Source organism: Notamacropus eugenii, chromosome X (assembly GCF_028372415.1).
Source record: "Notamacropus eugenii isolate mMacEug1 chromosome X, mMacEug1.pri_v2, whole genome shotgun sequence".
Classification (NCBI taxonomy): Eukaryota; Metazoa; Chordata; class Mammalia; order Diprotodontia; family Macropodidae; genus Notamacropus; species Notamacropus eugenii.
The window spans coordinates 71,478,755-71,600,650 of NC_092879.1; the positions used below are offsets into that span (position 1 = coordinate 71,478,755).

The window sequence follows — 121,896 nt, forward strand, 5'->3', positions numbered from 1 at the left end:
GCTGTGGGATTCATTTCTGCACTTAGGTCTTTGGTTTCCCATTTCTCATTGGATAACTTTGGAAAAAAGCTGCCGCATCTCTATTGCATCCCTTTTTTGACTCAGCACAAAGTGACTTTAATCCACAAGAGCTGGAGCCAATAAATTCATCCTCAAGAGCTGAGAGCTAGGTAATCACCCATCTTCATCAGGGTATGAATGAGTAGATAATTTCTGAAGTCCAGAAGTTGTCTTCAATGAGGTGCCAATGGTATGTCAGTGTCTTCCATAGGAAGATACGATCAAAATCTTAGAGTCACTTCCTGTAAAATCAAGTTGATTCAATTTCCCTGAACTATTCCTTACCAATTTTTAATGACATATATAGGAGATGAAAGCAAGGGTAGGCAATGAAGGATGAATAAAAAAGTGGCATAGTCCTGTAAAAAGAACGAAGAGTGCTAAGCCCCAGAATGAACTGAAGTCGGTGAAGAAAGCTAAGGATAACAAAAAGGGTGGGGCTCCTTTGGAGAAAAGAGGAGAATCAAAGAGGGAATAGGATTGTTGCTTGGAGATGGGCTTTTGGCAACCATCATTGTAAGGAAGTCAAAGATGCTCTTCTGTTTTCTCTACTGAGGAGAAGGATCTTTGGAAGAGAAAGGATGAGATAAAATGGCTACTTGGCAGATCAGAAAAGAGCCTCTACCTGTCAATGATTTCAATTCACCAGATATAATAATGATAATAATAATTTCCATAGTGCCTATTACATGCCAGGTACTGTGCCAAGTACACTCCACAACTATTGTGTTATTTGATCCTCACAACAACCATGGGAGACAAATGCTATTATTGTATATACTTTCCAGTTGAGTAAGCTGAGTTAAGTGCCTTGCTCAAAGTTACAGAACTAGTAAGTGTCTGAGGTGGAACTTGAACTCAGGTCTTCCTCACTCCAAGGGCAGGTACGTGGTGCAAGTGCAGAGTTCTGGGCCTCATCTTCATGAATTCAAATCTGGCCTCAGATATTTACTAACTGGATGACCCTGGGCAAATTACTTTACCCTGTTGGCCTCAGTTTCCTTTTCTGTAAAATGAGCTGGAGAAGAAAATGGCAAAGCATTCCAAGATCTTTGCCAAGAAAACCCTGAATGGGGTCACAAATAGTCATACGCAACTGAAAAATGACTGAATAACAGTAATGACTTTCTGATTCTAGACCCACCACTCTATTGAGCCATCCATCTAGCTGCCTCCAGATGAACTACATTCCAAAGTGATGAAATAACTGGTATCTGTGATTTCTGAGTTACTACTTCTGATCTTTGAAAAACCAGGGAAATTAGAGGCGTGGCAGGACTGAACAAGGGTGAGCATGGTCCTGATCTTCTAAAAATAGAAGATATTGGAATCTTTAAACTATAGGTCAGTGAGCTTGACTTTAATTCCTGGCAGACTCCTAGAAAGTATTATCAAATGAATATCTAGTGATATTGATGTAATGAATATCTAGAAAAGGAAGCAGTGATCACAAAGAGCCAGTAGGGCTTCATTAAGAACACATTGTGCCAGATAAACAGGATTTCATATTTTTTGGTCATTAGATTGATAAATAAGGGAAAAGCCATCAATGTGTTTTATTTGTATCTTTATAATTTCATCAAGTCTGTCATGCTATTCTTGTGGATAGGCTAGAGAAGTGTAGACTAATGAATAGTAATTGGAGGTGGGTTTGGAACAGGTTGAACAGCCAGACTCAAAGAATCATTAATGGTTTGATGTAAACCTGGAGGAAGGCCTGTAGTGGGCTCACCTGATTGGCTCTGGGCTGTTTAACAATTTTATCACCGACTTGGACAATATAATTGGTGACATGCTTATCAAACGCAGAGATGACACAAAGCTGTGAGAGATAGCTGACCCTCAGGACGACAAGAAGTCAGGATCCCAAAAGGTTTAGAATATAGAACAGTCTAGAATATTGAATTAGTTGCAATAAGATAAAATTTAATAGAGACAGATGTAGTTTTATACGGGGGCTAAAAAATCAACTTCACGTGTACAAGTATAAGGTGAGGGAGGCATGACTAAATAGCCATCAATCTTAAACATATCTTGGGCATTTTGGTGAACTGCAAACCCATGTCAGCAGTGTGGTATGATAGCAAAAAAGTTAATGTGATTTTGGGCTGTGTTAAGAGATACGTACAGGACTAGAAGGGTGATAATTCCATTGTATTTTGCCACAGTCAGACCACATATAAAAAATTGTTTCATTTATGGCTGCTGTATTTTAGGAACAAAATATTTAATCCAGAGAGTGGTCAAAGAAGGCTGAACAGAACAGTGAAGGGTCTTGGCATCATGCCATATGAGGATCATTTGAAAGAAGTTAGGATATTCAGCCTAGGGAAGAGAAGACTCAAGTTGGGGGGGGGGGGTTGGCATGATCAGAGCTGCCTTTAGTTTTTTTGAAAGGTTTCCTTTGGAAGAGAGAATTGACTTGCTCTGCTTAGCCCCAGAGAACACAACAGGGTAGAATAGATAGGAGTTGCAAGGAGGCAGATTGAGGTTCAATATAAGGAAAAACTTCCCAACAATGAACATAATTTTCAAGTGAAATTGGCTTGTGATGTGATGGGTTCTCTTCTACTGAAGGTCTCTAAGCAAAGGCTGGGGGACCTCTGGTTGGGAATTATGTAGAAGGATTTCTTGTCTCCTTTCTTCTACTGTAAAAGGAGGGAAGTAGATTAAATAGACTCCAAGGCTCCAGCTCAGACATTCTGGGACTCTGTGTTTCTCTGAGCGATATCCTCCTGTAATTCCCCCTTGTTTACCTTTTAGCTGTAGAGTCTACTTTTGTGCACACAATGTTGTTAAGGAAACCTCTTTTCCTATCTGTCATACCCAGTTTCAGCACCAAGGACAGGTCTTACTTAAACAAACAGAAACCTGCTCAGCGCTAGGTTGACTTATGGCTAAACCACAGAATTCTGGAATGTCAGAGTTTCAGTAACTCTCGGGGATCATCTATTCCACCCCACTCATTTTTAGGATCATCGCATCATTAATTTTTGAGCTAGAAGGGCCACCAAGTCCAACTTCCTCATTTTATAGATGCAGTAAGGAGACAGCAGAGCATAGTGGGAAAAACACTGGTGGAGGATGAGGATCCATATCCTGTCCCTAACACTTAATGCCTGTGTGCCTTTGAGCAAATTACTTCCTCTCTCTGGGTCTCAGTTTTCACTTCTGTATTTTGAATGGTTTGGAATAGATGCCCCTTCTAGATCTAAACTCTGATTCTAAGGCCACACACAGCATTTAGGTTGCCAGCCCTCTCCAAGGCTCCCCCCTCTAATGGGGCCAATGGAAATTTCAACCGTAACATGGGTAGCAGTGGAAACACAGGGATCTGTTGGGGGATGCTTTTGTAGTAAGCCAGGGGCTAAGTCTCTTGTCTTCTCTAGCTTGTTTGCAGGAGGCATTCCTGAGTTTACCCAATCCATCAGACCCTACTGTCTGGAGGTCAGAGGAATGGGTTTTGATGCTGCTGTACAGGTCTCACTCTGCACATAAAGCTTGGAGCTTTATGGAGAGCTCCACAGTCACTGTACTGCAGGCCTGAATTATTGCCCAGGCCAAGTCATTAAAGATCAGGAAATTGGAAGCTATTTGTCCCTCTGCCAGGCAAAGCTTGGGCTTGAGAAAGATGCAAGCTGTGGCTCAAATGGGTGAGGATTGGTTGGCTGCCCAGATTTGCAGGCTTGACCCAAAGGGGTGAATTATTAGCCACATAAATGAACTGGCTCAGAATCATAGCATTTAAGAGCTAGAAGGGTCCTCAGTGGTCATTGAGTTCAGGCTCTCCATTTCACAGATGAAAAAACTGAGACTCATAAAGAGGGAATGACTTATCCTAGGTCACATAGGGAATCAGTGGTAGGGCTAAATCTAGAATGAAAGCCTTCTGACTTCCAGGCCAAATTCTTTTTTCTGGAGGAGAAACAAAACAAAACAATCCTACCATCCCCCTTACAGAGACCAGTTAAATTCCTGACCAGCTCCTGACGGAGAGAGGGTAGGATACTAGGGGACAAGTCTGAAAAGAGAACTTGGTTCTCTCCAGGTCTAATTTAGGCCTTTGTCACCCAGCTAGTTTAGGTCTGGGATCTGTAGAATGGCAGCCCAAGATTTGTTCTGACCTTTCTGGAGTCCTTGGACCTGAGGCCAACTTGAGCCAGTCCAGTCTCCTGACTTCATTTCACATGAGGTTAAAACGACCAAACCTGTTCCCCAAGCCACTCCTACATGTTGGAGGCTGGCCCAGAGCTGAATCAGCCTCAGGACAGGCAAATGATACTGGTTATTTGCCAAGCTGGATGTTTTCCCCTATCAAAATAGAAAGTGTCAATGAAATAAAATCCCTTAGAAATAGCTTTAACCCATGGTGAAGGAGCCTGTGATATGGAATATTGAATGGATGCCCAACATCCACTGCTGTCTTTATCCAAGGCAGCCCCATGGACCAAGAAGGGGCTGTTGGGTTCAAGGCCACCAGCATCACTACTTCTGGACTTCTTTGTCCCCTTCATCATACCTTCCATCCCCGAGAAATTCATCACTGATAAAGATATCTAGCAATATTGAATCTGCTAGATACTAACATCTCATCAGTACCCTCTGACCCTTTCATTGGACCCTCTGACTAGAGAACAGGACCATATGCTCCAGGGTTTCTATTGAAGAAGGGGGCTCATCACATTCTTCTCCTCATTTCTCATCAGCTACACTGCTTTTTGGACTTCTCTATCATGTGCCGTACCTCCCCCTGCATGTCCCACCCAACCCAGTACCTTCCTACCCTTCCACTTTTCAGCTTCCTTTTTGCGTGTTATCTTCCTCATTAGATTGAAAGTTCCTGTCTTAGTTTTTATTTCTATTTGTCTCCCTAGCATTTAGCTCAGTACCTGGTACATGGTAGGTTCTTAATAAATGTTTATTGACTGAGAAGGTTATGACAGTGGAGCACAAGCCCAGACAGGTCCCAGCAAGCCAGAAATGATTTAGACATGGACCTAAGGGTGGACTGTGTATCTGTTGTCCAAAGACCAATTTAGGTCATTTTGAAGAACATCACCAATCTGAATGCAAGGGGATGATTTTTTCTGACAGTGGGATGGAGGATGGGGGATGGGGAGAAGATGACAGCAGCTCTTGAAAAGCATCTACTAAGTCATAGAGGAGTCATGATCCAAATCTTTGACAGGAGGGCTCACACTGATGAAACTGCTGATCCTGAAGGGCCGAAATAGATAACATAAGTAAGGGAGTCCATCAGCTCTGCCAGTCCTCCAGAAAAAGGATCATAAACTAAAGTCTGTGATGGTTCTTGTTATCAGTTTCTGATGCATGGACTCCTTGGTAGTAGAAGAACTTGTTGCAGGAATAGGAGATGCTTAAGGATTCAGAGAAGACTTAGGTGGGGATACAATCACTGCTTTCTAGTATTTGAAGAGCTGTCCCATGGGAAAAAAGATCAGATGTATTCAACTTGGCCACAGAGGGCAGAACAAGGAACAGTGTGTGTGTGTGTGTTTGATTGTGTGTTTGAATTTGAGTGTGTGTGTGCGTGTGCAGAGAGGCAGATTTTGGCTTGGTGTATTCAGCTTGGCCACAGAGGGCAGAACGAGGAACAATGGTGTGTGTGTGTGTGTGTGTGTGTGTGTGTGTGTGTGTGTGTGTGTGTGTGTGTGTGTTGTGTGTTGTGTGTATGAGAGAGGGATTTTGACTTGGTGTCAGGATTAACCTAGTAAGAAACTACAGCTCTTATGAGTGGAATGGGCTGCCCTTGGAGGGTAAGGGGCTCACCTTTGCTGGAAGTCTTTAAGTTAAAGCGGGATGACCACTTGACAGGAATTTCATAGAATGAATTCTTGGTCAGGTACACCTTGGACTAGATGGCCTCAGAGGTCTCTTTCAACTCTGACATTCTGTGATTTTATAATAGCTCACATTTATATGGTGCTTGCCAGTTTACAAAGCTTTTTGCTCATCATAACCTGGTGCCATATGGCAGCCATAAAATCAGATGCAATCTCAGGCTGTATTCAGAAGCAGGATGTCCAAAATGGTCCATCATCCTCTCCTCTAGTCTGACCACAGCTGGAGTAATGTGCTCCAGTGAATTTTAGAAGGGACCTTGAAAACCTGGCATTCAAAGCAGAGGGGAGTGACTGCATATCCTGGCACTGGAGGATTGATAAAAGAAACCAGGGAGCTTTAGCGTGGAGAAGAGAAGATGTGGGGGCAGGGCAGAATTGATAGCTGAATTTGCAGGGCTGTCATGTAGAGGACCGGTTCGATTTGTTCTGCTTGTCCCCGGGGGAAGAACTGGGTATAATGGATGCCCTGTGTGGGTGAGGCCATAGGTATTATATCTATTTTATACTTGGGATCATCGAGGACCAGAGAGTTTATTTGACTTTCCACACAGCCACTATTAGGGTAGGATTTGAAACTATGTCTCTCTTGACTCCAAGTTGGGTTCTCTTTCCAGTATACCATGGCTGCTTCCCAATGAAGAGTAATTAGATTTGTTAGAAGGATTAGATTTGTTTCACTTGGCTCCAGAGGGTGGAACTAGGAGAAATGGGGGTGGGGGAGGGGGAAGATGGAGAAAGGCAGATTTTGTCTTGGAAAGACTCCCTAATAACTGGAGCTGTCCCAAAGTGGAATGGACAGCTTGGGGGAGGAATGAGTTTCCCACCACAGGAGGTCTTTGAGCAAATCTAGTTGCTGGTTTGTCAGGAGAGATTCTTGTTCTGGGGCAGATGGGATTTAGATAGCCTCTGGGGCCCCTCCTAACCCAAAATGTCTGTGATTATGGTTATTTGGTTCATCGCTACATCATGGCGTCAGCACCTTTAGAAAACTGAGGTCCTTTTTAGTATTTACCTTTATGCAGCTGCTCTGCACAAGGGTGCATCCACATTGATTGTACCCCTCCCCCACCCCTGGACCTCCTGCAAAATGGAACTGGGGCCCAGGGCTTAAACAGCCAGGGGTGGGGGAAGGGAAGAAATGCGGTTCTGTTTTCCCTTTAACTTGTTGGCAAAACACACCAAGGTAATGGAATGATTGCTACAGCCTTCAGCTGCTGTTCCAGAGGCAATTACCGGGGCTCAGTAATACACAGATCAAATCCTGTTCCTGAGGATGAAGTGCCTTCTCATCAGGCCACGTGGAACAGTCAATTAGCTGAAGGTGTGTTAAGGGAAGATGTTTCCAGGTGTCATCCCCTTTCAGGGCTGTCTCTCTTTAAGAACCCAAGGCCACACCCTGGGAACTGTGGGTGGCGTTGGGTGGTCTTTTGGACAGTTGCTGATAAAGGAATCAGAGAAATATTTTGCCCAGCTAAATCCTTCCTCTATGCTGGCCCCCTTTCAGTCAATGCTTATGAAGGGTGAACTAAGGGAGACAGAAATGAAACTATCCCTATACCCAAGGAATGCCATTCTATTTGGGGGAAATGACATACTGAGAAATAAATACAAAATAAGGACATAAGAAGTTTGATGGTAGGAGAGAGAACTCAAATCAGCAGACTCCTAGTGGGAGCTGAACCTGGAGTAGAACTCAGGATATCAAGTGGAAGGGGTAAGGAAGGTGAACATTCTAGGTGGAAGGAAACCTATGAAAAGTCATAGAAGGAGGGCAGAGATGTTCATGTACGGAGGAGACCAGCAGGTAGGCTAGGTTGGCAAGAATATAGGAGGCAGGTGCTGTGGCAATAATGTTTGATCAGCCTGGAAAGGGTTCCTGGAATCCTATGAGGAACAGAAGTCTACCGTTTACCCCTTGTCTTCTCCTTCCTGCTCTGAGAATAGTCTGGGGGCAGTGCAATTTCCACTGATTCTGACTCAGTGAGATGCAGATCATTTATTAACTGGCATGGACATTTGACAGAAACCTTTGTTACACATTTTGAGCTCTTCTATCCTCTGAGCACATCTTTCTTATTTTTTCCATTTCCATTTTTTCTCAGCTGATGTTTTTCACAAGACTTTCAAAACTTCTTGATATTCTATTTGATTGAGTGAACATTTATTAAGCACCTTCTATTTGCAAAGCCCAGGGCTGAGAAGGTCACATAGGAGGCAATTACAATAGTCCAAGTGAGAAGCGATGAGGTCTTGAGCTAAGGTGAGTTTTTACTAGAGGAAGGAAGAAAGCCTGGAGTGATCTGTGCAGCTGAGAGAACAGGATCATGGCACTGAAATGGACTCTTAGACTGGTATATCTGGAAGGGACCTGGGGACCAAAATCTCTCAATGAACAGATGAAAAAAGCTGCGGCTCAGAGAGAGGATGTGACTTTCTCTAAGTGACATTTCAGAGGTTATTTAGTCTGACTCATATCCGAAAAGTAATCACCTCTACCACACCTCTCCCATATGGTCTTCCAGGCTTGGCTTCAACACCTCCAATGAGGAAGTACATATCATCCCCTGAGATCACCCATTCTACTTTGTTAGGAAATTGTTTCCTTAAGTCAAGCCTATATGTTCCTCTTTGCAACTTCTATCAATGCCTTTGCAACTTCTATCAATGCCTTTGCATAGAGCAATGGGCTTAGGTCTGCCCTCTGGGGTCCAGCAGGGTACATCTCATCTTTCTTCCATGTGACAGCCTATTCAATACTTGCAGCTGGCTAGCAACTTTTTTGTTGTAGAAGTTGCTAGAAGACCTTTGTTAGGTCTTCTTTTAATTAAGCTAAACATTATTATTTTTTCAGCTGGTCATCATTTGGCATAATCTTTCATCTTCTCACTTGCCTAGTAGACTCTCCAGCTTATCTGTCCCCTTTGTAAAATGTGGTTTCCAGAACTGAACATAACATTTCTGATGTGGTCAGACTAGGAGAGAGAGTGCAAGAACTATCATTTCCTTTGTTCTGAACCTTATATCTATATTAATGCTGAAGACCTAAGTAGCATTTTTGGACTGCCACAGAATTGAATTATACTGAGCTTGTGGTCCACTATAACCCCCAGATTTTTTTTCCACATGAACAATTATCTAGCCTTACTCCTCTTATCCTGTAAAATATCATTGATTTTTAAAAAATCTAAATGTAAGATTTTTATCTTCATCAAATTTCATTTTTTTGTTAGATTTGGACCACTATTATAACTTGTGTAAGTATTTTTGGATCCTGGCTATGCCATCCGAAGGGGTACTTAACTCTACCAAATTTATGTCCTCTGCAGTTTTAATAAACATGTCTTCTATTCCTTTATTTAAATCAAAGAGAAATGAGACAGGGTCAAGGACCACTAGAAATCTGCTCACTCAGTTGCTATCACTATCTCACTCTCTGTTGGGATACAGCAGTCACTGTTCTTTGGAGTCACTGCATTTATTTAACCAATTCTAAATTCACCAGATTAAACCATCATCTTTCTCTACCATCTCTCCAACTTACTCACAAGAACATCTCTGGACTATCAATTTTTTTAGTAAAATCTAAGGTATAAGGTATGCTGTATTTGCAGAGCTCCCCTGGTTTGCCTGTCTAGTAATCTAGTTTAAAAAAGATGATATTGGTGTGGAAAGACTTGGTCTTGAGTCTCACATGGACTCTCCTCAGTTATCACCACTTCCCTTTCTAAATGCTGACATTTAGATAACTTGAAAATAATTTGAAACTTGAAAAATTTTTAATAACTTGAAAATTTTTGTCAGAAATCTAAGTCCAGATAATTGACCTAGAGTTTAAAGAATCCATTCTCTTTCCTCTTTTGAAAATCAAAATGCTGTTCGCCCACCTCTAGTTCTGTGGGTCATTCTCCTTAATGTGTTGAGGACAGTGGCTTAGCAATTACTTCCACTAATTCATCAGTGTTCTGAAATGTAGCTCCTCAGGGCCAGGTGACCTGAACTCATTAAAAACAATTAGATGTTCTCTTCTCTTCTCTTTACTTATTTTGAATTTCAACTCACTGTCATTTTTGGTTCTATTTTAATTTGAAGATCGTTATCTTTGGAGAAAATAAAAGACAAAGAAGTTGAGTTGAGAAGTACCTTGTCTCTGTAGGACATTAGCATCATCCCATCCCTCCCTTGAACTCCTACTTAGCCAGACATAGCTCCAGCAAACCCCAAAGCTCAGTGCTCTTTTTAATATTCAACCTAAGCTTCAGCTCCTTCTGAACTTTGGTGCTCCTGACATTTTTCTTGTAGGACTGGCAACTCTTTGATATTCACCCCAACTCCTTGCCTTCTCATCTATCTTTTGCAAATGCCTTATCTGAATTGGTTGATGAGTTCCCTGTGCATCCACATCATTCTCTTTAGACAGTTTTCCCCTTTCCTTATGAAAATCATTTGTATTTGTGTTGCCTGGATTTCCTTCTGATAACTTCCCATCTCTCTCTGGCCAGCTTATCCTACCCAACTTGAGACCATGAGATCCTAACTGTCCTTTTTCTATAGCCTTTGATGATGTGCAACAATGATGGTGAAATGTCCTCTTCTCCATCACAAAGTTTGAGAAGTATTTGTTACTTTCTCATAAAATCCAAGTTGTTTCTACTTTGGCAACCAGTTTCTTCTTATTGGCCAGAAGCAGGTCCTGAATAGGTACCCATGTTACTACTCTCCCATTCCATCCTTCCCTTTTCTTCATAGAGAACAGTCAGGTCCTTGATCGGTTCTCGGCTCTCATTTCACTGGGTAATCATCTTCCACCAGTGAACCAGATGAATGCTTTATCCCCAGGTTCAGAAAGGAAAGAACATACTGGAGCCTCCCAGTTTGCCTCTTAAGGTCTTGGGCCCAGTCATCATAATCAAGCCCTGTGCCTACTGCATCCCTGGCAGGACCAGTGGCCACTGGGTACCATTGGCTGCCTTCTCCCATTCCTTAGTTTTGACTAATATCCTGGTTTTGAAGCTATCATAGGCTCCCTCGGTAACTTGGGATGCTGGAGTTCCTCGTAGATGACTCCCTGCCAGCAGGGACCTAGAGATGATTCTGTTGGTTGTCACTTAGTGCTGTGAGCTATTCCTGCTCCCGGTCTTTGTCCTCAATTTAATTCAACAAATTCAATTCATCACATGCAAGAAGCTTTTATTAAGCATCTCTGTGTGTCGGGCACTGAGACTCCAAAGAAAAAAGTGGAGTAGTTCCTTTTCTGCAGGTAGTTACATGGTACTGGAAGGGCAGACCATTGAGTTAACAGAGGCTTGGCTTTTTCTTGGGCTTTGAGCTATTGAAAGGCAATGGACCAGTGAGCTCTGGTGGGGTTGCTGCTACTTTTTTTGGTGAAATGACTGTATTGGTGGGTAGAGTCTGTGTTGCTCATCTCAGGTTCAGAGGGAACTTAATCCTCAGATATTAACCTTACCTTTTTGGCCCAAATCCTCCTGTCTTGTGGGCCAACTGTCCTTCATTATTCATTTTTCTCCTCATTCTTTCTTTTATCTCAGCCTCTCTTCATTGATTTCTGTTCCCCTCTGAGGGTTCCCATAATCATAACAGTGAGTCCAAATTGCACAGAACAAATCCTTTTACAAAGAAGATTCATTCTGGGAAGTTTGGATTCAGTCAAAGGGCCACACTTGAGGACCCAGAGGGCTGCATGTGGCCTCGAGGCTGCAGATTCCCCACCCCTGTCCTAGATCATATATTTCCCTTTCTAGGTGCTTGTGATTCCATCACATACTGAGACCGTTGAAGTACCTAGCTGCCCCCAGTAAGTCCAACTCCACCCTGGGACCAGCTCAGCATCTTAGCACCTAGCCCTAGCTAGCTTTTCTAGGCCCCACTGGTCCAGATGTGGAGGTCACATGATGGCTTTGACTTCAGTGTGACCTCCAAGATTCCTCCCTGCGCTAGAACTTTCTCTAGTTGCCTTAAAAGCCTGATTTTTTCCATCTCCTCCAAATCACATTTCACGTACACTGCATTTACTTTGTCTCCATGCTGCACTTCCACTGCTAGCTGAGGACAAGGACAGTTCAATTTTTGTCTATATTTCTAGCACTCAAATGCTTGTTGAATATAAACTGGCTACAGTCCACTAAACTGGCAACTCCTTAAATCCAGGGACTGCCTTATTCATGGCCCGCCAAACCTACCATTGGGGCTTCTCCTAATCCTGCAGCCCACATCTCTAAGGGGAGTCAAGGTTTAAAAAGTGCTTAAACCAGTCAATAAACATTTATGAAATCTTACATGTACCAGGTACTGTGCTAAGTGCTGGTGAAAGAAAGAAAAGAAAAACAGTACTTACCCTCAAGGGGCTCACATTCCAATAGGGAAGACAACATAGAAATAACTATGGTGGCACAGTGGATAGAGTGCTGGGCCTGGAGTCAGGAAGACTCATCTTCCTGCGTTCAAATCCAATCTCAGACACTTACTAGCTGTGTGACCCTGGATAAGTCACTCAACCTTGTTTGCCTTAGTTTCCTCATCTGTACAACGAGCTGGAGAAGGAAATGGCAAACCACTCCAGCATTTTTTCCAAGAAAACTCCACATGGGGTCACAGAGTCTAACACAAATGAAAAATGACCCCAACAACAACACAAAATATCTATACAATATAAATGAACAACAATCCTGGGCAAACATCTGTTCAACAAAGGAGGAAACTGAGGCTTAGAGGCAGTTATTCAACCACAGTCAGAGTACTAATCGAGGTCTGACCCTGATAAGAACACTCACTCCACAGACCTTCATTATAGCTCTACAGGTTTGACCCATTCCAATGAGAGACCATTTCTCATGCTAAGAGCTCTCAAGGTTCCTTCTTCTATCTACAGGTGTTTTGGGCAGAGTTTCTTCTCCTCAACCCTTTCTAGTATCCTTTTGCAACAGAGGTGTTTGTGTAGCCAAGAAATGCCTCTGTATGACATTAGCATGTTCCTAGCTACATAGGAACTCTTCTTCCATTAAGATTTTGCAGTTTACAAAACACTTTGCCCACATCATCCCTGGGAAACAGGGAATACATCTATTCCTGTGATACAGGGGAGAAAATTGAACCTCGGAGTCTTGCAGTGATTGACCCAACAAAACAGAACTAGCAAATGTTGGAGCTCAGACTGGAACCAGCTCTCCTTGTCTGAGGGCCAGTACTCTGTCTACTATGTTACATTGAGTTACTAGTTCAAAACAAAAGAGTACGTGTTAATTTGATAATTTATTTGATTTTCTACCTTGTTCTCCTTGGTGTTCAAAATTCATTTCATTGATTGGTTTTTATTAACACATCTGGTGTGATGACTTTATACATAGGTAGTTTAATATCTCTGAATAAATTACAAGTGTGTTCTTTCAGATCTCCTCTATGGGTCTATCAAAAAGACTTTCCAAGGTGGGCCAAGCCATGGAAGAGTCATAACTAGCAATTTTTGTATCTGTAGCAAGTACCACAAACCACCCCAGGGAAAGTGGCATGTGTGAAGCACACCTTCATTTTGGGGGGAGAGGAACAGAAGTCCTGGGACTCTGGTGCATCAGCATTGCTGGGGAGGAAGAACTTTCTATTTCAGTTAATTTGAGCCAAAGCTAAGTAGCTGTCAGCACTATCAGCACTCTCTATATTTGGTGCCCTGGGGCAGATCCCTGGTTATAACTGGCTATTTCTGGTCATACCTCTTCACCCCATACATCCCTGGCTCCTAGAAGCCCCTAGCCCTCTCGATACAGTGATTCCAAATGACTATGGGATCATTCTTTGCCAGATGTGGAAGAGAATGACCCCTCCCCCCCAAAAAAAACAACAGAGAGCTGTTCTAAGAGGGGAAGAAAGGCTGGGGTCTGGAAAACTGAGATTAGAGGGATCGTTTCCCTAGAATCATCAAGGAGAATCTTAGCTATACTTCAAATTTAAGTGTCAGGGACCTTGGGACAAGGTGAACATTCCTCCTCCTTCCTCTTCTTTTCCTTTTCCTCCTCTTTATTCTTCTTCTCCTCTTCCTCCTTCCTCCTTCTCCACCATCAGGATTAAGTGACTTGTCTAGGGTCATACAGGTAGGCAGTAAGAATCTGAGACTGGATTTGAGCTTGGGTCCTCCTGATTCCAGGACCAGTGCTCTTTCCACTGCAGCATCATCTAATGGTCCAACATTCCTTCTTAGTTGATAAATAAGGAGAAGATTGGGTTTAATGTGACATGTACACTCAGGCATGGACTAAAATTGTACAGGGGAAATCCAGTGAACAGGGATCAGAGGTTCCGAAGAACAAAATTCTTATAACACAAACACAATTCTCATGAGGAAAAAATGGTGGCTGGCCAAAGCTAAGCTTCTTAACTTTGGATCTATAGACCCCTAGGAAGTCTATAGATAAATTTCAGGGAATCCATGAATTTAGATGTGAAAAAATTACTTCTTTATTTCAACATAATTGTTTTTCTTTCTAATTCTCTGTATTTTCTGCATATAGAAACATGATTCTGAAAAGGAGTCTGTAGGCTTCACCAGTCTGCCACAGAGGGACCATGATACACAAAAACTTTAAAAAGCCCCGGTTAAAAAGGAATGAGGTGGCTACACAGGGAAGTAATTCATCAGTTCAAATTTAAATGCTTCATGTAGAGAATTCCAGAGCAAGAATAAGTCCATTAGATCAATACAAATGAATGGGATGGTCTCATAAGTATAGTATCTAGACTTCTAAAGTCAAGAATGTGCAAAGGACAACAAGAAAGGATTCTTTTAAAAGACTACATTGTGGGAAAGTGATTATTATGGGTCAGTTGGACTTCATCAAGAATAGGTCTTAGCAGCCTAAGTTGTTTTTCCTTTTTGATGGGGCGCCTAAACTGATGGATCAATGGGATTCTATAGGTATGATATACCTGGATTTCAGTATGGCATCTGACAAAGTCTCTTGTGATATCCTTGGACACAAGATAGACAGATGACTGGATCAATACCACAGTTAGGTAAGTGACTTTTGAACTGATTAAATGGCCAGATCACAAGAATAATAACTAATAGTTCAATGTTGACTTGGAAGGAAGTCTCTAGTAGAATGCCTCAGGGATCTATGCTTGGCCCTGTGCTATTTGACATTTTATCATTGACTTGGATAAAGGCATGAATGGGTATATCAATCAGATTTGCAGAAGACACCTAGCTGGAAAGGATGGTTAACGCACTGAATAATGGAGTCAGGATCCAAAAGGTTTTTGACAGACAGTGGACCCTTGGGTTGAATCTAAGAAGATGAAATTCATTAGGGATGAATGTAAAGTCTCATGTTTGGGGACAAAAACCAACTTTACAGCTAAAAATGATCACTAACATACTGAATGACAGTGGGATTAAAAAAGTCTGTGCAGGATTGAATGTTCAGTAATGTTCAATAAAATGAAATTCATTAGATTAGGGATAATTGGAAAGCATCTTTGAGAAATTGTCAGGCACTTTTGATGACATCACGTTTCTTCTGGAAACAAAAGTCCCTCCTTTTAATGCCAATATTCTTATTGTGACGCTATATGTCTGTGAGCTCTGGAACACTAGATTTTCTAAAGAATTGAAATTGAAGGTCACCGAAAGGGTGATGGAAAGGCCCAAGGTGGGCATGAGCAGACTGTAACACATTACAAAGGAGAAATTATATGGGAGAAGTGGTGCAAAAGATGGCATCAAATATGTTTGATCAGGAATAAATATGAATTGGTCATGTATTAAGAGTGAGAGATAACCAGTGGATAACCCGTGGCCTCTGTTTGGTTTCTTCCAATGTCAAAATGATGTAAGGAAGGCTCCTAGTGCATTGGGTGGACCTTGTGAGAGGGATTTAAGGAGGGATGTGATGGCAGATGCTTAAGAACCAGCTCTTTGGTGGAAAAAAGTACATTCAACATACTTTTAAATTTGATTTACATTATTAACATTTTCCCCATTCATTTCTTAAGTCTTAGACAATCAACAATCAACATAATAAGTCAAGCCCTGATTTGTAGTGTTTACTGATTCTTGAAGTAGACGTACACTGAAATTTTAACACTTGGCTCTCATGTTCTAGTACATGCTAGCTCCTGCATGATCCTGGATTGGGTTTAAGAGAGGCCATAGATCAGAGTCATACAGAATGAACTGTGATTTACATCACTGAAAGTAGTATCCGCATCGATGACATCAAAACTCCATTAAAGTGAAGAAATGTCCACTCTAGGGCCAATCAGAGGGGCTAGCCGGGAAAGTCACCTTTCTGGGACCTTATTAACTCAAAGGAGAGCTCTAATTTATCAGATAAGGCTCAACATCAGCTACGATATTGCTCCAAATCAAGATTTTTCTGCAGTAATTTGTGTAATTGGCATCTCCTTCCATTCCTTATAGAGGTGTGTGTGTACATATATATATATGTATGTATGTATATACATATATATATGTACACACTCATATACACTCACACAAATACATATATATGTACACACATATAAATGCATATACACACATACACAAATATATATGTATAATTTGTGTACACATATCATGCATATGTATATACGTATGTATGCATGTATGTATGTGGGAGGATGCTGCCAAGGATGTAAAATGTTGCATGTGTGGTTGCTGCCTTGATTGCTTTTGTTTAGCTTTTCTTTTTTATAAGCAAAGGCTCAAGATGTGCATTTCTTTGTTGTGAAGTGTGTGTGTGTGTGTGTGTACGTACACGTGTGTGTAATTGGGTTGTGGTATATCTGGAAATGACTGTGAAGTAAATATAAAACACATCAATACTACAGTAATTTTAATAAAATAATGCACTTATCCAGAAAGAGACTGGAAAAGCAAAATACATCTGTGAAAGAAATTAAAATGAGGTAGCACTTCATTTTTGGTGCCCTATTTTGTTTTCATTTTCTTGACGGTTATGACTCAGAGCCTCAACAGTGTAGAGCAATTGGGCCTTTTGGGACCCCTGAGAAACCCTGATGAGGGTTTATACTTGGACTCCAAATTTAGCTGCACAAGTAGAGAATGTACGGCTGGTCAGCAATCTGAGAACAAAATGGAAGCTTTAATGGATGGCATGTCCAGTACTGGGACATGGCAGTAGGCTAATGCTATTGCAAGAGGAGGGACTAGACCTCTGATTTCACTGGTGTAGGGAATTCCCAAATGAGGAAACTTTCTTTATCAGCGTAGGTAGGCAACTTACCTGCAGCCTGTAGTCATAGAGAGAGCTGCCTACCAGGCTGGGTGTTTAAATGATTTACTCGTGATCACATAATCAATATGTGTCAAAGGCGGCATTTGATTCCCTGTCTTCCTGTTTCCAAGGCTGCTGCTCTTACTACCTATTGGGCTGGGTTAACATCAACATAGTGTCTAGCCTTCCACTTTACAATGTGCTCCATCTTGAGGTAGAAATGATCCTGGGTTCTTGAAGGGTATGACAATCAAACACAAGCTTGAGGAGGTCCCACTAAACTGAAAAAGCCTCAAGGATGGGATGAAACGCATGCTTTTTGTCCCAGGATCAGCACCACTTACTTAGAGGGGCTCCAAATTATTGTTGGCACTAGGTTGGTCATGGGAGGGATGAGCATTTTGGTTATGGCAACTCTCAAAGACTATTGATTGGGCTTTAAAGAAGACTTGGAATCTGCATGATTGAAATGGTATTCACTGATAGTCCACCACAGCTGTGAAGCACTTAAGTGGCATCCACAACAAGGGAGATAATGATGTCACTGCCCTTTGCTTTTAGTCGGAACACACTGGAGAATGACGTCTGGGTCTGGATGCCATGTTTTAGGAAGTCTATCTAGAAGGAACTGACCACAATGGTAGAACAAAGTCCATTTAGAAGGGAACTAGGTGGTTAGGAGACTTAAAACCCTGTTGATTCAAGGAGTTGTGGATCTTTAGTCCAGAGAGAAAAAGATCAGAGACGGAGCAGAGAAGGTGATAGCTGCCTTCAAGCATTTGAACGTGTGAGATTTGTTCTGCTGAGCCCCAAAGGATAGATTAGCTAAAAGAGAGGTGGGTGGAGGCTTCAGAAGGACAACTTTAGATCCATCTGTAAAGGAAAGTGTCTTAACAACTAAAGTGGAATGGGCTGCTTTGGGAGAGCACAAGTTCCTCATCACCAAAAGACTTCAAGCAGAGGCTAGGTGTTCCCTTGTCAGGGATGCTATAGATGGATTTTTGGGCAGGTTGAATTCACAGCCTTAGTGTTCCCTTCCAGTCCTGGCATTCTAATGCTCTATGATTCTACTATTGGCAAAGGTACCTTCCCTCTTCCCCAGCCTCTGGCTCTTTCTCTTTCCTTGTTAAGTAGCCAAGAAAGCATCTTCTCAAGCTAAATGGTTCCCAGAAATACGCTTGGAGTCCTGTGATTGCCTTTGGCCTTTTAGCCCAGTAAGATCAGACACTTAGATGAAGCACAGCTCAGATGCTAGCATCCACCCAAGGCCTTTTGGGATCCTTCTCCACCCCACTGTTAGTGCTCTACCCTATACAAATGACCCTTCACAAATTACTTTGCATCCACCCAGGGTGTCCATGTTGTGGAATATACACCCCCTTGAGGGCAGGCATTATTTCATGGTTGTGACTATAAAGATAACAGCACACTAACCATTGATAAATGAGGCAGCTAAAGGGTGTGGTGAATGGAGCTCTGGACTTGGAGTCACAAAGATCTGAGTTCAAATCTAACCTTAGAGACTTTCTGTGATCCTGTTCAAATCACTCAAACTTCTGTTTAACTCAGTTTCCTTATCTAGATAAAACCAACTATGTCCCAGTGTGATTATGAAGATCTAATTAGATGTGTAATTAATGTAATTAGGTATGTAATTAATGTGTAAAGTGCTTTGCACATTTTAACATACTACATACATGTTATTAATATTGTCACCGGCATATACTTATTGAATTGAATTTCTACTGAACTACTCACTTGGCATGTGGCCTCTCTCCTCCTGATTTTGTTTCTCTATGAAATGGAAGCTGAGTGGTTGCTGTTGCTCTCAGAGTCTCATCTAACTCCGAGGGTCTGTTCTGATAATCTCACATGTCCTGAGTGTTAGGACAGAAGATGTTAGCTGGGCTGCCTTAATTAAAAAAAAAAACATTACAAATCAGTCTAAACCATTGATAGTCTAGAGTATGATTCCTATTCCAGAGGAGATGGGAAACGTTTCCTGAAGAACACGAGGCGTTGTGTGATCTCAGGTATGAGAGAAGGATTTGGATGTTTTCACAATTGCCAAAGTCAAGGGAGACATATCTCATCAGGCCATGGCTCCCATTCTGACTGAGTGGTACATGATGGAGAGCGTTTGATTATTCCTGATGCTCTCCATCTCCAGGACTTTTCCAAAGGTCAGTGGCCTCCAATTTCAGGCCCTTCTTTCAGCAAGTCTTCCCCTCCTAAGAATCTTTGCTTAGCCCTCTCAGTTTTCTGGTTCCAAGGAAGTAATATTTGTCAAGTGCTTAGCAGTTTCTGGCACACAGTAGGTGCTTAATAAATACTTATTTCTTTCCTTCTATCCTAGTTTTGCTACTCCTAAGATTTGTGGCCAATGACTTTCTCCTTCTTTTGACCAATACAGGAACAAAGTCTTTGCCTAAATGATTCCTCTCCTCAGGGTAGGACCAGTAGACTCCTTTTGATGGAGAGTTGGGGCTTGCCCACTATACCTACCTCTGTTTGATCCCATTAACTTTCTTACCCCCCATGGAACCCAGCACCTGGTGTCCACCTTTTTTGTACTTGTGCAAGATGTGAGAAAGAATTTTGTTCTAAATCCCTGGATACTGGATCCAGTGCCATAACATGATTGGCACCACAGCTGAAAGGCACTGGTGGTCAGGGGAGGGGAAGATAGATAAAGTAGGCAACTGTTCAAGGTACAGACAGTAGCAAGGACTGGGGGAGAAAGGAGAAATTAGTTATCATATTTCTCTGTCTGGCTACACATATTTTTCATGGCAAAGTAAAACCATTTTTTCTTGCCCTCTAGAGATGTATTTTGTGGTAAGCAAAGTCTATGTGTTATTGTGAAGGTTCAAAGCCTCCTGGGTAATAACGCCCAGGAGGGTGAAATTCTAAAACTTCACCAAGGGCACACATCCATGATTTGTTCTGGCTCTGCTGGGGGCGTGCCCTGGCTAGTTTCACTCTGCCTCCCCTGAAATCTTTTACCAGGCCACTTGACAGTATAAAAAGGGTCAAGAAGAAGTGTGATAGGCTAATAGCTTTATCTTACCATCTAGTTACTATAGTGACAGATGCCAAAAAATCATTAACTGCTCTGTTTTGGGAAGAAAGAGAAAGAGGAATGGAAGGAAGGAGAGAGATGGAGTCAGAGAGAGAGAGAGAGAGAGAGAGAGAGAGAGAGAGAGAGAGAGAGAGAGAGAGAGAGACAGAGACAGAGACAGAGAAAACACAAAAACATTACTAACTCATGCTCTGGTAAGTATTCGGATAATTAAAATTCCCTAAGACTATATATCATACCTCCATATGAGGCTTGTGATCTGGTTCCCACACTCCCTATTTCTTCATCTTCCCTAGATGGTCTGTCTGTAGTATACTCTAGTGACAAATGGCTTCTATTTCTCTCTTAAACTTCACCCAAATAATATCTGTCATGCTTCACCCACCAACCTCTGAGTTCATGAATTTATTGACATGAGTCCACCTTTTTAATATACAATGGTACTCCCATTCCCATCCACACCTATTTCTTTTGAATAATATATACCCATCTGGAACCATTGCCCAAGTGTGGGCTTCATCCTACCAAGTAAGTGATACTGATGAATTTGTCTCCTCACATTAGAACCTCTAATTTGTTGCCTAAACTTTGGCATCTATATCTGGATGTATCTAGTCCAACTCCCCCATTTTAAAGATGAGAAAGCTAAAGCCCATAGAGGTTAAGTGACTTGTCCATGGCTGCACAGGAGTTTAGAGAGGGAGAATGTCTCACAGGATCTTAGATTGAGAGTTGGCCAGGGACCTTGGAGGCCATAGAATCTGTCTACCTAATTTACAGACGAGGAAACTGAAGCCCAAAGAAGCAAAGCCAAAAGTCATACATAGGATCATGAGTCTTGAACTGTAAGGGACCTTGGAGCTTTAACCCTCTCACTTTCTGAAGCATGGAAGTGGGACAGCGTTTGCCCAAGATCAGCCATATAAGAAGTGGGCAAGCCAGGATTCAGACTCAGGTCCTGGGGCCCTCTGCCACATCTGTGCTTGGAAGAGCCTTATGGAGAGGATTAGATGGAAAGCCCTGAGTTTATATCCTCTGGTATACTCATGGAGTGTCTGATAAGTAGCCACTGGTGAGCAATGTTCTTGACCTATTAGGTTTCTCTCCTCTCTGGAATGGTAGGGAGCAGAGGGCTGCTAGACAGATGAGCTATAACATTCATTGATATCCCACCTGGGGTAGAGGTATTTGCAGGTCAACTAGAGGAGCAGTGTTAATATTTTACATTAAGGAAAGTTCATTGCTTCTATAAGTCATGAGAAGACAGCCCAGTGCCCTTTCTTACTTCTGATCAGCTCCATGAAAGGCCCCAACGTATACACAGGACATAACAGAATCCAAGGCGTCAGGGGAGCAGACAGCCACACATTCATATTAAGGACAGTTGGAAAGGCCACATGAAAAGCAAGAACCATTCGTGATGATGGATGGGGAATGCATCCTCCCCCGGCCACCCTGTTAATCCAGTTACCATGGAAACTGAATGATGCGGGAAATGACACATGCAGCTAATGGCTGTAATGGCATCCTTTCGAAATGAAGAGCATCCTCACATCTCAGAGCTTCAGAAAGTCAGCTCCTTCCTTGGTGTCGGCTGGCTGCCAGTAATGCCACCTCCAGCCCTGCCTGACCCTGCCTGACGCCAGTGGCTTTTCTTGTACTAAAGTGCTGCCAGTTGCTAATTGTCTATTAGTCTTTGACCCTCACTCCTGCCCTTTGGCTCTCATTCCAAGCTGGGCAAATCGAGGGAAGGGCAAAGTGAGAACATTTTTCCTGTTGCTACTGTCTCCAGTCATCCTGAATGATGTTGGCTGGGTCCTAAGGAAAGTATTCCCATCTCCCAAGTCTTAGTTTTCTCCTGAATTTGCCTTCTCTAGCCATTCATTCTTCTAGAATTTCCTATTCAACACCATGGGGTTCATTGTAGGGTTAATCTTTCATTTGTGTCCCTTGCAAACTGATCCACCTCATTGGTTCAAACACAAGATCAAATTTAATAGGGATCTAAGTAGTCTTCTACTAAAAAAAAATCAGTGCCACATGTCCAAGCTTGGGAAGACATACCATGTGGAAAAGATCTTGGATTTTAGTGGACCACATGATCTTTATGAGTCAACATTGTGATCTGGCATCCAAGAAAGCTAATATGACCTTAGGCCATGAAGAGAGAGAAAGAGATATGGAGTATCTCAGGACTAGGGTGATAAGAGTCTCACTGTCCTCTGACCTGGTCAGACTACATATAGAATATTGTGCTCACTTCTGGGTACCATATTATAAGAAGGACATTCAGGAGCTTGAGAGCATCTAGAGGAAGGCAGACATAATAGTGAAGTGCCTCAAGGTCCTACCATGTGAGAATTGGATGAATGAGTAGAATATTGACAGTGGAGAAAAGAAAACTTGTGGTGGATATGAAAGCTGTATGGCAAAATGTAAAGATCCCTTATATTGGAGTCAGATGATCTGAGTTCAAATTCTAGCTCTGCAACCTGCTACCTTCCTATATGACTTTGTCCAGGTCATACCTTCACTAGGTGGACCTCCATTTCTTCATCTATCAAATTAAATGATTGAAACATAAGATCTCTACATCCCTATCTAGCTCTAAATCAATTACACAAAATATTAGAAAGAGGGATTAGTGCTGGTTAACCTCAGGGGGCAGAGAAGAACAATATGTGGAAGAGGTATAGCAGAAGACTGGGGCTTGATCCACGGGAGAAAAGCCTTCCTAACAGTTGGAAAAAACAATTGCAGTTGTCCAGAGGTGGAATATGCTGCCTTGGGAGGTAGTGAGCTCCCCTCCACTGAAAGTATGCTGAATGATCACTTTTGAGGTATAGTGGAGAGGGGATTCTCATTCAGGGACTCTGAGGCTTAAGAAAACATAACCAGACAAAGACCAGTGAGGAATCTCAGTGTTGTTCCATGACAAAATCCCACATAATTGGCTATCCTTGAGAGCAGCTTTGCCCAAGCCCCATGCACCAATAAGGAACAGCAGCATGACCAGGGGGAGGGGGAAGATATACAAGGTATTGTCTACTCACATTCCCTCAGCTCTGTCGATCTAGGAAGGTGTTGCCTACAAGAATTTATGAAAGTGTTCCAATCACTCCATCTTAAAAGGTTTGAAGTTTGCTTGTAGTAGCAAACCGTCAGACTTATTTGCCTTAGCAAACGTATTCCACCTTTGGACCATTCCAATTGCTTTTTAAACTCTATTAGAAAGGCTTTTCCCCTCTTATATTAAGCTCAGGTCTTCTACCCTGCCTCCTCTACCCATTCCTCTTCTCCCTGCCCTATGAGGCTAACCAGCACAAGCCTAATCCCATTTCTACATGATGACCTGTCAAATGCTCAGGGTCATTGATTTAGAGGCAGCATGGTCCAGTGGAAAAGAGGCTTATGATTCAGAAGAGCTAGGATCAAGTGTTATTTCTGTCACTCCCTAGCCATCGTCTGAGCTATCAGGCTCCAGCGATTCCTGTAGCCTGACAAATGGGATAGCTCAATTGAGAGATAGATGATAGATAAATGATAGAAAGAGTATTTATTAAGCACTTACTATGTGGCAAGCACTGTGCTAATCTCTGGGGAGACAATTACAAGAAAATAAAATGACGCATTCTAATGGGAAGACAAAACATAAAGGGGAGCTGGAAGGTGGAGGGTAATAATGCAAGGGCAAGGCTGCTGCTGAGGAGGTGGAGAGTAAACTACAGAGAACAAACTGAGCTGGGAATGAGGTGAGCATTTCTGGGATCCCTCATGAAATGATCCTATCCAGGGGCTTTCCAACGAAGAGAGCAGGCTATATAGGGAGGAGGTTTTTTGAGAAGGACAGGGCTACTGGTGAGGAGAGAAGTACAGAGAAGGAGTTGGGCTGGGAGTGAAACTCCTGATTGTTTGCATAAGCTTACTGGAGGCAACTCTAGAAGGCTCCAAGTAGTTGTAGCTGCTTTGGATGCCTCTTCCTAACCCTGTAATGTTTTAGCCCTTGGTGATGTGATGATGTGTGATTCAGAGAGAGAGGAATTTTTTTGAGTGGAGAAACCTATCCTTTTGGAAGGATTTGTGGCTATGCAAGGATCACCAAACAAGGATCAGATATACAAGGGACTTGGCTTGAACTTAACCTGGCTCAGATGATGTTTCCTAAGGGTAAAGAAATACTGTGGGGTCAAGTACCAGGCATATTCCCAGAGTTGGGTGAAGGGGGAAGCTGAAAAGGCTTCTGACCTACACCACTTCCAACAAAATTTGTGGCTCTGGGAAAGTCACTTATCCTCTCCAGGCTTCAGTTTCTTTGTCTATGAAACAGAGATTATAATTCTTACACTTCCAACCTTGTAGAACTATTATGTGGCTTAACAAGGTAAAGGGTGTAAAACATTTTCTGACAAGCTGAATATAAATATGCTTTACTATATGAGGGATCCACAGTCCCCTCCCTCTGTTAGTGAGTTCCCAGACTCTACACCCCAGAGGCTTGTTTTTATGAATTGACGGAGCTGAAAATTTCATCTCTATTCAACCAATGGCCTTATGTTTCTGATTTTCTCTGGCAGTGGATTGCAGATACGCAAACCTGAGCCCCCATAGATCCAGGCCCCAGACTGACAAATCCATGACCCCAAGTCAGCTCTCTCATCCTCTATGCCAAAGAGGCTTGCTGTCCACAACTGTTTCTCTGTGACAGCTCCTTCGGTTGGCTCCTCTAACTTGTCTACTCCACTCAGACTCAATACTTCTCCTATAGAACCCTAAGGTTTTTTATGAGTTTGGACAGTTTGCAGTTTTAGGCCACAGAACCAAATTTAACCCAATGAAAAATGCTGAAGATAGGTAGAGCCATGCAGTGACTTCATCCTGATGAAGCTGAAAGGTCCCTTTGCACCAATCATGCACATTGCCCAATTCTTCCTCTAGAACAAAAGACTCTCATGAATTAGGTTGTCATGAATTCCTTTTCATTTCAAATGTTCCATTCAGAAGTTTTCTCTTGGCTTTCTTCCTTCTCCCTCTTTTCACCCCCTCCTCTAAAAAGTCACCTGTTTGTAAGGGTTGGGGATGGGTCTTGGATGAAAGGGGCTTTGCAGAAAAGTTAGAGGGCAGTCAATGCTGAAAGCAATGGGTCCTTTCTATTTGGTAGGTCAAAAGGAAAATCACATGGCTCAGATGGAGATGGGAAAGGGAAGCAGGGTACTAAGTGGAGAGCATGTGAGAAAAGTCAAAGACTAAGACTTAAATCACCAAACAAGGATCACTTTCCAACATCCTCACACCAATATCAAGATTGAACTGTCTAGAGCAGGAGGGATTCAAGCTGTGAACATGCTCTAAGAGAACATTGAGTGGAATGATATTTGGGCTCTGGCGGGGACAGGGGAACTCAGGATGGTCTTTCAAGAAGATTTCACTAGGGCTTTGAACATGATCACACCAAGCTCTTTCTGGGACTCCTGGGTTCATTCACCAGGAACTGAAAGGTTCACATGTCTTTTAGAAAGAGGTGTTCAACTCAGGTTTGAATTGATTTTCCCCCACCCTTTAGCTATAGGCAAGTAAACACAATCATCTAGGAAGATCGAAGTATTTGACTTGGGAGAGATGATTCTAAATATGAGACATTCCAGAGAAGGAGTAGGATGGAAAGGAGGAGATACCAGGTAAGAAGAGAGCATACACCAAGAAAAGCTAGGCTGAAAACCCAGATGATTGTTTGCACTGTAACATCTATATTTTTCTATTTCTTGTCAGAACTTGTATTTGGCTGGTTGTGGGATAGACCAGACCAAAGGTAGAGTTAAAGGATGGAGGCAGAATGATGTAGCCAGTGCATGATATGGTAGACTTGCAAAGGTGACTTCTGAACCCTCCCTCTGATATTAATTATTTACTTCACCTCCTTAAGCCTCAGTTTCCTCATCTGAGAAATAGGAGTAATACCTGTAGAATCTACCTCATAGGCTTGTTGGGGAGCTCAAGTGAGCTTTGGTATATGTAAAGTGCTATATAGCTGTCAACTATAATTCCTGAGGTGAAGGGAAGAAGTAGAGCAGGCTCCAGGCAGGCAATGTGTGGTGCAGCATTGTCTTCACATTCTGTCTCTGCTATTTACTAGCTGTATGGCCATGGGTGAGCAACTTCACCTCCCTGAGCTGAGCACTAGATAGGTTTTGCATGACATTGTGAGGCCTAGTAGGAAGCCAGGCATTGGATGCAAGTTTTGTATCAGTTGGTTGGGGTTCAGTCACAGGGTCTTGGACTTAGGAACAGGGCTCCAGTGCACAGAAAAACCAGGAAAGGTGAGGCTGGGCCATAGGCATAGAGAAACAGGAGTGCCAGGCAGGGGATATGGACATGCAAGATAAGAGCCTGGTTACTGGAGCTTGCATGCAAGGGAAGCTGTTGGAAGTGTCTCCAATGCCAACATTCTTCCTTCAGGTTCAACGTTGGGATGAAATGAGATGCTCACAAGTCATTGACCAGTTAACAAAAGGATATTTACTTTGCCCTAACACAGTAAGAATATTCAACAAAGATATCCTGGCACTTGGCTTCTTTGGAAGGGAGTTGGGGCTCATCTTCATATGGAAATGATTCTAACCATCTGGGAAGGATATAGTGAGAGACATGGTTTTCAGAAATACACCAAGTCAATAGGAACCTTACTGCATATTGATGGGACTTTAGTGCCTTTAGGTGATCAGGAAGATGTATCAAGGGAGGCAAAGTCAATAAAGCACCAGGGACAACTTTGTTGCTCTTTAGGGAAAATAATCCTCATTGTGGGAAATGAAGGAACTTTGGTCCTACCATGGAAGTGTAATGTTGGGATGGGGTAGGTGCTGGATTTGGAGTAAGAAGAACAGAATTTGCAATTTGGCTTAGCAATTGGCTGTGCGAGTCTTGGGAAAGTCTCTCCCTCCTTTGAGCTTCAGTTTCCTCTGATGGAAAACGAGAGGGCAAGATTAACTGATTTCTAAAGACCATTTTAGTATGGTGATGCTATGGTAAGAGTGGGATCAGTAGCCAGGCTGATGATGCGGAACCCCTGAGCTCTGGATCCAGGGAGACTTGTATTTTTCTTGCTTAAGGGATCACTACCTTGATTCAGGACCTTGGACAGGCCTGGGTCAGGATTCTGCTGTGTCCAATAATCATAATGCAAAATGAGAATGACGTAGAGTGCTTAAAAGGTTTGCTTTATGTATATGATGTCATTTGATTGTCATGACTTGTGAGGTAGGTATTACAGGCATTATTCTTCCCAATTTTACAGAAGAGAAAACAGAGTCTCAAAGATGGTGAGGAATGAGGAGGGAGTCAGGCTAGTCATTGCATTTCTTGCAGCCAGACTGAATTCCTTTTATTTCTTCCCTCCAATGAAAATCAAAACAAAAGTTTTCAAGCAAAGAGAGCCCCTTGTCAGCAAGCAGGACAGTCATTTCCATCCCAGTGGAGAGCTTCTTTCTCAGCAAGCCCGGGGCTACAAACAGCCAGATGGGCTTGAAGAAATACAAACAGTCCCACAGGGGCCCCATCGATGGAATTCAGGCACAGAGGAAGCAGCCACTTCTGAAGTACCAACTTCAAAGCCAAAGCAGCCAGACCTGAACGCTGTTGGAGCAGTCAATCCCCTGGGATGGAAAAGCTGAACAAAGCCAGAGCCAAGCAAACAAAAATGTGGTAAGGCATTGTTAGTGGCTGCCTGTCAAACAGAAATGGACCAATCCCAGAGCCCCTGTGAGAGGGAGAGAGTGAAGAGAGAATCCTGGCTGACCTGTCTTCACAGTCTATGGCAAACTGAGGGGGAAGTATGGCTCCTATTTGGTGGCATGGAGCCAGTTGGATGAGAGGCTGAAATCAGACCACAAGATGGGTTAGTTCAATATTCCAAGCATTCATGCCCTTGTCCACTTAGACATCCTTTCCATTGATGCAGAGTGTATTTCACTAGCCTTCTTGGATGAGCTGCTATGGCCAAGAAATTTGTCACCCTATGAACAACCTAGCACCGAACCTCACTACCCTTCATTAGACTGATCCTTGACCTAGGCTATTGCTGCACCGGGTCTGGAAACCTTTCTAACATGGCAGGACCTGCCTGCACTGGTCTTCCCCTGGAAGCCTCTAATGACACTTCAGGAGAAGATGGCGGTGGAGCTCCACCACAGAGCTAGGGGAGAGTGAGGGAGAGCAACTTTCCTTACCTTAGTGGAGAAATAATTCTGAAGACACAGAAATAAATAATTCTGATGAGGAAGGAAAGAGGAAATTACCTAAGGAGACAGGTATGTCTATTCAGGTAATGCAGCAACTAATTTAGGTTTCTAACATACAGGTCTTTTTTCCATTGGATTTTGGGATCATTTCTATTAAGGAGCCCTACTATGTTGTCAGTCTTAACAAAAAGCAGGATGCTTGCTCTCCTTGATAGGATTTGCTGACTTGTTATGGCTCTATCCCAGTACATTCCCCCCCCCCCCCAAAACACTTTAAAATTCATACCTGAAGTCCTATCTTAGTTTCTGAATGTGGGTTGATTAATGCATTAATTATAGTTAGCAGACAAGTTGTGGGTTTATAGTCTGTGATTATAGATAGACAGTTTGAGCTGAAGGCCAAGTCTAAGTCCAAGTGCCTCATTTTACATCTTGATTACCCAGGCTTTGAGTGATGGTGACAGTTTGGGGCAGGGCATTGAGAAGAGTGAACTCACACAGCTGCAGTTCACTGCGAACTAGCCCACTCATCCCCTCCATCCAGTTTGCCATTCGAGGCTCAACAATAGCCAAGAAACCCAATAGACTTTGGTCCACCAAAGGGAAAGAGGCATAGATCAATGTATGCACCCAATCTCAAGTGAGGAAGAAGGTTGAAGTTGTGGGAGGAAGAATTAACAAAAACTGTCTTGGTGCCCTGCAATTCCAGTATTTATCAACATCTTGGGAATGGAAACCAGCTTATTCAACTCCCAGCCTGGAACACCTGAGAACTGAGGGTCTGGGAATGTCCAGGAGGTCAAAGCAGAGACTGATGGGTATGGGTAGGTTCTTGGATATCATCACATATAGGATTCTCTTGCCCCTTTACTTAAATGTCTCATAAAGTAGTGATGATCTCAGAAAGGTGACTCACCATGGGAGAGGATGGAAGGGGAATGGCTAATGGGTGTGGGGTAGAGCAAAGTCAAGTGACTTGAGAGAACACACCCCTAGACTAAGCTGTCAGAACCCAAATCGTGCACATGGGTGATACAACTAAGTGAGTGACAAGTTGCCCTGAGAGGAACAAGGAACTTTGTCGATCCTCAGTCTCCCCTGGTGGTAGATGCTTACTGCCTTCATGTGGGATAAATGGCAGGATTATCCCTCCCAGCACACCACAGTAGCCTTCTCTGCATTTCCAACATCTTTGGGAAAGTGAGACAGACAGCAATCAGTAGTGCCATTTGGAGATGGGAACACCTTTTGAGGATAGGTCCCCTCGTTTTGCTCTGGGAAAACTTCAGGGTCTCCCTGGGCTGCTGGCAAACTTCCATTGGATAATACTGCTGGTGCTGGAGGTTTTCTGCTCTGAGGGTCCAGGAATGAAGAAGCAAACTCTTCTCTCTCCAGGGCACCAGACCAAGGAGGAAGATATGTTCTAAAATTGCACGGTGGATAGTGCTGGGCTTTGGAGTTTGAAAGACCTGAGTTCAAATCCAATCTCTGATGCTTCCTAGTTGTATGAACCTTGGCAAGTCATCTGACTTCTATCAGCTTCAGTTTCTTCAATAATAATAATAGAACTTATCTGCCATGGTTATTGTAAGGATCAAGTGAGATTATATTTGTAAAGCTCTTGCACGCAGTGGGTGCTCAAAAGTGTTCTCTTGCAAAGATCTCAGTGGGCTCATTTTCAGAGTGGCCTGACTGACTGGATGCCGGAGTTTAATGGCCTGGATGCAGTTGGTCAAGCATTTATGAAAGTCTGCTACATAGCAGGACTTGGAAAAATAAAACCAGAATGGTTTCTTTCCTCTAGAAGCTCAGTCTATTGGGGTTGGGGATGAGGAATCAGCTTGTACAAAGATAAGCAGATACAAAGTGATTTGGGGGTGGGAAACTAGTAGCTTGGGGGCATTTGGGTTAAACGATTTGTGTAGACAGTGGTGTTTGAACCTGAACCTTGAAGAAAACTAAGAATTCTAAAAAGGTGGAAGTAAGGAAAGAGTGTGTACCAGTTGTGTAGGACAACTAATCTGTGCAAAGTCCCAGAGGTGGGTGATGTCATGTCATGTCCAGTGAAATGAGACAGGTCAGTTTGGCTCTAATAGAGTGGGCCAGACATGAACAATGTGTGACCAAGGAGACTTTTTAGCTCATTCAGTGCATGAAGAGCAAATTCAGAGACCCTGACCACAAGCTGAGTCAAAGAAGATTAGGGAGCAGGCCTGGAAAGGTTAGTGGAGGTCTTTTCCATCTTCAGACAATGCACACAAATCCTCCCTCCCTTTACTAGGTAGGCATCATGGAGATGGGTTTTTTTCCCCGAGGTGTTGACAGTTGCAGCCATGGATCGGGAATCTGATTGACAGCTTCTTCTAACATAATTAGAATGTAAGTCATCGCCTCCTCAAAAACCAGCGGGCTCTGGGGAGAGGACACAGTGAGAACCTTTAGTGTTATCAGTGGAAATCCTCTTTTGTGTATGGAAAGGTCTCAGATGGTGGCTTTTGAAAGATGAACGTAGACTAGCCTGAAAGAAGGGAACTGGTGAAATTGGGAGGAGGGCCGTCTTTTTGAGCCTTTTTTGTTGTTGAGTTGTTTCAGTCATGTCTGATTCATCATGATTCCATGACGGGTCTTCTTGACAAATTTATTGGAGCGGTTTTTGATTTCCTTTTTTTCAGCTCATTTTACAGATGAAGAAACTGAGGCAAACAGAGTTGAGGGCTTTACCCAGGGTCACACAACTAGTATGTATCTGAATCCGGATTTGAACTCAGGTCCTTCTGACCCCAGGCCCAGCACTCTTTCCACTTCATCACCTAGCTGCCCTTTAAGGGACCTAGAGTCTATTTACTATTGGAGGAGTTCCTCTCTTGACCCCTCTCTATTGTGGGCTTGGCTTTCTTTGTTTCAATGGGTCCAAAACTGAATTCCCTATCTTTCCCCCTCCAAAACCTTCCCTTTTCGGAGATTTCCTGTAACTATCAAGAGTTACCACCATTATCCCAGTCACCAAGGCTGAAAACCTAGGCATCATTGTTGACTCCTCACTCTCCCTCACCTGCCATATCCAATCAATTGCTTAGTCCTGTCTATTCTACCTTTATAAGATCACTCATACATGTCCCCTTCTCTCCTCTGACCCTGCCCCCATCCTAGTGTAGGCCTTCGTCACCTCACACCTGGCCTATTGCAGTAGCTGCTGTTGAGTCTGTCTGCCCCACTCCAATCCATCCTCCACTCAGTTCCCAAAGTGATCTTCCTAAAATGCAGGTCTGGTCATGTCGCTCTCTATTTCCTTCCCCCCCTCAGTTGTTCTCTATTAACCTTTAGAATCAAAAATAAAATATATATCCATCTTTTAAAGGTCTTGCACCTTGTTCTCTTCTTACCCCCCCACATATATTCCATAATCCAGTGACACTGCCTTCTTTGTTCTTTTACCACACAAGACACTCCATCTCCTGACATTTTCTCCATGCCTGGAATGCTCTCCCTCCTTATCTCTGCCTCTGGATTCCTCGAAGTCTCAGTTAAAATTAGAATGTAAATCCTTGAGGTCAGGAACAGTATTTTAAAAAATTTTCTTTGTACTCTTAGCACTCAGTACAGTGACTGTACAGAGTAAATAGTTAATCATTTATTGCTGATTTGACTTGACTTCTAGCTGCTTTCTTTTCATTTCTTTTCAGAAGGAAATCTCAGAGGTTCAGGAGAACCTCTTACCATGTTCTAGGTACCATGGAAAGCACACTGGCTCTTGAGTCAGGAGATCTAGATTCAAACCAATGAGGGAAATGAATTAGAACGATCTGAAACTTCCTTTCCAGTACAGAACCTGGGAGCCTATGATCCTTGATCTTTCTTCCTCCTCTGCCATCCAATGGGCTCAAGAGTTTACTGACTTTTATCTTAATGTTTGATTCTACCCAGAATCCTAAAATCTCAGCACCAGAAGGGACCCCAGCAATCACAATTCCTTCTATAACATCCCCAACAAGTTCAGCCTTCACTAGGAACATCAGAGAAAAGCTAGAAGCCTGTGCAACTTTTATAATTGAGAGAAATGATTGTGAAGTTGTTAGTATGAGCATTTATACCTCAGAAAGCATCAAGTGCTACAAACCAGGGCTTGACATACTGTTTTGTTGCTAGTCTGGACTTGAGAAAGTGATGGAGAAAATGTTATCAATGCCGATGAAACTTTAGAAGTGTGATGTGCATTTTCAGGGAGTCAGATGTTAAGCATTTTTACCGGCATAACATTAGTCCCAAGACAGCCCGTTCCACATTAGTATGGATCCAATTGAAAGTCAATGTTTTCCTCAGTGATTTGAAGCCTTGGTCATCTCACTGATGTGGGTGATCTCTCCTCCAGTAAAGACTGAACTGCATTCACATCATTTCATTCCATGTGATTCTTGTCTTTATCCAGCTATCGTCCAAAGTGGCTCCACTCAGTGACTCTTGGTTTCTGTTTGTTCATGCCATTTTAGTGACACTAGCTCTTATGGGGTGGTCAGTTCACCATCTGCTGGGCTCTTGCTCTACATGGTATGGAGGAGAGGTGCAGATCCTAGAATGCATGAGCCAACTGTTCAGTGTGCTTTGGGGATGAAAGACTCTTGGAACATCTGTATTGGAAGCAATCAGTAGACACAAAAAAACCTTGACAACACATATTTTGACCAAGACTGAGACTCATCACTGGGATGGCTCCCAGGGTCTTACTTCATAGATGTATAGATGGTAAAATAGTTCTAATTAATTTTTGGAGACAGAATGTATTGAAATAAATAACTTCAACCTTGAAAAGGTCCCTTGGTGGCCTAATAGAAATTCCAATTAATTATTAATTGTCAAGTTGAATAGAAAGCACCTACTATGTACCAGCCCCTATACCATGTACTGAAGAGACAAAGATAATAATGAAATAGTCCCCATCCTCGAGAAGCTTTGGACTGTACAGTTTACCTGGAGAAACAACAGGCACACAGCCTGGTGAATAGATAGGGACCAGACCTATGATTTCACTGCTATAGGTGAAGAGACTAGCTCTCCCAATACCAGTAGGCACATTATATGCAACTTTTAGAACACTGAGAAGTTAAATTACTAGTCCAAAGTCACGTAACTAGGATGTTTCAAAGCCAACTCTCTATACCACATTCTGCTGCCTCTTCCATCCTAACACATATGGAGAAAATTAAAACACAACATGTGTGAGAAGGACATCAGCAGCTGGGGGAGTATAGGAGGAGTTGTTTGAGCTGAGGGTTTAAGGGAAGCTAGAGATTCTAAGGAGTGAAAGTGAGGAGGGAGTGCATTCCAGGCATGTACAAAGGCATGGAAGTAGGAGATGGCCAGACCAAAGGGTGAATGAAGAAAACTAATATAGGTTTAGGGTTAGAGTTAGAATTTAGGGTTAGGGTTGGGAAGACTGGAAAGGTAGATTATAACCATACGGTGAAGGTCTTGAAATGCCCAAGTGAGGAGATTGTACTTTATTTTCTAGGCAATAAAGAGCCTCTGGAGTTCATTGAGTGAGGAAGTGAAATAGTTAGACCTGTACTTTGGGGGGGAAATCACCTTGGGAGTAGAGTGGAAAATGTATTGGAGTGGGGAGAGATTTGAGGCATTAAATTAAGATGAACTAGAATCATACAGGGGAGAGATAATGAGGGCCAGCACCAAGGTGTTGTGTCAGTGGGATGGGGGTGGATGTTCTGGAAGCTGGATCAATTAAGCCTTGGCAGCTGATTGGGTACAAGGTAGGAGGGGTGTGAGAGGGACATTGTAAGCAGTCCAGGATGATGTCTCATCCCTCACACTGCCCATCTGTTATCTCTCATTCTTGCTACATGAATGTTCTACTTTCTTCATATCCATGAGGATAGCTTTAAGGCTCTAACATATACCCACCATGGGAGTGGAGGTGAGGAGAGAAAATTCTTGGCATGGAACAGCCAGTGAAAAGTTATGGTACTGGGAGATTTAGCATCAAGTGACTAGGCAGACCAGTGTCACTGGACTGTAGTGTATGTGGAGGAACTCTGGAAAAGTAGGAAGGGGCCAGATGATGAGAAGCTTTAAAAGACAGATAGAATATTTGCTATTTGATCCTGGAGGTACTAGGGAACCACTGGAGCTTATTGAGTAGGAGGCTAATATGGTCACATCTCCACTTAAGTAAAATCATTTTAACAGCTGCATGGAGAGTGAATTGGTGATGAGATGAGGCAAGGAGACCATGATAAGGCTATTATAATAGTCCAGCTGTGAGACGATGAGGGCCTGCACCAAGGTGGGACCAGTGTGAGTGAAGAGGAGGGGGTGTTGTTATGAGGGTAGAGATCACAGGTTTTGACCACAGATTGGATATATTCAGTGGGTGTGGGGAAATTGAGGGTGACAGGTTCCAAGCCTGAGTGACCAGGAGGGTGGTGGTGCCTTCAACAGTAATGGGAAAAATGGGCAGAGGAAAGGATTTGGGGGTGGGGAGGGGAAGATAATGAGCTTGGCTATGTTGTTTGAGATACCTGTAGACTATCTAATTTGTTATGTCCAAAAGATGGTTGATGATGTGGGACTGGGGTCCAGTTCAGAGGTGAGGCTCTGACAATCACCTGCTTGGAGATGGTAATTGAATCCACAGGAGCTAGTGAGATCACCAAGGGAGATAGAATAGAGGGAGGAAAGGATACAGGACAGAACCCTGGGGGACACCAATGATTAGTGGGTATGACCTGGATGAAGATCCAGCAAAGGAGAATGAGAAAGAGCTAGCAGGCAGGTAGGAAGAGAAGCAGGAGGGAGCATAGTCACAAAGACAGAGAGGAGGAGTCTCAGTATAATCCAAGGCTATGAGAGGGAGAGGCCCATCTGCTGGGGTTGGGGGGAAGGGCTTGCCTGCTTCTCTAGCAACATCCAATTCTTTCCCCTGTGTGTGGGGTGAAGGCAGGGGCACCCAGGGACCATTATAAATCTGAAGAACAGTTAGAGGTCACTGGTGAAGGCAGAGATTCACCACAGGATGGGCAATTGGCCTGCTCAACTTACATCCTGGACCATGGGCCCCTTTTGCATCTTTTGTCTGCAGAAATGCACCGTCTTGTACTAAGTGTTCAGTTAGCCAGAGTGCTTTTGTCACAACTGAAAGTGTTGTTGTGACAGCTTAGACATGAGTACAAGTTGGATTCTCCTATGGGTGGGACCATCAGCCACACAGAGTGATCACACTGAACCAGTATGGCTGAGCATTGAGCTTTGCTCATGGTTTCAGGTTACAGAGAAAGCTTTTGAGATGATTGTAAGCACTTCAGTTCTCCCCCACTAAAGCTCTTGGTTCTGTCCACTGAATACAAGCAGAACAATTCAGATCCTACTTGAAGACCAGTATCAGTGGTTCCCTACTCCCCACACTTGCCAGTCTTCTTTTGTTTACTTATACCAGAGCTCTGAACACATCCATGTTCTTGTCATTCTTCTTTGGACACACTTGTTTGTCATTGTGAACACCAAAACATCAGGTTGTTGTTAGTCCTTCATCCTTTTTAAAATTACTTAGTTGTTTTTAGATTTCAACATTCACTCAACAAGATTTTGAGTTCCAAATTTTCTCCCCATCTCTTCCCTCCACCCACCCCAAGACAGCATGTATCCTGATTACCTATTTCCCCAATCTGCCCTCCTTTCTGTCTATCACACCCTTCTCTTATCCCCATCCCCTCTGTTTTCTCGTAGGGCAAGATAGATTTCTATACCCCATTGTCTGTATATCTTATTTTCCAGTTGCATGTGAAAACAGTTTTTTAACATTCATTTTTAAAACATTGAGTTACAACTTTTCTCCCTTCCTCCCTTCCCACCCATCCCACTGAGAAGGCAAACAATTTGATATAGGTTATACATGTGTAGTTATGCAAAACACTTCCATAACAGTCATGTTGTAAAAGACTAACTCTATTTCCCTCCATCCTATCCTGCCCCCCATTAATTCTATTCTCTCTTTTGATCATGTCCCTCCTCAAAAGTGTTTACTTCTAATTACCCCCTCCTCCCATTTGCCCTCCCTTCTATCATCCCCGACAACCTGCCCACTTATCCCCACCCCCCACCCCCATTTTTGGTAATATGAGATAGACTTTCTTTTTTTTTTTTAATTTTTAATTAATTAATTAATTTTAAGTTTTCAACATTCATTTCCACAAAATTTGAGTTCCAAATTTTCTACCCATCTCTCCCCTCCTTCCAAAACTGCTGTGCATTCTGATTGCCCCTTCCACCAATGTACCCTCCCTTCTAACAACCCTCACTTTTCCCTTATCCTCATCTTCTCTCTTGTCCTGTAGGGCAAGATAAATTCTTATACCCCATTACCTGTATTTCTTATTTCCCAGTTGTATGCAAAACCAGTTCTCAACATTTGTTCCTAAAATTTTCAGTTCCAACTTCTCTTCCTTCCTCCCTCCACACCCAACCCCACTGAGAAGGCAAGCAATTCAATATAGGCTATGTATGTGTAGTTTTGCAAATGACTTCCGTAATAGTCATGTTGTATAAAACTAACTATATTTCCCTCCATCCTATCCTGGCCCCCATTTCTTCTATTCTCTGTTTTGACCTTGTCCCTCCTCAAAAGTGGTTACTTCTAATTGCTCCCTCCTCCCATTTGTCCTCCCTTCCATCAACCCCCCTACCCTGCTTATCCCCATTTCCCCTAATTTCCTGTAGTGTAAGATAGATTTTCATACCAAATTGAGTGAGCATATTATTCCTTTCTTGAGCCAAATGTGATGAGAGTAAACTTCACTTTTTCCCTCTCACCTTCCCCCTTTTCCTCTCCATTGAAAAAGCTTTTTCTTGACTCTTCTGTGACAGATAATTTGCCCCATTCCATTTCTCCCTTTCACCTCCCAATATGCTCCTCTCTCACTCCTTAATTTTATTTTTTTAGGTATGATCCCTTCTTATTCAACTCATCCTGTGCTCTCTGTCTCTCTCTGTTTCTCTCTCTCTCTCTCTCTCTCTCTCTCTCTCTCTCTCTCTCTCTCTCTCTCTCTCTCTCTCTCTACATCTATATCCATATATCTATATCTATATATATCTGTGTGTGTGTAATCCCTCCAACTACCCAGATACTGAGAAAAGTCTCAAGAGTTACAAATATTATCTTTCCATGTAGGAATATGAACAGTTCAACTTTAGTAAGTCCCTTATGACTTCTCTTTCCTGTTTACCTTTTCATGCTTCTCTTGATTCTTGTGTTTGAAAGTCAAATTTTCTTTTCGGCTCTGGTCTTTTCATCAAGAATGCTTGGAAGTCCTCTATTTCATCGAATAACCATTTTCCCCTGAAGTATTATACTCAGTTTTGCTGGGTAGGTGCTTCTTGGTTTTAATCCTAGTTGCTTTGACTTCTGGAATATCATATTCCAAGCCCTTCAATCCCTTAATGTAGAAGCTGCTAGAACTTGTGTTATCCTGATTGTATTTCCACAATACTCGAATTGTTTCTTTCTAGCTGCTTGCAATATTTTCTCCTTGACCTGAGAACTCTGAAATTTGCCTACAATCTTCCTACAAAATTCTCTTTTCAGATCTCTTTCAGAAGGTGATTGCTGAATTCTTTCAATATCCATTTTTTCCCTCTGGTTCTAGAATATCAGGGCAGTTTTCCTTGACAATTTCATGAAATATGATGTCTAGGCTCTTTATCTGATGATGGCTTTCAGGTGGTCCCATAATTTTTAAATTGTCTCCCCTGGATCTATTTTCTGGGTGAATTGTTTTTCCAATGAGATATTTCAAATTGTCTGCTATTTTTTCATTCCTTTGATTTTGTTTTACAATTTCTTGATTTTTCATAGTTATTAGCTTCCATCTGCTCCATTCTAATCTTTAAGGAATTATTTTCTCCAGTGAGTGTTTGGAAACTCCTTTTTCATCTGTCTGATTCTGCCTTTTAGGGCATTCTTCTCCTCATTGGCTTTTTGGATCTCTTTTGCTATTTGGGTTGATCTATTTTTTAAAGTATTATTTTCTTCAGCATTTTTTGGGTCTCTTTTAGCAAGCAGTTGACTCATTTTCCATGATTTTCTTGCATCATTTTCGTTTATTTTCCCAATTTTTCTTCTACTTCTCGAACTTGATTTTCAAAATCCTTTTTGAGCTCTTCCATGGCCTGAGACTATTGCATATTTTTCTTGGAGGCTTTAGATGCAAAAGCTTTGACTTTATTGTCTTATGTTTGTATATTTGTAAATTGTATATATCTCCCTTGTCACCAAAGTAAGATTCCACAGTCTGATTTTTTCCCCCGGTTTTTGCTCATTTTCCCCCCAGCTATTTATTTGACTTTTGAGCTCTTTGTTAAGGTAGTTCTCTGCTTCCAGTGTGGGGGGGGGGGTGTACTGTCAGCCACTAGATCCCCTCCCCAATCTGTGGGCCTAGAGCTCCAGAAACAGCTGCTGTTGCTACCCCAGTCCCTGCTGATGCTGCCTCGGGCTCTTTCTCCTCAGGATCCTCCACCCCCCTCTGCCTCCCTAGGGCTGGGGCCTGACCACTCTACTCTCTCACACAGGTCCCAAGGTTTTTTCCACTGACGTTCTAATTTGTCCTTGGCATTTTGGGCTCGTGAAGACTGGAAACTACTTCAGATGCCCAAGATTCAGTCCTCTCAAGGCCTGCTCAGACCGCATTTATTCTGGGGCTGCTCATGCTGCTTTACCCTTTGCTCTCAGACCAGGGTGACAGACGCTTCTGTCGACCTTCCAGGCTGTCTAGGACCAGAGATTTGCCCCAGTCCATTATTCTATGAGTTCTGCAGCTCTAGGTTTGCTTAGAGTCATTTTTACAGTTATTTGGTTGGGCTTGGGGGAAGAGCTATAGCAAGTCCATGCTTTTGCTCCACCATCTTGGCTCAGTTCCTTGGTCCTTCATTTTTGAATAAGACCAATGACATCATGGGGTAGTGTCTTGACTTGCAAGTGAATTGGATTTAATGGAGGCCTGAGCTGGGCAGTCATCAGCCTCACTCTCTTCTCCAGAGTCATAGAAATCCAGGGGCAAGACATAGGTCAAGATGACTGGTGGTGGCCCCAGGTGCAGTGGGAGGCTTTGGTTTTCCCAGGTCTCAGTTTGTTTGAGACAAGGCCTATTCAGGAATTAAAGGCTAGGTAAGAATTAAGGCAAAAGATGGCCTAGTTTGTCTTCACAAAAGAATCAGTCTGGGAGGGGAAGACCCTCAGAGTTTCTGGCCAGAAGAGAAACAATAGTTATTTATACTCACTTCAAATATCAACCAGTAGGCAAATATTTATTAAACACCTTCTATGTACCAGGAACTGTGCTGAATGCTGAGAATGCAAAGAAAAGTAAGACAGCCATCCCCAAACACTGAGACTTTTGTATGAGCAAGATTTCATGGGAAGCATGGGGGTGGGGGAGGGAGATACAAAAAGACACTCTTATGCAGTAGATATAGGTACCTAGGTGGCTTAATTGCCTATGCATTAAGTGCTCAAGTCAGGAAGACCTGAGTTCAAACCTAGTCTCAGGCACTACTAGCTGTGTGATCCTGGACAAGTCTGCCTCAGTTTCCTCATCTGTAAAATGGGCATAATAATAGCCTCTACCTCACAAGATTGTTGTGATGATCAAATGAGATATTTTTACAAACCTTAAAGGGTTATATTGATAATAATGATGGTAGTGGTGATGATGATGACGATGAAGACTTGTCATGTGCCCCTCCTGATAGTCCACAGATTGGCTAGAGGAGGATGAAATCAGAGTCTAGTGGAATGGCTGCCTTGGCCCTGCAAGTCAGGATGAGTGACATAGCTCAGAACCACTCTGTGTCCATTTACTCAACAGGAAGCGAGCTCCCAATCATTCTTGATAAGCTCAGAGTGAAGGCTGTTAAGTATCCTGAGAGTAATGAAGCAGAGCATGAGGCTTCACAGCAGCTCTCTACTGAGAAGGCTGCTGAAAGGAGACCACCCAGGGCTTCTGGGAATCCATGGCAGGGGCTTGTGGAGGTGCAAATTAACCTGCTGCCATCGGCTCCACCATTTTCTGTTTTGGCAATCTCATCTTGGAGTTCCTTAAGCATTTCTTCTCTGTAGTCCACATTCAGTCCTTTGGCTTTCTTTGCAATGCTGAGTCACCTCAGGGCAATGCCAGGGCTACTTCAGGAGAGTTAAAAAGTTTGGTGGCTAAAAGAAAAAATACAAAGAAGCACAACAGTGGAAAGTGTCAGGGTCTATTTTCAATTAGCCCCTTAGTTGCCCAATGCAAGATTTCTGAACTTGGAGGTGGGAGACGTGAGTTCAAATCCTACTTCTCATACTAACTGAAGACTTGGGAGTCAAGCAGCTAGATGACTCAGTGGATAGAGTTAGAAAGAATTGAATTGAAACTTGACCTTAGACACTTACTGACCCTGGAGAAGCCACTTAACCTCTCTGTTTGCTTCAGTTTCCTTATCTGTAAAATGAGTGATAATAATAGCACCTACCTTACAGGGTTTTTGTGAGAATCAAATAAGAAAATATTTGGAAAAGTACTTAGCACAGTGCTTGGCACATAGTATGTGCTATATAAATACTTATTCCCTTTCCTCAGTTTCTTCAGCTGTGCGTTAAGCATAATTCTCCTTGTTCTCCCTATTTCACAGTGAGGTTGTGTCAGGGAACTTTTCCCTAAAATGTAAGGGACCCTTGGAGCTCTGAAATTCCAGGACTCATTAGTGTTATTAGGCTTTGGGATGGGACCATTTGAGATAGTGAGAGGGACCAGACCTGTGTGATTTCATTGATGTTGGGGACTCCCAGGATGAAGGAAGCCCCTCACTAGAATTGATTACTTTTAATCTTAGAGCAGGTGTGGGGAACCTGCAGCCTCAAGGCCATATATGGTTCTCTAGTTCCTCGAGTGTGGCCCTTTGACTGAATCCAAACTTCACACAGTTCACAGAAGGAAACCTGCTACTTATTCGTTATGACTCAGAAAGTAAATGGATAGAAAATAGAGCATTAAGGGCTTATTATCTAGGTACCGGAGATACAAGTGAAGAAGATAGCCCCTGCCCTCAGGAAGATTATATACTAATGGGGGAGCACATAAAGGGGACCTAGAAGGGGTGGGAGAGGTATGCAGAAAGTTGTTGTTCAGTCATTTTTTATTCTTCTGTGACCTTGTGAGCCATATCATGTCAACACTGTTCATGGAGTTTTCTTGGCAAGGATACTTGAATGATTTGCCATTTTCTTCTCCAGTGGATTAAGGCAAACAAAGTTAAGTGACTTACCCAGGGTCACACAGCTAGCAAGTTTCTGTGGATGGATTTGAACTCAGGTCTTCCTGACTCCAAGCCCAGCACTCTATCCATTGAGCCATCAAGCTACCCAAATTTAAAGCATACAGCACCTGGTATTCCCTGGTGATTTCTGGCTCATACAAGTAATAATCAGACCTTACCCTCTTTAGTTTAAGAGATCAGACGATCCTGTGTGTTCAGGGTGGTATGGCCATAGTTGAAGCTACAGGTAGAAAGAACTAGAATTCACACCTGGTTTCTAGTTTACTGATAAACTTCCTCTCTCCTGATAGTGCAATCTGCTCCCATGATTCCCCTCCTTCCACCCTCCCCTCCCCCCATTTCCCTAGAGATATCATGGTCTGTAAAAACACTTTGGATCTTGGACTGAAAGACACCACTGAGGCACTTAGCCTGTCGTAACTTGAATCCTTCCAGTGTGAAGTCTGCCAGCCTTGGAGAAACTTGGACACGATTGTGTTATTATCTGTTAGAGTTTTAACAAGGAACTCTGGCCCCTAAGGCAAAATCAGTTGCGTCATTGCGGCCTTTGGGATAGCCAGCTTAATCTGAGCATAGGGACAGGAGAGAGTTGTTCCCCTTCCATTCTTCGACTTCTGACAAAGTGACAAACTCTTCCCCCAATCTCCATAGAAGTGAGGACTAGTGGAGGACTAGGAGGAGGTATTGAGATAGCAGATCTCCAAACTTAGGTGGGGAAGAAGTATAATCAGAAAGGAAGCATGCCCTTCCATATGGTGACAACTGAGACAAGACTCCAATCACGTCATCCTACTTTCACCTCTGTTATTTGTGGCTATCTACACAGAGGAGAAGGAAGGTTGTTGGCACAGACAGCATCCAGTAGACCCCAAAGTAGAGGCTCCCCTGACTTTTCTTATAACTGAGTTAATGCTACCTGGGGAAACTTTGTGTCCAACTTCTCAGCAAGCCACATTCTAATGCCACAGAAGGACTATTAAAGCTCCCTCCCACATTGATGCTTCAGACTTTGGCACTGAGAGTCAATGATGTGGAGAGGAATGTGGACAGAGTTTCTTCAGCTAACTGGCCCTGTGTCTCGAGCCTGCCAAAACAGTGAGTTGGGACGTGAGAAAGCCAGCCAGCCGGCCAGGCCCAATGCATGTTTTTGTCTCCCCACTGCCAAGCCTCCAGTCTGTGTCTCGTAGATGCCAAAACAACCAGTTAATTCAGTTGGAGATGTCAGTCATTTCCATGGGTGGGGGTAGGAGGGTGGGTGTACATCAGCAGACTGTGTTGTTGTAAAAACCACATGGGGGGCAGCCTAAAAATCCAAACCATGCTTGCAGGCCTTTATGTGTCTATTCCAAAGTTGTTTCTTATCAAAGAGGAGCTGGAGAGAATAATACTACGTTGGCCTGCTGGAGAGAATGGGCTCACACCAGGAGGAGGGCCAGGACAAGGTTGGGTAGAGGCCATCTGCCAGGCTGCCTGAGGGAGGGGACTTTGAAGCCCCTAATCACAGGTTTCAGCAGGAAAGTTGATGATAGGCTGAATGTAATGAGCCACAGAACCAGGGGGAGAGATGTGATGAGGAAGGAGGTAGGCAGGCGGGTGGGCAGGCGGGCAGGCAGGCTGGCTGGCTGCCTGAGAGGCTGATGGGAGGAAAGCAACTCTGCTTTCCTGGAGTGTGACTTGCACCGTGGGCATGGAGCTTGTTGCCTCTTTCCCTCCATTTGCATGGCAGGAGCAACAAGAAGGCCCCAGGAGACTCACAATTAACCTGCTGCAATATGCACCCTTGGAACTCCAGGCCTGCTTCCTTGACTGATTGGCTCCTATTCTGAACCTTAATAGCATGGTTGTCAGGGACATTGTTAGCAGGGCATGTAAAAATTGGATGTGAGCAAGTGGATTGGCAGCCATTTCATCCATCCTGTGAAGAGGCCCTGCTCTATGCTGTGCGTAGTTTGTCTAAGCTCATGATCCCACAAGTCACCGGATGTCTGGCCCAGGCAGGGTGCCAGGGAGGTTGGGTGAGTGAGGTTGTGACTTTTTTTGCCAGGGACCCACTCAAAACTCCAAAGTGAACCGAGTCTCCCATCTGCCCACTTGAGGCTCCCAGTGTCTCTTCCCTGTCCTGCCTGGAGCCCCTCTCAAACATGTACCAAGCTCCATTCAAAGTTGCCTCTCTCTGCTCACTCTACCCATATGCACATTTCTTGAGCACCTAAAATAATGTGTGTTCATCCTTCTTTGTGGAAGAAGACCATGCCATCAGAGAAATAATGACATGACTTGCACTTGACTTTGTTTTGAGTGAGGGAGGGCTGTGCAGGCCACCAGCCTCACTTCTCCTCCAGAGCCATCTGAATCCAGTGACCAGATATTCATCAGGATGACTGGAGATGACCCAGGATGAGGCAATTGGGGTTAAGTGACTTGCCCAAGTGTCAAGTGTCTGAGGTGAGATTTGAACTCAGGTCCTCTTGACTTCTGCACTGGTGCTCTTGACTTCTGCACCACCTAGCTGCTCCACCTAAAATAATGAATGACATTGATAAAAAAACCCTAGGTCTTGCAAAAGGCTTGTCATACCATCTCTTGGTAGATTCTCATGACGACCCTATGTTAGGGGCAAGGAGTTCCCCTTTTATGCATGAGGAATTTGAAGCCTGAAGGTTGAAATGATTTACCTGAAGGCCTCTCCACCCCAGAGTGAATGCTGGGACAGGAATCCAAATCCCATCAGGCACTTTGCCCAGTGTGCCCCGCTGTGTTGCCTCTGCTGCTGACCTCCAATGACTCAAGGGACACACACCTTTTCAATTTTCTTTTTAATACCTAAAACATTTAAATGTCATTGGTATCTTTTGTTTTTACACCTTTCATTTGTAATGATAACCCTCCTGTGCCACCCCCCCAGATGAGACTTTCCTTGCAGCAAAACAAACAGATAAAGTGTTTGTTAGCATATGCAGCATTTTGCACCCGTAGTGCATTTTTTCTTCTCCTCTCCAGAGCAAGGATCAAACATTATAGTTACAAAGTACTGGCCTTTCTCTTACATTGCTGTGGTCTCTAGGGCTACTTTTCTCCTGGGCCTGCTCAGTTGACTCAAATCTTCCCATGCTTCTCTGAATTCCTTACATTATGTGTTCTTTCCAGCTTGGCAAGATTCCATTTCATTCACCTGCTAGGTTTGGGTCAGCCATTCTCTGCAGTCCTATTTTGAAAGAGAAGTTTACTGGCCTGAATGAATCCCTGATTAGGGAAATGTACTTTGTTACTCTGATGGCCCTGTGGTCTAGCTCTTTGAAGTATCTGTGATTTCACTGATGCAGAGCTCTCTGCAACAATACAGATGCCTGTTTACCATTCCTGTGGGTTTCCTGTCCATACCTTCTTGGTAATACATCCAAAATGCTGGATGCTAGAGTCAGCTCAAACTGGCTTTTGATGTTGGCGTATTGGCCAGTTGTGTCTGACTCTCCTTGACCCCAGTTGGGGTTTTCTTAGCAAAGATACTAGGGTGGTTCGCCATTTCCTTTTCCAGCTCATTATACAGATGAGGAAATTGAGGCAAGCAGAATTAAGTGACTTGCCCAGGGTCACACAGTTAGTAAGTGTCTGGATCTGCACTCAGACCTTTCTAACTCCAGGCCTGGCACTCTATACACTGTGCTGCCTAGCTTCCCTGAATGTGACATGTATACAGATACATAGGATACCAAGTAAAGTATGTGACTGGGTAAAGAGATCCAGAGAAAGTGCTCTCTACAGGGAAATTTGAAGAGGGAGTGAGTACTTTCAGCTAGGGGGAAGCAGGGGAGACCTTTTGAGCTAAACCTTGAAGGAAGAGAAAGATTTTGACAGGCAGGATAAGAAAGGAAGATGGGTATAGTCTGAATAAATACAAAGTGGGAGACAGTATGTCAAGTTTGGAGATCAGTGCCAAATTCACAGACATAATGAATCTTTGGTATTTTTCAGTCATGTCAGACTCTTCATGATCCCATTTGGGATTTTCTTGGCAAAGATAATGGAGGGTTTGCCATTTCCTTCTCCAGCTCATTTTACAGATGAGGAAACTGAAGTAAACAGGCTTAAGTGACTTGGCCAGGGTCACACAGCTAGGGAGGGCCTGAAGCCATATTTGAGTCTTTCTGACTCCAGGCATGTTCAGCTATACAGTGTAGCTAGCTGGTTACTGGGAGCCAATTGTTACATTTTCAGCGTGAGCATTTGCATCGTGGAAATCAGCAAATGCTGCAAGTCAGAGCTTGATTAATTGTTTTGTTGCTTGTCCGGATTTAAGAAAGCAATGGAGAAAATGTTAAAAATGCAGGTTCAATTTAAAAGTGTCATGTGTATACCTTCCCCTCAATGAGAGCCTGTTACTAAACATTTATATGCACACCACTCAGTGTACCCGGGAAAGGTATTTGAGCAGTGTGGCCCTCCCCCTGCCCTTTATCTAGTCTGGGCTGTGTCTCCCTTCCACAGAAGAAGTTAGCAGTTTAGCCCCTACTTGCTCTTGGCTTAACCTAAGACAAACATAAACACAGTGTACTTCTCTCCATCTTAAAGGTAACTGACCTTATTCCTTTGAACAGAGAACTTGCCTTAAATTCTCAACTCCACCTTTTACCTTCCAGTCTGCACTATAAAGTGCCTGCCCCATAGCTCTTTACAGTTATTTGCCTAGTGCTACTCACCCCTCCCTCCACATGGCTTCATCCTAATAATTTTGCTGTGCTCAAACCTTCTGGTTGGTGGTTCTGGCCAGGGGTTTCACTCCATATCACTAGAATGGGCCATCAGGGGTCAAGCCCTTTGGACAAGACAAGAGAATTGTCAGGTAGGCCAAGTTGGACACTAGGAGAACCCGGCAAGGCAGATAGCATGGTATTATGGAAAGACCACTGAACTTAAGGGCCACAAAATCTGTCTCTACTATGTCAACAAGCAATTTAGCTTCTCACTGCCTCAATTTCCTCATTGCTAAAAGAATTGGAGCTTGTCTATCTCAACAAGCTGATGGATTCATGAAATACTTTTCCTGCATAATGACAGACTTATCAACCTCCTGGATCAGTCCCTGGTGAAACAGGAGGATGAAGTAGAGGGATGGGCTCTTGAGGTGGGGGGAGGCAGGACTTCTCTGGAGACTTCATTGCCTTTCTCCTTCAAAAGGAGTAACCTCCACCTGGTTGACCATAGGTCTGATTATTTTACTCCTTGGTTTGTATGAAGATATTCTACAGAAATTGACAGTTCTATAACCGAACTTTATCCAGACTCAAAACACAGGACTAAACCCTAGGCAAACTCTACAAGGTCAGTCTATAATTCTGAGACCCAAACTTGTCTACCCGCAGTCTACAGCATGTCCTCCGCAAGTATTCTCCTCTACACCCCCAGTAAATTCTTCTGGTTCATGAAGAAGGTACCAATGTGCTTTACAATGATCTTTTGTGCAGATTTCGAAGTGCTTTATACAGAGAAGGAGCGCGTGTTTGCAAGGTCAGACTGGAATAGAAAGATGTCTGACTGAACAAAGACCACTTTTGTATGTTTCTACCACAAGAACGTATTGATACTCATATCAACAATATCTCTGTATCCTGAAGTATGAAACACGCAGCTATATTGATGAGTAGAGGCAGGGGGTGTTGTTTTTTTAGGGGGAGAATGTGCCCTCTGCGTCTCTGTCTTTGTCTCTGTCTCCGTCTGTCTCTCTGGCTCTCTCTTCTCTCACTTCTCTCACTTCTCTTCTCCCCTCCCCCCCAATACAGAGGGAAGCTCTGGGAACAATTTTGTCTCCCTCTCTTTTTCTCAGAGGTCTCTCACTTTTCTAAATCTCAGAATCCCTTTTGCTGCATATATGGATGTGAGTGTATTCTTTCTCATGCACTTTAACCTTGGCCAAGCCCCTTCTGTTCATGTGCCCCTCTGACTGACTGATATTTGAGCTGCTGGTAGAGGCTGGGAAAGCAACCTGCTTCATGTACACAAGTTAGCTTAGGGAGAGAATTCCCATTTGGATGATCAATGATTAGCATGTTTGTCTTAGGGTCATTTGCCCAGTGTAGATTTTCATCCTGTATGCTTAAGAAATGCATACTTTAATCTTCAGACATGAGTCTTTGCATATGACTGCTCAAGAAATATTGTTGCCAAAGCTAAAGTTTAATTCCATTCAACAAGCAGTTATTAAGCACCTACTAAGTACCAGGCCCTGTCCTAGGTACTAGGGATTAAAAAAATGAACTCCCTCTAAGGGGTTTACATTTGGGGTGGGAGTGGGGAGAACTATATTAGGTATTTAGACAAGTTAATGTAAAATCTATATACAAGGCCATTTCAAGAAGGAGAGGGTGTTAATTCCTGCAGATAAGGGAAAAGGTTGGAAATCAGGAAAGGCCTCATGTGGGAAAGGCATCTGGGCTGTGCTTTAGAGGAAATTGGGGTGGAAATATAGCCAGGTGGCATGGTGGATAGAGTACCAGACCTGAAGTCAGGAAGACTAATCTTCTTGAGTTCAAATCTAGCCTCAAATACTTACTAGCTGTATGACCCTGGGCAAATCACTTAACCTTATTTGCCTCAGTTTCCTCATCTGTATGATGAGCTAGAAAAGGAAATGACAAACCACTCTAGCATCTTTGCTAAGAAAACTCCAAATGGGGTCACAAAGAGTTGGACACAACTGACATGGCTGAACAACAACAGGGAGGAGGGAACGAAGGGAAGCATTTCAGATTCAGGGGACCACCTACTCAGGGGCAGAAGGAGGAATGCTGTATATAGCAAATAGTCACCACATCCATTTTCCTGGAATAGAGAATGAGAAAAAGGGAGAAATATGGAATAAGACTAGAAAAGTGGGTGGGAACCTGATTGTGGAAGGCTTAATTCTCAGACTGACAGTTTTGCATTTTCTCCTGAGGTAATGGGCAGCCATGAAGGCATTTTGATCATGTGTGTGTGTGTGTGTGTATGTGTGTGTGTGTGTGTGTGTGTGTGTGTGTGAGTAAGACATAGTTAGATCTGTGTTTTAGGATTATCTTTTCTCCAGCTGTGTGGAAAATGAATTGTAAAGTAAAGAGTCTGGGTATAGAGAGACAAATTCAGAGCCCATTGCAATATGTCAGATCCCAAGTTCATGCTACTCGTAGAAGGTGTGTAAAAAAGTTGCTCGTCCACCGGAGGAGGCTCATTAACAACGAGGTCATGTCTAAGAGGGAACATCCTTTCCATGTCTTAACGTTCTCTGATTCTAGGAAGTACCAAGAGGGTAGATCTTTGTCTGAAGGTTTGGAACCTTCTCCAGGGTGTCTCCAAGACAAAGTCAAGGCCTGGGGCCAAAGGGTTTCAACAACAAGGCTCCTTGGAGCCCATAGCCATGATAGCCATATTTCTCAAGATTCTCGGGGGTGGAATATGGAAATTGACTTGCAGTCAGAGAATACCTGGGCACCAGGGCAGGGTGCCGAGTGCTGAGAAAGCTGAGTATAGAGATGATGAAGTACAATCCTGCCCTTTTGGACCTCCAGTTCTAGGAGGAGACACGGGGACAGAAGCCATACTTGGAATTGAGTTGAGTTCAAAGTGAGGGTTCAATTTTGATAGGAAGAGGGAGAAATAGAAAGGTGGAAAGTTTGCAGTTTTCAAGGCTCATTTAGAGGGTAGCAAGTTGACCTATCTGACTAGATCAGAGGCTTCCCATAGATCTATTGGGGAAGGTAATGTTGTTGGACTTGGGGTCAGGAAAGCCTGGATTAAAAAAAAAACTTCCATTAACATTTTCTTGTTATGTAACAATAAATGTCACTTTGTCTCTCTGAACCTCAGTTTCCTCATCTGCAAAATAGGAATACTTGCCATACCTTTTTCACAGGATGGACATGAGACTCCCTTAAACATTATTAGGTTAGTTAATGTCATTCATTCTAGGTGTTAATACTACCTGAAAAGGACAATAGCCCCTGCAAGATTGCAACATAACAAGGTTGGCAGTTGAAGGTTATATTGACACCTAGACGCTAACTGTGAACCTTTTAGTCACCTATCATCAGACCTCATTGTTACTCTGCCTAGAATATTCTCCCCATCCCTATGATATTAACCTCCCTCCTAGTCACCAAATAATATACCTACCTCTCCACCTTTAGCTTTATGATCCCTCATTCCCATCTACCTCAACCATTCTCCCTCACTCCACTGTCCAGTTGTACCTCTGATCAGCCTTTCCATTACTCATTGCACTTTTACTTATTCCCCTTGACTTGTGGTGGGGGAGTCTGAAAACTCCTTGCTCCCATCACCACTTCCAGTCTCCCCCTCTACCGCCATCACTCAGAAACCTCTCTTCCTTTGAGGCTTATTCAGTTTGTCACCTGGTCCAGAACCTGAAGGAGATTCTACCTACTTTGTCAATGAGTTCAGTGCCAGGCTCTCAGTTTTCCTCTTCAGCCTAACTCCTTTCATTTATCTTAGGGGATTTCAACATGCATTTTGATGTTTTCTGAAATATCCTAACTCCCAAGTTCTTAATCTACTCAGCTCCCATTACCTACTCCACTCCACCTCAGTCACACACAAAGATGATGAGATAAAAAGATATTGTCATTATCCACAAGTGTTCCAATTCCGTACTCAAGAAGTTAGAATTTCCTTTATCTGACCACAATCTTTCATCTTTCTGTCTTTCCCTATACTATACCACTCTTTGGTCAACTTTATCTTCATGGTGAAAAAGAAAAGAAATCCCCATGGTGATCTTTAATTCCTCCATCCTTCAGTATCATCCCACACCATCATCCAAACTCTGGCTACTTTCCTTCCTTCTCAGACTTGACTTCCTGATGAATCATTTCTACAATGAAACTCATTCCTTGTCCTACTGGAGATCATACTTTGCCAACTCCCAAGCTTTGATTACTCCTACCATCTGCCTTCTTCATTCCTATGCATGTGCTGCTGAGCAGAACTGGAGGAAATCACAAAACCATGCTTACAGTCAACTACAAATTTATGCTAGCTAATCACAACTGATTACTTGATCCAACCATCCTCACTACCTACCATTCTATATCTCTTTTCCTTTTCTCAGTCAAACTCCTTTGAGAAAGTCATTTACCATAGGCATCACTTTTTTCCCATTTTCTTTTCTCTAACTTGATCATTCAACTGAAATCATTCACCCCAAAATTAACAATGATCTCGTAAGTGCTAAAACTAATGGCCTCTTCTCTGTTCTCATCCTCTTCATCCTTGCTGCAGCATTTGGCACTATTGACCATCTCCTCCTTTTAGTTTCTCTTCTCTGGATTTTCATGACACTACTTTCACTTGGTTGTCCTATCTGCCTGATCTCTCCTTATCAATCTCTTTTCCTGGATATTCATCCATGTCCTTCCTGCTAACTGTGAATGTCCCTCAAGGCTCTGGCATATGCTCCCTTATCTTATCTCTCTATACTCTCTTGATGATCTTATGGATTCCCAAGAGTTCGATGATCTTTACTGCACAAATGACTAGCATAGATATTTATTCAGCCCTAGTTTCTCTTCTGAATTATGGCCTTGCACCATCAATTTCATTTTGATCCTTCAAAAGACACCTCAAGGTATGTCTCATGGGCACCTTCAATTCAACATGCCCCAAACAGACTTCATTATCTTTCCCCCCAAAACCCATCTCTCCTGAAATTAACTATGACAGAAATCCAGGGCATCACCATCCTTCCAGGCATCAAGTTTCACAAACTCAACATCATTCTTGATGTCTTTCTTTCATTTATCCGACATAGTCAGTCAGTTGCCAACTATTATAATTTCTTTCTCTACAATAAATTTCACATACATCTTCTCCTCACCCACATAACAATGATTTTAGTTCAGGTTTTCTGAGACTATTGAAATAGCCTTCTAATTGATCTCCTTTTCTAAAATTTCTTCTCACTCCAGCCATCTCCACAAAGTGGTCAAAGCGACTTTCCTAAAATGAAGTCTGGCCATATCACTCCCCTATTCAACAAACTTCAGTGTCTCCTTATTGCCTCCAGGGTCAAATATAAAGTCTTTTTTTGGCATTTAAAGCTTTTCACAACCTAGTCCTTTCCTACTTTTTAAAACCCTTCATAACTTGGGCCCTTCCTTCCTTTCCAGTCTTCTTGTACCTTATTACCCTCCTTGTACACTAAGATCCAGTGACACTGGCATCCTCGCTATTTCTTGCATATGATAATCCATCTCCTGACTTTATGCATTTTTACTGGAATGCTCTTCCTTCTTATCTCTGCCTCCTGGCTTACTTCCAGTCCCAACTAAAATATAATCTTTTTGTAAGAAATCTTTCCTGGTCCCACTTATGCTAGTGTCTTTTCTCTGAGATTTCCTCCAAATTATCTTGTATATGTAGCTTGTTTGTACCTAGTTGTTTGTCGTCTCCCCCATTAGAATGCAATTTCTTTTAAGGACACGTATTGTTTTTGCCTTTCTTTGTAGCCCCAGAACTTAATAATGTGCCTGGTACTTAATAAACGCTTGTTAACTTGACTTTCCAATCTTCATAAATTCTGCTCCCCTCCCCCGTCCTGTTCTTCTTTCAGTTCTTCAGATGCACTCTATCTCTTATCTCTATGCCTTTGTACTGGTTGTCCCTCATACCTAGAATGCTCTCCCTCCTTGCCTTTCCTGGTTCCCCCCCTTTTGCTCTAAGGTTCCTGTCCATCTCCTCTGTATGTATATTGTATGTACCTATTCATTTAGGTGTTGTCTCTCCCATTAGAATATAAGCTCTCTGAGGGCTGGCATTGATTTTATTTTTTCACTGCATCCTTATCATTTGGCATGGTGCCTAGCGCAGAATAAGTGTTCAATAAATGCTTGTTGACTGGTTGATTTGCCAGGCCCTACCCTAGGAGGTAGGCAGTGCACTTTTTATCTCCGCATTGTAAGCAGGAGGAAACAGTTTCTGAGCAGTGACTTGTCCGTGGTTCTGAAATGAACACGAGCTTTGAGCTCAGGTCTCCTGACCTGAAAGTCAGGGCTCTTCCCACTTTTTCACACTGGCTCTCCTTTCAGTTATGTGAACCAGAGAAAAGCATCAATTCATTTCTTTACAGTGGGCACCCTTCTTACATATCCAGCTTTCTCACAGACTTCTGACCATTGAGACTACTTGCGTTGTGTTGGGTCTTATGGGTTGAACCATTTTCTGCTGTAACTGCACGGGTCCCCAAATATAGCAAGTACTCTCTTAACTCTGTGAATTTGCTCCTGATGATTAGCCCCCCCCCCCAACCTGGAATTCCTTCCCATTTTTTTAGATTATCTATATTAGAGCTGGGTTTGGAATCAAAGGACCCAAGTATAAATCAGGCTTGACTGCTTCTAAGCTGCACTGTTAACAGATTCTCTTACCCCTCCCTAGGCCCTAACATTCATCTGTACAGTAGAGGAATTGGGAATATATGGTTCCTTTTTCACAAATATTTATTTTTAGTATTCATTTTAAAAATATGTTTGAGTTTCAAATTCTCTTTCTCCCTCCAGGTCCTCCCCCCCACCCCCACTGAGAAGGCAAGTGAGACAGTTTCTAAGGTCCCTTCCATCTCAAAATCTGGACTCATGTGATACTTTCCATTTTCCTTTGTTCAGGGGTCAGCTCAGGCTCTCAGCCTCCAGTAATCCTCTCCCACTCTTTCCACTCACACTGATCTTTCCATGATCTGAGAAATCATCAGGCAGTGGAAAGAAAACTGGTCTTAAAGTCAGGGTAACTGGGTTCAAATCTCAGCTCTATGCCTTCCTGTCCTTGTAACTTTGAGAAAGTGACATCATTTCTCAGGGCCTTACTGTCTTCACCTGCAAACTAATGAGGTTAGACTCATTGATCTCCAATGTCCCTTTCAGTTCTAAACCTGTGATATCATGTAGCTTATTGCTGGTGCCCCCTTTCTGAATGCCTTGACAGAAGGAGCCAGATCTCTCTTATTTTACATGGAAGATTTAGAGCTGGAAGGAATCTAGTCCATCCACCTCATTTTGCAGAGGAGGAAACTGAGGCTCTGAGAGGGGAAAGAATTCTTCCTCCTTTCTATTATTTAGCTCTGACCACTTCACAAGCCATCAGCAAATTCATTGCTCATCAGCACTGCTGATCCAAAAACCAATCAGTTTGATTCCCCAGGAGCAAGTCTGGCCCCATGAAAAGCTTGTGGGGAAGGAGGCAAAATCAATAAAACAAGGTCTGGGAATTCTCTGAGGATCAAATGCACCTGCCTCTCCCTGATTCTTATTAAAATGGATATCAAGTGTTGCCTGAATTGCCTACCTGCCCAGGATTTATTGGCCTTTGAGAGTGTCTCTAGGACTCCCAAGGATTTATAGGCCAAGTCAAAGACAGACTGCAATCTGATCTGTGTTGCTGGAGAGTGTTCCCATACCAGAAGTTTCTTACTGTTGTTAAAATCGGCCTATGCCGGGAGCCATTGTAACTTTTTAGGACCTGCACAGATCAACTGAGGCTGGGAATATGCTTGGCACTTGACCCCAGGGTAGAGAAAATACTTGGCAGCATAAATACCACCTAGGTCAAGTTGAGTGCAATAGAGTCCCCTTTCCACATGAACCTTTGTCTTAAAGGCCATGTTTCAGAGAACCCTCTCCCCACCCCACTCTTCCATCCTTCCAGGAGGTGGATCCCTCAGTCCAAAGAGAAGTTCTTATCTATGATGAACACACTTTCCAGGGTTCAGATCTGACTGCCATGGGGGATGAGGGACCTAAGAGAAAGGATTTTTGATTACTTAGAGGCTGTTAACTCCTCTCTATCTTGATGGATCTCTCAGCTGGGAGTATGCTCCCTTGTGAGAATACAAGCATCTTTTGAGCCCAGGACTGAGAGATTCTTGCTGATGGAGTCACAGATCCTGTTTGAATCCATGCAGCGTTTCTTTAGATGGTGACTATTCATTTACTGGCTATCAATGGGGAAGGATCATACACTTGAATTTCCTACTATATGTCTTAGGACTCTGCATAAGGAAATTGTTCTCTGTTGGCTTTTTATTATTATTTTTTAACATTTTGACCACTGGGAATTGAAATCTTGTGAAAGTGTCTGGTCACAGGTTTTAAACAGAGGACAGTGAACCTAAGTGAAGCTTTTCTTTGTGAGATGGAGTGTTCATTGTGAGCATCGTTCTGGGTGATGTCATTAGAGCCTAGTGAAGGATGGGGAGCCATTTTCTCCTCTGCAATATGTTCCTAGAGCATTGGATTTAGTGAGTTCTTGTGAGGGCTCTTTATAGTTTTCCTGTTTCCGCTGTCAGACTTTCTTTTTCTGTTCATTTTCAGTGCAATAGCCTTCTTCCCCTTCTAATACAATGTTTTTATTCTGCTACGAAGGGGTTACCAGCTAACAAAGCTGTTTATTAGAACTATGTGCAACAATAAAAGTAATTTGCTTCTGAGGGAAAGGCTGAAGGTATCTCCCCCTCTGAATAAAGTGTATGAACTCCAGTGTATGGATTTTCCATTTTCTCTCCTAGCTCATGAGAGGTCTTTTTCACTTCTTTCTGGGTTCTTGGCAAAGTTCTAGCTAGACAAGACTGGCAGATGCATGGCCTCTGGATAACTGAGGTGGCGTTATAAAGCATCAGACCCAGGCCCAATGGTTTTCCACATGGAATTTCCCATAACACCATCTGGATTATGTTCCTAAGTGGCTCTTTTCTTTTGGCAGGGAATAGAGTGGACTGAGCCAAGCTCAGCAAAGTTTGAAGCATTCTAGATGCCTTGTTTTATTCTTTTATGTACTTTATTCTCCCTACGTACTCTGCCCCCCCACCTTGTCTTGTGTCTTGTTCCATCACCTCCCTTTTCCAGACTCTGACAATGTGTGCTGGCTCTGTGGGGATCCTGCCTGAACACCACATCTTAAATGCCCAATCAATCAGAGGGGGAAGTGTGGGGGGAAGAAGGGAGCCTTCAGAATGTTGGGCAAAGCCAAAAGACCTGGGAAACTGTTGAGGGACAGGGAGAAGCCTGTTGTGTGTGGGGAGCTCTTGGCTCTTCCACTTTAGAGTGCAGGCCTCTGGGAACATGCCTTCCAAGGATGGGTAGAGAGAACCTGGCTAGGATCCTGAGGCACCTAGATTAGGCTAAGAGTGACCCAGGCTATTTTTCTCAGATTTCAAACACAAACATGTCCCCTACATCAGAGAAGCAAACACACAAGAGACACCTTTAGTGCATACTTCAATAACAGATTTAATATTTTGCCCTGACATTTAATTGAAGAAAGCAGACTGGTCTCTTTGCCCACCCCCCACCCCCCACCCCATTACAACAACATAAATACACCAATACATTGCTTTCACAGCTCATAAGCATTAGGGATCATCCAAGGTCACTGCTAGGGGGACCCAGAGCCAGAGGAGGTTATTTGGGTGGCTCTACTGGACACATAGCTTCAATTTGGACTTTTGTAAGACTTGATGAGGTCTTGTTTGTTAATCAGTGTCCCTGCCTTGGTAGAGGCACCATGCAAGGGTTGGACTTGGGTTGTGCCCTGGTCAATGGGAATCATTGTGCCACAGTAGTCAGATTAGTGGTTTGGGGCAGCTGGCGAATGCCACACCCCCAACCCAGGAACTGAAGTGACTGCTGACTGGACTGATGAACTTTCCAGATGCCTGGCTCTGTTGCTTGTCTTAGAAGGGTGACAGCAGGCCCCTGTGGCATCTACATCATCCTAAGGCATTGCAAATGATGGCAGATGCCTGCATGACTCACAATGCCATTGGCTTCATAAGCCATTGGCTCAACTATGTGGCTTCCTCTCATCTAACCTCAGTCTCCTTGTCTAGAAAATGGGAGAATGATTCTTGCTTTGCCTCTCTCAGAGAGGGAGAGAGGCTCAAAGGAGATCATATAGGTAGAGGCACCTGGGAAAACAAGTTGAACTCCATGGATGGAAAGGATCGGAGGTGTTCATGTGATTCTGCCCCTGGAGAGAAAGCTGAGTGGTGTGTGGTGCTGCAGGCCAGATTATGTGCTGTGCTTGGCTGTAGACCAGGGATGTATTTAGGGGATGCAACTTAAATGGTCTAAGTGATTTCAAACTATACGTCTATATCATATCCAGGGCCTGAGAAAGCTTTTATATCCCAATTTCTATGGTGGTAGGGTGCTGAGGGTGCCCAAGGGAGAGAACTAGAAGCTACCTAGAAGTTGAACTAGAAGGAGAAATTGAGGAAACATCAGCACCAGTCTCCACTGACCAAACTGTATTAATTGCTGACCTGGGCTAGTGGGTGGGGCAGAGAGAATACTGAGAATACAGGAGTGGGAGTTGTCCAATTCGGGCCCCGACACTGACCCTTTTCTTCTGCAAGGGATTGTGGGGAGGCTCACACTCACAGAGGCCTTCCTGCCTCTGAGACTTGGGAGGGCAGTTAGGAGAGGGGAGAGAAGGATTGGTAATAGGGATAACCACGGCATCAGCAGTATGTGAACTGACCCAGATCTGCTACAAACCAGCTGTGTGGCCTTGAGCAATTCACAGAACCTCTCTGATCTTTAGTTTCATTGTCTAGAAAGTCTTGGAATTGGGAAAGATGATGTGCGAGGTCCCTAATTTTACTTTTAACCATGTATGTGCCAGATACCCTCCCCTCAACTTGGTCAGATAGACCGCTATCTAACTGGAAAACCATTTACCTAAAAGGGTGTAGGGTTGGGGCTACCTAGTCCTTTGAGACTGAGCCAGGAATTGAGCTTTTGGAGAAGGAGGGGGGGCTTGTGCCTTAATGGCTAAGCCAGCTGCTGGGACCAATTGGCCAATTTTGGTGGGATAGGAGGGCCCTACTACCTAATTCTGGGATGAATTGTGGGGAACTGGGCTCTGTGCACCTCAGATCCCCAAGGCTACAGTGTATGGATTATGTTACAAATACAGCTCACGGAACAAATGGTTATTTTGGAATGTCATAGGTGAGAGTGGAACCCATCAACTTAACTCTTAGTGGACCCCAGGCAGTGCAAGAGCAAAGTGCCCAGCGACTTGCCTCAGTAGCATGTCAATGAACCTGCACCTTCTTGCCTTTTGGACTTAGAAAGAAACAATGCTATCACCTCAAAGCAGCTGTGAATGCAGCTTCTCCTGGCTTCCTTTCTTCTGGATTCTCTGGAGGCCCTTCTCTGGGCTCCTCTTTTCTTATGGTCACTTGCAAGCTCCAGAAGCTAGACTGTTTGAGCAAGAGGGGACTCTGGGGCTCACTCAGGGATATCATGGGGCAGTGGGGACAGTGATGGATTTGAAGCTGAAGGACCAAGGTCTGAATCTCTGCCATTCACTACTTGTGTAACATTAGGCAAACCATTCTCCTCTTTGGGCCTTCATTTTCTCCTCTCTAGAATGAGGGAATTGGACTAGATGGTCTTTGATGTTTCTTCTATCTCAAAATCTATGGTGCAGTGGCCTAGACCAAGGCACTCATTTTACAGATCCAAAGATCAAAGGTTATCTAATCCCATTCCCTAATTTTATAGAAGAGGAAATTGAGGCAGAGAGGTGAAATGACTTGCCCAGGGTCACAGAGATAGTAAATACAAGAGCTAGAATTCAAATCCAGATCCTCATTCCAAATTGGATGAGATAACTGGGAGTTGTCCAAGGTTCTATCAACCAAGATCAAGATATAAGAAAGAGGGAAGAGGGCACATGGGACTCACTCAACTGCAAACAGGGAGACAAGGAGCCTTCTTAGGAGGTGTCTGGGTCACCCCAGGGGACAAGGAGGCAGAGTCAAGATCTAGCAAAAGCAAGATCCAGGAAGAGTTAGCTGGGGAACAGCAAAAAAGATACAAGACAACAACATTTCCAGCTGCTTCTTTTTCCCCTTAGCCATGATTGGGGGGGCCCCTCCAGATCATCATCGGTGGCCTCTCCCCATGGAAACAGGGCATTTAGAGGTACAGATAGGCGATCCAATACACAATGTTGAACAGCAGGAAAGCAGTGGGGAAGAAGACGCGAGAGTAGGTATCCAGGCGGGAGATGTGGATGCGGACACGGCCTTCCCTCCAGGTGCCTCTCTGGCAATCTTCAATGCAGCAGAAGAACTGCTGGCACTCCTTCCCTGGGCAGCAAGTGGTCTCCTCCTGCTCTTCCTCTTCCTCCTCATCGTCGTCCTCTTCTTCCTCTACTCTATCTGGGACCCAGGGCATGCTGCTGGTGATGGTGATGGCAGTGAAGGCAGGCATGCCACTGACGCTAGCACCAGTACTGGCACCAAAAGTGGGGCTAGGACCAGCACCAAAAGAGGTGCCAGGACCAGCACCGACGGAGGTGCCAGGACCAGCACCGAAAGAGGTGCCAGGACCAGCACCAAAAACGGCTCCAGGACCAGCACCAAAAACGGCTCCAGGACCAGCACCAAAAGTGGCGCCAGGACCAGCACCAAAAGTGGCGCCAGGACCAGCACCAAAAGTGGCGCCAGGACCAGCACCAAAAGTGGCACCAGGACCAGCACCAAAAGTGGCACTGGCACCAAGACTGGCACCAGTACTGACACAAAGACTGGGTCCAGGGTTGGCACTGAGATTGGCACCAAGAGTGGCACCAAGACTGGCACTGGCAATGGGACTGGCCCTGGGGCTGGCCCTGGCACTGGCAATGGCACCAGCGCTGGCCATGGTGCTGACAGGACGCTGAAACCAAGAAGATGACAGAGGAAAGGAGGGATCAGTTAATATTAAGTTAAGCCTAGGACTTCCCTAGCCCCCTTGCTGTGTGATTAGCTGTGTGACCTTGGGTGAATCCCTTCCCTCTCTCTGGGTTTCATATTCTCTATACGTCAAATGGGGGTGGGTGGGGAGAAGACCTCCAGGAAAAGGGGTGAGAAAAGGGTTGATCTAGGTGCCCCATCTCTGTGTTCTCTGAGGCTGCTATTGGCTATATCTCTGAGTCAACACAACAGAAATTCTTTTCTTCTGTTCTTGGGCTGGAGCAATAGATATACAACCATAGAATCCACGTTCTCTCCAGGGCCCAGTACAGGCCAGCTCCCATCAATAGGTACTCTAAACAGTCACTCCCATTCTGATGGCAATGCATTTAGAATTGCTCAGAATTAAGAGATCATTACTTAGGGCTTGGAAAGGTTTGTGTTATACAGGGCTATTTGATAGGATGGGATTTGTTGGAGCCGAATTTCCCTGGGAGCTAGAAAAAGTGATTTTTACCAAACTTTGGGCAAATGATTTAATGTCTCTCTATTCAGTTTGCCTTCAAAACAGACAAGCAGGGCTGGAAAGGGCTTTCCTGTAGAGGACCCTGGCAAGGCCTAAAAGCAAGAGCCAGGATTCTTCAGGAGTTAAGAGATCAATATTTGAGAAGAGGAGAAACACTTGGGTCCAAAGTCCTGTTTTGTTGAATTAGTTCCCAGGAGGAGCTGAAACACTGGGGAAACTGAGGTGCAGAACCAGAAGCTTAATAGCCCACCCCCTCCTTCTCCCAGAATGGCAGAGTTGAGAGGACCTCAGGAGGCAGATTTTTCAACTCAAAAGGGAATTCCCACTAAAACATAACCTTAAAAGTAGCCTCTGCTTCCAGGACTCAGTGAGGATGAACCCACCATGTCACAAGGCGTGTAGCCCTTTCTATGTTGGGGCAGCTCTCTACTTCTCCCCTCTCTAACCTACCATCCATTCCAGAGGCATTGAATTCAGGCACTTATCTGCCTCCCTCCAGTATTGCCAACCAGAAGATGGGACTTCTACCTCCTTCTTCTTCTCCTCTTTTCAGGCTGTGGGCATTATCCAAGGGGATAGTCATGGGGTGGGCAGAGGTATTTGGGGGAACTCCCTTAGAGTGCCCCAGACTCCTGAGATAGGTGGGGAATACCCAACTCTCTCACTCAACCTTTCCTCTTCCTTTAATGACCCTGACAGTGATGCCCTCTCCTCTTGTCCTCTGGCATCCGACTTACCTGCCTGGATCTTCGGTTGCTGCCACCTGCCAGCAGCCTCCTGTTCCCCACTAAGTAGTTGAGTGTGGCATACTCTATCAAGGCGGCAAAGACAAAGATGAAGCACACAGAGACAAAGAGGTCCATGGCAGTTACGTAGGAGACACGAGGGAGGTGTTTTCGGGAAATGGTGCTCAGGGTGGTCATGGTGAGCACAGTGGTGATCCCTGAAAGACCAGGAGGGATAATGTCAGTGGCTGTTTATGGGAAGGGGCATGCCCCCCAACAGGGCTTACTGAGCAAATGAAAAGCAAGCTCTTCAATGGGGAAGAGGCCTGGCCTGCCCCTACCCCATCCAATGCCAAGTTCAGGGGTGGGACAGTCCTTAAAGAAGGTGGTTATGTAATCCTTTAGTGCTCCCAGGTCAACAGAGGTCAGGGGATGACTTTGTGCTTCCATAGGGAGAGGGAAAGAATGACATGGTGGATAGACTAGAGCACTGGGAGTCTGGAGACATGGGTTTGAATTCGGTCTCTGCTACTGACCCCACCAGTGTGGCCTTAAGGAAATCTGGACCTTACTTTCCTTCTCCTTAAAATAAGAGTATCGAATCAGAAGACCTTAGAGAACATCCAGTTTTGTCATTTCATTTTATAGATGGGGAAACTGGAATGTCTTGTCCATGTTCACACAGTAAACAATAGAGGTGTCTCCTCTGACCCCAAGGTTGGAGCACTTTCATACAATCCTCTGCCCTGTCTCTCCAAATAGGCAGGTTCTGCTTGGTCCTAGAAGGCAGGATGGGGGTTTCCAATGAGGGCAGAGTATATCCCTATACAAGGAAGGCTGGGTTGCCACCTGCCAGGGAGGTTCATCCTTCCCTAACAGTCTATGTTCCTCCATTGCTCTAAGAGTACGAATGAATTAACTGAGTCACAAAATCTAGAATGGTAGAGATGTAAGAGACCTCAGAAACTTCTAGGTCAGGGGTGGGGAACCTGCAGCCTCAAGGCTACCTGTGGCCCTCTAGGTCCTCAAGTGTGGCCCTTTGACTGAATTTAAACTTCACAGAACAATTTCCCTTAATAAAAGTATTTGTTCTGTAAAACTTGGACTCAGTAATCACCCCAAGTGGATCTTGAAAACGTACAGTAAGGGGGACCTTGATATTTTACAAGAAAATCCATTGAACTTAATAAGATAATGGCTTCTCTTGTCTCCTTTGTCTTGGAAGCTCTACCTCCCTTAGTGCAATCTAAAATGACATTCATCTTTTTGACTGCCATGTTACCACATTGACTTATAGTGAGCTTGTGGTCTACTAAAACCCCCAGGTCTTTTTCAGATAAGCTGAAGTCTAGCTATGCCTCTCCCATCTTGTATTTTAAAGCTGATTTTTTTTTTGCAGGTCTCATTCACTTGATGCCATACCATGGGCACACTTCAGTGGATGCAGTTTCCCACCCCCATGCTATCATTACTCAATTCAAGCCATGGAAAAAGCCAGTGTAACTAAGAACAGGTCATATTTCTAGAGCACTTTCAGGTTTACTGTGAGGTAGGTAGGTAGTAGTATCTCCATTTTACAGATGAGACCCAAGGAAGCAAAATCACTTATTTAAGTTCACCTTATTACTAAGTATCAAGGGTGAGATTTGAACCCAATATTCTGTCTCCATAACTAGCACTTTTTCTACTACAATCACTCAAACCAACATCATTCATCTGGGAGAACACCAGTGCCAAGTGTTTGGAGGGAATGCAGAACTCTTTGCCATCTCACTGATGCTAAGATCAGGGGCATCCATGGTTCTACCCCCCAGCTCCTGGGGCAGGGGATGTGTGAGAGTGCAGTGTGGATGTGGAAGCCCCCTGTGGAAAGGTCCTCACAGAAATGTGTTCTCTGGACCCTCTCCTTTTCACAGAGGTCACAGATCCTCTGGATTTGGCACATCTTGTCTCCAGGGAATCACCAGATCAGCAGTGACTACTGGTATGATAATGCAGTGAACTGACCAGAAATGACCTTCAGCAGTAGAAAGGGGGTTGCTTTTCAGAGGTTACAGAATCCTAGAAGTTGTCTGGTCCCAACTCATACTGCTTGTGTGCCAGATTCCTCCTGGTTACCCAACCTTGGCACAAAGGCCTTTCTTGTATCCAGTTGTACTCTGTCTCCTGGTATTCATTCATTCACCTAAAGGGTTGGGGACAGTAACCCCAATAACTGGTGTGTACTCAGTGCTTTAAGGTTTAACACAGAGTCCCAGAGTTAGAAGGGACTTCAGTGATAAATTAGTCCAGTTTGGTACCCTGGCAGGTATCCTCTCCATAGCATCCCTGACAAATGGTCATTCAATCTGCCCTCTGGCACCAAGCAGAACCTGTCTATTTGGAGACATGGGGTGGCAGCCTTGGGGGTCATAAGAGACTAGCTTTGAATCTCCTTTCTGATTCTCACAGCATCTGACGGTGAGGAAGCTGCTTCATGTCTCTGGGCCTTGCTTTCCCCAGATGTAAAGTGAGGGCAGCTGGGATGAGTGGTTCTCTCCCAACTCCAAGTCTATGATTCTCTGATTCTTGACTTTGTCAGACTAAACTGGGCAATGCATGCTAGAGTGCCGAGAGACACACGTGGAAAATACTAGTGTGTGTGTGTGTGGGGGGGGGGGAAGGTGACTGGCAGAGAGTCTGGGAAGCAGGGTGCAAGTTTCCTATCCCACCTGGACCCCTAGGGAAGTTACTGCATGACTGAATTGGAGAGAGAGGAAAGGGCATGGAGTAGACGGGGCAGGGTGAGCTATAAAGAACATGCTGCTCCTGGCACTAAATGAATGCTTCCAGTAGGAGCTCTCCTGTGTACCTTCAGGCCAGATGCACAACTTTTCTGAGCCTCACTTTATTCGTCTTGAAATGGGGATAGCAATAGCACCTAATGGGAGTGTTGCAAGGAGCCAACGTAATAGCATATTAAAATGCTTTGTGAGCCTTAAAAGGGCCAGAGAAATAATCATTATTATTAATATTATATAATTATGGATGAGTTAAACGAGGATGCAAATATGAAGTGATTCAACCAAGGTCTTAAGGCAGTCAGCAGTAGACCCAGGATTCCAACTAAGGCGCCCCCTGATCCCATGTGCAGCATTCTTTCTCCTGCACCTCTTAAAAATCTCCTGAGTCCTTTCTTCCCGCTCTTTCTCAGACCTAGAGATGGAACAACCTTGCCCAGGATCCTCAGAGAGGCTCAGAGACTGCTGAGGCAGAGAGAAGCAGGTACTCCCTCTACCATGTTGGCCTCACTCCTCTTGACCTGCTTCCCTATCCATGCCCTTCCTGGTTTCCATGTTCCCTCCCTCTCCTTGCTTTGTTTCTATGAAATGGTCTCACTGTTCTGTCCTTGGGCTTCATCTTCCAGCTCTCCGGCCTGCCATGACCCCAGTCCCAGCTCATGTTGATGTCCTTCTTTCAATCCCTGGAACTTCCCAGCTGGTTGACTGGAAAGGGGAGATCTAAGTGGCCTTGGCCAGGAGTTTGGAGGCCTTGAGCCTTGTTGGGAGCTGGGGATGGATGGGAAGGTTGGTGCTCCCAAAGAGGAAATGGGCTCAGAGCCTTCTCATCCTCAGATGCCCCATAAGGACATGGGTTTTTGATGGGACCCTCTGAAGAAGGCCACATGGTGCCTCATTTCCACCAAGATACCTCAACCTCTGCTCTCTTACCCAGCACCCCTCTGCCCTTGACCCCTTGGGCCTCTGCTCAAGTTCCTGCTCTCAAATGGCACCTGTAGGAGAATTATTCTGTCACCCCTACCCACCAGCCCCAGGCTTTCAGATGATTATCATGGCATTGGGGGGAGGAAGGAAGCAGAGTAGATTCTTAGAGAAAATGTGGAGCAGTCCATTAGCCAAGTGTGATGATTGCAGGCAATTTCCATTGCCCCTGGAGGCAGGGGACGATGGCAGCAGCAAGGGGAGTATACACCTTTTATTGCTACACCAACCAAGAGGGAAGGCCTGGTATTGGGGTGGAAGAAAGAATCTTTGTGAGGGCCGGAAATACCATGCATATGTCACAGGTCTACATGGCATGCTCTTCCAAACCAGTCCTGAAGCTGCCAAGCCTGGTCATTCATCCCAGAAAACGGGTCTGGGTGGGGAGGAGAGGTATATATTCTATCGCTTAGTTACAAGTCTAGACTGAGTCCTTGTATTGTGCATGTGTGTGCATACGTGTACGTATGTGCATATGCGTATGTGTGTGGGGAAGGGAGAAAGAGAGAGAGAGACAGACAGAGAGAGTGGCTTGGAAGAATTGTGAGACACACTAGAACATAAGATCTCTGAGAACTGGGATTGTAGTATTCATTGTATTTGTAACCCCAGAGTCTAACCCAGTTCCTTGTACATAGTAGGTGCTTAATAACTGCTTGTTAATTGATTGGCATCTGGAGATCACACTTTTTTCATTCCTCCTGTTGTGACAGCCCCACCCACTTTGCCATCTGCCCTGACTCATTCTGGCTTGAGGCTCTGGCCTATGAGCTCCTTCCCTGCACACTCCTTCTTTTTCAGCAGAAACTAGAGGAGGCTCAGAATTGGGCCATTCAGACGTTCAACATCTGGAAGGGCTCTCTTGTCACTGTTTCCCAAATCTTTGCACCACTTTCTGGGTCAACCTTAGGCCCCATGGCTGCACAGGAAGTTCATCTCTTCCTGGCCCCAAAACACACCCCCCCCCATGAACCCACGATTCAAAGACTGACTCACTCACTTTAAAAACGTAATCAATCCAAGGGTCCATACTCAAAGACTTTGATTAGCAAAGGTCTATTCCAGGGAATTAGCTCCAGGGATTGGTGCCTGGACACTCATTCTCTCTCATGCTCATTCTGTCATATTCACCTCCTGCTTAGTGCCCAATCCACACTCACTTCTCTTATCTAACAACTGCTCCATAGCCCATGGAACTATTGTTCCATGATAATACCCAGAATGAAAAGAAATAGTTTAAACAAAAGACCTTCGTATAATGCATGCATTTGCTAATGCAAACTGTCTGAAATACGGATGAGTTTATAGCCAACTGGCTTACGTGAGGATTCGTCAATATCATCTTTGACTTCAGCAACACCATGTTGTAATCATCTGAGCTAACAACAGTTCAAATAATTTTTAATTATGTAAATGACGAATGGTCATAGGATGAAGAGTGGAAATGCAGAAATACCCCCTAAATACCCAGAATTTGGATTTCAAACTGCCACACAAAACAATTAACTAATGTCAAGAAAATATCACAATGGATGCTGCTTTTTCCCTGTACTATTTCCCTACCACTCCCACCCTGAGCTTTTCAGCCCTAGCCCTTCGTGGTAGACTGTACCCTATGTATAATGGTTCAAGTGGTATTTCCACGAGTGAATAATGGAATCCTTAAATGTTCTAGCTGGAAAGGCCCTTAGCATCTAGTCCAGCTATTTCATTTTACAAATGGGGAAACTGGGTCTGATGGTAGTTAAGATCACACAATAAGTGGCAGAGCTGGGTCTAGAACTCAGTTCTCTAGACTCCTAAGTCTCTCTTTTCATTCCCCAACAACACCCCAATTAGATAACTATCTTTTCCCCCATGAAGAAGTTAGGCTGTAGTCATGTGCCTATGCTGCACTGGATGCTCAAGCGAATTCAACTTACCCAAGGATGTCCTAGCAGGGGTGGAGTCTCTCTTGATCCAAAAGGAAACCCAGGAGAGTACCACAGTCAGTATGCAAGGGATATAGGTCTGAATGGCAAAGTAGCCCATCCGCCGGCTTAGGTCAAAAGAAACAGTCATGACCATGTAATCTCCTGGAAGACACAAAGAGTTTGTTAAAGTGCTAGAATACAGATCCCAACTTTAGTCCTGTCCATCTTTGGGGAATGGGCATCTCCTAGGCCTCTTCCCTCTCAATGGCAAACTTGTTCTATTCTTAGCTGAATGAAAAATTTCCAGCAGAGGATTCAGATTCATAGTAGGGTAAAAAGGAAAAGGAGCTCAAGACCACCACCATCATCATCTTTTCTTGGGATCAGAAAGGGGAGGGAGGTTGACCAATGTCACACAGCCTATATTATATATATATAGATATATTATCTGGATCACACACCTAGGTCTAGCTCCAAGTCCTGTGTCTTTTCTGTAACCTCCCCTCCCATTCCCTACATTGTCTCCTTCAAATCTGAGCCCTCCTTTGCACCCAAGGTTTCCTTGCTAGAAAGACCTGAATCTGTCTCTCTAGTAGGACTAAGTTCTATCTCAGTCTTGGTCTGTTGCTTGTCTTCAAGACTATTCCAAATATCTCATTGTTCATAGTTTAGTTCCAGTTGCTTTGTCCTCTGATTTCTCCTCCTCCTCTTCTTTCTTCTTCTTTCTCTTCCTCTTTCTCTGTCTCTCCCCGCCTCTGTTGGCAGAATTCTCTGTTTACTGATGTTTGAGCATATGCTTAAGACACCCTAGCCAGCTGGTCTTCAGGCAAAGCGGATGGTATAATAGGCTGGTTCTAGATTCTGAGTTGAGAAATGGAGCTGCAAACTCCAAGGCCATATTTGCGTAACATCAGAACAGCAGAATGAAAGGTAGAAGATTCAATCTGTCACTTAAGTCTGCTCACTGTTTAGAGATGCCTGGATCCAGTTCATTTGAATATGCAGGTTTCAATTCAATATAACCAGAGCCAGAACCAGAGTATGGAAGTTGCAGCTTTGTCCCTGGTACCAACATCTAGAGGGGCTATGCTTCTTTGCTTTCTGAAGTTATCTGGAGACCACTATCTTCGTGCAGTGGTTTGAAGGGGAAGGTGAGCCCTCTTGAAGGACAAATTGGTGAAGTTGCAGTTCAGTAGTAGTAAGGGACACCTGCTCTTCCAGGAAAATTGTACCTGTGGCCAAATTTGGCCATCAGAATCCACTTTTCCAAGATTTGTCCCAGATGGCTGGTTTTCTAGTTGCAGTTCTGAATCCAGCTTGATCCTTGACTTCAGTTACTATTGATTCCACAGAATCTAGATTCATAATTTCACAGATCCCTGGAATTTCAGAGCTGGAGGCAACCCCTAAGATCCTCTATTCCCACTTCCTCAATTTTACAGAGAAGGGTGTTGAGGCCCAGAGAAGGGAAAGGGCATGTTCTAGGGGCTGTTCTAGAGAAGGCAGTATTCTGCCTCAGAGTCTGGATTTGTTCCTCTCAAAGGATTTCCAATTGTCTGTGTACTATCAATCTTCTATGAAGGAGAGAAAATAACCAAATTCATTCAACTTCAGGGGTGGCTATTGGGGTCCTTTCCAACACTAAAATTCTATGATTCTAGGACTTTTCATCAGGCATCACTATCTTCCAACTGTTGCCAGGATGGGCATAGAAAGACTCCTCAAATTTTCCCAGAACCAAGGTTAAGACTGTTCTTTTGACCACATGCCCTGGTAGCCCAACTTGCTTTGGGATAAAAAGCGATGTCTGAGGATCGTGGCTCAGGGGTACCAGCTGAGCTCTTCTGGTTGTCTTCTCTCTGGGTTATGGACAGTCTGGTTTGCAGTGCCTATGGTTTGAGGTCCTTGGGACTCCAGGTTTCCAATACTCCCTTTCCATTTGCAGCCTCTGAGGTAGTTCTTCCATGCTCCAAGACCAACTTAGCTGCTCTCATTTCACAGGTTCTCATCTCTCAGTGAGAGGTTCATGCAATTTAACATATCCCAACTTAACTGCAATCTTCTCACAGGTAGTGACTCATCGATTTAGGACTGTTTCTTTGCCAAGTTAATATTTTCTTGCTACAGATAGATTTATTACCCCATCGATCTTTTCTATTTATACTTAGTTTCTTCTGGGGCCAGAGAGGAATTTTTTTTTTCCCTTTGCTAAGAAAAGGTGAGAGATGGAAATCCTTCTTTGGCCACTGGGGAAGGAAGCCAACTCAGTACTTATACTCAATGCTTCCTGGGTGGCCAGAAAGGCCAAGTGGCTATGAATAAGTCATAAATGGTGACTTTTACAGCAGGAAACCTTACTGGTCTGGCTTCCTGGGAGCTGATGTGTAGCATATTAAGCTTTATTACCAGACTAAGGTTCTGACTGAAAGCTTGGGGTCCATAGCTCGTTGGCTACAATTTGGAATAAGAAAGCAACCTTAAGACTTTTAGCAGACACTGAACATAGACTTGGCTGCTGCTCATGGTAGATTTCCTCGTATCTTTGCCTTCTTTGGCCAGTGTTTTCCCCCAGAGTGGTGCAGTGTAAGGAGCATTAGACTCGGAGTTAGAATACCTGGATTTCTAAACCTATTCTGCTACTCTGTAACCTAGGGTAAGTCATTTCCTTTATCTAGAGCCCACCATCCTTCCAGTCACCTAAGTTACAATCTTATTGTCATTCTTGACTCCTCATACTAACTTACCCCACTATCTAATCAGTTAATTTTTGTTTCCATCATTATATCTCTCTTTGACAACCCCTTCTCTCCATTCACATTGCCGTCACCCTAATTCATGTCATATTATAAGAGCCTCCTACTTTGTCTCTCTGCCTCAAGTCTCTCCTGATCCCCCTTCAATCCATCCTTTACATGGCTTCCAGAGTAATCTTCCTAATGTGGTCAGATTATCTCTCCCCTGCTCAATAAACTGCAGTGGCTCACTGTTACCTCTAGGATCAAATAGAATCTCATTTGTTTGGCATTTAAAGTTCTTAACTTTTTCCCATTCTATCTTTCCAGACTTATTACACTCTAGTCCTTACCACACACTCCATGGTCCAGTCGTGGTGGCTTTTTTTTACTGTTCCTCCCCACTCCCATCACCGTGCATCATCACCCATGTTATTTACACTGGCTTTTCTTAAACCATCCATCTGCCCCTGAAAACACTATTTGTCTTAGTAGAATCAGACTTGGAGTTCGGCCTTGGGGATCAACCCACAGAGATACCAGGGTTCACTCATGATCTTAACTTCAAGCCCCATAATAAGAGTACTCCCACCTGGGAGTACAGACCTAGGAACCCAGGATTCTCCTTTCCTGCACTGTGTTGAAGAAAAGGGGGAATGGGTTTCCTTTTTTTGGCTGTAGAGCATTCAACTTTACCCAGTCCAATGGAGATTTCATCAGAGTTGAGGAAGTTCAATGGGCAGGTGTCTGTGACCCTGGTCACTGCCCACTGCACAGATCCTTTGCTAGTAGTCCCAGCTCATCCCATGTCTGAAAAAGCCCAGGGCTCCATATTTTCTAAGACAGAAGCCTTCCCAAGGAGCTGACCTGGCCACTTCTTTGACTGGGACTCGCATTCACACAATCGCACCTGTTAATCGATCTGTCTAGGAGTTAATTAGGTGGTTTGAGAGTCAAGGTCAGAGAAAAACATGCTCAAGCTGGGTCTTGCTGAAACCTTTGGTTCTGGTGAAATATATAGTCGAGTTGAGGGATTAGGTCTGCTCCAACTGACCTTGTGGGGCTTCTATATGAATCAGCAATCTCACTATTTAACATCACTTTCAGATGATTCTAGGGCAACCTTATCCTCTATCACTAGACTGAGTGGAGAACCTGTCTGCTTATTCTAACTCAGCCACTTGCTAGAGGGCAAACCCCAGTGACTTGGGCAAAGCTTTTCCAACTATTGCTTCCCTAATCTATATGAACATTGCCCTTTCTCCTTCCTGGGGCTGCCAAGAAGCTCAGAAGAGATAACATTTGATATTCACTAATAAAAGAGTGAGGTTGTTATTATTTTCATCCTCAGTAGAATGAAAGCTTCTTGAGGGCTAGGAATGTTTTTCTCTTATGACTCTGAGTCACTTTGAATTCAATTCAGTTCAACAAATATTTATCGAATATCTACTATGTGTGAAGCATTGTGCTGGCTCAGAGGGTACAAAAACATAAAGGAAATAGGACCTGCCCTTGAGTAGTTTCTATTTTACTAGAAGGGCACCTCGTGTTCATAATTGAGTTAATATAGAACATATAACAAAGTTATTCCAAGAGGTAGAGAGTGCTAATGAGCACCTGAGCTATGATCTAAAAGAAAACTAGGAATTATGCCAGTGAGAGCTGAAGAGACATGCATTTGAGACATGGGGGACTACTTGTGCAAACACACAGAGGCAGGAAATAGAATGTTATGTATGGGAAACAAGTAGCTGGCCAGTTGGCCTAGAGTGGAAAATGAATGAAGGGGAGTAATTTGAAATAAGTCTGGAAAAGTGGGGTAGGAGTAAAATTGTGGAGGATGTTAAATCTCAAGATATGAGATTTTTAATTTTCTCCAAGAGGCAATAGAGAGTCACTAATGACTCTTGAATAGTGGAGTGACATGGTCAGATATGTTTTGGGGGTATCAATTTGACAACTATATGCAGGATGTATTGAAGAGAGAATAGATGGGAGATAGGGAGACTAATTAGGAAACTATTCTAATTATGAAATCGAGAAGGTGATTAGGACTGAACTAGAGCCTGTGTGAGTATAGAAAAGGGAATAGATATGGAAGCCGATGTGCAGGTAGGATTGATAAGACGTGGCAACTGATTGAATATGGAGATTGAAGGGGAAGAAAGCATCAAGTATGACTCCCAAGTTGCATACCTAGGTGACTGGGAAGATGGTGGAGCCCTTAACAGAAAAAGGAAATTTGGGGGGAGGGATGAGTTTACAGGAAAAGATAATGAATTCAATGCTGAGTTTAAGATGCTTGAAGGATGTGCCTATTTTGGGTAGAGATGACCAGTAGGCAATTAGTTGGTAATATAGGATGGAAGTTCAAGAGGGAAATTAGAGTTGGATATCTACTAAAGACTTGGGAGTCATCTATGTAGAGATACTGATAGAAGACAATCTGCTCTGTCCTCAGTGTCCTGTTTCAAGGTCATACTGTGCCCCATACTGCCCTTCTCCACCCCCATGCTCATTTAATCAAAGTGTTTTTTACTATGAGGCCTTTCAATTCACTTTTGGGGCTCCCCTGTCCCCCGCTCTCCAGCTGTGACCTCTCTTGGCTCTCTTTTAGCCCTGACTTGCCCTTGTTTCTCTCCACTATCAACTGTACTTTAATCTACAAAATGGCCTTACCAGCACCAGTCCGGAGGACTTCAGATGTGTTCCTCAGTCCTGTAAAGTCAAACTGGTAGAGCCTCCAGGAACGCTGGTCAGATACTTCAATCGAGTAGCGCCTCCAACGGTAAACAATCTCTTCAGCAGGATAACCATCTGGAAAATGGGAGAGCCCAGAGAGAGGCTAAGGCCATACCCCTGAGAGGCTTTCTTGAATGGAGACTGCTAAGTTGTCTGGCCCTCTGTGGTCTAGTGACCCAAGTTAGAGCTGTCATGTATATTTGAGACACTGGACGTGGCCCAGGAGAGACCCTCCATTTTCCAAACATCCTAGAGATTTTCTGGCATTGTCTTGAGAATAAGTCATGGTGCTTGCCTCTGCTTCTAGAGCATTTTATGGTACGTGCAAGGAGCCCAGACCCCATTTTATAGAAAAGGAAACCAAAGCCCACATGGCTAAGTGACTGCCACTTACTTGCCCTCTGACCCTGGGGTTGAGTTAGGACTTGAAGTGAGGGCCTCTAACTCCACATCATTGCCTTTTGCATGATTCCACAACTCTTTTGGCTTAAAATTAGGGCACTACTCCCCCACCCCCCAACTTGGAAGTGGGATTTTTAAGATCATTTTACCAAGCATGAAGTGGAACAGCTGAGCCCAGTAAAATTCAAGTTATCCTTCAAAATTCAATAGGTAGCCCAGGACTTCTGTCTGTCATTGGGATTTACCCTCTCTTATCCCACTGCTGGTGGGCTCTCTTGGTCACTCTCAGACTCACTATGCTTTCCTTTTGGTAACTTTCAAACCAAACACCCCAGAGGAACTCTGGACTGTGTGTGTGTGTGTGTGTGTGTGTGTGTGTGTGTGTGTGTGTGTGTGTGTGTGTGTGTAGGATCACTACCACAGCTTCAGGATGCAGCCAAGTTTGGCTATTCCTTTCCTAGGTCCTGACCTCACAAAAGGCCAACCTGCTGTGAAAGCTGTGATCCTGATCAATCCCCAAGGGCTCAGTGTTGGAGTACTGCCATTTCTCCTCTCCTCTCCCTCTAAACAGATTGGATTGGTCCCAAGCCCAGACCCAGGCTTTTCATGGAAGTGAATACTACAGGTACCCTTATCACTGGGTAACAGCCAATTTGGAAAAAGACATAGTAGCCTATTCCCAACTCCCCCACTACCACTTCTAAACTGGGCATCTGGAAACCTCACTGGGCTGGTCATTTTTCAAGCCATCCTTTTCAACCAAATGGAGAAGTTTCAGCCCATCCATGAAGCCCCCCTCAGCCAGACTCCAGTGTTCTTACCCTCCCTCTAGCTCCTCCCATATTCACTAGCTGTACCATTCCCTGGGCACTCAGCATACACTGCTCCCCAGTACCTCTTTTAGTATGTGAGAGTGCCTAATGTGGAGGCCAAGGACCTGGGTTTGAATATTGACAGTGCCACTTACCACCTATGGGACCTTGGACAAGTAGCTGAACTTCTGTAGGCATTTGCTTCCCCCTCTGTAAAATGGGAGAGTTGGACTAGATGACCTCTAAGGTCATATCCAGCTCTGTCTGATGTTCCCCCCTCCCCTCTCTCATTTTGTGTTTATTCAATTTTTCCTATGCATTAATATCTTCTCAGCTAAACACCCATTCCCCAAGTGCAGATAGCATATCTTTCTCATCTAAGAAGCTCCACAGGGCCTAACAACTGAGTAGGTACCCAAGCAATATTTGTTGCCTGTCTCTAGCTGTTCAGTTCTCTCTACCATCTATCTCTGAAGTTTGAGTCTGATAGGCCTAAAGTGATGGGTATCAAATACAGAGATTGATTGCTGGATGTGAAACAGGATTCATTAGAAAATCAGTGAAGGCATAAGAAATACCCTGTCATCATCATCATGGGATCTCTGGCCTTGCAAGTGAGCATATCTCACCTCTGGTATCCCCCCTCCCCCACCTCACGGCCACCGCCTTACCACCACTACTTTGGTAACTGGGTCTGTAGAGGCACGTGCCCCTAGTAGCTGAGACAGATAGGATCACTTGGGGGGAGGGGCATTGCTGCTCTTCCTCCATTGAAGTCTGCTTCAGTTTATGTGATAAAATGCCAAAGGGCTTGGGAAGAACTCCCATACTGTGCTGGGCACATGGGGAGGAGGTTGGTGCTAACAGAATGACTCAATGGGAATTCTAACCAATGGGAAAGCTCTCAGCCCCAGTAACCCAGGAATCAGTAAGAGGGAAGGGGAGCCAAGCTAGGTGAGAGAGGATCTGGGCTCCTCCACAGCAGATACTTACAGCTGGAGAAGATGAGAGGACAGGAATGGGTATCCATTGGGAAGTTCTGAAGCTGGAGGAGACATTCAGCCTCTATGGTCAGCCTGGAGACAGAGATGCCTTGTGAGGCCAAGGCCTCATCCCTCCCGTTAGCCAGCACCACAGTAACATGGACTCAGAGGCTTCTAGCCTCAGCAATCCCCAGTGCCCCTTATCAGCCACATGATGGCTTAGGAGGCAGAGGAACAGGCTCCATATCCAGGTTTGACCACTTACTACCTGTGTAAGGTCACCTGGGTAAGTGTAGGCAAGTGATTCGTTTCCCTTGTCTAGGCATCCATTTCCTCCCCTATAATGGGAGATGATTGAACTAGATGTCTCTAACATTCCTTCTGACCCCAGATCCTATTATTTCCCTCACTCCATACTTCTGGGGCCCTCTCCGACCATCACCAGAGCTAGAGTCTACCCTTGGGGTTATGACCCCAGGTTGGCCAGCTCCTTGGCCCCACACCCTCTAGGAAAGAATGCCAAAGCCGGGTTTCCCTGCACATTGATAAAAAGGGGTCAGCCAGGTCAAGCAGGCAAACCAAGTACTCTGAACTGTTGTCTGCTGGCAAGTCCCAGTCCCCAAATCCTCCAATACTCCACGTACCTAAGGGTGTAGAGAACCTTCCCATCATTCCAGATGCGCAGCAATTGATTGGGGGTGGTGATCCAGTGTGAGTCAGCTCTCTTGGAGTTCCGGAAAAAGGTATCAGGAATCCAGATGCGGCTTACCATGTTGCTGTTTAGAGTTAGGGCTTTCAGGGTGCTGTTGAAGCGGAGGCGGCGGTCATACCAGCTCTGAGCAAAGAAGATGTCGATGGTGTATTCCTAGCACAAAGGAAGGAAAGGCTCATTTGATTCCCCTGCACAGCAGAGCAGGTGGGACAAGGCGAGAAGACCATTGAAGAAAGATGGGTACACCTCACCATAGGGACCCCAGGAGGCAGAGTGGTCTAGTAGAGAGTCCTGAACAGGAGCCCAGGAGGCTTGGTTCCTAAGCCTGGCACCTCAGGAAGGTCATTTCAACTTCTCGGGATAAACTCTGTGGTCTTGTTTAGTGACACAGCCTACAATCCTATGATTCTAGTCTCTTCTCTGTTATTTACTCACTTTTGTGACTTAAGACAAGACACTTCGTCTCTCTATGCCTCAGTTTCTTCCTCTATAAAAGGAGGGAGTTGGCTTCAGACAGCACAGATTGGTAGACAGAAGATCATAGTAGCCTAGATTTGGAGATGGAAGAGATCTCAGAAGTCAATTCCCTCATTTTACAAGTAAGGAAACTGAAGCATAGAGAGGTAAAGTGACTTTACCAGGGTCACAGTCTAATCAGTGTCTGAGGTAGGATGTAAGCATAGGTTTTCCTGACTCCAAACCTAGTACCAGATGTTTCCAGGAAACCTGGGTTCTATCCCTCAATCCAAGATTGAGTATAGCAGGAAGCTCCAGGATCAGTCTACCCTTGACCTCAAGGGCCTAATCAGGGGGCACAAGGCTTGGCCAGGATATGTAATGTGCCATCTCCTGTCTGAGCCCTTGGCCTTGGAGGACCTCACTTTGAAGCAGTTCATAACTCATGTAAGAGAGGAATTCAGGGGTTCAGCTCGCTCCAGATGTCTTTACATTCTCAAAGACTTTAGGATCAGAATCACCAGAGTTGAGAGCCAGAAGAAACCCAAGAGGACCTACAACACCCTATACCCCCTTTCAGGAATCTCCTTTACAACATCTCTGAGAAGAAGCTACCTAGCCTTGACTTGAAGATGTCCATAGTAAGGAGACCCACTACCTTCCAAAGCAACTTACTCCATTTGGGAGCAGCTGTCATGTGAAGGAGGTCCCCTTCCCCTTTCATCAAGTCTAAACCTGCCTCTCGACAACATTCATCTGCTCCTGTTCATTCTACCCTCTAAGGCCAAGTTGAATACAGCTAATGGCTCCTCTGCATGATTGTCCTTCAAATACTTGAAGACAGCTACACTGCCCTCATGCTGAACACTGCCAGGTCTTCCAGATCCTCATAATGAGTTCTGTTTTGGACATATTCCACATGAGATGCTTAGAGAACATCCAGTTGGAGATGTCCAATAGGCACTTGGCAAGATGGAAATGACGGTCAGGAGGGAAGGCAGGGCTGCATAAGTAGACGTGGGAATCATCAGCATAAAAACAATAATTAAATCTATGGTAGCCAAAGAGATCACCAATTGAGACAGTCTGGAGGAAAGAGACAAAGGTATCACCCTCCTCTGTATATGCTCCAATAGCCTTCCCAAATGGTGGTGCCCCATACCCATCACTAGACTTTCAGCTTTCTTCAGGTAGCCTGAGACTGCCTGAGCTTTCTTAGTGGCTATGCCACACCATTTGCTCAGCTACCCCTCTCTTAAGGGTTTTCCCATCCACCTCATTCCATCACTGAAGACACTGGAGTCTAAAAGGAGCACTGAATGCCAATCCTTCCTCTGCTCCTTACTACCTCTGTGAACCTGGGCAAATGATTAAACTTCTGAGCCTCAAATTTCTTCTCTTGTACAATCAGGAGGTTAGGCCTTTTCAGCTTGAAATTCTATGATCCTATTTCTTGTTCATTTGTCTGTGGGTGTATGGGATGGGGAGGAATAGGAGTGACAGAGAGGGAGATTGAAAGAGGGCCTCACCTTCTCTCTTAGTCTTTGTCTTTATCTCCTTTATCTCTATACATATGATCTTTAGATACTAGAGGAGTCTGGCTTGGCTAGGAGTGAAGAGGAGCATGAGTAGGCTGCTTTTTAAGTAGTCCTTGGCAAGACTGGAGGAGAAGGGGGTCTTGGGAAAGAGCAGAGGAAGGAGGAGGCATGGAAAGCCAGTGGCATGAAGTGGTATTTCCCTATTAGTGAGTGGACTCTGGGCTGCATTTACTGTCTCCCTGCCACATAGAATGCATCTTGTCTTGCATATGTATGAAATGCTAATTGAGCCCGGTGACCAATTTCATCTCCAGCATTTCTGACATACTCAACATACAAATCATGCAGGTAGAGAATAATATTCCATATATAGTAGTCTCTCTCTCTCCCTCTCTCCTCTCTCCCTCCTCCATTTATCTTTCCCCCTCTCTCCTTCTTCCTCCCTCCTTCCTTTTCTCTCTTCCCCTCTCTTCTCTCTCCACCTCTCTCCTTTTCTCTTTCTCTCATTCTCTGCCCCCCATATATATAACATACATGATTTTTAAATTCTTGTAAACAGTAGATGCAAGGGTGAATATCCCTATTATTTAATGGGAATGCTTTTCATTTCAAATTTCTCCATCGTATAAGATATTAGCTTGTGGTTTTAAATCTATTCTTCACCATGTTGAGGAAAGCTCCTCCTATTGCAATTTTTAAACCTAAATGACTGCTGTATTTTATGAGACAAATCTGCACCTGATATCATGAACTCCATTTTCCCCTCTTGTTTATTACATAAACAAGGAAAGAGCCAGGAGGGCAGTATGTGCCAAGAACCTAGGAAAGAAGAGTCTGAGTCTTGGACAATCCCATGAGCTGGGGAGAGAATAATCTCTCAGAGACACTATGATAAACGAAAAATGGCAGTGATCTGCATTATTCTCATATTAGACTCAACCCAGAACTAAGTTTTTGCTGAAAAAAAAATTGAGGTGGCCACCCTTGGGGCAGTGGAAATCTTGCTATATCTGAAGTCAGAAGACCTGAGTTCAAACCCTAGTTCTACCTGTGCGACTTTGAACAAGTATCTCCCCATCTCTGGGTCTCAGTTTCATGCACCTGAACACAGGTTCCTTTAGTAGACTGTGAAGTCCCTGAGCAGCTTGGGATAGTGGATAGAATACTGGACTTGAAGTCAGGAAGAACTGAGTTCAAATCCTACTCCAACACAAAGCTCACATATCTAGAGAGTGTGTGACTTTCTAGAGAATGACAGTGACTTTAGACAATTCATTTAACCTCTCTAGTCTCAGTTTTTTCAATTGTAAAATAAGACCTCAAAGGCTGTTTGTTCTAAATCCAATATGATTTAGATCCAAACACCAATATGATTTTAATTCATTTTGTTTCTATATCTCTAGAATCTAAAATGATGCCTGGCATATAGTAGATGTCTAATGGATGGTTGTGGGAATCCTGGGAAGATGGTGAAGAGAGGTAACTTAGGGCAAAGGGTCTCCCTTCATCATCCCAATAAACAAGGAAAGTTCTTTCAATGCAGTGAGATCAGTAATTACTTGAAGAAGAAAACGGAAAGAATGTGCTCCATGGAGGAAGTAGGCAGCTGGAAGGTGTGAGAGAAAAGGGGAGAGGAGACTCAATTGCAAGGGCTTCCTGGAGCCACCCTTATTTCCAACTTGTGCTTGGGGACCCTCCTCCCATCCCTTTATAATCTGTCTCCTGGGTTCAGCCTATGATCTCAACAACTTTAGCAAGACCACCACAATAAGGTGAGGGGGAAACAATTTTGAAAGACCTCAAAACCTGCCCAAAGCTGTGACTTATCAGGACTTCCAAAGAGCAATGATGGAATGTACCTTCTACCTTGTGGCTAACTCTTGATTTTAAATACACACACACACACACACACACACACACACACACACACACACTTATATATGGTCATGTTGAAAAGATGCCTTCCCATGCTTATGTTTTTAGGGTTCTTCACAGAAATTGGTACTATATTTGTCAATGGCTTTCCCCTGCATCCATTAAAATGATTAGAAATTATTAAAAATTATTAAAATTATTAAAAAATTAGAAAATAATTAGATTTTGAGTTATTCATATGGCTAATTATGCTAATTGTTTCCTAATATTGAGCCATTTTTGCATCATTGGTATGAATCCAATTCGGTCAGAGTGAATTATTCTCTGGCTATATTGTTGTGTTTTCTTTTGCAATGATTTTATTCAGAATTTTGTCATTAGTGAGCCTGCTGTTTGGTCCTTTCCTGGTTTGGATAGCAGAATCGTATTTTTTCCCATAAAATATCATCTCTATATATTTTAAGAATAATAATGATAGTATAAATAATAACTGATCTTTAAATGGTTATTAGCATTCACTTGTAAAGCTATTTGACTCAGGTTTTGACGTAGTTCTAGAAATGCAGAAACACAGAAAAAATAAGAAAACAAAATTAAAGGCACAAAAAATCAGAAAACAATAAGCAAACTTATTTCTAGTTGCTGAAGACATGATGATGTACTTAGAAAACCTTGGAGAATCAACAAAGAAACTAATTTAGATGATTAATAGTTGCAATAAAGTAGCAGGATACCAAATACATCCACAGAAATTGTCAGCATTTCTTTTCAGTAATAAGAAAGACCAGCAAGAAACAATTGTACAAGAAATTCCATTCAAAATAATGACAATATCCATAAAATATATAGGACTTAATCTACTAAGATGCAAGTGAGATTTATACAAATGCAACCTTAACATTCTACTTACAGAAATAAAGGGTGGCAAATAATTAGATAGCCAATTCTCATGATTGGGCCATGCCAATACGATAAAAATTATGATACTTCCTAAATTAATTTAGAGAATTAGTGCCATACCAATTGAATTACTAACTGTGCAGTTTATAGAACTACACAAAGCTGCAACAAAATTTACTTGAAAGAGGAGAAAAAGGCTCAGAATCTCAAGGAAAATAATGAGAGAGTGCAAATGAAAGGGACATAGCATTACTAGATCTCAAACTACATCAAAGAATAGTAGCCGTCAAAACTGTGTGGTGTCGGCTAAAATAACAGAAAAGTTGGTCAGTGAAATAAATTAGATAAACAACAAACAAAAGTAACTGAAAGTCTAGTGTTTGATAAATCTAGAAACACTGGAGAAGGAATTCCTTTTTCACAAGAACACTGGCCATAACTGGAAAAAAGTTTGTCACAAATTGGGTCTAGGTCAACATCTTACATCATATGCTACAACAAGCTCAAAATGGGTAAATAACTTGGATATAAAAGGTCACATCTTAAGAAAAAATTATAACAGATTTAGATTCAATACCTTTTACAGGTATAGTCAGGGAGATAAATCTTAACCAAAGAAGAGAGTTATGAGAACATAAAAATAAAACAATCAGTTTCAATTGTATTAAAAATCTAAAAAGCTTTTGCATGAATAAGGTCAATGAAGATAAGTGGGTAAAATGAGTAAAAGTTTTGGCATCAGATATCATCAATAAATATCCAAAATCTAAGATATACAGAAAATGGACCCAAGTATATATTACCAAGAATAATTCCCTCAATAGATAAGTGGGCAAAAATATGAACACTTTTCAGAAGAAGAGATGCAAACTATAACTGACCTTTTGAAAACATGCTCTGAATCACTAATAATAAGAGAAGTATACATTTAAACAACTCCAATATTTTACCTCACATCATGTAAATTGGCAAAGATTATACCCCAAAATGGGAATAGTCAATATTGGAAGGGTCGTGAGATGACAGGTACCCAAATGGGAGAGCTGTGAACTGCTACAATGGTTCTGTATATCAATTTGGAAATATGTGAGAAAAGGGCCCATGCAAGCTCACTATTGGGCCTTGACCCCTAAGAAAGTCAATGACAAACAAAGGTCAAGATATTCCTAACAACATTCTTCATTAAAAAAACACAAAACCGGAAACAAAACAGGTACTCATCATTTCAGAAATGGTCAAAGAAACTATTATATTGTGTTAAATATAATGGAATGTTATTGTGCAGAAAGAAATTATAAATTGAATGAATTCACAAAAAATATGTGAATATTTAAATTAACTTAGAAAGAGTGAAAATAAGCTGAACCAATAGACTGTGAGCTCCTTGGGAGCAAGGACTGTCTCCTTTCTTTGTATCCCAGGGTTTTAACCTGGTCAATAGCTTAGCCAATATTTAGCTTTTATTTATTAATGCATGCTCATTGACTGACTGACCTCAAAAATGTAAATGAAAATAAGACTAAATGCAAACTAAGTACCTGAAAATCCCATGATGACCCTAGACAATAGATAACAGAACATGTCCCTACTCGTGATGGAATAGCAAGGGTATAATAGTGTACACATTTCAGATGTGGTCACTGCACCCAGCATATTCGCTAAGCTTTTCTTTGTTCTAAGGAACGAGTCAATGCAATTTGGGGAGGTTTGGGGATTTGTCTTTGTTTTCCTAAAAAAGATTGATATAAAGACAAAAGGCATTGATGAAATATATACTTTTAAAAAAAAAATTTTAAAAGTCAGTTGTCCTAAAAGAGACAAAAGATGCTACAAATACTAAAGTCTTTTCAGATTCCTCCTAGGGCCTTTGCACTCCGCTCAGTCTTTCAGAGGTCCAGGAATTGCCCCATCATTTGCTGCAATTATGCCACACTCATGACCAAGATTGCTTGATTCAGTTTTTCCACAGGCTGTCTCATCAATTACTCACCATTTGATTCAAACCCTTGTTCAAAATAATTCCCCTTTTTCCCTCTTCAATGAGTTGGGTCTAGTAAGGGAACTCCCAGGTTGAGAGTTAAGTCTTTACAAGTGTCAAATGGGTCAGATGTGAATACGGTTTTTGCTTTGTTTTTGCATATGATGTGGTCTTCTTCCTAGACTGAGATCTGTTGTGTATGGAGTGTCTTATCACTACCATTTCCCATGACTGAAGGCAGATCACATTTCTGTCGTTTCAGGAATTTCTATATCATCATCATGGGATGGCCATTGGCATATCTCATACCACTGAGCTAATTCTCTATAGTATCTTGCAAGTCTCCATTCATGACATCTGAGCAGCCTCACTCAACCTCACTGAGAGGACTCTCTTCCAAGTAGGTCCCATTTCTGGAGAACTGACATATTGGGAATCTCATGTAGCCATGTGATGGGTCTCATCTTGCATAAGGCAAGAAAGCAGAAGTAGCATCATTCCTGAAAGCTTGCTACATAGTCTGAAGCTCATGGTCATATGGAAAGTTGGGGAGCGGGACTGGTTGAAACCTAACCTTATCATGTTCATGCAATAAGTTGTAAAGACAGCACAAGTGCCTGACTGAGAATCATAGATTCTGTCAGAGCCATTTGGCATCACGTAGATAAACAATCAGGTGTTTTCCTGAAGAGGTTATTTTTCCATCAGTTGTTTTGATGCCTTGAAGATACAAGCTCAAAGTACAATTTGAAACACAGCAGTCGAATTGAAACCTATTAAAATTGAATGGCTAAGCTCATTTCCTGTTATCTCACCTATTCAACAAGCACATTTATTAGTTTGTACTCAAGAGCTTTCTTGCAGAAAGGAAGAAAAGCCAATGGGGGAGAGTTTGGATTAGGAGCGGACCAGATGCTCCTAGGACACTGTTAGTGGTGGGTAGTCCAGGATCAGAACAACAACAGATGCTGGCCTGGGAGTGTGGAGTCCTGAGTCTCAGACCCTCTTCTGCTACCAACTCATTGAATGGATTTGAAGCTCAGAGAAGGAGAGACTTACCAATTTCCCCAATCTATAACTCTAGGAAGTAATTGGACAGAAGATCACTTGGAGACTTGCCAGTTCCAGCACTCCTCAAATATGAGTATTCAAAAGCACCAACTCCAGTGGCTCTGGCCTGAGACCATAACTCAGAATTAGGGTCCAGACTTTGAGCTGGTCACCAGTAACTGAAGTGATCAGAAAATTTTTTAGGAATAGGGAACATGTTTTGGGAAGCCCAGTGATACCCAGATTTCTACCTGAGATAGTTGCAGAGATCTTGAGAAATTAAGATCATACATCCAAAGGAGATCTCACCCCCTCACCATTAAGGAAGCTATAGGCACTGAAAAGAGGACCAGCATGTGTTGTCACTCACTTTCCAAGCACCTGAATGAGTCCCCATTTCTATCTCCTCATCATGTTGCTAGGGTCCACATGTTCCAATGAATACTGTCCGATTATTCACAATGTTTTGGCCTGTGGAGGGTTTTAAAACCAAAATTGTATTTTCCCCATATTAGAAATGTATTAATAATTGACTCACATATCTAAGGGATTATATTTAAAGTTGATGCTAACATGCATTCATGGAGCTAGGCCTTTTAAAATCCAAAGTAGACACAGTCCCTTCAAGGCTTCATGTTTCTTTTCTACCTTCTATGTATAGGGGGAGATGAGAAGCCAGGCTTTCTCATGAATATAATTGGGGCCAGTAGAGGAGATGAGATTAAGGCAAAACAACAATGCAGCCCCACAGAATGTTTTGAGTTCTTTCAGCAATCTGGAAGAAGGTAGGAGTTCATGACACCAGTTTCTGTCCCCATGCCTCATTTCATGGGCAGGGCGAGATTGCTTATACATGCTCTGTAACACATCTGCTCAGATGTACCTTTGTACGTGATGCAGGATCAAATGAAGGCAGACCTCGCATGAAGAATCACTGCATCTCAGGGCTTCATGGAACATGTCACTTTCAGCCCCCAGACTCAAAGAACTTTATGGGCTCCAGTTCTGGCCATCACACATCAAGAAGGGCACTGACAAGCTAGAGAATGTTCAAAGAAAAGTCATTGGGAAGGTAAAGGCTCTGAGAGCCAGGGCATAGGAGAAATAGTTGGAGGAAGTAGGGCTGTGTAGTCTGGCAAAGATGAGCCTTTGAAGGATGAGAAAGTTAATTTCAAGTATGTGAAGGGCTCTATTGCAGAAGAAGGATTAGACTTCTCTCCATGGCTTCAGAGGGCAGAACGAGGACCAGTAGGTTGACTCTCTGGGGAAGCTGCCTTGGGCTTGATTTTAGGAAGAAAGTATTCATGAGAAGCTGTCCAAGGTGGGAATGAGTTGTTACTCATGAGATAGTGAGGTACCCATGCCCTGTGGTATTCAAGTAACAGCTTGAATCCCTATCTGTTAGGGGAAACTCTCAAGGAGATTCCTAAATGCAGTGGGAAGTCAGAAATGGTGTTTCCTAAGAGCCTACCCCTTTTACCCCTTCTACAAGCCTTCGGCAGAAGGGTCATTTCCTCCTTGCATTCTGGGCCCAGGTTCAGTCCTTAGCTCTCCATGTCCTTTCTTGCCAGAGTCAGGAAGTCATTGAGCTCTTGCCTTTTGCATAGAAGCCCAATGACCTAGTTCTGAAGCTTTTAGCTTCTGCTTAGCAGCAGTGGTGGCCAGGGAATTCAGAGAGTCCTTGAGTTTAGACATGACATCAGCCAGACTGCAAGCAACTGGTGGCCGGCAGACCCATCTGTCTGCACTCGCTGACGAGGTTGTTATTAAAACAGCAAAGCTGTGGCCATAGGATGCTCAGAAGGCAGGTGGAGTGGCAGAATGGAGGAGGAGAGCTCTGGACACCTTGGGGCTAGAGCTGGCGAGGCCCTGCAGGACAGGGCCTGCTGTTATGTTTCTGCTCTGTCCCCCTCCTGTTGTCAGGGTGTGTTATTTCTGTCACTATACGTTGCCAAGCAAAGAAGAAGCCAGAGTGTAAGTAGCCTTAGAAAGTCAGCAAAGACTTGAGGGGGTGAAGAGGACCTCTACAAGGCCTTTCATGAGAGTCCAAGTCAACCCTGCATTAGAATGGGACCTGCTTGGACCAGTCGCTTGGCAGCTTCCTTTCTCCTTGGGCCATGAGGGCACTTGAGAGGAAAGACATTGGTTTTGCTTTTTTGAGGGAAGGGTGGGGGTTTCATCTGCAATGGTTTCTGAGTAAAGGCAGTATGGGGCAGTGGTATAGGCACAAAACTGTGAGTCAGAAAACTTGGACTTCCCTCCTTGGCTCTATTGTCAACTAGCTGTGTGACCTTGGCCAAGTAACTTCTCTCTGGGCCTGTCCCCTCCTCTGGAAAACGAAAGGCTTAGACTACATCATCTCTAAGGGTCCTTCTAGCACTGATGTACTATTCACTTGATAATTGAGAAAAGCAAAGTCACAAACTAGCCCAAACAGCACCTGTGGCAAGTTGGTGGTAGGGGTTGTCAAGGTGCAGAGGGCAGTATGTGCTACCGAGGGACTGTCCTATCACCAGTACCATCATGCCACCTTGGAGAGTTCTGGAAGTCATTGTACCTTCCACCTCTAGAATACTGGGGCAAAGCATCAGGCTAGTGGATGGTGCAGGGTAGAAGCATCTCCTTCACCATATCAGCACCCTGGAACAAAGTTTTGGGGCTGAAGAAGAGGTATCCTGTGGCTAAGGGTGCACAGTAAGACCAGAAGGGAGTGGCTATATCACTAACCAGCATAACCCTCGTTCTCATCACAGCCAAGAAACGTAAAGGCTTGCAGGGTGCTCATTGTATATCATTCCCTTTGATCTTTGCAACAACCTGGTCAAGCAGATACTGTAGCTATCACTATCCCCATTTTACAGATAAGAAAACTAAGTCATAGATGAAGTGAATTGCTTAGGGTCATATAGTATCTGAGGCAAGATTTGATCGTCCAGGCCTTGTGGACATCAAGCCCCACACTGTATCCACTACTCTGGACTGTGTCTCCTACATTTATATTCTGACACAGACAAGTTCCTGTGCTTCTCCACCCACCCCCCATCCCCAGCGAAGCTCACTCCTGGTAACTCAGTACATAGGAAAAGAAACTTTGGAATCCAAATGTTCACAGCTCCTTTTCAGGCAAAGGTGACAGTCCAAGAATTTAAGGCTTTCCTGGCTCTCTCAGTTCTGAAGAAAAATGCCAATCCACCTGATAAGCTTTACCAAGGCCTGTGTTTGAATGCTATCTATTCTCGCCCAGTCTATCAAGCAACCTTGTTACTTGTCCATTCTAGCAGGCAAAGCATTAACCTCCTGTTTAGCCTTGCCTTTGGAGGGCAGGCTTAGAAACTCTCTGAATGCCTGGGAAAGACCTCCTGCTCTCAAGTTAATGCTTCTATCCCATTGGAAGGCCTTACAGATCCCAGTGTCCTTGTGACCCCTGGCTGCTTGGGTTGCTATGCTTTTGAGTAGCCACATTAGGAAACAACAGGGTGTACCATGTGTACTCAGATCCCACACCTTCTCTCATGGAGATCAGTTTCTTGCAAAGGTTCTGACTCTTTAGAGTCCAAGCTCCCTGCTTCTGCCATGGCAAAATAAGGACACTCTTGCCTGACAGCTAACCAGGGCTTCAGTGCTCCCTCTGCCACTAATTAGCTCTGGGATAGCTCTAGGGTAAGTCATTTCCCTTCCTCAGGACTCAGTGTTCCCATCTGGCAAAATAAGGAGTTAGACAATACAATCTGCTGGTCATTGAAACCTTCTGTAATTTTTTGGGAGGTGGTGGTTCTGTGATTCTAGGAGGGGGTTTTGCAATTCCAAGAGGGGGTTCTATGATTTTAGGAGGAGTTTCTGTGATTCTAGGAGTGGGGTTCTTAACCTTTTTGGTTTGTTTCATTGCGGGCCCCTTTGGCTGTCTATGAAGTACATGTGATCTCTAAGGCCCCTACAAGCTCCCAAATCCTCTCCAGTAAGGGAGTGGCTAGTTGTCATTAGTGAGGAAGGGCAAGAGTCATTTCTAAGTCTCTGAGGCAGAAAAAGGCTGCCCTTCAGGGTGTTCCCTGTGTGGCATTTGGATGCTCTCTGGCCTTGGGTTACCACTGCTCACCAGCTGCCCTAGGCGCGGCTTGAATGAGTGGGGGTGGAGATGGCTAGACAAGCCCAGGGTGACCTCCCTTCTCAGCCCTGCTCCTTTAACACTGCTTGGCGTGGCATGCTGAGTGGGCACCCCAGCCACCTTGTTGATTGATGGATTGATGGTGTGAGAAGGTGGTAATTGCATTCTTCAAACTGCCACATATGAACTCTGCTTGTCCTTCAGCACTTGGCATGCCTGACATTCTCAAAAACTTCCCTCCCCTCCCCCTAGTCTTGCTTGTTCCAAGCTCCTGCTCGTGCCAAACTTCCATCTGCCAACTTCTCCTAAAACTCCATAATTGGGCAAGGAAAAAAGACAAATAGTCTTTGTGTCTCAAAGTCACAGAAAGGGACAATGGGGATGGGGCTGAGGATGGAGAGAGAAGAGGGGATAAGGATGGCGAAATTGATTTTCTCAACTCCTAAATAGGGAACGACATTCCATGCCCCACCCTCCTGAGGTCTGACAGACCTTAGGAGAAGAGTCCACTCAACCCAATGAGCATTTATGAAGCGTTTACTGTGTGCCAGACACTCTGCTTGGTGCTGGCAACACAGAGGCAAAAGTTAAACAGGCCCTGCCTTCAAGGACCTTTCATTAACTAGGAAGATAGAATGTATTCATAGCTAGATGTGAAACAGATAAAAGTAATATAAAATAATTTTAAGAAGGAGAAAGTGCTAAGAAGGATGGAGAGGAGAGGAATCAGGAGAGGTCTTCTGTAGGAGATAGCCTCTGAGCTGTGCTTTGAGAGAATACATTCTAGACCTGATGGGAGAGAGAGATGAGGTCTCTTCATTGAAAAAGGCTTGCTAAGGTGCCATGCAGGCACACAGATGGAATACTCCTGTACAGAATAGGTGGAAAGTCAATGATCACAGTCTTACAGTGTGGCAGAAAGAGGGCTGAGCTTGGGAGTCAGAAGAGACTTGGGAATGAATTTCTCCTCCAACACTTCCTGTGACTGTGGACATATCACTTAGCTTTTTTGAATCTCAGTTTGCTCATCTGAAAAATAGGGAAAATGAGAACTGCACCACTCACCTCCCAAAATTATGGGGAGGTGCTTTTTATGATTACTATTACACAGATAGGCAAAATTGATCCTCTTCCAACCACTTCAGCAATATTTGGATCTGTTTTTTGTTTATGATTCCCTAGTGCCCAGCATTTCAGCAGCTAGCCCATAGTAAGGGTCCAAGAGAGCCACCATTGAAATTCATTTCTAATCTACTGCCCTGTGCTGTCTGACTTAAAGAAAGACAGTGACAGACATAGGAATGGACACTGGCTAAGCAGTTTGGAAAGGCAAAATGGATCTCTCCACTTAGCTTGGCTCCCTGGGCTTGGACAAGCTCTCTTTGCTTTGTTTCAGTGATGGAGCCTCCAGGCAATGGTAATCAGAAGAGTGGATGAATCGGAAGATGGTGCTTCCCTTCTTCACTTGATCTTGCATCGTTCCCTATTTTTCCAGCAAACTCCCAATTACCATTCCATCTGGTTTGCATTCTCCTGATTGCCTAGGTATTCCCTTTGTCACTTAATGGGATGAAATCTGAATTGCATGGAGACTTCTACCAAATAATTTGGGGTGGCTTTAGTTTACTTTGCACCAACTGATATGTGCTCAAAGCATCTTTTTATTCAAAAAAAAAGGTATGGTCTGGACTTCTGATTTCCTCTTTGTGAGAACTCCCTGTGTGGAAATTCCAATAACCAGTATAGATGAGCAACTTGTCTGTAACTTACCATCTTAGCTGCTTGTGGCAATAAAAGGTAAAATGACTTACACAGGATCACTCAGCTTGCATATGTCAAAGGCAGTACTTGAACCCAGGTCTTCCTGACTCCAACACAAGCCCTCTATCCACTTTGCCATGCTGTCTCTCTGATATTACATAAATTTATTTTCATATCAACTTAAGCAAAGTATAGACTCTCTGGCTTCAATCTGCCTCTGTCTAAAATGAGAGCCAGGAGTAGTATAGATGACCTTGAAGATATGTCTAAGCACTCAGATCTCCTGGCTCTCTCAGGTACCTGTTTCTCCCTTTACCTTCTCATTTGTCAGTTTCAAAAAATATTCTGAGAGAGGAAAGACATGAGGCAGGACCAATCAAGATTTCACTATGTCAGGTAAGAAAAGTTTCTTTCTAAAGAAAGGACAGCTGGGCTCCATTTGGAATGTGTTGTTGTGGGATTTTTTTTTTTTTTGGATAAAATGCCGAGGTCCTTTCTAACTTTAACATTCTGGGACTCTGGAAAATTACAAAACTGATGAACTTCCATTGATAAAACTAAAGACAAAGAACTAGAAACAAAGATAGAGCTCGAGCTAGAGCAGTTGGATGGGTTGTTGATACAACTGCAAATCATAGCCGGGACAACAGAGATTTTTCATCTCCTTGGCTTTTCTTGGCTGAATCTTTTTGAGTAATTACAGATCTCGCTTTGGAAGCTCTGCAGTGTCTTGGGACTTGGATACAATCAATACGATGTCATTTGCAAACAGAAACATCTGCAAGACCTCAGCATCTATAGACAATCCCTCTTCCATTTGGACATTTTGTTGGACATCCTCTTGGATGGTGGTGGCAAGCATACATCTCCCTGCTTTACGCCCCACTTGGTATTCAGAATCAGAATTGTGGTTCAGAGTTCTCTCTACTGCTGCATGTTTTAAGGAATATTGCTTGATTTTTGACACATGAAAAAGTTAAATAATACTAAAAGCAACTAACGTATATAGCACTTTACTTCCTGCTCAGTCCCTGGTTGGTTCCACCTTGACATCAGCTGCTTTGTTCGCCCTGGGAGATTCTCACTCGTGGCTGAATTGCTGCCTGGGACCTTTTCTGGAGGAGTGCTAAGTCACGTCATTTCCTGCTTGCTCTCTGACGTGCTTTCCCTCGAAACCAGTTGCACTACTCCCATGCTGGTACCCTCTCCCCTCCTCTTTATAGCTCTTTGTCTTCCCTGATTAGAATGTAAACTCCCTTAGAAAAGACTTGGAACAGAGAAAGAATTTAAGAAATGCTTTATCTATCTATATATTCATCCATCCATCAATCCATCATCTCTATATCTGCCTACCTACCTACATATCTATCCATCTACCCATATATCATCTATCTGCCCATCTATTTATTCAATGATCTATGATTCAATGATTTATGTCTGTCTATCCATCCATCTATCTACCTGCATATCTATCTGTCATCTATGCATCCACCTATCATCTATCTGTCCATCTATCCATTGGTCTTTTATGTCTATCTGCATATTTATATCCATCCATCCATCTTTGCAAAACGCTTTACATTCATGATCATGTTGGCTATAATGATGATGGAATTTGGTTTTTAATATGCACACAGGTTCATTCTGTTGATTCAATGCATTCCACTTGAATTTGTCTGAGTTACCTATAAGTATACCCCACTTAATATTCTTAATTGGCTCCAAGGAAACATGGCATTAGGTAAAATAACATTGCAGGGGGGCTGTAGGAACAGTGTGCTAAATAGGCAACCAGCTGAATGATGTTACAGGGACTTCCTGGTGGGGTTTGGTTATAATGTATTCATGACATTAGCGTGGAATGGCATTGATTGGGGGGTATGCCTATATTATGTAATGAATCTGTTCTTTCTTACCCCATGTCCGCAAGAACAAGCATTATTATGTTAATAATAACAATAACTAGCATTTATGTAGCACTTTAAGGTTTGCAAAGGGCTTTACATACATAATCACATTTCATGTTATTCGGAAAATTCCATTTCAAAAGGCTCCATTGTACATTTATTGTACTACCACTCCCTTCTCCATCATCAGCATTAAAAACCACTTAAGCATTTACCTGTATAGATCTGTTTCTCTCCGAGATCACCTATGGTGTGCAAAACCATTGTTCTCCAACAAAAAGCTGAGTAGAATTAAAGCTGGAGGAGGTTATGAGATGGGAGATTTGATCAGCTTAATTCAGATAACAGTCTTGTGTGGACTTCTTTGAACCATTTTGAGACAAGAATTTTCCATAGTGACCAGCCACATGAAAAAGGACATTGCAGGTTACAAATCTATAAAGCCTGAGCTGAAAAAGTCCCTGAAGATCATCTAGTTCAACCCCCTAACTTTAGATCATAAGTGCCCTGAAGGCAAGAACTGTCTTTTGCCTCTTTTTGTATCCCCAGAGCTTTAGCACAGTGCCTGGGACACAGTAGGTGCTTCATAAATATTGATTGAAAGAGTAGAAAAAGTGAAAGGGAGATGATAAGGTCACATAGCTAGTCAGGGACAGAACTGGGGATAGAACTCTGGGCTCATGACCAGTGGGTATGTCAGTCAAATGTCTTGTCTATCGTAGGGCACTGCAGAATAGTGTGTAGGAGAACAATCATGTTGTTCCAGAAAGTGCCTCTCGATTGCGCTGTTCTGTCTTTGCCAAGTTTGTCTCAAGCATGTGACCTGTCTAGGTTTTCAGCGTCTTGGGGGTAGGTAATCTATTTCAAGCATTCTCCTTTCTGCTCCTCTGAAGTCCTTCTCTGATACCTCAGCAGGGTCTGTAGGTGACCAGGAGCTCTCAGAAACTGCCTCCTCTAGCTTTTCAGAAACAAAAAAGGCTTCAAGTCCAGACCCAGTGATGGAGTATTTGCCCATCATCTGAGGCCCAGTCTAGGTAATTATTGAGAAACTCAGCATCAGGACATTGACCAGGAGGTCATTTCTCCCATAATCACAGTAACTCTTGAAAATAGTCTTCTAAGTCAGTGAGGGGCCCACGCATTGGGAGAGGGAGTGGATCTTTGTAGTGTTGAAGGAAATGGGGCATCATGAAGGGCTCCAACTACCTGTTTCAAGGCTCAGCTTGTTGTCTGGTGACCATGTCTGCCTAGCTAGCCACTCCCAACCCCCTTGCCTGCCCCATCTCAGGATCATGCAATTTCAGTCAGAACTGAAAGGGACTAACTCTATCCATCCACATTCAGGACTTTTAGGGCTAAATGGGATTTTAAAGACCATCTACTACTGCAGTAGTCTCCTCTATGCCATCCCCAACAAGCTATCCTGCCTTTACCTAATGTGCTGCTCCCTTTCCCCAGTACTAGGGAGGGAACTCTCCCTCCCTCCTGAGGGAGCCCCATTGCAAGTATGAGAGATCTAATAAATGGGATCAGAGTATCAGAGACCTAGAAGTGGGAGGGTACTCAGAAGTCATCCAGTCTAACCCCCTTCATTTTATAGAAGAGGAAACAGAGGCCCAGGGATGATAGCTAGCTTTCCCAAGACCACATAGGTAGTAAGTGGAAAAGTTGGAATTTGAACCCAGGTCTTCTGACTCTGTTCTACCTCCACATCAGCTACCTTGCCCACCTAAAGATGATTCCACTCTGGGTGGAGACAGGGGAGTCCTTGGTGATTGGTGAGGTCCTGCCTGGAACCACCTAGCACTTTTCCCACTATCTCTTATGGTGCAAAAGGGAAGGGCTCTGGAGTCCAAGGAAGATCTGAGATTGAATCTTGCTTCAGTCCTTTGTGTGACCCTGGGCAAGTCACTTAACCTTGCCTCCGTTTCTCCTTCCATAACATGGGAATAATAATAGAACTTACTTCCCAGGGTTGTGTGAGGGTCGGATGAGATAATATATGGAAAGTGTTTTGTAAACCTTAAAGCCCCATAGTGCTAGCTGTTATTTGGAGGTTTTTCTTACAACAAGTTGAAATGTCTCTAATCCATATTCTTCATGGCTTAAGAGATCTTATCTATATATCCCATTGCCCCTGTAGTGTGCCCTATAAGAGGCATCGTTTTTTGACCTTCCAAAATGTTGCAAGGTCATTAGATGCACCAAACATTGACTGGCCCCTGGGCACTGGCCCTGCTGATAATCTTCATTGCCTTCACTATCTCTCATGTGCTTAGCCTAGAAAGGCCTTGAACATCTGCTTGCAATGGATAGATTCTATGCCCTCCCTCCCCTGTAGAAGTCCCATGGCTCTCAGAGCCCCAAGTCCAATGGAAACAGCCAAGACCCTAAATGATGCTGTTTTGATGCTGGGTCCAGCTGAAGGTGAGACACTGGACCAGATGATCTCTTCAAATACCTTTCTCCTGCTTCTGCTGCTTGATTTCCCATGGGCACACTCCAATATCTCTTAGGTCCTCGGTGCCTAAGTATATATTAGCTTTCATAATTTCTGTAGGCAACAAAGGGAGCATAGCCAAGAGTCTTTGATTTAAAGAATCAAGAAATTCCCTTAGTTGTGGTGGTGAGGGGGCACTTAGGGAAGGGAAAGAGGATAGTGGCTGACAATGTAATGTACATGGTAGAAGAGATACCTGTTGAGCCTCTACCCTACCCTGTCCATGTGTCTGTCCCTCCTAAGTAATGACTGCCCCCATTCCCCATCGAATTTATGGGGGGAGATCAGGGTCTCTAACTTGAGGCTTGTGAATTCATTTATTTATTTATCTATCAACCTATCTATCTGTTTATACTATTTTGATAAATATATTTCAATAGAATTGATTTCCTTTGTAATCCTATAGATTTCATTTTCTGCATTTAAAAACACAATTGTGAGGAATGCATAGGCTTCCCCAGACTGACTGCCCAAGGGAGAGCAGTGATACACTGCAAAGGTGACTAAAGGATCAGCCTCCCTCCAAGACACAAAAGACAATCCCTGAGAATCTCCAGCCTGCACCTAAGAGCTATAACTAGGGGGGAGCTACCTAGGGCACTGACATTTATGGGATGCTGACAGTCCTTCCAATCCTTCAGTAGCATAGAAACAACTGAGCTTTAGCCCTTAGTTACCATGAATAGTAAAAATAAAAATAATAGTAATAGTTAGAATTGAGATAGCTCTTCAAGTTTGCAAAGGATTTTTCATATGTTAATTCATTTAATCCTCATGATAACCCTGGAAGGCATTACTCCCATTTTCAGGTAAGTAAACTGAGACACAGAAAGGTTCATTGACTTGCCCAGGGTCCCATGGCTAGTGACACCGAAATTCTTCAAAATAGTATCCCACTAAGGCACACCCTTCTTTGTCAGGGGAGCTCTTCCCTTGCCTCACTCACAGCAGGTTTCATAGCAGTGGCCTTGGGGTTTCTCCTTCCACCCAAATTAATTTGTTTGAAAAAGTTAATTTTTTTGGGGGGGGGGGAAGCAGACAGAGTTGCTATTTATGGCTCCACAGCCCCTTTTCCTTCTTTGGAACCTGAATGACCTTTGCCAATACCTGTATGCCATAAGGATTCCCAGCCAGTAATCCCTTGGGAGTTAGGGAAACAATGAGTCTTATGTGCCTTAGAACCTTGACATCTGGTGAAAGACCACCCCTGGGTCATTGCCCACTGAATCTTGTCCTACTCCTAGCTACCTCCTTCCTGGTCCACTGACTGTGAGAACATAGCCCTAGATGGTCTTCTCTCACCAAGGAGAAATGTGGAAGCTCTAGGAAATAGAATTTCAGGGCTCTCAGTTTGATGTGCTAGCCAAAACACTATAAACCCTGGACACCCAAAGCAAAGGTGAAGAATGTCTGCTGTAAGCAGACACTTCCTAATCCATTCTCCTTCCCATGTGGATCTGGGAAGTCCTAGTCGATGAATTCAGTCATATTGGGGTCTTTCAGAAGAGATATCCACAGAAAGAACAGAGATTATCAGGGCAGAATTTACCAAAAGTGGTTTTGGTTGAGGAGATACATCAGATGGCCAGGTCAGGTTCACAGAACAATATATTCGAACCTGAAGGTATGAGCTCTCAGTTAGAAGGAATCTTACTCTTGACCTAAAACATTACAGGAAAAATTGATCAACAGGGAGCTAATTCTCAAGGATGAAATTCTTATGCCATGAAGATAAACAATTATAATCATGATATAAAGGGGGAGATGTCTAACAGACTGGTATACACATACACAAGGACCTCACTGACCAATGTTGATTTTAAAGACATATACAGAAGATGGAAGCATAGCCAAGTAATGGAGGATGTGTAAAAAAATTGACACCATTTTATGAGAATGGTGTCAGGAGCACTAATGCTCAGAGTGAGCCAAGGTCAATAATGAATACCAAGGACAGGATCAAAGGGCTGTCTAACCCTATTTTGGTAACAAGAAATCCAAAACCTTTGAGATTTCTCTTCCTCAAGTCTAAGGGTACACATCATATCATGCCTGTCTTCCTCCACCATTTTTATCATAAATCCCAAGGTTCAGGGGTCACTTTATCCAAAGATTCCCATTTTTTCAAATTCAATAATCAGTTCCACCTTGTTCCAAAATAACATCCCCCCATCACTTCCTTCATCTTTGGAAGAATAAAATGTGAGTCAAAATGTAGCAGCTGCTCTGCTTTTAGTAGAGAGAAAGCTAAAGCAGGTCTTCAAATAACTGAACAACTCAATAAGTACTGCATCATGCCTCTGTACTAGGTTTGTGGTAGTTTCTAAATGCTTCATCTATTTCCTCCTTCTATACAAGTGGACTGTAGCATACTCCTACACTATCACTTTTCTTTTTCCCTCCATTAATCTTCACCCAAATGCTTTCCATTGGATTCCTGGGTCTCTTCATATGTCTTCTTAACATATAATATTACTTTGCCACCCCTTTTATTTGTTTGGTTCCTTCAGGAAAAGGTGTACCATTCAGCTGTCATATTCTAGTCACATATCACATGGCCCACCAAGTTACAATGATATCTGTGATGGTGAATTCACTTCCTTGCATTAAGATTTCTAGTTCAGCATCTCTATTGCCCATACTTGGCCCATTTTTATATCAACATCGGAGATCATGTTTTTTTTTTATTTCTGCCTTGGCTATTAGTTTGTATGCATTGTTGGTTTTCTCTTTTGATGCTCTTATCAATATATTGTACCTGGGACTCTGGGACTCATTTTACAGTTGAAGGGATTTGGCCATGGTTGGAAGGGAGGTGGGGCTCCAAACTTCCAAATCTGACTTAATGATCTTCTCTCCATGCCAGGCTTTTCCTAGGACTTATTCCTGGGCCTGTTATGGAATTTATGAATCTCTTCAGGTATCCATGAGTGCATATTAAAATACTTTTAGTATTTTAGTAATTTAGTAATTACTATTATTAGATTTAGTAATCTCTCTATTAAAGTAGGTGGCACAGTGGAGAGGCACAGATAGGCCTGGAGTCAGGAAGACCTGAGTTCAAATCCAGCCTCAGACACTTACCAGCTGTGGGGCCCTGTGCAAGTTGCTTAATCCCCATTTGCCTCAGTTTCCTCATTTGTAAAAAGGGGATAATAATACCTAACTCACAGGTTATTATGAGGATTAAATGAGATAATAATTGCAAATTGCTTAGCCCTGTGTACTGGCACATAGTTAATACTGTATAAATGTTAGGTATGCTTATTATTAAAAAAAAAAAACAGAAGAGGGAAAGTGAGCAAAGTCAATATTGGTGGGGATCTGGAGAAGAAGGTACCCTGGGGCAAGCATTCATTTAATCATTAATCATTTATTAAGTAGGCTCTGGAGATATGGAGACAAAAATACCTGAAATAATCCCTACCCTCAAGGAGTTTACATTAGATTGGAGGAAACAACATGTATACATAGAAACAAATGGGAAACGTCACAAAGTAATTAGGGATGGGTCACTGGCAACTGGGGTAGATTACGAATGGCCTTGTATAAGAAGGGACTACCTAATTTAAGCTTTGAAAGAACCTAGGGATTCTAAGAGATGGGTGAGAGGAGAGTAACCTTTCCAGGTTTGGACCCAAGGTGCCAAGGGAGGAATCCTAGAAGGATAGGCAGGAGCCAGATCATGAAGGGCTTGGGGTGTCAAATAAGCACTTTCCATTTTTTTCTAGAGACTGTAGGGAGTCACTGAAGACTTGAACAAGGAAGTGGCATGCTCACAATGTGCCTTAGGATTATCAACTTGGCACCTCTGTGGAGGATGACTTGAGGAAAGAAAGGATGGGAGATAGGGAGACCAATTGTCCAAAACATCACTCAGGGTCCTCCTAGAGTGTAACCTGACAATATGGAACTAAGGCTATCCAGCTGTTTCTCCCCTGTGACTTTTGAAGAGTTGTGACAGTGTTGTCTTTAGACACACAAACAGGCCACCCTGGAACGGGATAAGGGACAAGGTTCTCCTTTCTGCCTTCTCACCCTGAAGAAGAATACCATAGGGGTTCATTTCCTCAATATCCATGGGTATAGACCAGTCATAGAGGGGAGACCCTTGCTTATAGAATCCCCAGGCTTTAGAGTGGGCAAGAACCTGAGGGATCATTGAGTTCAACCCCCTAATCACATAAAGAACCCTCATAACTAAAAGACAGAGCTCACGTAGCCCAGTTCCTTTGTTTTCTAGGTGATAAAATGGAGGCACAGAGATAGAAAATGACTTGTCCAAAGTCACACAGATGGTAAATGGCGGGGCCAGAACTTGAACTGGGGTATGCTGAATTCAGAAGTTTAAGTCTGATGAGGAAGCTGAGACCTACAGAGGGAGAAAAGAGGGGATGGACTGGATATCCTGTAAGGTCCCATATAGCTTGAAATATGCAAGCATCTATGATCCTAGATGTGATATAGAAGTGACTTGTCCAACATTACACATCAAATAAGTGGCATAGCAGGGGAATAGCACAGGGTCTGAATAGTCAGGGCCTCTACATCCAAAGGAAATTCCACTTATTGCCTAGGGCTCTGTAGGCTGAGAGATTCCATTTTCACTACAGGTGGTAGCCTCTGTCCTTCAGCCCCCAAATTGATTCAGATCTCAGTCATTACTGAAAGGAAAGATACAATTCCCCTTGGGCTGGGATGCCCCATTTGCATAGATATGTCTAAGTGGTACTTGCTTGGCATCTCTTGCTTGGTGTTGCCTTGACCCCCTTCCCCAGGTGCCCTGGTTCCCAGGTCCATGTCAGATACTGATGAAACATGAGCCAGGTTGCTTCCCTCTTACCATAGTCCGTTCCAGCAGTAAGGGGGAAAACCCTACCCAGTTCCAAATAATTAAAAACCACCCCCATAATTGAATGCACCAAGATTTTCCCTTTCAGCTTTTGACTGGGGAGCATATTTGCTAATTAACCTCTGGCTTTCATTCGCCAGAACTAGATTGTGAGGTGAAGTACTTGCAGCCACAAAAGAAACTCCTGGTTTATTTAGCTTTCATTTAAAAAGGGGATTTAAAATTTTTTTTTTACCTAGGGCAGCTGTCCTCTGAATGTGTGCACGCATGCATGCATAGACAAACCTTAGATTACAGGGATGTTTTCTACCCCCATAAATGGCCTATAAAGATCTTGATAAGGAAGCTTAACTGGAGGAAGTGGAGAAGGGGATGATTTATTCCACCAATAACGAGGAAAGATAAAACAAACAGCAGGCACCCCAAGCCCAGGAAGTGGTTTGAGGACTAAATGTCCAAGATTCCAAGAGACTAGACTGGCCCTTTGAGAGAACTAGACCCTTCCCCACCTTGCCCCCCAAGCCATGCAGGCCCAGAGTGGGACAGGTGACTTATCCAAGGTCATTGGTGACACAATGAACTAGAACCCTGGTTTCCTTGTGTGTTTCAGGGTTAGAAAAGTTTCCTGAGAACCAAGGTCTCCAGTTAGATCCCTGGAGTCTGGGAGTTGGCCAAGAAGATCTGAGTTCCAGCCCAGATTCTCATACTTATTAATCCAGTAGTAGATGGAGGGCTGAGCCTTGGAATAAGCAAGATGTAAATTCAAATCTGGCCTCTGGCACTTACTGACTACAGTGTAAGCCTGGGAAAGTCCCTTATTCTTTATGGGCCTCAACTTTCTCCTCCATAAAATGGGGATAATAATAATGCCACCTGTTTCATGGGGTTATTATAAAGGTGAATTATGAGTGAACTGAAAGCTTTTTACGAAGTTTTGTATTCATAAATCTTGACAAAAGAACATCAAAATTCATCCAAAGGGCAAAAAAGGTCTAGAATTTCAAAGAAAAGAATGAGGAAAAACAGTAGGAATGAAGATGGTATAGCATTTCTAGATCACAAACTGTAAAAATTATAAAGTGGTAATGCTGAGAACTCATTGGTCTTGGCCAACAATAGCAACAAAGATAATACTGAAAATAGCAGTAACATTTCTAGAGCTAAAGTTCTGAAAGTGCTTTGCATCTGTTAATTCATTTCATATTCATCTGACTCCAGTCCCAGTAATGCTTTGAAAATGCTTTGAGTGGAGACTAGATGAGAAATAATCAGAAACAATCAAATTGTATGGAACCTCAAGTTCTACAACCCCAACACCATCAACTTCCCTTTTCGACATGAACAGTTGGGAAAATTAGAAAGTAGTCTGGCAAAAAAATAGGTTCTGGTCTGCATCCTATGCCCTATATATTATACACCATATTGTTCCAAATGTACACAACATTTATATTACTTATATTATATTATTATATCCACATCATTTTTCAAAAACTAAGGCAAATGGATGGAAGTGACTTTCTTTCATAACTATGGCTAGAGGGAGAATTCCCAGACAAAAAATAAAAGAGATGATAAAAAATTAACTAGACAATTTCTACTACTGAACAGTGCAACACTTTTATGCAAACAAAATCAATGCAGCTTTTGATTAAGGAAGATCTTTGCATCAAAGATCTCTGATAAAGGTCTGATATATAAGATAATTAAAGAATTAACATAAATACATAAGCCCAAGAGCTACTCCTTAAATGGATAAATGGTCAAAAGATATAAATAAACAGTTAGCAAAAGACTTGCAAACTTGTGACAGCCGTATGAAAAATTATTCCAAATTGCTAATAGAAATGCAAATCAGAACAATCTTGATGTTTCATTGCACACCCAGAAAATCAACAAATATGACAAAAGAGAGGAAGGGCCAGTGTTGGAAGGGTTGTGAAAAGAGAGGCAAAATAATATATTGTTGATGGAACTGTGGATTGGTCGAACCATTCTGGAAAGCAATTTCAAATTGTGTTAAGGAAATGACTAAAATGTCCATACCCTTTTACACAGATATCCTAATGCCAGTAATATACCCAAAGGAGGTCAGAAACAAATAATGGTTCTATTTACATCATATTAATCATAACAACTGTGTATGTGAGCAAATAATGGGAAATGCAGTAAATATCTACAGATTGGAAAATGACTAAACAATTTGTGGTACCATAAGAAATGATGAATATAAATAATTCAGAGAAACATAGGAGGACTTAAAATAACTAATGTAGAATGAAGTAGAACCAAGAAAACAACATACAATACATTGACAACGTAAACTGAAAGAACATTAAAATGATATTGAATTCTTCATGCTGGCCTTGAGGACAGATGAAGGGGGGGGTATGCATATCAAATGTTGTATATGCTGTCAGATCCTATGGACCTATCAATAGGTTTTTCTGAACTTTTGAAAAATCTTATAAGGGAAGGACTGTGAGGTAAGGGAGAGGAAAGGGATCTGTTTGGAAATTGATGTCATAGTAAGAGGAAAAAGACAATAATTTTTTTTAAATTCTATGTAACTATAACCTATTATTATTAGCCTCTCTGAGCCTTAGTTTGCTGTCTTCATTATGGGGTTAATAATACTTGCATTGTTTAATTCACAGAGTTTCTGTGAGGAAAGAATTTTGCAAATCTTAGAGAACTATTTCAATGTGAATTTATATTATCAGGTCTAAGGAGTTAAATATATTATATATGATGCAAATATTGTATTTTGATGCAAATGTCAACCCACCCACATGTGTACCAACATCCCTTTTAGAAGACAAATCACATTGTCTGCTGCAAAATCCCAGAACTAATCTGAGCATAACAAAATCACCATGCTAACATCCACTCCCTGTGTGGCCAGAAGAGTCCTGAAAGGGGAGGAAACTTGGCTGCTCTCACTCAGAGATAATTCAGTGGTGAATGAAGTAGATAAATTGATGTGGGCAGGGAGAGAAAGATTGAGGAGAGGGATGGAGCTGTATAAAGCCTCCCCCAGTGCTGGTAGATGGAACCCTAGGACTATAATAGCTAGTAGAAACAGACAAAAGGAGCCCATTGTCCTCTGCCCCTCCTTGGTATAGGAGCTCTCCCTGCAGGAGCAAGGGACTCCTTAGTGCTCCTGAAGGTGCCTGGCAGAGCTGAACTACTGCTGTCAGCTCCAACTTGGAAACCAAAACTCTTTTTCCCTAGTTACTTGAACTGTTAAGTCAGCCAGCAGCGCACTTTCTACATTCATGCTGTGTTTAGATTCTAAATTATAAAGTGTTTCAAACAAGGATTTAATTTCTATTTAACAAGATAACAATTGTAAGTTAATTACACATCAACTGATAATGAATGGATCGATTTTTTCCCCCATGGGTTTGACAAGGGGACCCTGAATGCACATCTATTTGGAAGCAGCTGAAATCCTGGGAATTCTGTTTTAAAGAACTGGCTTAATGAGTACACCCTACAATAATTACTGCAGCTAGATGCAGCATTATAAACTTCTTATTGCGACTGGACATGCCAGGACTGTCAGCAATTCCTAGGATGATAATTGCTTGCTAACGAAATACTGATTGTTTCAGACATACTCATATGTTGCTGTTTAAAACAGATCACTAAAACCCAAACTGGTATAACTGTGGAGGGGAGGATTGTTTCTCATAGGCTGGACAACTAATGATTAAGTTTCTGGCTCGAAGGGGTCAACACTTGAAAATCAACTGGAGAACGCAGTACCTGGTTAAAAGCAAACAAAACATGGGGTTGTAGATTAAGAACTGGATGGGATCTTAAAGATTATCTACTTCCCAATCACTTAATTTTGCAGATGAGGAAACTGAGGCCCAGAGAGGTGAAACCACTTGTTCAGGGTCCCACAAGTAGGAGGTAATAGAACAGGATTGAGCCTATGTTTTCCTGATTCCAAATTCAGTACTCTTTCTAATGCACCACACTCTTATCATCAGCCAGAGACCCCTGGCAAATCCTACTTGTACAATAACGTGGCCAAAATCATCAGGGGAGAATAGGCCCCTGGTGACATCCCTTCCTTCAAGTATTAGGATCCATAAATAGGTGAGATGTCTTAGTGAAAAGGAAAAAAAAAACAAATTTGAGCTTTTCAAAAACAACCCCAGTGTGGAGTTCAGATTGTGCCTTCCTGGGCCCCAGAAAACAGAGCTCTGAGGTTGTCTCTTGGCTAGATTTTTGTTCCCTCTAGGTCTCTATAACTTTGTTTATTTCCCTACTTCTATAGGCATTTACAGGGGTTCACAATCTCACTCCCTTTACTTGATGGTACTTATTCCAATTCAGGGAAATAAGATAGGATTTATCAAAATGATATGTTTTAGTTCCTTCTGATTAAAGGTCCTTGATGTCAAAACATTTGATAAAGCACCCTCTGTTATCTTGTAAAAAAGATGAAGAAGTGAAAACTACATGATAGCCCCATTAGATGAATTTGAAACTGATGGAAAGACTGCTCTCGGTTCACATATATAACCTATATCAGATTGCTTACTGTCTTAGGGAGGGGTAGGGTTTGGGAAGAAGGGAGAAAATTTGGAACTTAAAATTCTGTAGGAAAAAAAATAATATTAAAAATTCTCTCTACATGTAATTGGAAAAAATAAAATATTATTTAAAAAAAGATAGAAAAGTGAATTCAAGTAAACAATCATTTATTAAGCACCCAGGTACTAAGCACTGGACAAAGAAAGGCCCAACAAAATGCCCCTCAAGCATGTTCTCAGTGGTCCCTGTTAGGCATGCATAGTGATGAGAGAGAGCCAGACCCTTGAGCCTGCTGCCACTGAATTCCTTTCATGATCCTGTGACCCCGGTCATAGACAAAGCTGAGAATACAGGCAGAATCTTAAGGTCTGGCTCTTCGGTGGATTTTGCTCTGCCTAGAGGAGCTCTGACAGCTTGGTCTTATATTCACTTCCTCTAAAGCAATCCAATCAGCTTTGGATCATAGTATGTCTATGATATCACAACTTAGAGGCTTGGGCTGATTTGCTATGTAGCCTCTAAGCAGCCTGAGAAAAGAAGATGTTGGTGCCCTAGTTGTGGCTACTGGCAGCAGCTGCTGTCTCCCTGTCCTCACAACTCAACTCTTCTGCTTCCTTCATCGGGGTAATGGCTTCCTGTCAAAGGTCTATGCCAAGAGAGTTTCTACCAGTGCCTGATGGAACAAAAGTTCACATATTTCAAAGCTTCCTTCTCTAGCATCACCTTGCTGACTCAGTGGGATGTAAGTCCCAGGTGCAGGTACCTCATTTAAAATGGCACCCATGTCCTTGATTAAACACGATTCACCCATATCAGAGACATTTCCATTGCAATCTAATGCAAATCATCTGAACATGAGAGCAGCTAGAAAGATCCCTTCCTAAGGCTGCTTCACTTGGGGATTCTATAGCCACTCTGTCTTTCGAGAATAGAAGGGTCCAAGGGGATCCTGCCACTGGGACCCAATGACCTATGCCAGGTTTAGGATGAGTAGTCACTTCAGAGCATCTTAGAGACTTGAGAAAAGCACCCATGGAAGAGTGAAACGTTTACCCCGCCCCCCTGTCCCAAGAGAACTAATAGAGAAGATAGAATCTCTCTCTCTCTGAGAGATATATAAAGATTATAAAGAGAAGAGTTAATTCTAACTCATATTCATGATATAATGAAATAATAATAACATCTAGCATTTATACAGCAATTTTCAAGGTTTGGAAAGCATGTTACCAACATTCTCTTTTCTGATCTTCATAACAATCATAGGAAATAGGTGTTAATATTCCCATTTTACAGATGAGTTGAATAGAGACAGACAGGAGTAAATAACTTGCCCAGGGTCACACAGCTAGGAAGTGTCTAAGGGCAAATTTGAACTCAGGTCTTCCTGGCTCCAGGTCAGGAACTACAAAGTATGTTTTCTCCCAATAACTGTGAAGTAGTTAGTACAAGTGTCATTGGCCTCATTTCACAGATGAGGAAATGAGACTCAGAGAAGTAAATGGACTAGACCATATTTACATGGGTAAAAAGCGTCACAGTGAGGTTTTCTGGTGCCTTTTCCAGTTTGCTTTCCCATGGTATTCTTTCTTTTTTTCAGGGATAGTTAAGGATCTTTCCTGCCTAGAGGCAAGAGGATAGCCCTACATGACCACTCAAAGTTTCTTTTGAACCTTAAGGCTTTCTGGGGAAAAGGGAGCCATTCTTATGCATTTCTAGAATTTGCTATCCCAGAAAATATTAAGAATAGATATCTATTCCAAAGTTGCATTCTATGATCAAACTAGTGGGGTGAACAGGGCTTAAAGGAGCAGCATATCCCCCTAAAACCAACTGGACATAACCTTGAAAAAGAGGTTCCTAGAGGTAGGTGGGCTGAAGTGGTTTTTAGATGGAAGTTAGCCTAAGGAAGGGGTCTCCCAAGACCTTTAACATAAGGGAAGGGCTCAGAAGGCACTACTAAGGATGAACCTAGCTCTGGGCTTTGGACACAGTCTTATGTCACTGCCCAGTCCTTTGGTGAATCTGGTGCCCAAGACCTCAGTCAGCGCGCAGCACAGCACATACAGAGGAACAGTTGAGCTAGCCGCAAACTCCACAGAAATCTCCCCTAGCTCTCTCGTTCTCCCTTTTGTTGACACACACACAGCTTTGAAGCCACAGTATAAAGGCTCACAGGCCTAGGCTCTTCCTGCTTCTACCTGATGCCTCAAAATGAGAGAGAATCTGGCAAGGCCATGAGGGCCACTGGCAGAAATGACTTTTTTTGCTCCCTCAGCTCAACTGACTCACCTCCATGAATCTGGCAGCAGAGATGGTTTTCTGAAGAGGATCTCAACTTTGAAGTTTTATCTGGAGGAGGTTTACCTCACTTCAGAAAACAACCCCAAGGACAAAACGCAATTAACAGGGCAAATGTGAAAAAAATGAGCCACTTAGGTGGCAATTGTTCTGGCATTGTGTAACAATCTGCGTTTGCAGCTCGTCTTCCTTCAAACAGCTCTTAACTAATATAGTCCAATTTGGATGATGGATGATAGGCGTCCAGTTCCTAGCTCCTAAGAAGGAGATTTTAAATCACATCTTCTTTTCATTTTTTAAAGGGAGCGAAATGAGTTTCCCATCTTGGCATGATTTATCACCTGGAGGTCCAGCCAGAGAGTTGTCTGTATGGCTCTCTAGCCCTAATTCCTATATCTGAAAGCCTATGATTGGGTGGTATTCACACCAGCCAATGTGCATTGCTGGGAAGCTGGTAAGGTTCTTCCAAGCCAGGAGGGATAGAGGCCGCAGGATTGGCATCACTGAGTGGCCACTCGCTCTCCAATTGTGAAGGGCTTCGGCAGCCTTCCAGCCAGGGCCAGCACCTCACTTAACCACTCCCCAACCCCCAACACTGTACTCATCCTCATACTGGTATTTTCACTGCTGTTATGGATGGGGTCAGGATAACTGGGCTCCAATGCCAGTGCACCAACTAACCAGCAGTGTGATCTTGAGTATAAGTCCCCTTCCCCTCTCTGGGCCTCAAGTCACTCACTCATTTATAAAAGGAGAGAGTTTGGGCCAGATCATCTCTAAGTAACCTTCTAGTTCTAAATGTCTATGACATCATCAAATATTTGCCAATGATATCAAAATGCCAGAGGCAGGAATCTATAGATAATTTCTCCCTCACTCTACCTTTGTACTAAACCAGGCTTGGAGATATTCTCTAGCCAGGAGATAATAATAGTGAATCCATGTTGGAGGCACTAGCATGTCCTAATCCCCAAAGAGTATGGAGAATGAAATGATCATTCATTCATTCAGTCACAGAACTGGAGACCACCAGAGGGACTTCTGAGGCCATCTAGAACTGTGGGGTCATGGTCAAATAGAAACAGATCCCTGAGGGCTTTACTTTGACTTAGAAAACTATAAATGAGCATTATCTATATTGTTCTACATTTTGATTTATTTTGTTAGACATTTTCCAATTACATTTTAAATTGGTTTTGAGTCATAGGAGTTCTGCAGACCTGATAGTCAGAATACAGCCCCAGACTGTAAGTTTGGCACCTCTGATCTAGACCAATCCATATCCGTGAAAAAATCCTCAGCAAAAAGCTTGGGAGATGGCCAGCTAGCCTTTTCTTGAAGACCTCCAGTTATGGGGAACCCACTACCTTCCAGGGCAGCTCATTCAGCTTTCATAAAGCTCTACTGAGGCCTTTTTTCCTTATATGGAGCTGAAACCTGCCTCCCTGCAGCTTCTATACAATTCTAGTTCTGCCTACTCTGCCAACATCACATGACAATAGCCCTTAGAATCCTGGAAGACAGCAAACATATCATTCCCCCTCCCCTCGGCAATCTCCCCACTCCCCCCAGGCCCATCTTTTCCAGGGAGAACACCCCAATTCCTTCAACTGATCATCTTGTGACATGGTTTTCAGCCCAAGTAATTCTTGTGTCCTCATCTGGACCTGCTCCAACTTGTCCATTTCTTTCCTAAATCATGGCCCCCAGAACCAGACATAATTTTCTGGATGTGAGAAACTCAGGGTAGAGGACAGGAGGATTATGACCATCGTCATTCTGGACACTGTATCTGTTGCTACAACCTAAGTCTGTATTTGGGTTTGGGGCTGCCATGGTGTGCTCACCATCTGCAGAACATCTGGTCTTTTGTATATGGATCAAAAACAACAGTGCCTACCTCGCATGGTTGTTGTGAGGATCAGATGAGATAATAATTGTAAAGTGTTTAATATAATGTGTGGCACATAGTAGGTACTATATAAATGTTAGTTATTATTATAAAATAGCTATCCCCATCCCACCCCTTACCATGGAACATGCTAATTCAGCAAGTACATGGAAGTTTGAGGTGGACCCCTGTTTCTGGACATATGTGATGGGGGAGGGGAGGTGGCGGCATGAGGGCAGCTGGGCAGGATCCCAGACTTAGTGTTGGAAGGAACCATAGAGGTCATCTGGTTCAAACCCTCTCATTTTATAGATAAGGTAACTAAGTCCAGAGACATGAGGAAAATTGCTCTGGGTCCCAAAGGTGTTAAGTGGCAAAGCCAGGATTTGAACTCAGATCTCCTAAATCCATATCCAACGTTCTTTCCCACTGTATCATTCTGCTTCTCTATAAAAATTATTATCTAGTCACATCTCTTCCATCCTATACTTGTGGAATTAATGCTTTGAGCCCATATAGGATTTTACATTTATGCCTAGCAAAATTCATCTTATTAGACTTGGCTCATCATTCTAGCCAGTCAAGATCTATTTGGGTACCAGTCCTACTGTTTAATGTGTTAACAATCCCTCCCAGCTTCCCATCATCTGAAAATAAGATAAGCATGTCATCCAACTCATTGACTAAAAATGGTGAGCAGAACAGGGCCACCAGAAAGTTCTGCCTTCAGGTTAAGACTGATCACTGCTCTTTGGTTCCAGCTCTCCAGTGGGTTGTGCAAATACCATCATTCAACCTGCATCTTACAGTATAGCAGAAAAAGCATTGTTTCTGGCGTCACAGGACCTCAGCTTGAATTCTAACTCTGTTACTTAATACCTATATAACTTTCAGCAAATCATTTCACCTCTGGGTCTCATCTGTAAAACACAATAGTAGTTTGACCAGATGTTCATTAAAGTCTCCCAGCTTTAAATTCCACATCATAATATGTTCTCTTCCTCTTGTCTACAAGGATATCACAGGAGACTTCATCAAATGCCATGCCAAAATTGAGGTATATTATGGCTGTGCCATTTTCCTGATCCCAATCTAGTCACTTTATCAAAAAAGGAAATGAGGTTAGTCTGACAGGACCTCCTCTTGATGAAGCCACCATGCTGGCTTTGTGTAATCACCACTTTTCCTTCTTCATGTTCATAAAACATCCCTTTTAATAATTCATCCATCCACCAAATATTGACTAAACACCTATGCTAGGTGCTGTGGTAGCCCCAGAGATGATTCAGGAGTAGCATGATAGAGCAGGAAGATGTGCCTGTGAGTTATTCCCCTTCCCAATTCTTAAGACTCATGCCCTCCACATACACACAAGAATATGGCTTGTGTGTCCCCCAAGATTTCGAAGAGGTATAGTCACATCACCCCATGATGTCTGCTTACCACATCCCCTAGCTGCCCAAGAGGCACTTAGGAGGCAGAGTGAATAAAGTGCTGGGCCTAGAGTCAGGAAGACCCAAGTTCAGATCTGGCCCCAGACACTTACTAGATGTGTGTCCCTGGCCAAGTCACTTAATCCTTGTTTGCCTCAGTTTCTTCACCTGTGAAATGGGGACAATAATAGTAGCACCTACCTCATGGAGTGTTATAGGATGAGATGAGATAAAAGTGTCTGGCACAAGTAGGTGCTATACAAATGCTTATTCCCTTGCCATATTCCCTTCCCCCTTCTCCTGCTCATGCTACAATTGGCATCAGTCAAATCAAAGAAAACAGAATGGTGCCAGAGCTAGCCCTAGAGAATGGCAAGTGTAGGCTTGAGTCTAGGGGACCTTCACGGGGCTCTAGGGTTCAGGTAACTGGAGGAATATAAGAGTACAGCTCTTAGGGAGAAGGAGCCAGCCTTGGTGAGTTGGTATTTTTTAAAATAAAACCCCCCATCTTCTTATATACATCCTCAGTGCAAAGCAGGAGATAACTTCTACCATTCCTTGCCTCCTTCTGCTCATACTCAAGCTGCCTTATTGTCACATATTTTCCCCTACCTGTCTCCTCTGTCTTGATGTTCACTTGGGCCTTCCTTGCACTGACATGAACAGATTGGATATGGACATAGCAATGGGAGGGCCTGTGCCTGTGAGTTATTCCCACCATGGAGCTCTATTTTACACATCTCAAAAGTCTTAAGATATTAGAGAAGTTAAATGGATCTCTTAAGTAGAAAATTAGAAAATGTCCTCCTAGAACCTCAGAAAGTACTACCTTTCCTTTTTGACTAGTCTGGGTACACCAGTCACCAGACCTGTGTGTGAGAGACAGGTCTGAAGTGGTACTGGGTGGTGGAAAGAGCCCTGAACTCTGAGTCAACAGGTCTTGACTCTACTGGCTTAGCCATAAGGAAATGTAACAGAGACAAATGTAAAATTCTACACTTGGGTTCAAAACATCAATTACACAAGCATAGAATAGAAGAAACAGGCTAGACAACAGCTCATGTAAAATGAAGGAGGCTGGATTCGGTCTCTAAGGTCTCTACTAGCTCTGACACTGAATCATGAACACTAGGCCCTGTAAAATTATTAGCACATGGCCTCAAGCTATGGAAAAATGACAATGGAAGGACCTACAGAATGTGATGTTCCTGCCCTGCTCCTTACTCTGGCATAGCCTCGGTCCCTCTCTCCTTAACATTTACTTCTCCCCCTAACCCCTACCCCTACCCCAGATGGACCAGAATCTCAGCTTAAGGGAGGGTGGCTGGTCCTGGGAGTAAGGAGATTTGGGTTCAAGCTCCTGGGTCTACTACTAATGCCCCAGATCAAGTCCTTTCCCTTCTCTGGGTTTCTGTTTTGTTCTGCTTAAAATAAAAGGCTTGGGCTAATGATCTCTAAGGGTCCTTTCTATAGCAATAATAGCAGATAACATTTATATTGCGTTAACTGTGTGTCAGGCACTGTGCTAATTGCTTTTACAATTATTAATCTCATTTTGATCCTCACAACAACCCTGGGAGGTAGGTGCTATTATGATTCTCATTTTACAGATGAGGAAACTAAGGCAAACAGGTTAAGTGACTTGCCCTGGGTCACACAGCTAGTAAGTGTCCGCGAGTAGATTTGAACTCGACTCTTCCTGACTCTAGGCCTGACACTCTAGCCACTGAATCATCTAGCAGAGTGGAAAGAGGAATTATTAATCTCAAGGAGTTCCTAGAACAAAGTCCTTGGGCTGGCTGGCCTTGGGCTCCAGGATAGTATTAGTGCAAAGAGTGAGAGATTGGGCATCCATGGACCTGGGTTCAAATCCTGGCTCTGCCAAATGGCACTACCTGGGTGACACTGGGTAAATCCCTTAACCCCTCTGGATCTCATTTTCTTTGGTTGTCAAAAAAGTGTCTTTTACTAGATGACTTCTAAGGGCCTTTGTAGCTCTAAATCTACCTTTGATCGTATATGCCATGATCTCTCTTTCCAAGGCCCTTCTTTTTCTCCCTAACTAATAGCCTCCTGACTGGTCAGGTTAGAATGGCTTTGCTTTTGGTCAAAGGATTTTGTAAGATTTCCAGAGCAAGGAATGAGTATACTTTCTTAAAATATAAGAAAAGATAATAGAAAGGGAAATCCCATTCAAAATAGTTACAAAACGCATAAAATATCAATCTACCTACAAGTCAATCTACCAAGACACATTTAAGATAAATATAATTAGACAACATGTTTTAAATGATGACTTGAATAATTAGAAGTATAACGATTGCTCATGGTTGGGTTGTGCCAGTGTAATAAATTGACGTATAGATTTGCTCTCATACCAATCCAACTGCGGAAGAGTACATTTTATGAAGCTAGGCAAAATAATAGCAAAATTCATTTGGAGGAACAAAAGGTCTAGAATCTCATAGGAAACAATGGCAAAAAGTAGGAATAAAGGGGGACCTCAAATTATACTATAAAGCAGTAATTATCCAAACTATTTGCTTATGGTTAACAATTACACAAAGAAGAACCAGAAACAATCACACTTAATAATTCACTGTTCAATAACCCCTCAAACATAAATTACTTGAAAAACAACACTCTGTATTTGACAAAACCTGCTGGGAAAACTGCAAAGCAATTTGGTAGAAAGTAGGTTTGGACCAGCACCTTACCACAATAAGCTCAAATTATACCACAGTAAGGTTAAAATGGATGTACAGCCTGAATATTAATTGCCTTTCTTTGCATGCCCACGGCTAAGTACAGTGCCTGGAACAAAATAAGTGCTTAATAAATGCTTGTTGACTTGACATCATTAAAAAAATAAAAGACGGCAAGACCCAGTACATCTCAAAGCCATGGCTGGAGAATGAGTTCTTAACCAAAGGATAAAAGTTGTGACCAAGATAAAATATATCATTTCCATTATTTGACATGACACTACTCTAATACAAATAAAATTAAGGCAGCTCTGGTAAGGGTTTGACAGCCAGGATGTAAAACAACTTAACAAATATATAATTATACATACATATCAGTTTATATACAATTACATACATATAAATCAAATGCACAGACACACATATACCAAATCCATTGCCCAATGCAAAAGTGGTCAAAGGCTATGAACAAATATTTCTCAAAATAATTAACAATCTTAACAATCAAATAAAAGATGGTTCCAAATCACTAATTGTAAGAAAAATGCAAATCAAAACAACTCAGATGTTTCACCTAACATCAAGTAAATGGACAAAGATGACAAAACAAGAGACTAACTAATCTTAGAGGGACCAAGAAAAAATATACTGCAAATTAGTCCAACTATCCTAGAAAGTGACTAAAATGTCCCTACCCTTTGACCCGGAGATTCCACTACTAGGTACAGACCCTGAGGAAGTCAAAGACAAAAACAAAGATCCCCTATATACCAAAATATTCATGTCAGCCTTTTTTATGGTAGCAAAGAACTAGAAACAGCATAGTGCTCATTGACTATCAACGGCTAAACCAGTTGTGATACATGAATGGAATGGAATATTATGGTGTCATAAGAAACAATGAATATGAAGAATTGATGGAAGACATAAGAAATAATGCAGAGGGAAGTAAGGAGAACCGGGAAAACAATATACACAATGAGTACAACAATGTAAACTTTAAAAAAAGACAAAAAAACAAAACCAGGTTTGAATGTTGTGTAATTGCAATGACCGTGCTTGACCTTAGATTAGAAAGGAGAATATATGCCCCCCTCTCTCCTCTATTTGCAGACGTAGAAAACTATGGATATATAACATTGCATATGGTGTTAGGTGTTGCTACTGTGTTGATTAGTTTTACTGAACCGATTTTTCCCACTCTCTTTGTTACAAGGGATAGCTCACTGGGTAGGACGGGGGAGGAATATATTCAGAAATGAAGGTGATGAAAAATCAAAATAACAATAAGAATAAAAAGAGATCAAAATCCAAAGAAACTAAGACAATTTCTCTATGTAAACAGAGGTACCATTTCCAGGTTAATTTCAGAAGAAGACTCATTGGGAGCCATAGCTATTCTCTTTGTATCTTAGGTACTTCATCCAGAACTTGGCATAATTTAGTGCTGAATTGAATTGAATTGTTTTAAATACAGGGTCTAAAATAGTTTTTGCTCTGCTTTTTGAGGTAGGCAATGCAAATGAAGTAGGTGTGTGCTGGAACCAGCTCCCACAGGCTCCCAAGGGCCAACTTCTAAATTTTCAGTGTGAATATTTACAACTCAGAATAGTCAAATGGTACAAATCTGGGCTGGATTGATTGTTTTGTTGATTTTTAGACTAAGAAAATAGTGAAGAAAATATTAATAATTCAGAATAAGCATAAAAGTGTTTCTTAGTATACATTTTTGGGGGATTTTGGACAGCAGGTTGTTAAACATTTACCAGCACACCCTCGGGAAAGACCCTCAGATTTATTTACAGGGTGGCTACTAACAATCATTAGCTTTGCTTTTTGTGGTATTGTTATGTGGTGGAAGCCAGTTAAAATTTCCTCCAAACATATACACTCCAAGAAACTTCTAGATACAAAGAGCAGACCAAAGTAACTCTAAAATTTATTCCCAAGCTTGGGAGTTTTACAAACAGGAGTTCACCAGGCCAGGGAGTCCCCAACTGGTGCCTTTGGTACTTACCATCTGGATGACAGAAACTGGCCCAATGCTGTTCACGTAGATATCAACATCGATATTGGTAGGCTTGACTGCAAGGAGAGCGAGACAAGAGAAGGTAAAAGGCCAGCAATGTCACAGTCAGAAGGGGAGATGGCGAGAAGGAAGACTGCATATGTGTACTTCAGTCACCATACTGGTCCCTCAAATATTCAAGTTGGAAAACATATGGACTGTACGCACCTACTATGTGTAAGACTGCAGACACAAAGGTAAAAAACAAAGCAATCTCTCGACCCTCAAGTAACACATTCTAATAGGAAACTCAGTTTGTACCCTGAGAAATGACTACACAGGATGAATGGGGATGGATTTGGGAAGGGAAGGCACCAGCAGCTGTGGGCAGCAGGCAGGGGTGAGGTGGAAATCATGATGGGCTTCATGTGCTTGGCCTGGATTTGAATCTGCCCTTTGGATCTAGAAGATCTGCCATAGGTCCCAGCCTACTGCTTGGTGATATCTGCTTGCCTAGTGCTTAGAGACCCCAGCACTCAGGTCCTGTCCCACCTTTCACTCACCTCAGATTCTCTAATCCAATTCCACAACCATTTGGGAAGTTTCTCTTTCTCTCCCCTTGACTTCTCTCTACTCTGGTCTAAGGAAAAAGGACAGGTTCTTCTCTGATACTTACTTCCAATGTCAGGCCTCAGTTTGCTGTCATAGTCCTTCAGAAGAGTATTCAAGATCTGGGTGGCATCAGTCTCTTGTGCCCTGGGAGTCAGGACCCAGGTCTTGTTGACACCAAGATAATCATAGTCATACTCCTCCGCACTGTCAGTGCTAGGGATCAAGAAACACCGGGTGAGACAAGAGCCCGTCCCTAAGATCTCTCTCCCAAATCCCCTTTGGCATAATGATCTGCCTTTCTTTATCCCCAAATCCCTCAGTTCAAGTTCCTGATTGCCCTCCCAGCTCTCCAAAGGCATCTTCTAGCAATTGTATGCAAAATAACTTTCACACTAGCAAGTGGCTTTCAGTTAGGGCCCTCACTGGTAGCTGTTGCTACAGTAGCAAGAGCAAGCACTAGACCATTTGGCAAAAGAAGCAGACAGATTACCAGAAGGTGATTCTGGGCACGTAGCACCTTCCTTTCTTGGCTGTCTTCTACAGTTTGAACCATGAGGTTCTCTGACGCTTTCCACTGCACCATAGCTGGGACCAAGACCAGTCAGGCTTTGGCGTTATAGCTGCTAAAGGAGCAGACACCTTGGGGATTCACTTGTTCTTTCCAAGGAGAAAAGACTCCAGGGCTCACTGGAGACCATGCCTCCTTCTGATAAGACTAGGAGGCTAGATAAAGGACCACCTGGAAGGGCTTTAGAGATCCAGAAAGGGAGTCAGAAGAAAAAAAAGGCAAAGGCAAATATGTAGGCAGCAGCCCCAAGTGAGCACAGCCTTCCTAGGCCTCTAGGAAGAGTCAAAGTGAAACAAGTTTTAGTTCACTGGTAATTGATAAGAATCTAATAAGCATTTAGTAGATGCCTACTATGTACAAGGAACTGGACAGATACTATTCCTTGCTCTCAAAGGGGAGTTTAGCATATAAGGGAAACTGTGACAAAATTTCCTGAAGAGAGCCAGGACTTCTAAGTGGCAGAGGTGAGGAGGGAGCCTGTGCAGTGGAATAAAGGCTAGGTATGGAATGCTGAGTTCCCAAAGCAGAAATTTTCCTGCAGCATAGATTATAATGTGAAAAAATCCTGGAAATGTATATGGTACTGAAACTAAGAGCATTGTATATTATCCCAGTAGCACTGGGGAGCTATAGAAGGTCCTTTAGCAGGAGAGTGACAGTGGTCAGACTTGGGGTGTTGTGAGATCATTTTAGCAGCTGTGTGGAGATTGATTAGAAGAGAATGAGAGAGACTGGGAGGCTGAAGCAACAGTCCAGGATAGAGATGATGATTTTGGAAGAGGGATGGGGATAGGGGACATAAAGAAAACTTTGCAGGTCATACCCTACATGATAGGCCTGCTCATATTGTGTAACTTACTCTGTCCTACCCAAAATGAAAAGGAGGGCTCTTTCTCACTGTGGGTCAATGATCCAGAGCCCCCATAGGGTATCTGTGGCAGCAAGGCAATCTGGGAAGAGGGACCAAGGATGCTGGAAAAAGAGTTTTCTCCTGGAATCTGCATAGCTGGTATAGTGGGTACCTGGGGAAAGATTCAATTCTAACTATCCTGAGGGGCCGACATCCAGCTCAGAAGGGGAGAGGGTAGGAACTTTCATAGCAAAAGGAGGGGGAAGAGGGGAGAAGTGTTGAAGGATCAGGATAGATGTGGTTGGCTTTCACAGGAGTGTGGGGTTGTGACCCATCTTCCCATCCCATGAGTGGTTAACTATATATCCCTTGAGGTCATACCACAACCCTTGAAGGCATGGCTCTATTTGGGAGACCACTGCTCTAGCCTATCAGTAAAGAAAGAGAAGAGAACCCTGATTGAGAGAGAGGGAGCCTAGGGGTTTGATGAAAGATGAAGAGGGTTGGAACTGCTACTATGGAGAACCTCATTTAGAAAGAACAGTCAATTCTCAACTTTTCAGTTTTTTATTTGAAATCTTCACCTTTATGATACTAAAGGACTTCTCCAATACCTCATCATGGCTTGGAAGTAGGCTTGGGTAGAGGAAGGCTAATCCATCACAATGGAGGCCTGGAAAACTTACCCAGCTGGGAAGGGTTCAGATCCTGGCTTGGCCACAAACCATGCTTGTGCCTGGCAGACGAGCCTGGTGAAATGTGAGGGGGCTCAGCAGCAATAGGTCAATTACCTATTGATGGGTATGAAGGGTTGGGGTCACAACTATTCACAAGACCCACCTCCCAAGGCATTGCAAGGCATTTGATCTACATTGCTAGAAGGATGACCTCACTGATAAATGATAGGGTTTTTTTGAAGTAGATGTCACTCATCTCTTAGAGGTTTCTATTCTCTGTCATCCCATTCTTTTATTAGTAAAAAGCAGTAATTAGCCAGCTCGTGTACGTTATCTTGGAGATATCAGTCACTGGTGTAGGTCTACCCATTTGGTGGCATATAGCAGAACTGTAAACCTAGACTGGCAGGAGGAAATTAGCGGCTGCTGGGGGTAACCACTTTGCAAACCCAACCTATTTCAGAGATGGAAAATTGAATGGAGCTCAAAATACCTGTTTCCTTATCCCTGGAAGGGGGAAGGAAGTATGGTGGAGATGGAATCTAAATTGGCCTAGGGTGTTTTTAGATCAGATGTATGAGGATACCTAGGGTATGCAGACCCAGACCTCAAAGCAGTCTGTGCTCTATCCCTGGCCTTCTTCTTCGCCCCCTTGGAGGGAATGCCCACTAGTGGTACACCATGTTCAGGAGAGAATAGGGTCTCACTCCCTCACCAAATGAGGATTAGCCAGAATTCAATGGATGGCCAAGAGGAAGCCTTCCAGCTCAAATCACTGGCCCAGGAGAGTGATACCCACTCAAATACCCCAGCAGAAAGGAGGCCAAGTGTGAACATCACCCTCCTGAGAAGAGGGTGAGTGCAGGAGCAGGTGAGTGCCCGGGGCTAAGGTTATGTACAGCAGTGTGGGCAGCAGGACTTAGCCTTCTCCAAAGCTCTGAAGCTCTTTGACAATGCTTCATCTGCTGCATTGGGGGACTAAGAGATGACTGGATCATTGCTAGTGTCAAACCAGGGAAATGCCACTGGCATTAAGGGAGGTAAAGTCCTCCCTGCTCTCTACACCCTACCTTGAAGGGTCTCTCTAGGGGTTTGAAGCCTGACATTCCAGAGATATCTAAAGTGATGGCGATCAGGGCCTTGGAAGAGTGCACAGTCCTAGCCCAGGGCCAGACAGGGGAAAAATCAATCTGAGCAAAGGGATTGCAGAGGGAGGGACAAGGGTGAGGGAAGTGTTGCAAGCCCAGAGCTGGAGAACTCTTAGTGGGCAGCCCGTGTCCTGGAAGAGCAAACTGCCCAGCCTCTGGAGGGCCCTCTTGGGCACCAGGCCCATCCAGCCCAGCATGCAGGGCCACAGCCTAGCCTGGAACCAGAGGAGCCCCTAGCCTTCCCATCCCCATCCCAGTCGAGTCCCTGTACCAGTCTCTGCCTGCATTGGTAATGGGATTTGATGGGCATTAAGTTGCCTTATTCTGCCAATTAGCTCCAGCCAGTAAAATCCCACTTCCCTGGAGCCCTGAGGGTAATGATCTGCTGACAACATGTTCTTTCCCCGATCCAGCCATTAAGCTCACTAGCAGGGCTAGGAATAGTAAAAAAAAAAAAAAAAAAAAAAAAACCAAAACAAAAAACAAAAAAAAAAAAATTAAAAAAAAAAACTTGAAAATCCGTGTGCTTTGGACTCTATGAGCTGTTGACAGCAAAGCCTCGTAGAGGCAAAAGGCTGGCCTCGGTATAGAGCTGGCATCTGCACCCGCCAGCCCCACCCTAAGAACGGCAGGGGGAGGGGGAGGGAGAGAGGCTAGGGAGCAACAGGCCCTGGGCAGCCAGGCACCACCCTTGTCTACTTGTCGGGGTCTCTCCCAAAGTCGCGTGGTGGGCTTCTAAGATGAAGTCTCACCCCCCAATACTGAACTTGGGGGCCAGCTACCTCCAGGTCTCTCCCTGTGGGAGGGCAGGTAATCCCCCAGCCCAGTCTCCCCGAGAGGAGGTGCCAAGCCCTGGTGAACCCCCCAGCCTGTTTTTCACCCATTATTGTGGGTGCGGAGGTGGTGGTGGGGGGTTGTACCCGAGCGTACTGCGGGTCCTAGCCAGATAGACTGGAGCTCTGAACAACTAAATGAGCATATAGAAAGAGACAAGACTAAGTCTCGTCTGCTGGGGATTTTGGCTTGGCACATGCACCCAAAGCCTCTCTTTGCCCCTTTTTGAAGGGAGGTAGCAAGGCAAGGGCTGCCAGGGTCAATCTGTTCACCCCCCCTGCAAACTCGGAGGGACAGGGGAGGAACTGAGCGGAGACTGACAATCCGAAGGCAGCTTGGCCACTGCACCCACTTGGAGAATGTGGAAATGAATTCTAGGCGCCACCGTTTGTGGCTGGAGGAAGCAGAAAGGATGCACATTCCCGCCCCCTCCCCGCCTGCCCGCCCTCCCAGCCAGAGGCTTGGGAGAGAGTCTCTAAGGATGGGATGGGAGGAAGAGACGAGCGAAACCTGGGGCATGCGCGCGCTGGTGGGTATGGGGGCAGGCACGGCGGGGAGCGGGGCTGGGCGGCGGGCTGGTGAGGCCCCCTACCACGCAGGCAGGAAAAAAGCAACGCGGTCACAGAGAAGGAGCTGTCGCCCAGTGACATTACCGCACTGTTTGGAAGCTACTCCCCTTCCTCTCCTCTCATCCCCTCCCCAACTTAGCTTCGGACTCCTTGGTAGCTAGGAGACTGGACCCTTGGACTCCCCCACCTTGGCCCCAGGACAACTCTCCCCTGTTTCCCCAGCTCTCCCCTTATCCGAATCCCCTGCCTTAAGCTGGGGAGGCCAAGAGGGGCAGGCCACTTGGGGCTCCACAGGGCTTCCCTGTCGTCGCTCTCCCCGACTTGAGAGGACGTTTTTGCCCCCCCCCCCCCAACCTCTCCCCACAAGACATCAGGCAGATCCTTCATTAGGAAAGCCAGAGCCATCAACTGGGAAGCTGGACTCAGTTTCCCCACCGGTAAAAATGAGAGGAAAAATGATTTTTAAGGTCTCTTCCAGGACTAACGTGCTATGAGAAATGGAGAAGGGCTCGGGACACACAAACAGGGTCAGTATAGGGGAGACAGGAGTGGGGGGCGGGAGGTGACAGGAGAGAATAATTGACTTTTATCAATTTCTCTCCCTGATGAAAGGGGTAGGATGGGGTGGGATGATATAGGATGCTGGGGTCTGAATATGGAAGTCAATCGTCTCACCTGATTTGGAGGGCCGGGTAGATGGCCAGGTATATCAGGAGAAGTTTTCCAGACATCTTAGAGACCAGAGGCAGAACCTGTCTCTGAGGCAGAGTGTCCACAGAGAGAGAGGCTCAGCGTGAGGTTTGGGTTTTGAAAGGATCCCAACTCTGCCCCCACCTCCTCTCCCCTCCTCCTCCTTCCCGCCTCCTTCCCTCCCCCCGCCTCCTTCACCCAATGGAAATCAGTAGCGTCCAAGAGAGCTGCGGCTGGGGTTGGGGGGGGGGGGGGGAGTGGGAGTCAGGTTGGAGATGGGGAGGGAGCCCGCTGAGTTAAGGGGAGGAAGAGGCAGAAAGCCTAAGGAAGTGGCCTTTTCCCCAAAGGGCAGCAGTCCCCAAAAGGCGACTCTAAGTTCAGAAGGGAGCCTAGCCACTGTGAGGCTCCGATCTGGGCAAGGACTCCCATGCCGTTCCGCAGCCCCTTGTTCCCTGGGTGCTACTCCTATACCCCGGGGCTGGGGTCGGGGTCGGGCGGGGCACTGGGTGGCAGCACTCACCAATGGCCAAGTTCCTGCTGGCAGGCAAGCCCCCAGCCCGAGGCCAGCTGTCTGGTCCTCCCTCTGTCTGCCCTCCGGCACTGGCAAGCAGCAGTTGGCTACTGCGGCCCGACGCACACAGGTGCGGGCAGACAGAGAGCTGCTCCCACCAGCAGCCCCACCGGTTGCTGAGGCAGTGCCCGGTCCAGGCGCGTGTCCCTCCTCCCTTCCGCCTGCCCCTCAGCGCTTGTTTCTGCCTGCGCTCCTCCCCACACTCTCCAGTCCTTTCTCCTCCCTCTCGAGCCCTGTCCAGCCCCTCTTTGACATCTGTCTAGAGACAAGAACAAAAGTTGGGCATTTCTTAACCTACTCCTTGGCAGAAAAGGAGCAGGGTAACATACACACACACACACACACACACACACACACACACACACACACACACGCACACTCACACTCTCCCAGAGAGAGTGCGCACACACACTCACACACACTCACACAGGAGAGGGAGAAAGTGATGCTACAGGCTTCTTCCCAGGGTCCTAAGTCCCTCCTTTTTCCCGGTAGTTTTTTGGAAGTCTCTGCATTTCTGAGACGATAAAGGAGTTGAATAGCCCCAGGGTCCCCCCTTTTCCCTCAGATGCATTTGCTAAAGGGTTAAAGTCACCACTGATGGACAGAGATGTCTCGACACCTACCTCCCACTCTCCCACCGAGAGGATATATGGGTTCACATTAAGTTGGGGAATTTTTCTGAACCTGTGTGAAAAGCTCCATCCCTCTTGCTCCCAGTAATACTGCTTGGCATTGCGGGATAAACTGAACCACCCTTAGGCTGCTCTCGGGTCAGAGAGCACAGGCAAACAGGGGGCTAGAAGGGACCAACCTCGGTGCTGGGACTGGGTACTGAGGACACCTGGGTCCACACCAGGTTCACTTCCTTCCTTAGCGTGACCATGCTCAGCATTCCTCCCTGAACTCATGATGGGGCTTGGATGTGGTGTGTGTGTGTGTGTGTGTGTGTGTGTGTGTGTGTGTGTGTGTGTGTGTGTGTGTGCATGTGCGCCATCAAGCGTGTGTCTACACTGATAGCCGCCTACGCCTGAAATCACACAGGTTCAGAGATTGGGAGTTGGAAGGGACCTATGAAATCCTTTAGGGTAGGGGTTCTTAGCCTGGGCTTCATCAACTTGAGTTTTTTTAAAAAAAATATTTTGTGAACTAGATTTGAATATAAGCATTTCCCTTAGTAATCTCATGTATTTCATTTCCTCATTTAAAAACAGGATTTTGAGCAGGGGTCTATAGGCTTTAGCAGACTGCCAGAGAGGCTGAGGCAAAAAATGAGCACACAAAAGCTTAGGAATCCTTGATCTACCTCAGGAGTGGGGAACCTGCGGTTGCAGGCCATACATGGCCTTCTAGGTCCTTGGGTGCAGTCTTTTGACTGAGTCCCAGTTTTATAGAACAAATCCCCTTGTGGCCTGGAGGTCGAAGGTCCTCCCCTCCCCGGCCCCCTGCCCCAGTCCAATGCCCTTGTTTTACAGGAGTGGCAGGAAGCTCTGGCTGCACAACAGAGAGTGCTGCTTTCTACCATACTGGCATCTTGCTCCAAAGCTCCTGGGTTCCAATACCTTCTTTTACAGGCTTCCTGGGACTGAGAAATATGAATTATGACTTCATGTTAACACTGATAAAAAATTAAAAAAGCAGTTGCAAGCACTAAGCAAAGAGGTGACCCAGTGTGGTGATACAGATCTGACCATGAGATTCCATCCTCTCTCACAAATCTTTCAGGGTTCCCTATTGCCTCAGGAATAAGGGAAGGGGAAGGCACTGTGCTGAGTGATTTACAAATATCCCATTTTATTCTCATGATACCCCTGAGCAATAAATGCTGTAATTATCCACATTTTACAGCCCTTCTCGCCCCCCCCCCCAATAAAGGTTAGGTGAGTTCTCCAGAGTCATATAGCTATTAAATGTCTAAGGCCAGATTTGAATTCAGGTCTTTTTGACTCTAGGCTCAGTGCCTCATCCATTGTATCACCTTGCTGCCTCTATTATAAATTCCTCAACCTGGCCTGCAAATGAGCAGAGTTTGAAAGCTAAGACATAAGAAGTGGTTTCATTGTAGAATTGCATTATGTGCCCAGCTCCTATTTCTGGCCTAGAGCTTGTCATGAGCAGGAGGTTTACGTTGGCTCTGTGTGTGTGTGACCCTGGGCAAGTCACTTAATCTTTTAGTGCTCTAGGCAACCCTGTAAGACTAAATTACAGAGAAAGGGCCCAACTGCATTGGGAGAGGGAGTTTCCTCTTTCCCGGGAGTTCCCTATTTCAGTAAAATCTCAGGTCCAGTCCCCTACCTTATCTTAGTAATTATCTTGTCCAAAGACTGTGCTAAACACTTGTTAGCATCTTGGCAAGGAACCTAGATCTGTTTGTAAGCAGGCAGCAAACCAGACAGATATTTGTCTAGCAAACACAAGTGCAAATGAGAAGTGAAGGGAGCATTCTGGGAACTCAACCCACTAACAACAGGGACAGGCCCATCAAGTTTCCCAGTGATGAGATTCTCAGATGGGCCTCAGAGCTCTAGACTTGCATCTCTGACTTCCTGAAGGAATCTTGATGCCCTCAAGACATCCCAAGCTGAGCTCATTTGCTTTCCCTTCCAGCCTCCTCATCACTTCTACCTTTCCCCTTTCTCTGTGGTCCTACTCCACACCCATTCTCCAGTGCTTGGAGTGTTGGCCTTCTTCCTCTCTCCCCTTGAGCAGCCAATCAGTTGTGTCCTAGCCATATCACTGCCCCTT

The 121,896-nt window shown here is 43.7% G+C and overlaps 1 protein-coding gene across 1 annotated transcript; it reads right to left on the reverse strand.

The window, feature by feature from the left end:
* Nucleotides 1-56,063: 56,063 nt before the first annotated feature.
* On the reverse strand, nucleotides 56,064-119,287 carry LOC140516204 (gamma-aminobutyric acid receptor subunit gamma-4-like). Its single transcript, XM_072627227.1, has 10 exons — nucleotides 119,101-119,287; nucleotides 118,566-118,648; nucleotides 113,309-113,457; nucleotides 112,642-112,709; nucleotides 74,763-74,983; nucleotides 74,129-74,211; nucleotides 71,859-71,996; nucleotides 66,457-66,609; nucleotides 60,786-60,991; nucleotides 56,064-59,505 (listed from the first exon to the last, which is right to left on the reverse strand). The coding sequence occupies exons 2-10, from the start codon at nucleotides 118,619-118,621 to the stop codon at nucleotides 58,762-58,764; spliced, it is 1,818 nt and encodes a 605-aa protein (XP_072483328.1). The 5' UTR covers nucleotides 118,622-118,648; nucleotides 119,101-119,287; the 3' UTR covers nucleotides 56,064-58,761.
* Between the last annotated feature and the right edge of the window lie 2,609 nt (nucleotides 119,288-121,896).

Coding starts and splice junctions, on each gene's coding strand:
- LOC140516204 (XM_072627227.1), bottom strand. CDS start 118,621: ATGTCTGGAAAACTTCTCCTGATATACCTGGCCATCTACCCGGCCCTC. Junction 74,984..112,641: donor CAGTTTCTGTCATCCAGATG/GTAAGTACCAAA, acceptor CCTTTGTGCTAG/GAATACACCATCGACATCTT. Junction 60,992..66,456: donor CCCTGCTAGGACATCCTTGG/GTAAGTTGAATT, acceptor CTGGTCTTTCAG/GGATCACCACTGTGCTCACC.